General features: G+C 41.7%; 1 protein-coding gene across 1 annotated transcript; it reads right to left on the bottom strand.

The window, feature by feature from the left end:
• Positions 1-24,496: 24,496 nt before the first annotated feature.
• Positions 24,497-86,991, bottom strand: FBXL4 (F-box and leucine rich repeat protein 4). Its single transcript, XM_059835475.1, has 8 exons — positions 86,980-86,991; positions 85,595-86,184; positions 75,305-75,650; positions 63,062-63,306; positions 52,620-52,833; positions 34,253-34,324; positions 32,702-33,014; positions 24,497-24,660 (listed from the first exon to the last, which is right to left on the bottom strand). Exons 2-8 carry the CDS (start codon positions 86,101-86,103, stop codon positions 24,497-24,499), a joined length of 1,863 nt encoding a protein of 620 aa, XP_059691458.1. The 5' UTR covers positions 86,104-86,184; positions 86,980-86,991.
• Positions 86,992-144,179: the final 57,188 nt, after the last annotated feature.

The following is a 144,179-nucleotide window of genomic DNA, read 5'->3' as shown; positions in this document are numbered from 1 at the left end:
CTCTCCCTTCCTTTCTTTCTCTCTTTCTTTCTTTCTTCTTGGTAAGACAGATGATGATTTCTAAGAGGCACACGCATTAGCCTTTTTCCTAGTTTTCCAACAATTGTTACAAAGATACGGGCACCAAGCTTTTCTCTTTTCTTTTTTTTTTCTTTTTTTTTTTTCCCCCCCTTTTTTTTGGATGTATTGAGCTGCTTGTTATTTAAAGTGTTGAGGACTAGCGCCTAGTGAAGTGAATCAGATCAGGGCAGATCCAGTGGTAAAGGGAGGAAATGAACTTTCAGACACTTACTAATACGTGCGTAAGGTCAGAAAACGGAGTCGAGAGGATGTCTGAGAAAAGCCTCAAACTCCAAATAGGTTTACTAAAAAAAAAAAAAAAGTTACCACGCAAACCTTACCACTATGTATATATGTTTAATATTTGTCCTTTGAAATGCAGAAATAGTTTCAATGTTTTCTTTGTCTTTTTTTTTTTTTTTTTTAAATGCTACCCAGGGAAATATTTTCATATCATTTTTAAGTGGCCTGCCTCAATGTATATTTATTTCTTTTAAAGCAAACAGGTTCTGGAAACTGTTTTTCTGTAGCTTTAAATGAGTAGGTGAACAAAATCTATATGGGATGTAATTTTTTTTGGTTCAGTCTCTTTAAAAATACTTTGTTTTGGTACATTTGGATGTGCTTGTGGGGAAAAATAAAAACGCAGAGATCCTTATATATTTATGTTAAAGTAATATTTTATTATCTACATAAAACAGAAATGCACAATACCTTCATAGTTTGTTCTAATTATTGAAATATCTTTATTTTATTTTTGAAGATAGCACAGATTTGCATAGTTCTTAAGATTTGGAGGGAGAACACCCCAGTACTTATGCTGAGTTGAGTTCTGTGTAAAAGCACCGCCATTCCTTTATATTTCATGGAATTTTTTGGAATAAATTTGATGCCTATACCGAGAGGTTCCACGTTCATAACTTCCAGGGTCTTGAAGGAGAGCCTCAGGAGCTGCGTTCATTGTGCCTCTCCGCAGATGAACCGCAGCCCTGTGTTTTGAAGCGTTGGTTTCTGTGCGGGTAGGGGTGTCCTGCCCTTGGTGCTGGTGGGGAGGTCTGCTCCTCAAGTTAGTTGCTTGTTCTGGCGGGAGGCGTGGGGGAGAAGAGACTCTCCTCTCCTCCGTCCCTTTTGGTACTCTGCGGTCTGGCTCCTTGAAAAAAGAAAACAGAAAGGCGGGGCTTGATTATGGGGAGTACTGTTTGAAGGAGGGAGGAAGGGTCCGGCTGCCCAGCGGCTGGCGGGGACGCGGTCCCGGCGCCCGCGGGGTTGCGCGCCCCCGGGGCGGGCGGGCGGCCGCTCCCCGGGCCGGGCCGGGCCGGGCCGGGCCGGGCCCCCGGCCCCGCGGCGGCAGCCAGCCGGCGGGGCCGGGGCTTTCGCGTTAGGCGTCTGCGGCTCCGCGCGTGTGGCCACCCGGTGGGTTTTCCCCGGAGGGGTCCCGGCTGCGGACCGTCGGGGCTGGCGCGCTGGCGAGCGACATCAAGCTGAGCAGTGTTCGCACACGCGGCGGTGTGTTCAAGTCCTTTTTGGCTGGCTCGGTTTCCTGAGTGCGGTACCCTGCTCCCCCCCGCCCTTCACCGTAGTTTCTGGGCTTATTAGATTTAATCATCTTTTCTAACTCCTAGTCAATATTACGCTCATCCCGAACAGATTCAGCTAAATGATCTTATCAATAGTTTCGAAGAGCAGTGACAGAAAGAAGAAGTGTTTTGTGACCGCAGACGTGCTGACGGGTAAAATGTTGAAGCCGGGTATGGATTTAAAAGTCCTCGGTCAATAGCCCGCGGAGCCGGCCGCGGAAAGCGGGCAGCCTCTGCCCTCTGCAGGACACTCGGGTGGGCGCCGGGGGAATATTCCGCCTTTGACGACGGGGCCCTGATACCGGCGAGCGCTCCCGCGTCGGGTGGGCAGGAGGTGACTTGGACGGATGGTGCCCTCCTCGGCGGGGCAGGCCCGGCGCCGCGGGGATGGCCGCCGAGAGCCGGTGGCGGGGCGGCGCGCCCCACCGCTGCGGGGGGCCGGGCCGCCCTCTGTGGAGGCCCACGGGCTGCTCCTCCGGGGCTCTTTGCCCAGCGAGAGGTTGACCAGATGGGAGCGACTTCTCTCGCCCTTCCCGGCTGGTTGCGGGGAGCCCGGCCGGTTGGGGGGGGGTCCTTTTCCCTGGTTCCTTCTGTCTCTCTTTTAAGAGGAAGAAGAGGGGGAAATGGAGCAGCCGTAGGATGCACCTTCTGCAGGTGGATGTCAGGGTGCGTGGCAGCTCCACACCCTCAGCGAGGGCTCTCTGTCGTAGATCAGATGTCAACAACAAAAGCCCTATTTCCTCGGCTCGCTCCCTCTGATGGAGGCCGAAACTGGAAGGCGGGAGGAGACTGTGTATCCCGAAGCCCTTGAGTCGTGATTGCCTCCCCCCGTGTTCCCGGCTCCGCGGGGGGGAGAGGCGCCGGCCGGTGCTGCCCGCCCCGGGGAGCTGCCGCCGCCGCCCAGCCCCGCCAGCTCTCCCGATGGCGGGCAAGAGGGACCGGGGCTTGGAAAGAGAGAAGCGGGGGAAGGGGAAATAATCCGGCAAATCCCCCAGGTTGCGGGGCAGGCCGGGGTGGTACCTCGCCAGGTGATGCTTTCGGGCCGGGCAACTTGCGAGGGCCCCGACGGGGGCAGAGGCCCCGGTCGCCCCCGGCTCCGCCCCGTCGTCTCTCTCTCTCTCTCTCCCTCGGGTTTTGTTGGCGGGAGCTCGGGGTTCCCCCGCCCCCCGAGACCCCCTTTCCAGTGCCGGGTTCCCTGGGCGCGCTTCTGGCCCGCGCCGGGCGGCGGGGGTGCGGCGGGACGGGCCCGCTGCCTCCGCCTTGCCGGCCTCCTGCCGCCGGCCTCGGCCCCGACCCCCAGCCTGGGGCCGCCCCCCCCGCCCCTCCGCTGGGGGAGACCCCCCCTCTCCCGTCTGCCTGCCCCTGCCCGCCGGGGCGGCCCCAGGCCCCGAAGTTGTCCCAGGCCGCGTCGTTGGGGGTTTGGTGGCTCTTTGTTCCGGTGCCGTCGGTGCGGGGTTTCTTCGGTGCGGGAGGAAGAGGAGGGGGGGACCCGCCCGGGGAGAGGAGGCGACGGCCCCCAGTGGGCGATGGGGCCCGGCGGCGGCGGGGAGAGCGGCGGGGAAAGAGTTGCGCGCTGGGCTTAGTCCGGCTTAAACCTCCGGGGTTAGGTAAAGCCATGGGGAGGGTCGCGTACGCGGGGTGTCCCCCCAGCCCGGGCCCGGGCAGTGCCTTGCGGGGCAGGGGGTGGGAGCAAGGCGGGGAAGATGTCCGCGGCTTCTCGGCGGGTGGACAGGGCAACGGCGGCCTTCTGCTGCCTGGAAAACGGAGGCTGGGCGTTGTCGTCCGTCTTGGAAAACGTGGCTCTCCCGCGTCCTCTGCTCCTACGGGGGTTGTCCATGTATTCTGTGTTTCGGAAGGGGCGGGGGCCTGGGCTGCCGCTCGGGCGTTAATCTCGAGATGGAAAAGATAAAAGACAATTTTTCAGAGTTGCGGGCGCTAAGTTGGTACTTTGTGCTCGGGGGACGGCCAGATTGTCGTCGGGGATGTAGGAAGGTGCTGCGACGACGGCGAGTTTCACCCTGGCTCGGCCGGGCGGTCGGGGCGCCGGGCGGTACTCGGGGGAGCGCGTATTTTTCCGGGGAAAATTAGTTAGCGCAAAACTAATTAGTTCTGGGTGCTTTAGCAGAAATGGCAAAATAAAAAGCCAGAACGTCTTCTCGGACCCGACTTCTCACCCGATCACAAACCAAACAAGTGGGCTTTTCGGCAGGCGAGTCCGAGCTGCAGCGCGTGGATTCCCACGCCGCACCCGGCCTCAGCCCGTGGCCTGCCCCACGCTGCAAGTCCCTCTCCTCGAACCGCAACTCCCTCCCTGCAAGGTCCGCGTAAATACCCCCGAAACTCGGCCGGGTGTCCCGGGAGTGCGGGGATTTCACGCAGCGCCCCGGGGCCGGGGAGGCCGCCTGTGCCGGCGCGGAGCCCCTTCCCCTCGCACCCCCGTCCTCCCACGGCCCCGCGGCGGCCCCGCGCCGCCCACGCAAGTCCCGGGCCTCCCCGCGGGACGCGGGGTCGGATCCCGCCCCCCCCGTCGGCGGACAAGGGAGAGGGGTGGGGCGGGGGCAGCGGCGAAGGAGCGGCGGGAACTCTTTGCCGGCGCTGCCGGGGGGCGCGGTGGGGCGGCGCGGGCGCTGCGCCTTTGCCCGGGGGGGCGGCCGGGAGCGGGGGCGCCCGGTCCCTTCGCCCCGGGGAGGGGGCGAGTTTGGCCGATGTTTGCCCGGCCCCGTCCGTGCACAGGATCGGTCCCCCGCCAGGGCAGAAGCGCTGCCGGGCCGGGCCGGGGCGGGCTGCCCCCCCGGCGAGGGGTGCCGGGCGTGCGGGGCGAGGGGGCCGGCGGGCCGGCCCGGGGGAGGCCGCCGCTCCCACGCCGGGTCCGGAGCGGTGCGGGCTGTCCCGGGGAGCCGCCGGGGTGGCGAGGTGGCCCCGGCGCCGGGCTGCAGCTCCGGCCCGGCTGCGGCTCTCCCGGCGGCCCCGCAGCGGCCAGCCCGGCCGGGCTCGGCTGTGCCGCCCCGTGTGCCCCCGGGCATGGCCGCACCGACGTCGTCTTTAGGGATTGAAAAGCGAGTAGGCCGGTAGGAGGTCGGCGGCCGGTGTTTCTTCCCCTCCTCCTCGCAGGGCGGTAAATCCTGGCAGCAAAGCCCGGGCAGGGGCAGCTCGTAAAAGCGATGGCGAGACGGCTCTCCCCCTCCTCTTCCCCGTCCCGTCCCGCCCCCCCCCGGCCCGGGAGTTGTAAGAGGCGCTCGTCTAAAAGTTCGGACTTGTTTTTAGCCAGCCTGACTCATTCATTAATTCCCTTTCCCTCCTTGATTCATTCATGTCTACAGTCATTCATTGCCAAGTCCATGGAGGCATCAGCTCCTTGGTCAGTAGGGGAGACGTACAAACAAGGATGGTGCTATTTATTTCCCTCTGCCTGTGGATTTCTAAGACGTTCAAGCAGGCACAATCATTAAACTAATTTGTATTTGATTGTTTGGGCGGACGGGGGTGATTTTTATTGCACTAAGCATTCAAGCACGCACGCATCGCTGATTGCCAGTATACATTAAATAAAGTTGTTTGTACACATTGTCTTACCACATATAGGCAGTCTTATTATTCTAATTACTCTAATTAGTGCATTGAAATGTTTTCTACTTGATTTGAGGAGACAGTGATTAGTTCTATTACTTCTTTTAACTCTTATTTCATGGAAAACTGTTGATGCATGTTCCAATTACCTTGTTTTTCTCTTTAATATAGCGCGGGCCAAAAATATGATGAAATGATACCGTTGGTGGGCGGAAACTTTCGTCTCTTTTCCCTTTTTAAAAGAGCTTCCATTTTTTATAGATCCCCCCAACAGACAGATACTACCCCCCGCCCCCCAGGCGATGGCAAATAATTATTTCTAGCCAAAGCAGCACGTTTCTTCTTTCCAATTTCTTCTGCTAGTGCTTTGATACTTTATGGTTGCAGCCTTTACGTTTGGGGTTTTTTTGTCCTCAAAAAAAAAAAAAAAAAGGGGGAGTCAGGTATATTTTCTGCGAATCTATTGCATAAGTTTTAAACTAAGGTTACTATTAATTGATAAGATCAGTTCGTCCAACATGTTCCTTCGATAGGGAATTGTAATTAAAACCTTAATCCCGTTTGAGACTTACTTTTTTCTTAAACACTTTCTGGAGGGATTTTTTTTTTTTTCCTTTTCCGTGGCGGTTGCCGTTTGAAGCACGGCGAGGGCAGGGAGCGGAGCCCAGAGCCCACCCGAGCAGGGAGGTTATTTCGTTATCAGAATACCCATCGTCACTATTGAGCCAACAGAGGGTTTGTGTCGAGTTTTGGGATGCGTGTGTGTGGTTTTTGCCTTTGGTGTTGATGTGCCGGCCACTTAAACCCAGCCCGGTGACAAAGCAGGCGGCGGGGAGGGAATCTCGCCTTCCTCTCACGTTACAGACAGGGAGACTGGCTACTTCTCGGCCATAAAAACACTGCTTTTATTGTTGGTGTCTCCCCCCTCCTCTTCCCGCTAGTTCGTTAAAGAAATACGAAGGGGTGGGGGAAAAGAAATACAAAAGAAAAAGGAAAAAAGGAACGCAAACTGTCCCGTAAATACTTAGAAGTCCAGGTCTGGAGGGAAATCTGTGGAGTTACAGAGGTAAATACTGGGCCTAGGCTGCTTATACTTTTAATATTTAAACTGGGATTATAGGGGATCTAAAGACGCCTTGCTAACCTTTGCCAATTGCCTATGCAAGGAGAAATCCCGCAAGACGCACAAAGGGGCGAGACGGCTTCCCATTGCCTCTGACAGACGACCCCGCCGCTGGCGTGGCTGGGGACCGAGTTTCCCCGGGATCGGGCGGGGGGAGGAGGACACACGGGGACAGCGGTGGGATTTGGGGGGGTCTTTGGGAGGGGGATCCTTGTCTCCTTCCCGCAGAGCCTCGCCTCGCCCCGCTCCGTGGACCGGCCGCAGTCCCGGCAGCGCTTCGGCCCAGGGAAGACGCCACCGGCCCCGGCCCCGGCCCCGGCCCCGGCCCCGGCCTCGGCCTCCCGGGACCAGGACAGGGACCGGGACAGGGACCGGGACCGGGACCGGGGCCGGGGCCGGAGCTGGGGCCACGCGTGGAGTGCGGGCGCCCCCCAGCGGTCGCCGCCGCCACGGGGCCTCCCCCGGGAAGGTCGGGGAGCATCCCCCCTCCTCCCCGGGACCTCCCTCCCTCCTTGGACGCCAGAAGGACGGGGCCGGGCTCCGGGGCACCCGGCGGAGAGGTCGCTGGAGCCCGCGGTGCCTCGGGGCGCGGTGGGGGAGAAAGTCGTGAGCGCGCTTGTTGTCTTCCCCCTGGTTTTACCCTTTTTGTTGTTTTGGTTTGGTTTTTAAATAGACACGCAGCAGCATCAAAATCCTGGTTCAACGCGCTGCTTCTCCCGCCGCCCGGCTGGGATTAAAAAAGAGCCAGGACCCCCCCGGTCCCTTTGCAAGGCTGGGGGAGAGGATGCGATTCGCCCCCCCGCCGCAGGCGCCGGGCTGGGGGGTGTCCTGTCCCTCCGAGCGGCAGCCCCTCTGCCAGCTCTGCCACGCCGTCTTGGATAACCGGAGAAAGCCACGCCACCCCCCATCCGCAGCGTGGAAGCGGCCCCGCGTGGTGCCCGCGCCTCCGCCCCGCCACCCGTGAAGGGGACACCTGTGGGGCTCGGCTCTTCCCACCGCGCTGCCTGGGGGCGGTGTCGTTCCTGCTGCTGGCCTCCAGTGTGCTGCGGGGTCTAATCCCCGCGCAGGGTACCCCGCGGCCCGTGGGAGCTGCTCTCCGCCCCGCTCCGCCGCTGCGCCCTCGCTTGCGAGCGGGAGCGGGAGCGGGAGCGGGAGCGGGAGCGGGGCAAGTCCCCGCGGCCCCGCCGGCTGCAGCCACCCCCCCCCGCCCCGAGCGCTGCACACCTCTGCCAGCGCCTTCCCACATCGCTCCCTTCTTCTGGGGGGGTGTCCCCAAATCCCACCGGCCTCAAATCCCACTGTTCCACCAGATGACTTCTCTTCTTGCTGAAGTCAAATCACCCAGATGCCAGACTATAACCAAAGGCCTCCAAAAAAAGGCCTCCGAAAGCCCTGCCCATTTGGGTGACATCCCCATTTCCCAGGAACAGAGAACCAGAGACAGCCCTGGTCGCCCACGGGGCCATTTGGTGCCGGCTGGGTGCTCTCTCTTTTCACCCAACACCCCGACAGCCTGACGGCACAGCTGTGACACCCTCCCCAACCGCCTGACAGCCGTCAGGGGTTCTGCTCTTTACAGGACCCAGACCCCAGCAGCAGCACTGGTTACTAAGACCGTACAACTTTACATCTTGTGTTTATTTCAGTGCTACCAGTTTCATAACTACCACTTGCCACTGTGTAAGTAGGTGCTGAAAACGTTAAAATATTGTGAATATCAAGAACCCAAGCCATTCAGACATTCTGCTGCAGCAGACTGTAGTGCACTGAAAACAGATAAGTGACATATCACGATCTCAGAGTCTCTTGCTAACTCAACAAGCAAATTGAGCTGAAACAAAACAAAACAAAACAAAAACCCCAAGAAAGATTAAGTTTTAGAAAGAAATGAGCGTTCTGCACAAACCTAATCACACTACAGACAGCCAATACTGTAGCACTAAGCAGACATGGGAGAAAATAACCTGTTTTCCAGCTGAACGTCAGTTGTGGACCTGTTCGGATAACAGAAATAAGATGCTATGCATACGGCAGGAACAGGAAAGGTAAGCAGCAGCTACGCCTTCCGCTAGAGACCAAGCCCATGTCAGTCCTCGCTATGGAGGTATCTCTCTTCGCAGCAGGCAGAAAGCTACAACGAAGGTTCAGCCTTTAAAGCTGGCTTTGTCTCAGGCACCTTTCCTAAAACGGCAGATAAGTAAGGACGGATTTATTTGTTAATGGGTTTGGGGAAGTGGATAACATTGACCTTTTGCATACTAATTTTGCTGAACCCCCACAGCGTATAAATCATATCCCAAACCAGACAGTTTTAATTTGGGGTAGAATCTCGGCCCTTAACTTAAGCAGTCCCTTATTAAAATTATGAATGTCTGGCTGTTTGAATTGGGCAAGAAAAAGGATGGACCTGCCTACACGCCTTCCGTAGCCGACTGAGGGAGGGAGGTGTTTCAGAGGACCTGCGGAGGGGCAGCCAGTCCGTTTGGCTTCGGTGCTGCCACCTCTCCAGCCGATCATTCAGAAGTACAGGCACACCCGCAGCAGGGGCATGCCCCTGCGTATCTATATAGAGCTATGTATCTACAGGGACAGGTTAGACTTCTCTCCTGCCCGTGGGCCCTGCTTACAAGGCTGAAATCAATCTCCCTCTTCCCGGCCCAGCACTGTGACTCGTGTACTCCGGCCTCCACATCTCCAGTGCAAGGGCAGAAGGGGGCTCACCCGGAAAATTGCCGTGTAACCCAGCGGCTAAGCCTCAGCTGCACCTTCAATTCCCCTTGGCCTCAGTCCAAGGCTCCCCACATCCTAGCGGTGCTCTACCACCTGACTTGGACCTAACGCTTACCGGGTCAAATAAGGTGAGCTGCAGTAGGTGTTCAGCACCTGCTAGTCCTAAACACACAGCCTAAACACAGGGCCACCGGCTGTTACAGGCAGCGGGAAGCCCTGTTGTTTAGATGTCCCAAACGCTTTCTATTTAAGATCAAATTCAGCAGTGTCCGGGGAGTCTGGGGTAAGAAGGACGTGCTGTGGAGTTTGCAGGAGTCCTTAGAGGCAGCGGCTGTGGCAGCGGTGAGCGCTGTAAAACATGAGCAACAGCCTCATCGAAATGCCACAATCCCAACCCGTTACCTGATACAGAAGAGCATCCTGGCTGAATACGGCCCATTTTCTAATTTCTGTTAATTTTGAGACAAAATACAGCATTGCTATTTCTCGACCAGAGGGAACGGCCTCTCTGCCTTCCCTGGACAGATCCAGCTCTTCTGTGCGAGCGGGGCCACGACGGGTACTAACTGTCCATCAGATGGAAAGATGCAAGAAGGAGCTAGAGTTTCCTCACTCTTCCAAATTTAACCTCATCATCTGTAGGAGACTTCCGGGAAAAAGTGTTTTTATAAGGAGACAGTGTTATTCTGAGACAAAAAAAAAAGCTAGGGAGCAAGGTAAGTACACTTCCTTTCTTGCAAAGAGGAGAGTGTACATTTTCACTTAGTCTTTTATAGTGTTTAAGGAAAAAATCTTGTTTTATTAATAAACAGCATTCAAGATTTCTAGATGATAAATTGTGGTAACACTGAACACTTGCCACAGATCAAGCGCGTGCACGAAGGTGGTTCATCTACTGATGTGTGGCACGAAACTTCTCCGTTTCGGAGCCACAGTTGAATATGGCAGCTCTAACTACCAGAGCTCAGGTTCAGTTCCTGCCAACTGAAAGATGTAAAAACTGCCTAAGGACTGTATATTTAGGTAAATGCAAAAAGGTGGGTGGTCACCCCACCCCCTCGCAACTGACTTCTTGCTCTCAGGTGACAGCACCCGATCATTAGCTGGAGATCATTAATCTCGATCCATACCTCCTTTCCGAAGATCTGCCACTTTGAGCAGTGGAGGCGCAGGCGAAAGCATCTGTGCCTTTTGGAGAGCAGCAGAACACCCATGGATCAATACTTGAACTTGAAAGCTGCTGTCATTATCTGAAGAGACTGAATTATTTAAAAGTATATATATAAAAACGTTAGAGCGGTATTGTGTCTAGGTTTGCGCAATGCCCGCTGTATTTTGCTCTTACAAATCCTTTCTCTTAGCCAATTCAAAGATAATGATTTACTCTTGCATAACATTTACATTCTCCACGAATCTCATTAGTACGAGATACAGTAAATATTACCTGATCACACACAGATGGAAAGTGAATTACAAGTTCAGTAACTCGTCCGCAGGTCAATCGGCAGGCACAGCACTGACAACACCACAGCCCAGAGTGCCCACCTGAAGACTCTGTACCTACCCACCAGGTTTTTTCCCTTCCGCAACCGCTTAAAAAAGATGAGTATCTTGAGCTCAACACCAGGTAGCGGTTGCAGACCTCGAAGACGTCTGCTGGAGGAATGAGTTACTCCAAAGCATCCTATCAAGTCTATCAATACATTGTATGGAAAAAAATAAATACACAAATGCTGAAAATAGCTTGCTGTCACCTTTAATGAGCTCTCCGTATGATGGTCAGATAATTTTGCACACAAACCCTTTGCAATTACTAAACAGAAGTGACTGCAAAAACGCAGTAAAGATTTCTCTAAACAGAGATACTGCATAGTAGGGTCTCTAAAGTTCATCCCAAAGCGCACCCCTTTTACATATTTTCAAAATGCCCAATTAAGCAGTTTAGCACTCTGATATTTTACTGTAGTCACTGCAAGGGAACAGCTGCTCCCAGCAGCAGCATCCCGGGAACAGGTGTTGGAAAGCAACAGCAGGCACCAGACCCAACCATCGTCAGCCGTATCTCGAAGCAAGAAGGAGAGTCGCTTGCATCAATCACACTCTCTTAGATGTAATGCAACTTTTTATTTTCATTCCCATTCCAGTTTTCCTGAACTCTGAGCTGCTTTTGATCATTTTTAGCAACTGTTAAAACGGCTAATTCAGACATGGTGCGCTTGATCCTTCTATGAGAGGCCTCCTGTGCTAACCTAACAGCTGCCCAAATTGTTATGTTTACTATTGGATACTGGTACTAGAAAAAATAACCTAAGTGTATTGCCAATCGCATCTTTCTGTCACATTCAGCGTAGTTTTTAAATACAGACTATTTAATGTCTATTATCTTATTTTTTTTAATTTTTTTTGCCTGTGGCGGACTTTGTTCGAGCCCTGAGCTTGTAGCCTGTTACAAGGCTAATTCGAAGCACAATATATCCTTTTTACAAAGGAACTACGCGGACTGTATCACCAGACTCCAACTGCACTCGGAGACCTATTGGCCTGAAGTTTGAACTTCAATTGTTCGTGCATTTGCATGCAGAGAGATGGACATGACCTTGTTACAAAAATGCTGCTGCACTTATTTTAACTCCTAAAGATATTTGGCAGTTCAAAACTACCCGGTCACTGCGTCAAGGTGTTTTTATTTCTAGCTCTTCAAAACTGTGAGGGAAAGCGTTATGTTAAAATCTGTTTGTAATAACAAATGCCTGCATTGTGTATGATGACTTTCCCTATTACCAGCGAACAAACAATTGCAGCCTGCATGGTATCAGATGTACAGCGTTCTGTTTAAATTCAATGAAGACTGCCGATTGCATCTTAAAGAAAGAGATAAGTTCACATTTTTTAACGTTTTCACAGAACACTACACTTTCCTCCATGCCTCTGGACATGTAACATGGAAAACTATGTGAGTACTGAGAACACGTAACTGCTTTCACTTCCCCAAATAATAATGCACTCCTGCCACATAATAATGTAATAAAGTGTATTATAGGCTCTCAGGCATTAAAGTCTGGAAATCCTGAAATATTTTGAAATCTGGTTTTATCTGTGTGTTTTTTAAACCATTTGCATTATCAGAAGTGCCACACAGAAGAACAGACACCTGACAATTTTCAGTTATACTTGTGAATTTTCAATATTGTGAAAGCAGCGCTGAGAAACAGGTATCTGTCAAAAACAGGGCAGTCAGAAATGACGTCTGAAACTGTACTTAGCACATGTCAAAAGTCAGCTGTATTTTGTCCAAGATGCACAGAAGCCGGGTCCAAGTCTTGTCCTTAGGCTTCAGAAGCAACAGCAGCTGTAAGCTGGTGCTAGGAGGTAGTTTTAGCACGTTTGAAATGATACCAGCCTGAGGCAAAGCTGTGATACAAAAGCACATAAATGAGGCTGAACACTTCTGTAGGTGCTAGAGGCTCCCCATGATCCAGGAGGAAGAAGTTAACGACCTGCTATGCCACCTGGACACCCACAAGTCTATGGGGCCTGATGGCATCCACCCAAGGGTGCTGAGGGAGCTGGTGGAGGAGCTTGCCAAGCCGCTCTCCATTGTTTATCGACAGTCCTGGTCAACGGGGGAGGTCCCGGACAACTGGAGGCTTGCCAACGTGACACCCATCTACAAGAAGGGTCGGAAGGAGGATCCGGGGAACTACAGGCCTGTCAGCCTGACCTCGGTGCCAGGGAAAATTATGGAGAGGTTCATCTTGAGGGCGCTCACGGGACATGTGCAGGACAACCAAGGGATCAGGCCCAGCCAGCACGGGTTCATGAAAGGCAGGTCCTGCTTGACCAACCTCATCTCCTTCTATGACCAGGTGACCCGCCTAGGGGATGAGGGAAAGGCTGTTGACGTTGTCTACCTGGACTTCAGCAAAGCCTTTGACACTGTTCCCCACAGTATTCTCCTAGAGAAGCTGGCGGCCCGTGGCTTAGACAGGTACACTCTTCTCTGGGTTAAAAACTGGCTGGATGGCCGAGCCCAGAGAGTTGTGGTGAATGGGGTGAAATCCAGCTGGCGGCCGGACACAAGCGGAGTCCCCCAGGGCTCAGTTTTGGGACCAGTCTTGTTTAATGTCTTTATTGATGATCTGGATGAGGGGATAGAGTGCTCCCTCAGCAAGTTTGCAGATGACAACAAGTTGGGCGGGAGTGTTGATCTGCTTGAGGGTCGGAAGGCTCTGCAGAGGGATCTGGACAGGCTGGATGGATGGGCTGAGGCCGATTGTATGAGGTTCAACAAGGCCAAGTGCCGGGTCCTGCACTTTGGCCACAACAACCCCATGCAATGCTACAGGCTTGGGGATAAGTGGCTGGAAAGCTGCCCCGCAGAAAAGGACCTGGGGGTGTTGATTGACAGCCGGCTGAAGATGAGCCAGCAGCATGTCCAGGTGGCCAAGAAGGCCAACGGCATCCTGGCCTGTATCAGAAATGGTGTGGCCAGCAGGAGCAGGGAGGTGATTGTGCCCCTGTACTCGGCTCTGGTGAGGCCGCACCTCAAATACTGTGTTCAGTTTTGGGCCCTTCACTACAAGAAGGACATGGAGGTGCTGGAGCGTGTCCAGAGAAGGGCGACGAAGCTGGTGAGGGGTCTGGAGCACAAGTCTTATGAGGAGCGGCTGAGGGAACTGGGGTTGTTCAGTCTGGAGAAGAGGAGGCTGAGGGGAGACCTTATCGCTCTCTACAACTACCTGAAAGGGGGTTGCAGAGAGGTGGGTGTTGGTCTCTTCTCCCAAGTGACTAGTGACAGGACAAGAGGAAATGGCCTCAAGTTGCGCCAGGGGAGGTTCAGGCTGGATATTAGGAAAAAGTTCTTTACTGAGAGAGTAGTGAAACATTGGAATAGGCTGCCCAGGGAGGTGGTAGAGTCACCCTCCCTGGAGGTATTCAAGGAGCGTGTGGATGTGGCATTGTGGGACGTGGCTTGATGGGCATGGTGCTGTGTGGTGTTGGGTGGGTTGGTTTTTGGTGTGTGTGTTTGTTGGGGGTTTTTTTTGTTGTTTGTTTGGTTGTTGTTTTTTTTTTTTTTTAGGTTGGTCTTTTCCAACTTCAGTGATTCTGTGATATTAAAAAAAGAGTCTTAAGAAAAGCTTCCTTGAGATGCAAGAAAACAACTCAAAGTTTAGTATTTGTTTGTTTTAGTCGGAGCGTTGTCTTGAACAATTAACAGTATCAGGCAAATGGTTGGACTTGATGATCTTACAGGTCTTTTCCAACCTTAATTATTCTGTGACTCTGTGTGATTCTGTGAAATCTAACACTTAATAAACTCTGTCTAGGAAAAAATGGGCACTGATCAGACCAATATAGATTTGGTAGATAATTCTGAACCAATAAACAAACCTTCTAGGTAATTCATGAAAACAGGAGGACAAAGTCTAGCAAAGCAGTTATTCGTTTCAAATTCAGTACTCGGGTTGTTCTGGACAAGTCGAGCCCAACCGATCACGTGTCCCCTTCTGGTTCCCATTTTCAAAGCTGCAGAACACTGTAAAATCTTTGCTAAATTTAGAATTTATCATATTGCTTGAGTTCCACAACATTCAAACACAACTATATCACCACCTATATAATTAAAGGGATTAATACGGTATGGTAACGTGATTTGCATTAGAGTAGGAAATTATTCTTCAAAGAAGTTCAACAATTTTTTTTCTTCCGTATTTCACTTTATAACCTGTCTGTCTGTATCCATCTGTTGCCTCTTGCTCTGTACGTAGATCACAAACTGTTTCAGGCAGAGAAACATTTATTTTGTGTAAAGCACCTAGTTCCATGTGCTTTCAGAGGGCTACAGAGTAAGCTAAACATTAAACAATAATACACTTTAAAAAAAAAAAAGCTCAAAAATTTGTATTTAAAAACATCCAGGGTAGTTTGTTTCAAAATGAACAGTGATAAAAATATGCCCAAACTGTTCCTCTGAATGTATCATATTTCATGTTTTATTTCATTGTTTTTTTTAAATGAATGCACAAAAGGTCAATGAATGTAGACAATTTGTTTTTGTTTTATTTATTCATTATTTTATGTACACTTGGTATTTTGCAACACAGTCAAAGGGAAACAAATTAAGTGCAAAGCAAAATAAATATTATAGGTTGAATATATTTTAACACATTTCTGTCATGTCTGAATTAGCAGACATCGAAAACTCAGTGAGGACATCAACTTCTTTATACTGGCAGTAACAGAATAAAATTGTACAACACAGTACTATGACAGTTTAAATGATCCAACGTGTCAGAATAAAACAGGCTTAATTTACTAAATAGAAATAATCAGTGTGTAAATATGTAATTAACTTTTTAAGATAAAAAGAAACTACCTTTGAGTTAGCAATATAAGGCATTAGATGGTTTCTCCATAATGAATTCAATCATTCATAAATATAGGGCTAACATCTCTGTTTTACATGTGTTCAAGTAAACCCTTACCTTGTACAACAAATACATATTAAGTGGTACGAGTCCAAGGTATTCAAACGAGAAGCCAGGTATCCGTGCCTGAGCTGTGTCTGCATATGCACAGACAACTTTGGGTTTACACAGAAAGAGAAGATGCAGTAGTCAAATCTGAACAGAAGGAATACACTAATAACATACCTCCCATTTACTACTGGTCAAGCAGAATACTCAGAGGGGTAAAATCCATCGTTTTGAAATGTAGTCAAGTACTTGCATAAATATAAAAAAATGCACAAGCCTCAAGAGTGGAATATTAAAACCAAATATACAGAAGATGCCGAGGTAAACACTGGTAGTATACTAAGAGGGGCACAAAAAGAAAAATGGGGTTAATACTGAATGTGTACGAGTTATTGAAGGAGAGCACAGAGAACAAATTTGGGATCTAAGATTGCACATACAGACACAGCTCTTGGAATACTGACTGTATTTAGGACTGCAACAGGGCAAAGTAGTGGGCCCATGTAGCTTAACATCACAAAACAGCCACAAAAAACACATCCATGAACCGCTGCCCCCACCTCCCACTTTTGCTAAACACTGCCTTCACCATGCTTTAAAAATGCTCTTAGTAGCCTTTCTAATCTAAACCTTCCAACATCTGTTGCTCAAAGGACCTTAGGAAACTTACTGAAGCCAGTTAGAACTTGCATGTTCTCGTATGTTCACAGTAGCATTTTATACTCCAGGACTTGAACCACCATTATGAGGTGAAAATGAACAACCTCAGTTTGGACATCTTTTGGACACAGTAGTGAAGTGATGTTATCTAGAAGTTAAGGAGCCCTGGAACACAATCAAAAGTGGCTATCCTCACTCATGCTAATTCAAATTAAGACATTTGCACAACCCACATGCTCCCACCTGCTACTTGCTATTCTTTCCACTGAAGTTTATCGTCCTCTTCCTTCTTCAGGTTTTGATGCCCAACTTGTGAGGGTAAAAAAATCCAGAAAAACTGGTTTTAAACACTCGGCTACGAGAAAACAAAAAGTTTTCTAGTTTTAGCCAAGACATTTTGTAGGGAGCAATCAAATGCAGTTCAATTAACAGAGCAAATAAAACGGTGGCCTTTGATGGAAGCAAGAGAAGCTAGCAGGCTAATAGGGAGCAGCTTACTTGGAATCCACACGTGCTAGGATAGCATGCGTAGCTCAGGAAGCCAGTTTCCAGTAGAAGTTTTACATGGTCTGCATGGACCTCAGCGTCTCCAGAGGTCAACTGAAGACCTCAATTCAAGCTTGATCTCATCTGAACCACCCTGTGGAGGAACCTATCTCTCCAGAGTGAAGGGACCTGAGGACACTAGTTTCCTACCTTTAGTACCTACCCTAGACATTTAAAACTAGATGATACAAATATCCTCCAGCTATAGAAAATGTGCTTAGAGGCAATTATCCCTTTTGTCCTTCTCAACTTGTTATTAAAAAAAGGCGTAACTTGCTTCTGGTACTTACTGGCATAGCATGCATAGCAGAGGTATTTACAGATAGTGTCCGGAACTGTTCCCCCTGTTGCTGCTCTTCCACCTTTTATATAAATTACTCCCGTTAAAAGGTAATGCAGTAGGAGTTCATTGTAACATTACTCATACTCCTACTGTTGCGGCAAAAAAGGGAGCATACTATTGTATCATAAATTCAGTGCAAGTATTTTGTTGCTATTTTTTTGAGGGGGGGCAGGGAGAGACCTATTATTTTTAAATGCATCCAGCTGCTGGGTTCAGGTATTTAAATTTGAAGGCCTGGAGATGCCATTCCTTCTCATCCACACGTAGGAATAAAAGCGAGCAGGAAATTCCCCCAGGCAATTCACACACCTCACATGCGGAGATCAGGCCAGTCTCAGCACACCCCAACTCCGCTATCTGCCTGGTACGGAGATGAATGCGAAACGCCACAAGATGCTGAAGAGCTGTAGTGGCTTTATGCTCACTAGGAAGAACCAGAATGAGACCATCACATCAATTTTGCTAAGGTGGCTCAAGGGACAGCTGGTAATTAGGACTTGTCTGTACGTGAAAGTTAAATCAGAAAGTGCACAGCACCCTCTGAGAACACGCCAATTGCTGGTTATTTTAATTCACTTTCAGTAACTTTTCCAAAGTAACTCCAAGCATAGACTAGCCATTAGTTTCCAAATCACAGCCAAAACAGCTATTTTTAATTTGCCTCTATTAGTTTCAGAACAGTGTGTATGTGCAGAAATCTGTGACACTGCCCTGAAGAAAATATATCTAAAGAGACCAAGGTCTGATAGAGAGAACCCATCTCTTGATGGTGAACTGTACTACCCAACAGCTCTTGATAACAGTATAACGGTAAATAAATGCACAAAAGATGGTAATTCACCACGATTATACACAGTATCTCCCTAAAATGCTCAGATAGTTCAGCGTTTCATAAACTTTGTCCTTTTTTTCACCTGAATACAAATTTTCATCTTTTGACACTGAACAGTGAACCACTATAGTCAGTTTCCATTAGAGTAAGCAGAAACAACTGACACCTAAGCAATGGTTACCCCAATATATTATAAGATCTATGTAAACAAATACTAAAAATATGCAAACTAAACTGTTCCTAACATATTATAGACAACTCAGTTTCTAAACAGAAACTATTGTCAGTACCCAAGAATAGAGATACTTATCTTAGTCCTTGGTCTAACTTTCAGACTTCAGAGTGACAATAATAGTTCTGTAAACTAATCATGTGTGGTTTGTGTATTACAGAACTGTATGTCAAAAACATCACAAAAATTTTATTTTAACCTTACATTCAGATTTTCCTACTAACCTAAACCAAGAAAAATATTACTTCCCTTAAAAAAAAAAAAGGAAATGAACAAATGAACAAGATTCTTGTGACTGTTCTCGACATTGCAAGTTTCTTAAGATAGGTATTATTTCCTTTCTCCCCTCTTCCATCTTCAGCAATCAGCACACTGAAGCAAACAGAACAACCAAAGGGCAAGTTTCAGATCACAGAACCACAGCATGGTTGAGGTTGGAACGCACCTCGGAGGTCATCTGGTCCAGCCCCTTGCTCAAGCAGGGCCACCTCAAGCTGGTTGCCCAGGACCATGCCCAGATGGCTTTTGAATATCTCCAAGGATGGAGACTCCACAGGCTCTCTTAGTCACCCTCACCATAAACTGTGTCGTCTTGTGTTCAAATGGAGTCTCCTGTGTTTCTGTTTCTGCCCACTGCCTCTTGACCTGTCCATGGGCATCACTGAGAAGAATCTGGCTCCCTCTTCTTCATTCCCTCCCTCCATCAGGTACTCCTATACATTGACAAGATTTCCCCTGAGCCTTCTCTTTACAATTTTTACCCGAAAACTGCTGTTTATTTGTCCTCGAAAAGGGACCAATTGCAAAAATCCTAAGCAATTAGGTCTTACATGTGTCTGCGTGTGCATGCACAAAATTGTTTCAGAGTTTAACACAAAATGCAGCTGGGCAGTGGTAGGTGAAGAAAAAATATTTTTATGTAGTTCATAAATATGAAACAAAGAAACATCAGGAATTACTGCACAAGCACATATATGAAAGGTCAGTTATTAAGAGCATCTAAATGATAAATCTTGACTTAGAAGTATGAGCATGTGAAATTATACGGGAAACTAAATTTCTGAGAAAGAGACCAGCTGATCTAGAACAATGCACTTACTTTCCTCACGTCTACAAAAGCTCTGGCTGCCCTTTCATGAGTTTCCAGATAAACCTGGTTAAGTCTCCTTTGTTTCTTTTCTCAACTTTCTTTACATTTGCGTTTCTTCAGTATCCAAGGAAAAAAAGAGACCTTTCAAACAGTTGAGGTTTTTTTTCATTTGTTTTTTTTTAGAAAAGGGGAACAAAACATGCAAGAGAAAAACTTCGTTCCTCACAAAGGATCCTCTCCAATTTAGGATGTCTGTCCTAACTGTGCTATTTATCATTCTTAAATGAAAACAAGACAGGGAGAAACTAGAGCTACTCAAACTAAAATAACAGTACTTAATCCATTCCATTAGCTAAACAGGAAAATCCCACCACTGTCTGCTATTACTGAGGCCGAATCTTCTTAAAAAGAGCCATCTCTTGCCGAGGCCCTTCTTTGAAGACTATGAGGATCTGTAATGCACAAGACGCATGCCTCAGCCCTTCCTCATGTCAGTTCTCGCAACCTGTCCCATGCCTGGTAATATTTAATAAAAAGCCCTTTCTTGGATTTGTCAAGTCAGAATCCTAAAATCACAGAAATTATCATCTCAGTGAAGGACATATGCTTTCATTTGGGAAAAATGTTGACTGTGCCTAACACAGCAGGTACAGATGCATTAAACCAGGAATTTCTAGCCTAGTAATTTTGAAAGCTACACCTTAAGGAATCATTGCAAAAAGAGTAATAATGAACATGTAAATCAATATATAAAGTCACCCCCATACTCCATATAATAAAATGCTACATTTTATCTAGTTTTTGTAAATTTAGTAGTCCTGCAGATGTGATGTGGGAAACATATCCCATAAGATGCAATAAATACACACAGTAAGAACCAGGACTAAACACACAATTTTTGCAAATGCACAGTGGGTAACATTTCTGATGACAACTGAGCAGTTAAATTAGTCATAGTCTTAGTTATAGCAATATGAAAGATTATCAAAATAGCTGCAATACGTTAATTACGTTTTCCCATTAATTTCATGCATTTACAGAACTATACATACAGCTAGTTAGGTACATGAGGTTTTAAAACAGGGAAAGGGGATGCATTTCCACCAAAAAAAAAAAAAAAAAGGACATACCACAGGCATTGGCATGCGACTCAGGGGCAGAAGTAGATCCTGGCATTTAAAACACTGATTTTTCAAGTTGTCAGCATCTCTTTAATTTGCTTCTTTCTGGGTGGATTTTGAGGTTTGGGGATGGATGTTGTTCTGGTCTTGTTTTTGCTATTCCAAGACAGGTAGTACAATGCTGGATGGAATGAAGATCACTTTAGTATTCTAAAGCGAAGTATTTACCTGAGCTAAAGCACAGCTTCCAGTCTCCAGAGAGGCTCTCCAGAAAATGATTCATTCTACTTTCCTTAAATATCTATCTTAGGAGGAGATTAATAGCTCTCTAGAGGTGCCCAGATTCCTGCCTTAAACTGGATGTCTAACTTTCAGAGAGCTGACATTCAGTGAGATGAATTCTACTCACTGTGTACCATGATTACTGGACATCTTGTATGTGGAAAAGTCAGCATGAGAGCCCCAAGGAAAGAATCAGTCTTCCCTTTTTTCAGTCTGAAATTTGGACCTCCAAGTACATGGGGATTATAAGGTCCAAACTCCTACGCAAAACTGTTCTTCCATATAAGTCCTGCTCACTAATGTACTTAATTATGTGCATGATTTGAACAACAGAAACACCATCCATTTCCATAGTGCTATCTATCCAGACAGCTCAGGATTATGAATACACTATTGAACTGAAGCCTTCAAGAGTTGGGAAGATGCTTTAAATGGTAGAATTATCATATTAATTTTTAAAATTACCAAAAGAATGACTTATCTACCTACACGCCATCCCACACCAATTTCATAGAGATAGTACAAAAGCCCCCCTTTAGTTTAAGAACAGGAGGACTTCAGAGCAAGCCTCTTTTTTGGACGTTATTAATGTTTTTTTAACATCTGTTGCCAAAGCACATCTTTTACAATGCTTCAGAAAGACAGACAAGATCAAAGGACAAGATAAAAAAATGGAATATCCTTAAAAGCAGAATTTAGATAACATGACTGAGGGACGGTCTAGTGTTGGAGAGGACGACCCAATTCCAGAGTAATTAAATTCCTCCAACTGAGGAACTGGCATCATTCATTTTGGCTTACACGAAACTAGAACAAATTTCCCTCTATATGACTGCTTCACAGGGAGACAGTCCACAGTAGTTATTGGACTTTGCATTCACACTCTACCATACCCTGTTACACCTTTCACATGCAGACAAACCAAAAGGCACTTTGGCAAAGCAACACAGGAAATCCTGCACACCTCCTGCCCAGGCTTTTCCTGCTGCACGAGTGGAGAGGAACTCAGTCTCCAGGTACAGTAAAACAACAGTTGAAAACAGAACTGCTGTGAAACACCTTTTGCTATTACATTCATTTCACAAAAGTAATTCCTACATGAAAAAATTTGAGATTGATACGTATAGGTGTAAGCATGTACACACATACAAAATGTTTTCATATATACACACAAACATATGTGTGTGTATATATAATTTATACATACATATGTATAAATAGATATACACACATAAGTATAAAATAACACAACTAAAAAGACAGTGATCTATTCTTGCTTCTTTGTGATGTATAAGGAAGGTCTGAAAGCATGTTGTTTTCTTTATTCTGGAAATATTAGAAATGTCAAGTCTTGTCTATGCTCTCTTTGCTGGAAGACTTCTTGGAGGTATAAAGCTGTAGCTAAAAGAGCTTCTTACCCACTGATTGAAGGTTAAAGTCTACAACTATAGATGGAAGTCTTTCCCAATTATTTCTCACCTATTTGAATTAATTATGTGTTAGCAACAGCTAAGTTTTAAATAGCCCAAATAAAAAGTAGACTTCAATTTATCTTTCAAGTGACAACAGAGAATTCCTGACCAAAACAATTTCAAACAGAAGGCACAACGTAAGAAAAAGAAAATCCTTTAGTATGAACAAAACGTCAATTTAAACCTCCTTTATACTACCTAAAAAGCAACAGAGAATGAAATCCTTTACACATACATGATTACAAAAACACTTATTTGATTCACTAATGCTGTAAAAGTGAAACTATATTATTTACCAAATTTACCAGTTCAAAGGCACAATGGCTATCACTTAATTCACATCCCATTCTATTTACAGGGAAAAACAAACAAGAAGCATGTCTAAGAAAAAAAGGAGATAAACACAGATGCACCCTGAGAAGTGAAATTTCGCAACAAAAACATTTGTTCTGAAATGCTGTTCTTTGTAAACTCCCATTATCTGAACCTGTGTTCTCCTATAACTAGGACAATAATGTTTAATACTTAATTACAAAGAAAAATATTACTTGTAGATAAAAAAAGTTAAAAGTTAAGCTCTCAGAAAAATAAATCAACCCAAACCTGATTGAAAGAAATGAGGTCTCACACAGAATCACACCCAAGCTGACATCATCAGTGTGGGGAAAAAAAGGTAGTAAATAAATCTAAAGATCTCTGACAATGTTCAGTTTTCTAAAAAAAAAAAAAAAAAAAAAAAAAAAAAAAAAAAAAAAAAAAAGGAATGGCATAATCTAGCTGGAAATCCCATAGTGCCATTTGTGTGGAGGAAAAAAATCAAAAAGCCAACTGTGCATGCCCTTCTTTGGGTCTGGAATTCCCAAAAGATTCTGTAAAATTTAAAAATCTGAAGAAAAAGGTCTTTTTATAAAATTAGATAAATGTTCTGTAGCTGTTTCATGACATGGTTTATAAAGTATTGGCACCAGCACAAAGAGTTCAAAGCGTTCATTCAGGAGTCACAGAGATCGTCAAATCTTTAATGATTCGTAGCAGTCCTCTAGTAGCGGTCAGTTATTTACTGCATAAACTGAAGTATTCTTTGCCACTGATCTTCGGTGCAACAATGTACTTCTGCCAGACAAAATACTTTCCTTCTTATTTCAGCAGGCAGTAAGTGCCATCAGTACAAGAACAGTGGAGCCAACATCAAATTACAAGCTATATTTCATGGTCCATATTCATCAACAATGGCTAAAAAGGTAAAATTCTAAACTCAAGCTGTACATAGCAACATACTATACCAGTGGTATTCAAGAAAAAAAAGAGAAAAACTTCATCCAAGGAAGTACAAAAGGAAGAAACCTCTAGAATTTGTCCATCGACACAGTTTTCCTTCTCCAGAAGATAAACAGTGTTGAAGAGAGAGACTGCAACAGTACTTTGAGCGATCACCTCTTGGAAAAACAAAAAAAAAAACCAAAACCAAACCAAATCCAATACTAAGGTTTGGTGATTTAATAATCACCAAATCATATTGCCCTTGTTTCAAACTCACTATATTTTCATTACTGTTTTACTGAACAAAATGTTTGGTTTTACACTTGACAGTACATTTGATGCCAGTGTAAGGGACAGTTGCTAATGCATTAAACTAAGTTCTATTTTTTATGGTACTTTGCATGATAACCATCTTCTCTTTCATTTCTTGCTCTAAGTTCAGGCGGAAGATTCTTGCATTTATCTGTTGTGTCGCTTAGGCTGAACTGTAAAACATCACTACAGCTAATTCAGATGGACGAAGGGAGAAAAAAATGTATCAGATACGATTCACTGCCAAAAAAATGAAGACAAAATCTCTTTTCAATCCATTCTTATACAAGCTTAAACAGGTTTTCAAACAACTAATTATAGGCCAGATCATATCATCTTATGCTGCAGGCCAAAATAGAATGCTACAGTATGTGTGTATGTATATACAAATACATCTGTATACATTTATATATACACACACAAACATATATACACAAAAAGGAAGCACCCATCTTTTTCTTACTGCTAAATATTGAACTTCTGCTTTCACCTGGATATTAACATAGTTTATTGTGTGTAACACCCCATAAAGGGACATTTAAGACGACGTATTAATTTTCTTAAAGCCACACATATGGCTGGTATTTAAAAACATGCAGTGCCACCAATTAACACAGAGTAAAACAATTCTTCGGTACAATATCAACTCCTTAAGAAATGCATAATATATTTAAATGTATTTTACCCATTTGTGTAAATAATTAATACTTTCCACTATTTCATAAGGGATTTCTATTCTTCTTTAAAAAAGTCAGCACAAATTCACAGGAAACAACTCTGTCAAATGAATTCCACAGCAGCATATGTAGTGAGTCACTGGGTGAAACTCTTTTTTATGAACACATTAGGAAAGTTGGCATTCAGTTCTAGGACAACTCTATTATCAATCTGTGAACAGAAGGACACATCGAGTAAAGAAAGATCTTTACAAGACTCCAGCAATTTTCTTAAAGATGCAGGGCTTACCATCCTCGTCCCTGTTCAAAAACAAAAAAGAAACAAAACAAATTATAAGGTTATGGAGCATAGTCTATTTTTTTAAAGCTGCTAATACCATGTCATGAAAAAAATGCTACTATAACACAATTTTTATTATTTCAATTACATTTAAAATTAAAAGGTTCTCAGAGACAGTGCAGAATTAATGCCTTTAAGAAGCCTGTTGTACTTTCCTAACCCAACTAACGGTTTAAAACTCCATCATTTTCTATTGGGGGGCAACTTTACAACTTCAAGGGGAATTTCTAACTAGAGAAGCTGACCCCAAGTACCCACAGCTACAAGACCTCCTAGTGCCCAGATGATGGGCTTTGGCAACAAGCAACACAGTACACTACACTCACACTCATGCTCTCATGACTCTCCTGCTGACTGCAATGACCGGCACAGCACACAAGCTATTATGGGCTACTCCAATTCCAAATAAATCAGCAAGGCTTCTAGGACTCTAGAGTGAGTATGTGTATTACGCACATGCAGGGGCAGTTGTTCAAGAGACTACCAATCATATCTATAGGTACACTAACTGTAACAGAAAACACACTATTTACTGCTGCTAAAAACGTGACCACAGTGACTGAACTCCTAAGTGTCACACAGGCTCAGATCAAGCATGGGATTGAGTCAGAAATGAAATAAATAGGTGTTTATAAGCATGCATCCATTATAGCTGACGGAAATCTAATCAGTACAGTCAACGGTGCTCAGCACTTGATTGAACTGACTGGGCACTGAAGTATGATTCAGTTGCCTGAAGTGCCTAGTGCCCCTTGGGCTTCCTTACACCGTGTAGGGCATCCACACAGAGCTGGTAGACAGGACAAGGAGATCCATGCCTTACTGGAATGGCTGGAAGCCAGGCAGGCTACTCCGGGCAAGCGAACCAAGCCTCGATGTCTACAGTGGGCTAAATTGCTCACCAAGCTCTCCTGGCTCTAAAAAGAGTTTATACATCCAACATGACTGCAGACACCCGCTGGTAGACACTTCAACTTACACAGCTCCATCTTGAGCTGAACTGCACCCCAAAAAGCCATCTAGTCCAGGATCTTGTCTATGGCCAGAACCAATAATGCTTACCAACAAGAAAAAAAAAAAGAAGGAAAAAAAAAGGAAAACAACCAAAACAAACAAACAAACAAACAAAAAAAAAGGAAAAAAACCACAGCAGATTTTTAAAGCAGCTTTTCACTGGTGGGCCTTCTCAACTGCCAAAAAGTATCAGTTTAGGGATTTCTGAAGGTACCTTTCATGAATGCTACTACTTTTCTGAACTTCTTTATACTTATGGCCCCTTCACATAAGTTCTACAGTTTAAATATATAATGTTAAAAAAAAAAGTCAGCCTTAAACCCACTGTTTATTAATTGCAATAACTAAGGGGCAATGAATCATAAAGAAGCAGTAGGAGCTCATTCCCAGTTCTCTATTTCTACATCATTCATAATCCTACGGACATCTCTTCTCTTCCCTCAAGGCTGTCTGTTTTCCAGACTCTTCTATCTCACATGATCCCTGTTGTCCTGTTTCTGCACTAATTTAGTACTTTTGAAATTGGATGACCAGAACTATACAGTGCACTGAGCACAAAGTCAGTAACTGTATAATGAGGTCTTACAGTGTTTTCTCCATTTCTTTCCTAAGAAATCCTGACCTTCTGTTTGTCTGTTAGAATGATGCTGAGGAGTGAACTGATGTTTTCCAAAAACTGTCCACAGGATCACTTTCCTACAGACAGTAACTAGTATAAAGCCACCCCCCATATGCTTAGTTAATGTTATTTCGCCTCATGTGATTACTTCACACTTAAAGGAACAGTTTCCCTCCTGCTTTATCATCTGTTCACTAAGTATCATAAGATCGTTCTGCAATTTTTCAGCACTCAGTTCTTCAGCTTAAGACTTTTCTACCCTGAATATCTGTGCATTACCCTCTGGTACAGCATTATTCACCACTTTGCCTGGATTACTTATAAACAGATCAGTACAGACCCTTGGTGACCACAGTAGTGACACAACTTCACTGTTAAAAGAGATGATACGTTCTTATCCTCTGTTGTCTATCTTTGAAACACTCATTACAATGCAGGAGAAGACAGCTAAGTTACAAAAGCAAAACGACCTTGGCTAAAGCTTTTGAAAATCCAGTCCTCTATGGACTGGATCAGTGCTCACCTCCACCAAGAACTCCAAGGAATTCTGAAAGACTGAAGAGGCATAACTATCCTCACGGGGACACAGCTCTCCTTCAAAATACTGTAATAGCCTTCATGTCCACTGACTGACTTTCTTGCAACTGGTTTACGCAGAGCAAAAGGCAATCTTACTGGTTTGTAGCTTCTAACCTGCACCCTTTACAGAAGATTTTGCCATGTAACCTTTCATTCCTCTAGTGCTGTGGCTGATTTAAGTGACAGATCACATACCAGAAATAAGATTTCCACAGCCCTGTATTTGAGCTCATTTAGAACTGCTGCATAAACACCATTTACTCCTAACAATTTATTATTGTTCAATGTATTGATTTGTTCAAAAGCTTTCTGTATTGGCATTCCAATTTAAGGCAGCCTTCTGGGTTAATCTCCTGGAAAGAATGGCTCTAATGTAGCAGCCTACTTGATCCCCCTTGCCATGAGCACTAATGGACAGACAACAGTTCTCCTGCAATGGCTTTCTCGTAGCTGAGTGATCCTTTACATCTGGAGTATCTACCAACCTCAGTAACTCTCCTGTAAAATTCTAATACATCTGAAATACAATTTTAGCATTCACCTTTAGCCAATGGTTCCTTAATATCTCATTCTGCCTTACTGTGATTGTGTTTCACTTCCTAGAGGTCATCTTCCTATTTTTCTTCTCTGAACAGGATTCATTTCCAGAAAGATGCCTCTGTTTTTAGCAGTCTCCTGTACTCTTCTTTTTAAGCAAGGGGGTATCCAAGTGTGGTCTTCACTTCTTCTATGGTAGGCTCTCAGATTAGTTGCTTTGAGACATCATTTAACATCACCTGAAAAGTGTCTTTGCTATCACGCCCCCAAATTTTTACCTCATCTACACGAAGGTAATCAAAGCTTGTCATTATTATTGTTATTTTTAACTCCCTTATCATTATTTGATCATTGTCACCATAACCATCTGGTGGTTGATGTAACAGTCCCCATAGCGATACACAGAAAATCTGTAATACGCTTTAGTTATTTACTTCACTTGACCATACTTTTACCACAGTACTACTATCCTACCAGCAGGATCTGCTCTACCATTCCAGCCAAAACTCCAGGAATACCACATTATGCTACTCATCTTTTTTCCACCAAGCCTTAAAATTGCTACTGCATCAGCACCTTCATTTAAAACCAGTCTCGTTTACACATCACAGCTTTTAAGCTTCAAGATCCAAATGTGCGTTTCTACAAAAATGCTAGATCTAGATGCCTAGCCACAGATGATTTTGTGTAGGATGTTCTTCATTCCTTCCTACCTGAACTTCAACAGTTCTCCTACTGTTTCATCTAAGACTAAGATTTTTTAATGGATTTGTAACTAAATAGGCCATCCTAAATTACATGCTTTACTGCACCTGTTTCTTTTTTCCTCCTCACACTTTAAATTTAATGTTAGAAAATATCTTTTTCTAAAAGCTAAAAAAGCCAGTAATCTAGTTGGGGTTTGGTTATTCACACCAGGGGATAAGTAAACATCATCTGCAGCCTTACTTTTATATATACAATGTACAATTAGTGATATATATTTCTTAAAAGAACATTCAAAAGCATTTCAGAAGTGTAATACAGCACATTTTCCTTTGCCTTTGAAAGGCTGACAACGTATCCTGGTAGTTACTTATACACTGCATTCTTCTAGAGTTTGGAGGCTTTGTTACTTACTACAACTTTTCCTACATGGACCAATTGGCCATTTCTGAGAATATATATAACCGGTATACTAAAATCTGCTATTTAGTTCTGTTGTTCAGTTTATTCCCTGGAAAAATGTTCCAGTATCGCCTTTGTAAAAGGCATTTCTGAGTAATGATTTCTTTGCTAGAACAATTATTTTTATTAGCTGTAAATTATTTCATTTATATCTATCATATATCGAAGTCTTCAAATTCTAGAGCTGTTCAGGAGACCTGTGTATGACAACTATAAAAATTGCCAAAGCCCCAATATCTAGGGCAAGGGATACTATCACACACCAAATAATATTTAGGAGTAGAGACCCTGAAAATAACTAGCACTATTCCCTCAAACGTTCTTACTTTTCCTTTCCTCCCCTAGACCAGCCAGACTAGCCTTTTATTCTTTACATTTTATTCAATCTATTGCATACAACTCAAATTCTAAATTTTAATGTGCTACACATTTTCATGTTTGAATTGACTAACTACGTGTTGATGCTCTCAAGATAAAGCTGAAAATTTTGACAGCTGGCAAGGGGGCAGTTGAGTTTTCTGTTGCTCAGGAAGGTGTGGGAGGTGTTGGTATGTAGATAGGAATACATGAATCTTGCAGTAACAAGGGTGTCTACTTTTCATTACTCTTTTTGTGCAGGACAGAGGCAGTCAGGACTTTTGGGGAGTGAGGTTAAGATGACTTATTCTTCATCCCTGACAGCAGCTGGTAGCCCCACAGCAACATAACTAAGCAGCTGATATGAGGTACAAGAAAAGGTTTTGGCACTGCCAATTCAGGTTGTCATCTGACTCGTCACATTGCTCAATGCTCATCACAGTTTGAAGACTAGTTTTTAACTACATGTCTACAGGTGTCCACTTAACTTTTGATAGCACTGGATGATGTACTCTATCACTACAAAACTGTAGATGATCACAGCCGGATCATTCTACTGTAAGGTGGAAACCCACCACATCAGTCAGTGGAAATGATGTGGGCAGAGAAGGAAATGATACTTGTAAGCAGGCAGCTCAGTACGTAATGGGTAAAAGAAAGCTCAGAACTGAAACTTCAAAAAGCACACCCTCATGTAGTCAGTGACACATTTACATCATGCTTCCTCTTCCAAACTGTATTATAATACAACAGATATGGATCCAACTCATAATTTATTTTTTTAAACAGAAATTTACTTTCTGAAGTATGTTTTATACACCACAAACACAGCCACCTATCAAACAAGGCTTTACATGGGCCAATAATTTTATGGAGCCCTTGAAAACTGGCAATTTTCATCTTCGTATACGGAGTCCTCTGATTCTGTAACAAGGCAATTGCCAAACAATAATGGAGAGACTAAGGAAAGGGCAGATGGGTAGGAAGCCGCAGGACCTTACCACCTGAAACAGCACCCACGGTATATATAACATCCATTTTGTAACACTTAAATGAATGACACACAGTTCAACAAGACTTCTTTCAGAGGCTTAGACTCCTCCACTCCTGAAGCTATTGTGCTGATAAATAATCTATAACTGAAACAAGCAGCTTTCCCTGACAAGTTCGTAAGTTCTAACAACTGCAGAGAGAAACCAGTGTAGTATTGTCAACGCTGGTGACTGCAGTGAAAGGTAAGACATTCTGATCCCTACTTAGGTAAGTGCCTGCATATAGCAAAAAACCTCAAGCTTTTACACAGCTTTGTTGAAGCAAAAGAAGTTCCCTTACAGCATGCACCGCTAACCTAGCAGTAATACTTCTACACCCTTCACAATGCATGTACAAGCCAGACATTTCTGTACTTGGGAGATGACAAAGGATATAATGAGAGTACCTCTCGTTCATTCACATCATAGAGAAGACCCACTGTTCAAGGTTACTCTTGCAAAGCTCAGCACTGACCTCAGGCCTCTAACAGCTTCAGACCTGTTGTCACACTTCTTCAAAAGGACAAAAACACATTAAGCATTTATATAGCTTATAGTAACAGGATGGCCCTACATCAGCCACCAAAAGCTAGAGCACATACAGAGATTTATGACTTTCTTGTACTCCTGCACTGTGAGAGACTAGCTCTTTAGTTCAGACAACAGCAACTTCTGCACTTACATGGGAACACCTGGCAATTGTACCTCCAAATGACCCAATGTGGTTCTACTTGACAACTCTCTCTTTTAACCACTAACTGTAATGGTTCCCATATTCAAAGACATGAACACAGTTTTCTTGCTGTTGCCAAAAAAGCTGGGTAACTTCTTCACATATATTGTATCACCTTGTACTGACTCATTTACAGCAGAAGACAACCTTTTTTCCACCCTATTAAGTACTCCTCTGAAGGAAGAAAGCGAGGTCTGGAACATGGATATTAAGGTTTTTGGTAACATCTTGCAGACAATTCAACTGGATATCCCCTGGAGTACATTTATCTGAACCCAACATGCAGTCTCACTGGGAAAGGTTGACTACAAATCCACTTGACTCAGGAATACTGGTAAGCACCCAGGGAACAGAACAAATTCCTTTTCCACATTCACGCGTTATCTTCCCACAAAAACATCAATAAGATGTCAAACTGAATTCAAATGCTAAAGGAGAAGTGTGGCAACAAACCTTCACCGCCAGCAGGGAGGCAACAGAAGCAGCAGACTATCTGTAGGCTTAACACAGCCGAACTATTCACTGGGCAGCCTCTGGTGTAGTGAAAAGGTCAGACCACTTTGTGGGCAGACACAATGCCATTGTAATAGAAACACGTGGAAGAGGGCGGTCAGAAGAACATACACGTTTATGAAAAACTTCATTCATTATGCCGTTTGGAAATTTTTCATGTCTGATTAGAGAAATGTGCCCTTGATAATCTAGCTATGAAATAGATTTCCTTAAGGATACACAAAACACATTACCTCCTATGGACATATACATCAAGTGTCTACAATTTGTACTAGGTGAACGTAAGTTTTTATATGTTCATCCTCCTTTCCCATGTTGGTCAGAAGGCAACTTTCTCAGTCAGAGATGAGTAAAATAATATTTTATGATAGAAGAGTGTACTAGCTGTAGTGGAGTGACAATCTGAAGTCATATGGTAAATTTTTTGTAATGAGAAATGCTGATAGCCTTAAACTTGCTTGGAACATTATTCGAGTTGAGGGCTGTCAGTTCTTTCCAGCATCTCTCTCAACCTAAACGTAGTATTTTCATAACAATTATTAAATATTAAAAATACACAGTGCAGCTACCTTCTTCCCTTTAATTTAAATCTTCCTTTTTCAACTAACCCTGTGCAAATAAGTCAGTAAAAGCATGAAGAAATTTCTCCCACCTTGATGTCACAAATATCCCTGCTGTCCTACATTATTTTAAAAAGAAAACCTCATATTCCACCATAAAAAGTAGAAATTCAGTATCATGCAAAACTACATTTCTCAAAGCCCGAGACTCAAGAGTCCGAAGTATAATTTACTAAAAATATTTTTAACTATATAAGCTGTAGAGTATTAGAAATTTAAGATTTGCTATGCTTTTTGCCCCTTATCACTTCCTTCCCATCTTAGTAGAAAGTCCATTTTAAGTTTTGCTTTTAATTACCTTTTCCTCTTTAATGAGTGAAATTCAATTCCTGGTAAAAGTGACAAAGAAATTAAATATTGCTTGGTGTACCTGTATTGTGCAAAGGCAGAAATCTGTTTATTGATCGCAGACTCGCACTATAAGTATACTTTATCACACTTCCCAGAAATAAAACAACAAACAAAAGCAGAAAGAAGGAGAAGAATTTGGATCTTCTGATAGTCAAAAGAGAAAGATTTCAGTTAAAAAAACCTAATGGTTATGAAACTAAAAGTTATGGGAAAAATCTCACACTTAAATCTCAGTTTAAGCAATCCATACTAAGCAGTCAAATGACATGGTTGGTATAAATCCACTGGATTCTAAGTCAGACACTCACTGCAGTGAGTAAAACTTCCCTCTTTTTTTTTTTCCATATGCTAAACCATAATTTTAAGAAATATTTATTTAAAAATATGTCTAGAAGACCGTTTTGTCTTAAGGACTCCTTTTTAACTGCAAGGCTTTTGAGACACAGTAAGAAATATACCCATAGTTCTACATTTTCTTACCCAATATATCCAGCTGCCGTAAATGTGTACAGTTAGCAGCAAGCTCCTCAATGTCCGTGTCACACACAGACCTGTTGGCTGTAAGAAAGAGCTTTTGCAAGTTCGGGAGTTTACGTGCAAGGTTTGTGAAACAGCCTGTACTGCTCTGTAACGTAGGGCACCAGCCAAGATCAAGTTCTTCCAAAAGCTGGCAGCCTGAAGCCAATTCTGCTATTCCACTTTCAGTTATGTTTTTACATCTCCACAAATCCAGACTGCGAAGCTTTTTGCATTTTGCTCCCATCATGCTTGCTATAAGATCATAGTCTTCAATCTGCAAGGAAAGCAAACACTTTGTCATGTATACCATCTTTCCAGACATACATAGGTGTTTCAAGATTTGCTTGCTAACACACCTACAGATCTGTCTTGAGCATTTGTCATTTCTAAAGAGCTTTGAAAATTTTTTATTGTACAGTACAGCGACGTCTACTTTTGCAAAAGACAAAAATAAAATAAATTTCCTGTCAACCCCCAGACATAGGCGTTTTTAAATTCACTTAATTCTAAAGATCAGTGAAAATGCAGTGAAAAGTTAATTTTCTTTGAAAACCCCTTCTTTTTATTGCACTGTTGTTCTTCCTTCAAAAGATGATTGCAACTGTTTTCATGACCATAGGCACTGCCACCATAAGCACATGCAGATTGAAGAATGTGCTTATTTCCATTCTAGGTTGACCAGTTGCTGCATCTCCTTATGGAAGTCTTATTAGCTACCTTGGACAAGCCAAAGGGACTGAAACAGTCCTGCCCTCCTGCCACTATACAGGCAGAAGGAATGAAATCCATTATCAAAAACCATAGGAAGACAAGGACTGTTGGAAAAACAGTCACGCTGCCCTCCTCTTCTGTCCATGAGTCAAAGCAGGGAAGGATGATCCAATTCCGCTTTGTCACTTGCTTCTTGAACAACGAGGAAGGTCAGCTAAGTCTCACTGATGAGTGACCTGGCATGTCTAGCACCAGGGACAGCAGAAAGCCAGAATCCCCCTACATAAAGCTCTGGCACGCACATGCAATACAGCTCAGATGAGTGCCCTGCAGGAATTCCTGCTGTCCCTGTATTCTCTTTCTTTAAATCAATGAGTGTGCCCAGCAAGTCTATGACTCAAACAGCTTTTGCTGAAAATATTTCTCTCATGGTTATTACTGTACGGCCAGACACAAGCGTTAGTCTTGCTAGGAATGATGATTTGGTCTGAATAAAACCAAGTCAGTCTTGATTAGTTTTGGAAAGAAAAAAGTGATTACGCATATAAAGAATGCCCCAAAATTTAGGAAGAGGGTGAAGAACTATGAGAAAGCCTACAAGCTATGTTTTAGGCGTAGTAAACTAGTACGTAACCCTTAAGCATATGACTAAACTGCATTCATCTTGGACCTTTCAAGAGAGTATAGTATAATGTCAACTTAGCATTTAACATGTTTTTATGAAACATAAACCTAGGCCTAGTTCCAAAGCAAGCGTGCACATATACGCGCATCCCCGCCCGGCATGGTGTAAGTACTCACCATGACACAGCTGCCCAGGCTGAGGTGCTGCAGCTCCGAGCAGAAGTTCAGAATACTGAGCAGGGCTGTTTGCTGCCACAGGGGAACACATCAGAAGGAAATATGGAAAGTGAAACAAAGAGAAGAGGTCAATTAGACATTAAAGGCTGTCACCACATTTCCTGAAATACAGCTCAAAACTCTTTTACAGACACCACAAATGCCACTTAATGAGTCCCTGGGTACTGTACCCATTGATTGGCTTAAAGCAATGGTAATCGTTACAAACCTTTATGCAAGTCACTTTGGATGTGGTTTTGCATTGCCCTGAAGATACCTACAGACCCGTGACCTATCCGCTCATTTCCCATAGGAAAGCTGCTGAAGTAGTGTGGCAAGTTCAAATAACAGGCAAGGCCAGCCCAAAAACACAGAGGGCTGGCGACATACCAGAAGAACAGTGGAGGCTCTGACATTTGCTGATCGGCTGCAGCCTGATGGAACTGCCAATAGAGCTGCGCAGCATCAGGACCGAGCTGGTGACTTTAATGTCAAAGGAGTCTCTATGCTGACAAGGATGCTGACAACCATTGAGCACCTGTCACTACTTGCATGCAGACTGAAACAGATATAATGTGTATTTTACAGTCATGTTCCTGCCATTTAACATGGCCATTCTTTTCAGAAAGAACTGCACATTGCTCAGCCTGAAATTGGACTGGAACCTCAGATGCATCTTACAAAATATAAAGTACGTGGCTGTTCTGTTCCACAACACGGGAAACTTGAAGAGTTTTTATTTGTGTTTCTAAGGTACAGAAAAGACTATTCTGCATTGTCTGAGCCATATTTTGTTTTGTTGTTGGAAATACACACAGTGCAAAAAAGAACGTAGTCTGGGATTCACATCACAAATAGCTGTGCACCACGCTTAAAACATTCACCACTTCGTTAGGACTTTGCAATCTGTATGAGCTTGAAAATGGGAATAAGTTTCACAACATATTAACCATAGAAATCTGTGGACATCTACAGGATATACAACAGTTCTAACGAAAAAAACCTAAGCAATATACAAGGAACAAAATAATCTACTGCTAGTAAGTGGAATTCCTACAAGAACACTAGTCAACAATATCTGTACACAGGGGCAGTATAATGTATATATATTTTTTTAAAATATAAATTTACTTGTTTTCAGAAAGTTTACAGTAAATACTTTATTTAGTTTCCTCGGTTTGTTATAATCTAATGAAACTTGGCAGGAACATGATGTTTTGTCATACTACCGTGAAGAAATATCTGATCCCTTGCACTGAAAGGCTGGCAGATACAGAAGAGGAACACAGCGTGCAGTACTCATGGAGACCATTTCAGACATCTAACATAGGTGTCTCCAGGGAGCAATTAGAAACACTCAACACTTGAAGTGTATGGAATTTCAGCTTCCAACTTGGCCTTCTAAGATTTGATTTACCAAAGGCGACATAAAAGTAGACGCTATGAGTAAGCCTTCCTCACATATATCTTTGCAGAGGTCTTACAAAGCCACTGTCCGCTTGCTTGCTTTACTTTCATTCATGTTTTTAACGAAAACGATAGCTAGGGAACTAAACACAAGAGCATTAAAAAGTCATTATTAAAGATGTAACACTTTAAAGCTAGTAAATGTGTAAATATCCAATATGTTTTAAATAACGTATGTATTAAGCAAATGCTTCATTTGGGTTATTAAACCTGAATAAATGGGTAACTCCAAGAGAATGAGACAGTCTTTACTATTTAACTCAGTGAAAGCTATGAGCTTTAGAACCTACTCAGGTGCACAAATTAAAAGCAAAGTCCCCAAACACCTCTCTACAAATCTTAAATATCAGAGCTAAATAAATCAGTCTTGACTGCACACACAGTTCTAAACAGGGTTTCTGCAGGTATTCAGGTGACTCCGCAGGAAAGCTGAATACCATGATGCCTTCCACCATGGTTTTCAGTAACCGTTTCCAGACTGGAATTTAAACAGTGGCCTGAAAGGATGGGAAGCAGCAATATCTTTCCTTAATTGACATAAACTGTGCAAAAGTGAACAGTCACTCTGACCAGCTTGCAGGATGTGAGATCAGTTCCATACTTCCTCTTCTTCAAAGAGGGGTGAAATAGGTAGGAAGACTAATATTAATAGTTATCTTGATTAGATAACTGAGCTCCTTTTGTTAGCTTGAACAGGAATTTGATGCATCTCTCAGAATACCTTTTTAAGTCCCTCTCTAATTTGAGACAGTCCTTCCTGTATTGATGTGCACTGAGTCCACATTTTCAGAGAGCTTTCCACAACCTATAAAACCTAAAGTATTATTTTAAACAATTATTTAAAAAATGCAAACAATTTAAAAAAAGCACTAGGAATGTGGGTAATAGAAGGGAGCTTGGTAGAACACCATGTCGTACCATCACAAATCTTGCCAAGTCAAGCCCAAGAGTAAACAACTACTTACTCAACATTAACTATAGCACCTACATTAATTCCTCTTCTGGGGTGCATACATGCCCACACACAACAAATCAGATTTCTTTCAGAAGCAGTGTCTGTTCTTCTGTAACTGAGGTGGGGTTTGCATATGTCAAGAAAGAAGAAAAAACCCTTTGTGCATGTCTAGTTGTGCCTCAGTCAATTGAGAATCCAGGTGGCAAAGGACATGAAAATAGCAGGAGAGAATGGCAGCTCACACAATCCATATGCACTGCATATAGAAAGACTATCATTGTAATAACCTGTCTGTTTCAAGCCATCTGTCTGTACAATTCATCTCTCTGACTTGCAATATAAGATGAGTGATAACAGTCCTATTTAAGCAAAAGAGAAGAGCAAGGCAACCACCCGACCCTGAAGCTGTAACCCAGGCCAAACTTCAGATGTTAGAGTGCTTTGCAAGAGGAGCTAAGAGGCCACCTAAATTCTGGATCAGCAAGCTTTAACCTGGAGAGTCTAATTTCACTTTCTCAGCCAAGCAGAGAGAGTCAAATCAAGGACCACCCATATAATACTATTCTCGAGGCTAGTAGTCAATACATATATGGTTTGGAGATTTTTTGAGTTTTCCCTGAGCCAAAGGTGAGGTTTGGCTTCGTACCTCCTCCCCTTTACACAGACTGAGAAAAGAGTGGATGATTTAAAAAAAACCAACCAAACACCAAACTCAAACCAACAAAACAAAACAAACAAAAAAACCACCCTAGAAACAAACTTAAGGTAAGAATTACATTTTCTTTGTGGAGTTATGTATGGCATGGCTTCAGTGGTCTGAATTTTTTCTGCCATCCAAGCCAAAACAAAAACTACTAAAATAATCAATTTTTACAAGATGGCACAGACAACAGGAAGAATCCAAAGGGGACAAATAAGTGGCCTACCCTATCCTCCATTCCAAAGAAATGTGTTTTCAGATGAGGAAAACATAGAGCTGAAACTGTGCGGGAGTTGCTTTAAGAGAGAAGACTACTGCATCAAAATGATTAGAAGGATATGATACTGCTGCTAAACACAACCTTACAGAGCAGATCACAAAAATATTTTAAGGCATGGCAGTTAGTCTTAAACCTCAGAAAAGGGAAGCAGACTGCCTGAAGAGTCTCTGAAGACTTTATGAACAGGTCAGACAAACATCTGTCAGGACATCAACAGGATTGATCCTGCCTTGGACAAGAGAAGAGATGAGATTACTGTTTGAAATCCAAACTTACTCCACGTGAGACAGGTGAGAGGTCTGCCCAAACATGAAAGTCCTCCACTCCGCAACACAGGCCAGCCTGGAAGACATTAATGTGTTTCATATACTTTACCTAAATAGCTGATACTGGACTAACTTGTATCCTACCTGTCTTTGTAAAGACCTTAGACATCACACTTAAGTTTTGACTTAGACGTTGCAAGAGTGTTGCTGGTTTGAACAGACAACCCATCAGTGGAGAAATCAAATACTGGTGCCAGAGTAATACACTTGCTTGACTTTTCTCAGGACTTTTTGCATTCATGATCCATCAGGAAGTGCAAATAATTTCTGATGTTAGTATAAGGAAACCATCCAACAGATAGCCTGAGTTCAATATCCGTTCAAACAGAAAATCCTTCTGTCTGTGGCAGATGTGGCTCACCTGTGAAAGATGCACTTTGAATATTTGACCATTTACTCATTGCAGTTTCATTGTCAAGTAGTCCAAGATTAGAAAAAACAGAACAAAAAGGTTTTAAAAAACACAAATGATGCACAATAATATGGCTATCACATAATGGTTGCACTATAATAAAAGGCATGAAAATAAGTGCACCACAGTGTGCCTCTGGAAGATTAAAGGAAGAGCTTCAGAAAAACAAAGTTTTAGGGTTGGGATAGGGAAGAAACAGTCTGCACCTTTTTATAAACTTTCTTTTTATAGAGAAATCTTAAAAACTAGTTTTAAAATTGTTACTTTTTATGCTGGGAACAAACAATGAGCTGTTTTTTCCCTTTCTCAGAAGAACTGTGTCTGACATAAGTTGGGAATTCTTCCAGCCCCTCAATGAAACAACTTCAGAGCCTAAATCTTTTACAAGACTTTTATTCTCCTGCAATTTTTTCTTCAAATTTTTCAATGACATGAATGCTGACAGAAAGTAATCTTGAAGTCTCATTAAAGACTGCTTCCTCCCTTCTTTAAATATGGTTTCCCTTGCTTGCTATGTTTTTAATCACAGTTACTAATTCTCCAGTTAACCACTTTGTCCAGGAAAAAAATGAATTATGCAAGACTTAAATTTTGGTTTTTTAACATTAAAAATTAAAGTTGGGGTAGAAAAAAAAATTCCTTTAATCCGCGCCCCCCCAATTGCATGATATGAGAGAACAACCACAGCTGTATTATTTCTTATCATTTCCAAACGACGACCTCATCTCTAGCCCTCCCTGCCCTATCCCCCCCAAATCCTGTTGTCTCCACTTACGTTCAAATACTTATATAACGTTAGTTGCAGGCAGATATCAGATAACATGCCTACATTTGCAATCTCACCACAATGAGAATATTGCATTTTTCCACACTATCAAAGAATTAATATAACAATGTTATATAACCACAATTTCTTTTTCATATTTCAGTTACTTATCTCTCCATCAAAAAAATGCATCTTGAAGAGTCTTTGGGGTGAGTTGCCTTTGCATATAAATTTATGAGGTTGTTACATTTAATAACAGGTTCTATCACAGTATTTACCCATGTTTCTAGGTAGCATTTTCATCTTACTCTACAGATCTATGTTAAAATAATGTAAAAAATATTTGCTTTTAGGTTAGAATCAGGGACTTTAGGACTGTATTAACCAATTGTACTCGTTAACATATTTAGACAAGCTTATTCCACAAATAAACACCTTTTCATAAGACAAATAGGAAAAGCATCAAAAGATTTGATCAGCCAGCTAATAAAGAATTGTGGAATACCGATTATCCAGTACTTAATCACATGCTGTTTGTATACAAATCAAATTTACTTTTCTCAACACATTTAGCCAGAAGCTGATACAGCAATTAGGCAATTACTACAGGACATCAAACAGTCAGTATACATTTGATACTATGTACTTATGTTTTGGGAGCTTATTTATCTGACAGAATACCTGACAACATTATTCCATTTAGTAACAACTAATAATCTGAGTGAAAATCCAAGACAGAAAATTCAACCTTGCCTGAATGAGGAGGGGTAAATGTAGTAATGAAGAGGTAACTCTGCAAGGTACTCTGAGTATTCCGTCTTCCTAATAAAAGTCACAGTCAATGACTTTTGAATGAATTCCTTAAAATTCTTGGAACCTGAGAAGCAGACGGAAAGGAGAACTGGAGAACTAAAGACTAAGGTCAGTCCAGTGAAATCTTCCATGTCTCTCTCGGCCCATTAATCACATCCATATTCTCAGAAGCCAATCCCTCAGCAAAGAAATCAAAATATTCTCAGAGCTGCACAGAAAGGTTCCTCTGTTCATGATCTGGACAGGAGCTTCTCTTTTGTTCCCAAAAGGAACAGCAAGGGAGGTTGTGACCATCTGACTCAGCCATACAAACGCACAACAGTGGGAACAGATTAGACCAAAACATCTCAAACTTCAGCATACGCATCATGAGTGTTACTTCTACTGCTGCAGATACAAACCCCCTTCCTGAGCAGCTGCCTTGTCCTGCACACAAGTATTACTGCATATGCATTACTGTGTACAAAATGAGTTTGGGAATTCCCCTTACAGGTAACGCAAGGCCTCCAGCACGCCACAGGCTAGAATTCTCCTGCTGGAGAACTAAGTGAGACATACTACATATACAAAAGACGTAAGTAGTCTGAATCACGTCTTTCTGGATGTAGTTACAAAGTAAAGACAATACAGAAATTAGCAAGTTAACATGTCAAACAGGTTAACAACTCCTTCCTTAAAATAATAATAAAAAAGATCTGTCAAGTTATCACAAGTAAAACCAAACCTCTTAATGCTGAACATAGACGCATAGAGAGCCCCACAGTGAAACAAAAAGCTAACTATCAAGCCGATGGGAAAACAGAGAGGGAAACCACCACTTGTTTTAAAAAAACTACAAACAAGCTCTTGACAAATCAAGAAGAGAAATCACACGTGTGGTACTTACCACTTGACATTGAGATAATTGTCTCACACAGGTTATTTATTGGGATCAAGTAATCTGAATCAAAAGGGTGTCTGGAAGTTTTTACATAACAGCCTGACTACTGGAATCAAGGCCAAACTTTTTGGAAGGGAAGACTAGCAACTACAAGTTTAACCCCTTCCCAATTTCAAAACAACAATTCAAACCTCCTTTGGTAAGACCCGTCCTGCTTAACAGCAACCATATCCTGCTTTTCACCAAGGATGCATTTCTGAAGAGTGCAATGGTTAGTGATTCTGTGGGTAGCAAAGTAGTTTTCCCCATAAGAATTAACATAACAGAAGGCACACATGCAGGGACCTAAGAAATACATGCTGGTTTAATACAGACAGGTCACACATATCATGTGATCATCACCTGAGAGATGTGATGGCTTTTAAGCTGGCTTTAAAACATCATCCATGTCATATGTGGTCTCTAGGTATTTCAATGGTGTGCGTTATGTCCCTACGTACATGCAACCACTCTGAATTCTTGAAAGAAGTATCGCTTTATCACCAACCAAATTCAGCTGCTTCATCTGCAAGACTGAACACCTGACAGAAACTGCCTAAGGGGAACACCCTCACTGTCTCTTTCAGGGCAGTTACATCTCCATCATTACCACTATCCTCCTCAGATTACTCAGACAGACCAGTCAAAGGTGAAGGATGGTAAAACAGGGTAATAATGACAGCTAGCAGAGCAAAATACCAGGTGACTGGCAGCAGAGCTCCAGCAATGGCCAGAGAAGCGACAGAGAGCAGAGCATTTCTGTAGCTGGGTATGGACCCACCACCCGGAAAAGCAAGCTTTCCTGAAGCCTGTTCACCTCCCTCGGGGCAGGCACTCTCATGCAACCTGGCAGGAGTAGTTTTCCTGCTGAACCCCACATCCCTCAGAGCCCCACATCACTCAACGTGAACCCTTCAGACAGAAAAAGGCTGCTGTGGTCCACTGCCGAGCTTTTGGAGAGAGAGCCCCTCCTCAAAAGGCCAACCAAAGGAAACATCCTGAACTGTCCTCTTTCGTATGGCAGCTTCCCCTCTCTTTACTACAAACTGACATATAAAACTTTTGCCAAAATATTGCAGAAAACGAACCAAATTACTTCTAATTTCAGGGAAAATAATTGAGACACTTAACCAAATGTTAATTCTGCTTTAGGACTTTCAGAAATACCTTAGTAAATAGCAACTGTGATGTGCTCCTGTGTAAAGCGGAGACAAAGAATCTTGATGGCAGCACATCACTGGATTAATTTTTTAACACTACAGCTATTAGTATATATGACTAAGGTATCTTTGGAATGGCAATTGAATTCCATACGTAAAACTGCATAAAAGGAGGTTCCAGTAAGATTCCTTCAAAAATGAAAAAACAACAACCCCCCCCCCCTCCCCGTGCAGTAACACAGCTCAGCAAAGACAAAGTTCTTCCCAATTTTGGCTTCTAGTAGCAAGGATACTGCAGAAACAGTTACTGGTGTTTTCCATCAACTGTTTGAAAATACACAATTATAATTTATCACAGTCTTTATCTTAAGCCAGTGAAGTTCTATTTCATAGGTACTGCATCAAAAAAAGTTTTACCATACCAGAACTACCTGTGGTAAAAAAACCCAACCAACCAAGAAAAACCTCAGATGAAAGCAGACAATTCTATTTCAATCTGAGTGCCACTACCGCTATAAATATTTGTAATGGCAAACACCTCATGAAAATGTAAAAGGTAATCTTGTTAATTAAGATTGCCAAAGGTAATTCAAAAACTATATAAATTCAGAACACTTTTTTTTCCCCCCTCCCTTTGGCATTATGTAACACAAGAAGAAAGCCAAACATCAACTTTTTGGGTGTAGGGTTTTTTTTGGTACAGGGATTTTAACAGTATTATAAGGCATCTAGGTAATTTCAGTTATGTACTTGTTGGTTATATGATACTTTGAAACAACTATGTTAAAGATACAAGGGAATTTGAGATGTTTAGACATGAGATGACATGTGTGCTTATAAACACATGAGTCTCATTGGTTTAACCAGTTAAAAAAGAACACAAAATGAATTTTAGATACTTACATAGTGCTAGCTTTAGTTTTCAGGAAAAGTTTTCATACCTGTTGGCTTCCTAGAAAGCACTCATTTTCAGAGTACTTCCAAGATTTTGAGTTCTAAGGATAAATACTTATCCTCAGTATCTTATTTTTGTGAAAAAGAACACATCTTGGGATAGTACACGAACATTCAATAACACACAAAATACACAATATACTGTTTCTGGAAATTAAAACTGGATCTAGAGGTCTACAAAGCTATTCAAATTGTTCATCTTCTTTTGGTTTCATCTATCTTCACTTCTCTGTATGTTAGTTTTCAGTTAAATGAAAAGTTACAGAAAAAGTCAGTTACAGAAAATGGCAGGGAATCATATGCCAAACTAGAACTAAATGGTGGCCAGATTTGCTTTATGCTCAAGTCCTTCAGTTCCCTGAGCTAACTGGTGCCACTTCATGAGGAAGCAAATAGAAGAGGTCACCTCATCCTTTACAAGGAAGTTTTTGTGGCCTTTAGGAAGAACAAGATACCCATATAGTCCCAGGCAGAGACAACCACTGCAAGTCTCCAATCATTTAGTTCACAGAAATGCTTATCTATCTTAAGCAAGTTTTCTTTAGCAATCCTTTTCTCAATGTTTCCAGAGGAAAAAGGCTGAGCTTTGTAACTAACTGAACTTCCTGCAACTTAGAAAAGCATGTTATCAAGGTACAGTATTTCAAGTCCTTATACACCCCCCCACGTAGAGTACCCTATATAGTACCATACATATCAGAGAATCTCAAAGTCTTCTGTATATCTATCCTCATACCACAGCTATAAAATGAGAAAGTTGCTATTATGCAAATTTTACTGATGGGAAAAGTGTGGCATACAGAAACAGCGCATCTCATAACTGGCCGTTGTCCCAGTCACAGATCAGGAGAAAAAGCTCATGGGTTAAGTCCTCAATTAGTGCCACCAGCACCAAGTCACAGAATCACAGAAGAGCTGCAGGTTGGAAGGGACTTCTGGAGACTGTTTAGCCCAGCCTACCTGGCTCCAGCTCAGCTGGTCTCTCCAACCAGACTGAAAAAAGCTGTCAACAGATGTAGGAGCCAGTCCCTTTCTCACCTTCTCAACTGATGTTTGCAGAAGGGGTTAACCCTCTCCCCTGTCCTTTATTACCACAATCACAGTGTATTTAAGTGATGCTTATTGGATAGAGACATTAATGTAGACAATTTTCATTTACAGATTCAAAATAAATATGGCAGCAAAACCATTTTCCTCTACAGTATAAGCTGGCATTAGAACAGGAAGTCTGTTCTCCCTCAAGCATCCATCCAGCTATCACCTTGAAAGACACAACATGGAAGGAAACACGATGAAAAGGGTGAGAATTGGAATATATTTGTTAAAAATCAGCTCACTCCTCCTTCCCTCCCCCCCTGCAATGTACTTGAATTATTGGACCATTTTTGAGATGAAGAACTGGACAGTGATAAAACTTTTGCCACCAAAACTTTATGACACAGGGTTAAAAACAGATGCAATATGAACACTGCATAAGCATCAGGTAAAAGAACAATGAGAGCACATGGAAATGAAGGTGGAATGAACCTTATTATTGAGTGCAGATGTAGCCTTTCAAAAGTCAAAACACTTGTTTCCTCACAAACAGGCGCAGTGTAATTTGCAAGCTGGGATTCAGGATGTACAGGGGCACCTTTTTGTTCTCTACAGCTACTTGGCAGTGCCAGGGACACAGCAGGGACTGGGACACAGCAACACGGCAATTACTGAATTAATTCAATGAAAGTAATAGTCTCTGTAGTTAACTCAATCACTGTATTTTGGTTTTGCTTAATTTGGTCAAATTATGCCCTCCCTTATGTCTGCAAATCTGTTTTACACCTTCATTCTTCCCCTTCACTCTTCACACTACAGGCTCAAATGACCAAATTCAGCTCTATGAGCCTGACATGGGATCACAAGGCACCATCAAGGCCCAGTGTTGCATGATTATTTGTCACCAGCTCAACCTCCATCCAAGAATCTACTTTCTAGCTAAAGGCTTTCACCTCCCCACCCCCCTCCCCAATTTGTTTGCAACTCTTAATCCTAAAGATTTGTACCCAAGCCAATTAAGTTTCGTCCAAGCTGAAAAACCTCAGACAATAGCTCTCAGAAGTATAACATAAGCCACAACAGGTTATTTCTGAAAACTCTGTAGAATGATTTTACGGCAGCATTAACTCTTTCATTGCTCACGGCATAAGAAAATAAGAGCTGTTACATTTACTGCTAAGATTCTTATGCGTCTTCTTGGTATCTAAAATTTCCAATGTCCTCTCTTAGAGCTGCCCAAGTTCCAAATTCGCTCTTGGTCAAAGATATCAGAGATATAATTTATAAATACAACACTTGCTTTAAAATGGGTGCAAAACAAAGTCCTTTATCCATTGTAATTTGATTTGAAGTTAGTTCATTTTGTTTTTCAATTATAATTGTAATACAAACTTTAAAAACTTTTTCTTCACACATTATAAAGAATTCAGAATATCATGCAACATGAAATATGTAATCTTATACTAAAATTTACACCCAGCCATAAGGAGACTGTCAAGTTCTCCCTCCTATTGTAATTGTGGCTTTGATTTCTTTAAAATACAGGTTTGGCTGCATTATTTATATGGATGGAATACTTCATGATAACCATTAAATCAAGATAATATTCATACTCAAACCATAAAGATGTGCATTGCCAATTACCATATACAATAATACCTTCATTGTTCATTGTATTCTTTAAATGTATCAATGCCAACAAGTGCTTAAATTATGCTGTGAATACACTTTCCATGAATAAACATTAAGGAGTCATGTATCAGCAAAAACCAAAACCACCACAAAAATCCCAGAAGTATAATAGTGGTCTTGAGCTAGCAGAAATTACATTTATAAAATGTTGGGATTAGTTTCTCAAAGCAAGTTACAGATTATTTCAAGCATATACAGAATCGAACAACCTTTCAGAATGAACTTAAAGCACTGCAAAAATGAGCTGCATTTACTAGGGAGGCATATAGTGATGCAAAACAATTTTTTTCTTTTTTTTTCTTTTCTTGTTTGGCCTGGAACAAGTTACTGAAAGTCACTGGACATTCCTCTTTTTAACAGACAGGTTGGAATAATTCAAGGATGTTGGAAAGTCCCCTTCAGAGGTTTGAAACTGATTTTGTACACAGAAACTTGCACTCAATAAGTCAAGGAAATAACATTATTTACAGCCTTAAGAATCAGCAGGGGCAAGGACCAAAGACCATAAACTCCTCCAGACCGTGCAGCTATCTTCCAAAATAGCAATGCAGTGCTTTTGGTGCCAGAGATACTAAGTAGCAGAACACCAGAATTGCCCATTACTCTAAAAACATACACTTTGGAGCTTTGATTACAGAGACAATAGGAATATTTTTAAGTACAAAACCTATACAAAGAAAACAGCTAAAATAACAAGAAACTGTCACAACAACTGCTTATATGATTACATAATATGTTGTAAATTTTATTAAGTTTCTGTTTTCCTCAAAATCTTTTTCTGAACCTAACAGGTAAAAATCATTAACAGTAGTCAATTTTCTGCAGAGTATTTTCTCAGAATTCGTCCATTACCATAATAATAATCATATAAACAGAAAAGTACAACAAATACTTTAAATCTTAAAAGCAATTTTGCTCTTTTTTTGCATTAAAAAAAATAAAAGGAAAGAGTACTGCAGGATGTAGTCTGAGTAGGGAGATCCTACACCTGGGCAGGTACATGGGAGTTTGATTTCATTTAATCAAAATGCCATTTATGAAAATGTTAATGCTATACTTTGTAAAGGATTAAGCAAAACCACAAACAGCTTTATCAACATACTGACAAGAAGGATGGAGAATCTTCATCCCATATCCTATGTTATTTAATCACACACCCAAATTCACAACCAAAAGAACAAGTTGTTCTGTTTACCCAGATGTGCTCTAACACAACACTGAATTTTCAACAGACACTGACAACTGTGGAGTAGAAAAATGACCCCTTTTTCACTGGTATCAGAAATAACATGCAGAGAGGGGCCCTCCTTTAAAAGTCAATTAGAGCATTAGGTACTATTTTGCTTTTCTTGTTCTCTTTAGGATGTTCTCTTTTTTTAAAAATACTATCACTTCCCTTAAATATTTCAACTTAAGTGTTTAACTTGATTAGCCATAACAATAAATTCACCAGACTGTTTACAAGCATAAAAAGTAGTCCCCCTCCTCATTTGATCTAATTTCACTGTGCTTCAATTCCAGTGACTGCCTCTAATTGTGCAGTAAGATACACACAAAGAAAATGATGATACCCCACCAGAGAACTCATTTTGGTAAACTTTTTACCTACTTGTTCTCTGCATATTCATTCCCTCTTCACATTTTGGTAATTACCTCAAAATCCGAAGTAATAGCAGAAGCGTAGCACCCCATTTTTACATCAAGGTGGTTAACACAGGATGAAGAGGGATACCATCCCTCTGTACAAAAAATGACAACACATTGATAATCATGGTAGGACTTGCACCTTTGCTATTCTAGAATATCACAGAACCACAGAATCACTACGGTTGGAAAAGACCTGTAAGATCATCAAGTCCAACCATCAACCAACACCACCATGCCCATTAAAACATGTCCCACAACACCTCGACCACGCGTTCCTTGAACACCTCCAGTGATAGTAACTCCACCACTTCCCTGGGCAGCTAAAACCTGCCCTGACACAACTTGAGGCCGTTTCCTCTTGTCCTACCTCTTGTCACTTGGGAGAAGAGACCAACACCCACCTCTCTGCAACCCCCTTTCAGGTAGTTGTAGAGAGCGATAAGGTCTCCCCTCAGCCTCCTCTTCTCCAGGCTGAACAACCCCAGCTCCATCAGCCGCTCCTCATAAGACTTGTGCTCCAGACCCCTCACCAGCTTCGTCGCCCTTCTCTGGACATGCTCCAGCACCTCCATGTCCTTCTTGTAGTGAGGGGACCAAAACTGAACACAGCATTCGAGGTGCGGCCTCACCAGTGCTGAGTACAGGGGGACAATCACCTCCCTACTGCTGCTGGCCACACTGTTTCTGATACAGGCCAGGATGCCATTGGCCTTCTTGGCCACCTGGGCACACTGCTGGCTCATATTCAGCCGGCTGTCAATCGATACCCCCAGGTCCTTTTCTGCGGGGCAGCTTTCCAGCCACTCATCCCCAAGCCTGTAGCATTGCATGGGGTTGTTGTGACCCAAGTGCAGGACCTGGCACTTGGCCTTGTTGAACCTCATACAATTGGCCTCAGCCCATCGATCCAGCCTGTCCAGATCCCTCTGAAGAGCCTTCCGACCCTCAAGCAGATCAACACTCCCACCCAATTTGGTGTTGTCTGCAAACTTGCTGAGGGAGCACTCTATCCCCTCATCCAGATCATTGATAATATATTAAACAAGACCAGTCCCAAAACTGAGCCCTGGGGAACACCACTTGTGACCGGCCGCCAATTGGATTTCACCCCATTCACCACAACTCTCTGGGCTCGGCCGTCCAGCCAGTTTTTTACCCAGCAAAGAGTGCACCTGTCTAAGCCACGAGTCGCCCAGTTTCTCCAGGAGAATACTGCGGGGAACAGTGTCAAAGGCTTTACTGAAGTCCAGGTAGACAACATCCACAGCCTTCCCCTCATCCCCTAGGCGGGTCACCTGGTCATAGAAGGAGATCAGGTTGGTCAAGCAGGACCTGCCTTTCATGAACCCGTGCTGGCTGGGCCTGATCCCTTGGTTGTCCTGCACATGCCCTGTGAGTGCCCTCAGGATGAACCTCTCCATAATCTTCCCTGGCACCGAGGTCAGGCTGACAGGCCTGTAGTTCCCCAGATCCTCCTTCCGGCCCTTCTTGTAGATGGGTATCACGTTGGCAATCCTCCAGTCGTCCGGGACCTCCCCTGTTAACCAGGACTGCTGATAAATGATGGAGAGCGGCTTGGCAAGCTCCTCCGCCAGCTCCCTCAGCACCCTTGGGTGGATGCCATCAGGCCCCATAGACTTGTGAGCATCCAGGTTGTTAACTGCTTCCTCCTGGATCATGGGGAGTTTATTCTGCTCTCCATCCTTGTCTTCCAGCTCAGGGAGCTGAATACTGTGAGGATACCTGGTCTGGCTATTAAAGACTGAGGCAAAGAAGGCATTAAGTACTTCAGCCTTTTCCTCATCCTTCATGACAATGTTCCCTCCCACATCCAATAAAGGATGGAGATTCTCCTTGGCTCTCTTTTTGTTGTTAATATATTTATAGAAACAATTTTTGTTATCCCTTACGACCGTGGCCAGATTGAGCTCTAGCTGGGGTTTTGCCTTCCTAATTCCCTCTCTGCATGACCTAACGAGATCCTTGTACTCTTCTTCAGTTGCCTGCCCCTTCTTCCAAAGGTGATAAACTCTCCTTTTTTTCCCCTGAGTCCCAGCAAAAGCTCCTTGTTCAGCCAGGGTGGTCGTCTTCCCCGCTGGCTCTTCTTACGGCACATGGGGACTGCCTGCTCCTGCACCTTTAAGATTTCCTTCTTGAACAATGTCCAGCCTTCCTGGACCCCTTTGCCCTTCAGGACCATCTCCCAAGCGACCCTCTCAACCAGTGTCCTGAACAGGCCGAAGTCTGCCCTCTGGAAGTCCATCATAGTGGTTTTGCTGACCCTCCTCCTTACCTGGCCAAGAATTGAGAACTCTATCATTTCATGGTCGCTAAGCCCAAGACGGCCTCCGACCTTCACTTCTCCCACCAGACCCTCTCTGTTTGTAAACAGCAGGTCAAGCAGGGCACCTCCCCTGGTAGGCTCCCTTACCAGCTGTGTCAGGAAGTTATCTTCCACACACTCCAGGAACCTCCGGGACTGTTTCTTCTCGGCTGTGTTATATTTCCAGCAGACATCCGGTAAGTTGAAGTCCCCCGCAAGAACAAGGGCTTGCGATTGCGAGACTTCTGCCAGTCGCTTGTAGAACGCTTCCATCCGCCAGATGCAAGAAAAAAATTTGGATCAAGAGACTTGGTGCTTCATTTTGTTTATTCTTTGGTTTATTTTTAAGAAAAAAAAATGCAAACCACTGATTTATTTAGGAAAACAGTGGTGTAAATGGAATAAATGGAATTTTTTTGTTTCTTTTTTTTTTTTTTGATTTTGAGACAGAACTTTTACAGAGGACCATAACACACACATCAGGTCTGTTCTCACCTTCTTACTTACTTTCTCTTAATAATCACATACTTGTTATCAGTTTTCCTTAGTGGATTCATGGCCTCAGATTCTTGTCTCTGAGCAGGTTCAGTTGGCAACAACACAACCCCAAGATCTTCATTAAACATTAGCGTTGTTCCCTTGTTTGCCCCTTAGAAGCTCCAACAACAAAGAACCAGTAGTAGCAGAAATTTCACAAAAATCACAACACTACTACATTACAGTTCTTTGGTAAGTTTTAGAGAGGTCTAAATCACCCCAGAGCATGCTTGATGAATTTATCTATCCTGTCTTTTTGCATCTAGACATCAGTTACTACTTAACTGGTATTTCTACAAATCTGTGACTTTTGTAACTCTAATGCTCTAATTCAAATCCTATGCTACATCTTCATTCTTTCCCTTTTACTTTTCCACCTGTGATGCACAATGTATATTAAGTGGCTTCATATTAACAAGTAACACAAAAGCATTCTCTCCAGTTTACCTATTTAAATTTCTAGAAATTTCTCTTCCATAGTTTGTTAGGAACAGTGCCTTTTTGTTTCTACTTATGTATAAAATGGAAGCACAATCTTAAGTAAGCTTGATTATGAATAATATTCTTGTCAGCTACAAGCAGATGCATGTCCATACACATGAAAGGCAGAAATGAATCTTCACAATTTAAGAGCTTCAAAGACAGGAAATCTTTACCACCTACATTCAATCCAATCTCAAGTTCTGTTCAGCAAACTGATCGCTGAAAAACGACAGTTACCAATCATTTTCAGATTATACCTCAGCTGCTGCACTATTACAAACATGAAGTCTCAAACTTTAGAAGTTACCTGAGGAGAATCAAGTAAATTATGATCAATCAACAGTAGAAAAAAAATAAAGTTCTACAATCTTTGCCTCTGATACAATGATCTTTTTTGGATCTGAAAAAGCCTTGTGAAGTACAGAGCACATGCTTGAAGTGAGGTAATGAGATTTATCCAAGATTTAAAGAAAGTCTAGCAAGATACAAACAGAACAGATATGCCCAAGGTACTGAGATTCAGAGTCCTATACAAAAGGCACTTCAAAGCAGGGCTCACCAGATTATTTTTTAGTTTGAAGAAAATAATAATTGTTTCAATACATAGAGCAACTACTGCAAAGTAATAAGTTACTGAGGAGCACTGGCTTCACGGTGACTGCCTTGCATACCCCACAGCAAATGCCAATCATTCCAGGTAGCCTACCCTTTAGTCTAACTACCTTGCATTACCAAATCACCATTACAGACAGCTAGCTAGACCCTGGACACAAACGTACATATGATTTACCAAAAATAGGACAACAAGATACCACTAACTTTGTAGCACATGTCTTTGGTGTGAACTGCTTATAAATGAAATAAGGTACTAGAACTTCAGATGCCCCTTAGACATCTAGTAGATAAAGCCTACTGTTCCAGCTTCAGTTCTTCTATTACACTACAGTTTAACCCCACACAATCCAGTGTCATAACCTCACTTCTGTGCACCAAAAGCATAAGCAGAAGTAACACACACAAGCAAACTCTTCTTAAAATGTTTAACTTAGAACTAAAAGCTAGAAAGAAACTGCTGAGACATGTTTTTCCCCCCATTTTGGAGCTCTACTAAGCAGTGGCTTTTGCAACAAGAGAAGCACAAGTATGAGAGCTTCCATGTAAAACAGAGTATCAAAGTTGCTGGTAAGAAGTAATGGAATTGCTTCTGATTCAAATTGCTGAATTTACTAGGATACAACATTTGTAAAATGTGGTAAACTACAACAGTCTTCTCAACTGTAGCATGTAAACCCATTCCATCTTAGATAGGAAATATGTTGCAGCAAACCATAACCACCCTGATTTGGGCAGTTGAGTAATTGTATAAAGAAGTAATTTTTACCTGTAAATGAAAAATTTGTGTTCCATGTCTCTCATACTGCTAATATACAAAGACAGTAGGGATCTAGTAATTAGTAAGTCATTCTAAAGGAAAGAATGTTGATAATTACAGTAAGTTACTAAACAGGATAATTTCCCAATTATATTGCCAAATGCAGTCTGTCTGGAGTACACTTCAAAACAAGAGAAAAAGCTTTCACATTTGTGATTTCACTACATTGCTTAAAACAGCTGGTGAAAAATCACGAATCTTCCATGCAAGTTAAAACATGCAGGCTTTTTATTTATTTTTGTGAAATCCAGAAGCTGTTTTGAAAATAAAAAAAATTGTATGTTTTTTGAAACTACTTTTGAATTTTCTTAATTTTGAATTTACATGCACAATTCAAATTCACTTCTTCATTAATGAAAAAAAAAAACCCCCAACTTTCCCAGAATTGGAAGTATTTATTGCAAAGGTTAAAACCACTTGTTCCTACCTCCACTTTTGTTCGGTAGAGAATGAGACGCTTTAGGCTGCCCACTTTGGCTATATGGTTGAAAGCCTGAGGTGGTATTTTATCACATGATGAGAGATTTAATTCCTGAAGATTTGGACACATTTCAGTAATGACCTCCAAGCATGTTTCATTGAGGAAATGGCCACAAGACAACTCAAGACGTACTAGTTCAGAGCCACAAATTTTCAAGAACCTGTAAAAAACACATTTTAAGTGAAAAATAAACATACTTTCAGGTGAGAGTCTGAATACTGTCAAAACCTTAAGCTTGGAAACAGTTCCTTTCAACAATGACAAGCCTACAGACTACAGCTCTTATGTCACCTCAGTTAATTAACAGAAAACATTATTAGGTTAAAGTAAATGAATCATAACCACTCTGAAGAAGTTACTTCTGAATCAAATCTGTACAAATCCAGAAGAGAACAAACTAATTAGGTTTTGAGTTAGAGAAGAGAGCAATATTTAAAACCAAAGGTAGTCTGAGAGTCAAGGCTGTTTCATCAACATTAACTTGATACTGTACATAACCTAGATATTATACAATGTTTTGTACAAAGGAATATTTGACTACATACATTTTAAGAAACACAGAAAGCTATATACTGCTATACATGGCATAAGGAGGCTAACATCACTAAAAGCACCTTTAAAAAGCAATCCTACCTTGAAAAAGAATTGCAAAAGAATCATTGGGGGTGAGAATGGTACAGAGAGGGCTTTTTATTAAATTAACATTAGTCTTGAAAACTCTGTTTCAGTTTAGAAAGTTGGAAACAGTCCCCAAAGCCAATTTGGACAATGGCCTGCAAGTTTCCACCAACAATTTCATGTTTCTTTTTATCTCAGAAAAATCTGCAAATGTAAAAATGAGGTTAAACAAATACTTTTAAATGGATGAAATAGTCAGGAGAAGTATTTTAAGGCTTTCAGAAGAACATCTCATTACTTTCATTAACAAATAAGTCAAACTCAACACTTCGTAGCTGTTCTAAAACACAGAGATTCCTAAAGACTATTTCACATGACTTTCATTGGAATTATAAAAATTTAAGACATTAGAAGACAAAATATCAAAAATTTAGAAACTTTGATGGTCTCTGCATGAATTCCACCTTCTGACAGAGACCCCGTGTCAGAAATTCAAGCACTATTATATATAATCCAAGCTTTAATTAAAAATACATAAGCTTACATCCCTTTTTATTGCAAAGATAACCTTCAAACTGTGAGTCAATCACTAGGTTTGTAAGTTTGATATTTAATAGGAAAGAAAACCCCCACATGTTTGCAGTGATTTTGTTATACTTTATTTTAAGTTTCTCCAGCAGAAAAAAAAAACCCTAAGTTCCTAACCTATGGGCTGCAGTGAGTTCCCATTGTTACTTTCTAGCATAATGGAGCTACTTGTGACAGAGCATGAATTGGTTTCTCATAATAAATATTCTGATCTGCTCTATTACCAGTTCTATCCTACAAAAAAACTTCATGCAGACAAAACAGCTTTAAGTTCTGACGCTTTCACCACAAAGTTAGTACTACTTTTTGGGCTTAACTCATACAATAGAAATGCCAGAGAGACATCACACTTCTGCTTGCACAAAAACTCCTATTGCTACAACTAAACAGGTATTAGCCTTCCCAAGACTTTGTTCCTGCTGAAACTTAGGACGAAATAGCTGCTGGTCTTAAAAGCAGACACGTTCAGGGAGGCACTCCTCAATGGCACCAACAGTAGCACAGGACTTGAAGTCCGTCCTTCAAGATCCAAGTTTTCAAACCTTCTCCTTTCTTTATTTTTTCATTACTCACTCAAGTCACAGTTGCCATTTTTCATCACCTTTCTTTATTCCTTTCATCCTGCACATTATGTAGCCTTAGTTTGATTATGCAGATCCTATGCAATATGGAGGGGAAAGGAGATTCCAGGGTGGCATATGCATCCCTGGAGGAGGTTTCCAAGAGTCACCTGAAACCTTGACTGACCTGATCTAGCACTGGAGACACTGGCACTTCAAGTGTGAGCCTGGAGCAGACGACCTTCAGAGGTCCCTAACATTCAACATCTCTATGAGCCTATGCAAACAGAAACAAAGAGAGGATCTGCAACATGAAAGGGGAGACATAAGCCCCAGAGCCACAGGGGTTCTGCTAAGTATGGCCTTCAAATCTACTTTTCCACTGTTTTTGTCTAACTCTGTAGTCTCTCTTTAGAATCTATTTTAGCTTGTAAAATGAGAGTTTATCAAACACCAAGCACTTATTTGCTGTTTTCATACTGGATACAGTGAATTCACCTAGACTGGTAACCTTCTTACGGGAGTGTCAGAGCTGAAATGACGCAACAATTCACAACAATTAACATCAGGTATTTAAACATTAGACTGCTATTTTAGGCTAGCAATAGAGTTCAACGCTGCCATGGAGAAATGCAGAATGGACATGCCTGGAAATCAGAGTGGAGACATATGGATTCATTGCTGATTACCAATTAGCCAATTCCTCTATTTAATGAGTGCTTTAACAATACATTCACACAGCTTCTTTCATCAACAAATTATGAGGTTTGTTTGAATGGTGATATTTTCCATAAAACCTTGTCAATAGCCACTTATTATACCTCTAGCTTTTAATTTGCTAACAGATAAATATTTTATGAATTACTCCATTACAATAATGGATGTTAGGTTAACTGCCATATAATTTAACAGGGCTTGGCTGTTACAAATATTGGTACAGATCAACACTCTTCTCCCTCTAGGACTAGTAATAGTTAACATTACAAGGTCAGGGAAACACTTATTTAACCCCCCGCACTTGGAGAACTCCAGGCTCACCAGCTTGAGGAGTTACTATCCTCATAACATTTTATTTAAATTCATTACACTTGAAACACACAGGCAGAGCAAACACAGTGATAGCAATGAGCACTGCCCTTCATGGCTTTGCTGCCTTTTTAGAAAGGGTTATTTAGGAGACATTAAACAGAAAGGCAAGGGGGATAAGGGACATGCAGCAGGGTACAAGAACGAGCTGACAGGCATGAAGAGATGAACAGAAACAGGAGGAGGAATTTGAGGAAGTCACCAACCAGCACAGGGCAGAGAACGTTACGCAGAACTGCAGAGTTCTCTGAACGATCAAGGCACCCCAATCTTTGTTTGCACTTAACAGGCTGCTCAGGACAGAGGTTTTTGCTAACGTCTTTCTATATGGATCTCCAAAGCCATATGGCAAGGGAGAACATGGGTTCTTGTGCTTTCAGAAAAAACGTGTCATTGCCTTCATACTTCTGAGACTTACCAGACGCTGGATGCCTGGCTCTGACTTGGCTAATTTGAAAACAAACAATCCCCAAAAAAGCACCTTCCACCTAAATCAACATTTCTTCACATATCTCCTTTAATCACTGAGGACTGACTGGTTCCTGTTTTTAGTCTCTCCTCTGTTCTGCACAGTCATCCATCCCTTTAGTTTTGGTTTTATTATCAATATTTTATACACACATTTTCTGAAGTGATTTCTCTTTATCCCTTCATGTTTGTTATGAAATATGACTGACTAAACAACCTAGAATAATGTGAACATGTACATTTATTTTGCTAGACACTGGATTTGGCCTTTCCCTCTAAGTTCATCCTCATTCTAAATTACAGTATTTCAGGGGTTTTATTGATTGTTGGTTTTTTGGTGTTGTGGTGGTGGTTGTTTTTTGGTTTCGTTTTTTGGTCTTTTTTCAGTAAAAAAGCAATCTCACTTTCCATCACCTTCTGTCTGCTTTCAAGAACTACTGCTCATTTTCCTCCAATTCAGCTTCAGCTTTTGGGAAGTAAGTTAGTCCTAGTGAAATCCTTCTGAAACATCAAATGTATCTGTTAGCAGTTAGGATGCTATTTGCTTATGCTGATGTTAAACCCATCATGATCATGGGGTCACTCAGTCTATTAACAACTTCCAATCTTGTAATTCATGTCTGTATCATAAGCATATCCCATGAGCCAAAGAAGATCAAAAATTAAAATATCAAGGTACAAGAGATAGCACACTCCACATCAGAACTGGCTGCATAAGACCTCCCAAACAAAATCCCCAGAACACCTTTAGACATATGCTTGTGAGAGTACTGAACACATCACATTTGCTCCAATAGTTTCTAATGGAACTGCACTGGATCCAAAACCTACACTTCACTGTTAGCATAATGATCCTCACTTACTTGATATCCCATGGTTCAAAGTTACTGAAAACTCTAGAACCAGCAGGGATCACAATACAGTTCTCTCTCATCTACTCATCCTTTCTAAACACAACTAGCTACCTAGTTTAGTTTTGTATTACTTTAGTACAATTACCCCAACAGGTTTCATGCTGATTTTACCAAATCTATTTTCAATGAAAATCTTAGGTGCTCATTTTGTAGTCATTGACATATAAACCACTCAATTTGGTGTCCAAGAGTGGGGGTTGGGGGGGAAAGCAACTTCCATTTATGAACAACATAGGGTTGGATAGATTTTTTTTTTTTCTTTAGCACTTTCTCTTGTAGTGTTACCTTAGGCTAGCATCCAAATCAGGGATGTTACCTCCATTACTTGACAGATATAACACTGCCCCATTTGCCTAGCCCTCCTTGGCACCACCCTCCTAGAACCAGTATTTTATTAAAACAAGGGCTGCAGTTTGCTTCAAGTCAATTACACACTCCCTCCAGCTACTCAGGTCTCCTGCTTTCCAGAGCCTGCCACCAGACAAGAATAATGTCAAAAAAAAACCCCAAAACCAACCACTTGGATTTTATTCTTCCTCATTTCACTTCTAAGATCTTGAGGTCTTCTCTTTCTTACTGTAGTTCTATCAATATTATTACTCTCACAGACTTGGCAGAGGACTTCATAATCCCCACCTGTCTTGCAGTTCCAGTTTTTCATTTAATCCAAGGCCATACCAGAGGTAACATTCCTGTATCCCTGGCAGCTTCTATTGTCTACTGTTCTAGTATCTTCTATTTTCCCTTCAGTCTTCATAATTAAGGAGACAGTTTACTTACTTTACACACAAGGCTTACATATTTGAATAAAATCAACCCGTAGTGTTCTATGCAAGTTTAAACTTCATGCACTTTTCGTTTTCTCCCCCCAAACACTGAAGCACATTCCTCCTCCTTTCAGTCAGTGAGTTGTTTTCTACTTTCAGTAGTTTCCAAAGTTGTGGTGACTGCATATTTGCATGGTGGCTTTTGATACTTCCGTTTATCAGCAGACACCAACTTCTGGGGTTACGGCCTCTGCACTGATAGTGCAATTAATATTAAAAATTCCAAGTGCCTAATTGACTCTGGATCATAACATGCTACACCAGCCCTACAGCAGAGACTTGAAGACCTAAAGGAACTTTGACAAATTTATTTATGTAATTTAAAACAATGAGATTTGGCTTGTGGAATTACATTTTAACATATTCTTCAAGTCACTTTGAGCTATTTTTATACTCACAATGATGTTTTTCCTTTCAGGACTGCTGTGTTACACAACAGTAGCAGCATGTAGTACAGATAATTGTAATAAAAGTGTTAAGATTGGTATGACTGGGGAACGAATGGGTACAAACAGCTGTAGAAGCACGAGAAAAAACAAATGGCAACACGAGGGCCGGTAGAGCAGTGTGTGTTAGTGGAAGTTAGGTTAGCAGGTCATCAAGATCCTTGAACATATGTTTGTGCAGTTTCTCAGAACACGCAGATTAGGAGACAAAGGATGGAGGTGGCACAGAATGGTGACACTACACACTGGACAAATTGGTTTGTACACATATTGGTTGTCTCGGTGCATCCGAATATGCATGCATGAGAGTGATACCGAGTAACATAATTTTGTTTTTAAAAAGAAGTCACCTTCCCTTCCTCTAAGACATTCTAACTGTTACAATGTTATTTTCTACTCCAGCATGTATTAAACTGTTTTTTTGTCAGCAAACACTAAAACATTGCATGCAAGTAAGGAGAATATTAAGTACCTGATCTTGTGCTTTTCTCAACACAGATTAAACTATTTCAATAAAAACATGCAAAACAAACGTTATTACTTAATCTCAGTTACAGCAACCCTAGGTTTTACTAAAAACTGTGCAAATTAAAAAAAAAAGAGACAGACGTGATTTTTAAATTGAGAATCCCTGTCAAGTCACACATTACTCCTATTTTCTGTGACTGAGTATTTGATGCATGTTCCAGTAATTTCTCTGACCTTCCTGCTAGTTTGATTCATAGCAAAGCCTCACCAAGTTAAACATTGTCAAAATACACCTCTATTAAACAGCAACTAAAGCCTTCGAATGTTAACAGCAACAAAATTGTTAAAGAAATATTCCTGGATGCACTTGGCATGCAAGCACTGCATCACTAACCTGAAAATAAAACACTACTAATTCATTTTCACAGTATAAAATGTTCGATGTAAATAAAAATCCTAATGCCTCAGATATTTAAAGCAAAAGAGTTTAAACAATCTAATGACATTATCAGCGATACAATGAAATCTGTATGCAGAACTCCGTTTTTCAACTGTCATAGTCCTTGAGCTGTTTAAACCTCAGAGCATTTATTCAGCACCTCGATATTCAGTACACCTCCAGTCAACTTGCCTCACTTTTCCTATATAAGTCTTATCCTCCCACACTGATATTCCTCTGGCATGAAGAAATTCACCATACCTCTAACGCCAAGAGAAATGCAGTGCTGCTTATGTAATGCTTGCTGTGAAATCTTCGTTTATTCCCTGTCACTTTGCATTCCAGACACTTGAGACTGCTCAGATACTCATTTGTCTTTCACTTTTCAGTATACTTTTAGTTCAATCTAAACGATGAAGTTTAGTTAATTTATATTACATACTGAAATGAAAACTTTATGATAGTAATTTTTAGCCCTAAGGAGTAGATGATACCAATAAGTTAAAATACCTTGAGCTTTGCCTCGGGATGTTCATATGCCTGAAGCATTCTATCTTCTCATGATAATACAGTATTTTCTTCAGTCACATTTCTTAAAATTACTCTTTCAAAAATTTTTCTACTTTAATACATTTTTGCAAGAAAATATGTATTTTCAATTATTTCTTACAATCATGTCTATATGAACCTTTTAAACCAACACACAAATTTACACAAGCTACTTCTTTTAAGACTGTTGTAAGAAACCACAGATAAAAACATTTTTGAAAGATATTTGCCAAAATAAAATTCGAGCAAGAGCAGCATTTAAACATGCCTTGACTTGCGGAAATCATAACCTAAACTGTACAATTGTAAGAATGAAACTAACTCTACCAGTTTTGAATTCAACAGCACCAACTGTAACACCAAATGCTGAGAAAAGTGCAAAAATAAAGAAAACAAAATAAAAAACAGGCCCTGTAAAAGTGAAATGCTGTTATCTATGAGGATAAGATATTTTGGTTTTAGCATTTTGCTGTTTCTATACTGCAGCAATTTGTAGTGTTTGTGAACTTATTTACAAATTTCATTTAGCAAATAATGTTTTTTCTCTTTAAATTGATAAATACAGCTTGGCCTTTTAAAAACAGCATAATGGAGTCCTTCAGATTGTTACAGCTTCTAGGCAGAATTCTCTATACCTCCAAGTAGTTGGCTTGACAGCCATTTGTGGTCGCTTATGCAGCAACTCATCACAAAATTTATAAACTTGAAGTATTGGAATAAGCAATTTAGGCTCATCTGAACTCAACCTCAAGTTACAAGAAGTCTTTTTCACCAATTAAATCCAAAATAAAAGATGCAGCTTGGTACTCTATAGGCACACCTCATTGCCTTATTTAAAAATTTCTGTCACAGAAAGAAATAGAGAATATCAAGACGAGAGAGGGAGCCAAAGAGAGCAGGATAAAACTAACAAACTGATTCAGAAACATTCACGCAGTAGGCAGCAAGAGAAGATTTTACACTAATAAATGTAGTGGTACATGTCTTCTACTGTTACGTATAGAGACAGAAAGAAACACATAAGTTTTTAATTTCTGCAAAGGACAATTACAGACTGAAAACCTGATTAGGTTTTTAGTAACAGTTAACATCAGCAGGTAACTGATAAAAGCAGCAATGCACTCTCCCCAGCCAACTGAGAACCTCCTCTGCAAGACTCATATTCTGAAGAGTAAACTAGAAAGAAAATTTAAGTGTGAAACAGAATTCCTAGGGAAGTCAAAGTACCTCCATTCTTTGGAAACTCTGTTTTGCATAATATCTCCCAAAAGTCAGGCTGGGTGAGGAACATCTAGAAGTCCAAAAGGAAAAATTGTGGGAGTTCATGACTACATGTCCTGAATGCTACAATATCCACACGGTGGTAGTTTCTTAATGACAGCCAGAGCAATAAAATGAAAACATTATTTGACACATTTCTCCTTTGAGAAACAGTATCTTTTACCAGGAAGCTACTTTTTTGAATAAAGTTACGTTAATGCTTTTGAAAAGCAAGTGTTGTTCTAGTAAGCCTCCTGTATTAATAGATACTTCCATAGCAAATGAGCAGCAAATTCTCCTTTCCTGGAGGCCAGCAAATTTGACAAACATGCTGATGAAGAATGTCAAAAGTAAAATTTGTGTTTGGAAATTCTACTAGAAAAGACACTTCTACAGAACAAAGAGTTGCAAAATTATTTCTGTATTAGGAAAAAGAAAACTTTTAAAACCAGACATAGTTACAGTGGAGAATTTTTGATTCAGAAGTGAAAATTCTGAGAAGTCACACCTGAAAATTATTTAGCTTACAACTTTGTTTCAAAAATTTATGACTGAACTGCATCTCCCCTTCCCAGACTGCACGTGTCTCTTCCAAGAAATACTTTTTCCTAGAAATACAGACAACTTCACAACTCTATCCATGTCCAAGAACACTTTTCCCCCTTGTTACAAAAATCACCCATAATAATGAATAAATGAATATTGAAATTGTCTGTGTTTATTCACAAATTATTAATAGTCAAACAATGAACAGTTATTATATTAGAAATGCTGACTACACGTAAGTGCTGCTATTAGTTCAGCACTGAAGTAAAAAAAAGTTATTAGCAATAAAGCCATTTTCAACTAACTGGAAGTCAGAAATGCCAGAATTGCAAAGTTTATAATTCCCTGAATTTGGACATTCATTTCTTTCAAGAGTACAAAAATTTTTAGCAGTACTGCATGTTCAGAAAGAAAAAAAAATTAAAAATTGCCATGAAAATGCACATACTTTGAGTTTTCAAAAGACAGATTTAATAGCTAAGCATCAGAAAGCAAGCACTTCATTTCAGAGTTGAATTCTCAATTAAAGCTTGCATATTTATCTTCTGCATAATGTACCCAATATGAAATCCAAATTTAGGAGAAATGTTTGTACCCCATTCAGCAACTAGCTGATGTCTATCTCCTTTTTCTACCAACAAGCACAAAAGAGCACATAGCTCTTGGATTATACTGGAAGGTCAGGAAAAAAGGAAGCGACATTCTCATCTTGACAAAGTATTTCTTCAAATTATTTTACTTCCCCAGGGAAAGCACCCAGGCACCAAAGGAAAGAAAAATGTTTTAATACTTGATTTAACCTTTTTATTCAGAAAACAAATGAGAGTTAACACAATTTTTTTTTAGATATATTAAACATTTCTGTTTCTGCTTTCACCTGCCATTGCTGATTACCTCTTACTTGAAGCAGCAATTTCTGCTTAGATAAAATGCATTGATAGATGCTGTTTAACTAATGCAAACAAGCAAAGAAGCAAGAAATGATATGTTAAGAAAGCAGAGAACACGGCTGTTATACAGAGAAGAATCCCTGAGAATTTGCTATTTTAATGACCTACAGCACAGTCATATTTTCAGCTCAGTGGAAGATGCACATGCAAACCCCCTGTTTCCCAACAGGGCTAATGTTTTAAATCATTTTTATGAAAATATTTGCATTTACATTGCACTCCAGTGATTACTTACGGCCCACACCTTGTAAGCATGCACTGTAATCAGTTTATTACTGCCACCATTCTAATACAGTCCTACTGATGACTCGTCTGTACAAAGAACAACCGCAAATATTTTCTTCATGAGATGGACTTTTGACAGCTCAGTTCTAGGGGAGTCTTTTAGAAGTCCAGGAGAAAGTAAAACACTGCTCCCCCTGGAAGAAGCCTTTCAGTCACAGGCTGTTTGGCACATGCAGACTCTACATATTAAAACGGACTTCTGCTGCTATAGCTGGTATCTCTGGTTTAGCTGTTGTTTTTTCTACACCATAACAATCACACCCTTTATAGTAAATCAAAGATGTTTCTTGTCTTTTAAAAAGGTTTCAAATACTTAGTGAAACTACTGTGCAGCAGCTCTGCAAACAGAGCTCATTAAAATACTTCTGTACGGTTAGCACTGACCTGCTAAATCCAGAAACAGAGATGGCTCCCCTGTTTCCAGTCCAAGACAAATTCAGCCACTGGATGAGAGTGCAGCGAGACTGTAGGTATTCCAGAGATGTGTCATTAATCCTTGCCCAGTAAGGTTGTAAACTGAGATGAATGTACTGTAGAGGATCACAGCAATGTTGATATAGGAGCTTACAAGTTTGTGCTAGTCTACACAGGTCTGGTACTGTAAGGTGACTCAAAATCAACTGGATGAGCTATATTAAAAACAGAAAAAAGTCACAGATGGTCATATAGCACTTGAAATGTTGAGGGAAAACTGCAAAGGAATAAGAAAAGATGTTGAACTTCAAAGAAAAGTAAATCCTTTTACTTAAAAGTAACTTCTTGAATAAATCATTGATTAACTATTAAATAGGACTGCGCTGCCTTCTCAATTTGACAACATATTAAACAACAAAGGAAAAAGCAGTTCAGCATAATGAAAGTGACAGGAAGACTTCAAATTAGAAGTTTCTTTACCCATGCTAATTTAAACAGTGATATATATGTAAACGCTATGTTTACATATTCTCCTTCAAAATGTGTGCACTGCCATTGATCAGAACACTGAATTGGCATCCTCTTTCTTCTCTGGATTTGGTTTTTAAGATGGTAGGATATTTGCAGAGTACATGGAAAAACCATATCATGGCCCAGTTTTCTGATACCTTGAACTGATTTCAGATTTATTCCTCTGCTCCCTGATTTAAAGATCAGTGTTTTGTCTTCTACCTTATATCCTCTTCCATCCATGCTGGACTATGCAACTAGGTAAAAAATTCAACATATTCAGATCATCTTTTATGAAGTAATCTCTTTATTGCTGCTATACTTTGAGAGCATTTTTGTTCTATGCCAGAGTCAAATCTGAAAGACAAAACCCCTTTTTACCCTTATCAGATTGAATCATCTCAGCTTCAGAATAATCACCAGCCCTTCTGACTAGCACCACTATGTGTGTTTTCATAATGACTTATCTCACACAGCAATGAAGAAATATCCCCCATCTCCTATCATGCTCTGTTTTCCTTTCTAAAGGAAGATCAACACACACAGACACATAAACACTCACTTCAGGAAATAACAAAAATGCTCATTAAAAAAAACTCCTTTAGCTTAGAAACTGAGAGAAAACACACTTGAAAAATGAAAACTAAAAATTAATGTTTACTTTACCAGGGCTGTCTTTAGCAGGTATAAGTACCTGCACTCAAGTTATGTAACCAAAACTGACTAAGTGTTTTCAAGCAGAGTGGGAAACAGTAACTCCCTGAAATGAATCACTGTAAATAAAAAAAAAACAAACAAAAACCAACCTACAAAACAGCTTAAACTGAAGAGAGTCCTGTGGCCCTTTCAAAATACCATAATGTTTCATTTTAATGTCTTATAAGGATTCATAAGACAAAACCGCCAAAAATCAGAATAAAATGCTTGACATGAAATGAAAATGAAGCTTCAAATGAGATCCAAACAGATTGTACTTCCAATGTACCAGTTTATCATGCAGTTAGCTTCCGCCTCCCCTCCTCCCCCCTTCATTTTTGGAAGAGAAGAAATAAGAAAACAATCCAACTTATCATAGAATCATAGAATCATTTAGAATGGAAAAGACCTTTAAGATCATCAACTCCAACCATTAACCTAGCACTGCCAAGTCCACCACTAAACCATGTCCCTAAGCACCACATACACATGATTTTTAAATACCTCCAGGGATGGTGACTCCACCATCTCCCTGGGCAGCCTGTTCCAATGCTTGACAACCCTTCGAGTGGAGAAATTTTTCCTAATATCGAATCTAAACCTGCCCTGACACAACTTGAGACCATTTCCTCTTGTCCTATCACTAGTCACTTGGGAGAAGAGACCAACACCCACCTCTCTGCAACCCCCCTTCAGGTAGTTGTAAGAGCGGTAAGGTCTCCCCTCAGCCTCCTCTTCTCCAGACTGAACAATCCCAGCTCCCTCAGCCGCTCCTCATAAGACTTGTGCTCCAGACCCCTCACCAGCTTCGTTGCCCTTCTCTGGACACGCTCCAGCACCTCAATGTCTTTCTTGTAGTGAGGGGCCCAAAACTGAACACAGCATTCGAGGTGCGGCCTCACCAGCGCCGAGTACAGGGGCACAATCACCTCCCTGCTCCTGCTGGCCACACTGTTTCTGATACAGGCCAGGATGCCTTTGGCCTTCTTGGCCACCTGGGCACACTGCTGGCTCATATTCAGCCAACTGTTGATCAACACCCCCAGGTCCTTTTCTGCAGGGCAGCTTTCCAGCCACTCTTCCCCAAGCCTGTAGCGTTGCACAGGGCTGTTGTGACCCAAGTGCAGGACCCAGCACTTGGCCTTGTTGAACCTCATCCAATTGGCCTGGGCCCATCCATCCAGCCTGTCCAGATCCCTCTGCAGAGCCTGCCGATCTTCCAGCAGATCAATGCTCCCACCCTACTTGGTGTCATCTGCAAACTTGCTGAGGGAGCACTCAATCCCCTCATCCAGATCATTGATAAATATATTAAACAAGACCAGTCCCAAAACTGAGCCCTGGGGGACTCTGCTTGCGACCGGCCACCAACTGGATTTAACTCCGTTCACAACTCTCTGGGCTTGGCCGTCCAGCCAGTTTTTTACCCAGCAATGAGTTCACCTGTCTAAGCCATAAGTCGCCAGCTTCTCTAGAAGAATGCTGTGGGAAACAGTGTCAAAGGCTTTACTGAAGTCTACGTAGTAGACAACATCCACAGCCTTTCCCTCACTCACTCACCTTGTCATAGAAGGAGATCAGGTTGGTCAAGCAGGACCTGCCTTTCATAAACCCATGCTGGCTGGGCCTGATCGCCTGGTTGCCCTGTACGTGCCGCGTGATGGCACTCAAGATGATCTGCTTCATAATCTTCCCTGACACCACAGTCAGGCTGACAGGCCTGTAGTTCCCCGGATCCTCCTTCCAGCCCTTCCTGAAGATCGGCATCACATTTGCTAACCTCCAGTCAACTGGGACCTGCCCGGTTAGCCAGGACTGCTGGTAGATGATGAAGAGTGGCTTGGTGAGCACTACCGACAGCTCCCTCAGTACCCTTGGGTGGATCCCATCTAGCCCCACAGACTTGTGGGTGCCTAAGCAGTGTAGCAGGTCGCTAACCATTTCCCCTTGGATTGTGGGGGCTCCACTCTGCTCCTTACCGCTATCTGCCATCACAGGGGGATGGGTACCCAGAGAACAACTGGTCTTACTATTAAAGACTCAGGCAAAGAAAGCATTAAGTACCTCAGCCTTTGCCTCATCCTTTGTCACTATGTTTCCCCCCATGTCCAGTAAAGGATGAAGATTCTCCTTAGCCCTCCTTTTGTTGCTAATGTATTTATAGAAACATTCCCTATTGCCTTTTACGGCAGTCGCCAGGTTAAGTTCTAGTTGGGCTTTGGCCTTTCTCATTTTCTCCCTGCAAAACCTCACAACATCCTTGTAGTCCTCCTGAGTAGCCTGTCCCTTCTTCCAAAGGGCATAAACTCTTATCTTTTTCCCCAAGTTCCATCCAAAGCTCTCTGTTCAGCCAGGCCGGTCTTCTTCCCTGACGGCTCGTCTTTCGGCACATGGGGATGGCCTGCTCCTGCGCCTTTAAGACTTCCTTCTTGAAGAGTGTCCAGCCTTCCCGGACTCCTTTGCCTTTCAGGACTGCCTCCCAAGGGACTCTGTCCACCAGGCTCCTAAACAAGCCAAAGGCAGCCCTCTGGAAGTCCAAGGTAGCAGTTCTGCTCACCCCGCTCCTTACTTCTCTGAGAATCAAAAACTCTTTCATTTCGTCATCACTATGCCCAAGATGGCCTCCCACCATTGCATCCCCCACTAGTCCTCTTTTCACAATCAACAGGTCTAGCTGGGCACCTTCCTTAGTTGGCTCACTCACCAGCTGTGTCAGAAGTTATCTTCCACACACTCTAGGAACCTCCGAGACTGTTTCCTCTCTGCCATATTTTATTTCCAGCAAACATTTGGGAAGTTGAAGTCCTCCAGGAGAACAAGGGCTAGAGTTTGTGAGATGACTTCTAGCTGCTTACAGAGTATTTCATCTGCCTCTTCATCCTGGTTGGGTGGTCTATAGCAGACTCCCACCACGGTATCTGCCTTGTTGACCTTCCCACTGATTCTTACCCACAGACACTCAATCCTATCATCACCATCATTATGCTACAGACAATCAAAACACTCCTTGACATACAGGGCTACCTACCGCCTCTCCTTCCTTGCCTGTCCCTTCTGAAGAATTTGTAGCCATCCAATGCAGCACTCCAGTTGTGCAAGTCATCCCACCATGTTTCCATGATGGCACCTGTATCATAGTTTTTCTGCTGGACAATGGCTTCCAGCTCCTCCTGTTTGCTGCCCGTGCTGCGTGCATTGGTGCAGATGGACTTCAGGTGGGCTATTGATCCCACCACCTTTTTGGGGGAAGAAGCCCTAATTCCTATGTGACTGATCTCAGGCAGTTCCGTGGTTTCTAACACATCAATAACCCTTGCGTCTTTGCTGCTGCACGGTTCCCCACCCCCACCTCCACTGAGACAGCAGAGAGAAGGACCTCAACTTGCACACCGTCCCACCAACATTGGCATGCCGCGCCCAGGCTTATCTCTTGTGAGCCTGGTATTATCACTTTCTCCCTTCAAATCTAGTTTAAAGTCCTTTCAATGAGTCCTGCTAACTCCTGTGCAAAGATAAAACTTCCTGCAAAACAAAAAATGTAACTTCCTACTCAGCTCCAGATTTAGTATTTGGATTTCAAACATGATCTACAACTCTTTAAAAAAAATGTATCTTCAACTCCAATGCCAAAATACAGTGTTTGCATATACTCCAGTTTCTCTCAAGCTTGATTTCAAACCTTCCCTCTTCCCTTTTCCTCCCTCCTCCTTCCCCCTACAAACAGCCCAGGCTTTTTGCCTCTGCAGGTGCCTGGAACTCTCACCTCAGGTTGATGCAGAGGATCTTTCATCAGAGGATCTTTCATCTTTCAGACATTTCAATGTGACAGCAATATATATATAAAATACATACGCATATGTATGTTATGTACTGCAGTTAATATACTGTAATCAACAAAGTTTGCTCTCAACTGACATTTAGGTTGTTGTCATTTTGGTATCTGAGAGAGAGCAAAATAGCTAGGAGCTAACATAGATATAATCCCAAGTTAGTATCTTGATTTTTGCTTGGCTCAGACCCATACTTAAGCTTAAAAGTTGCTTAACACAGTTTTGTTTGTCATTCTAATAGTAGATACCTAAACATATACCTATTTTTCTAAGACCATCAATTCACTTTAAATAATTTTCAATATTCTGAAAAACAGCTTCAAACTATTTTGCAATCTTCCAGCTATTCCACACTCTGTAAGCCACCTAAATACTTATTTTATGAATGTCTTTTCCCTCAGTTTATTCCCATGTTTATTTAGTAAGTTTTCTAAAGTAGAGAGCAGCAACAAAGACTGCACAGTTAGCTAAATTTATGTCTACAATTAATGTGGTGTAAAAATGTCTGATAAAAACAACGTGACACAAATTTTGTTCATGGAAAAAAAAGTTATTTTGTGTCTTCTGAGCAGTAAAGATAATGGTGAATGAAACTATAAATGCCTCACCAATGTCCCTTTACACTGATGACTTCAAGTATTTCATAACATACAGAATGTTGCAATCTTTCCACGCGTGAGATGAAATCTCTTACCACATGAATGTCTTAATCAGAAAAAATAATCCTTCTTTATATTTTACGGAAATTATGCTACTTCATAATATCTAGAATGAAAAAATATAATGAAATGTCACTACTATGACATTAAGATATAAAGTACTTTTTTTCTGGCTTTTGATTAAACAAAGATAACAGGTTCCAAACCTACAGGCTAATAACCATTAATCACTGTTAGTCTGGAGTCTGGTGTCTGTTAGAAATCGACTTTTTATGTATGTGTATCCTGGCATAAAGTACAATCTGATACCATAATGAGTATGTGACATGATGTGCTGTATTGTGCTACACCATGTTCATGGTGATTCCAAGAATGCTGCAGAATTGAGTATCTGGTTTGAAAACTAATTTTGTAACAGAGTTTCTTGAAAACAACTGGTTTTACTCTGCGTTTATGAAAAATTATGGCAACTACTGTTGTTTCACACTTTCTTATAAATGGATCAGTAAAAACAAAGATTATTGGAAAAATAATAGAAAGGAATATAAAGAGGAAAACAAAATATAAATTATACTACACTGATTGCCTTTTTAGGCTATGACGGACCAAAAGTACTTTCTTTGCCATTTCCAGGGCAAACATGGCACATGCCAGCTTTAGAGATGTGGTGAGATCAACACCCTCTACAGTGAAAACCTCCAAAAACTGGAGGTTTCCAAATCATAATTCTCCACAACAATTCAACAAACAGCATAGAAATTCATTGTGTGCTGTTTGAGCACAAAAAAGATCCTGATTCATACCTGATCCCTGTGTGTTTTATCATCACCACAGTCCCTGATCGCAGTGTCTTACATATATGCATATATTTTGAATTATAAATTAAAAATTATAACATCTGAAAAAAACAGACATCTTACCCACTGCATCAAAGTTTGCTTATAAGCTCAGACAGGATCTCCATCACACTCTTCAATACATGGGGTAAAACTTTACCAATGGTGTAGCTCCTAATAGTACTTACCTACCCAAAAGTTTCTCCAGCTTTTTTAAGCTTTTTTGCTGAATAACAGCAAGCAATAACCATTGGTACCCAATAAAATACTTTCTGTGGCTAGAGCACAGCAACACAGAACTTGATTTGGTCAGAAAATAATGCTTGGATGCTGGTCAAACCTAGAATATCTGCACTTTCTACAAATTTCCTCTTTCAGTTTTTCAACGTGAGTCCCTCCAATATGAAAAAATATTGGTCTATGCAAACCACTCATTCAGAAACATGCAAATGAATGACTTGCAATTTTTTCATTCTGCAGCTAGACCTGCCACAGCTTTAATTCTAATTAATTAGAATTGATACTAAGACATGCTCAGATAAAGGACAAAGGATATGTGCACAAAAAGGCAAAGAGAGAAGGCAGGAAGGAGAAGATGGTGTTCTGGGGCTTCTGACATTTCTCAGCATAGTTGAAGAAAACACAGTCCCTAGTTCCACGATCCTATAGCTTGCACCAGCAAATGCATACACATTTAATAGCACATGTGAACACATGAAAAGTGGATCTTGCTACTGTTTCACAAACCACAACCATTTAAGTCTCTCTTTTCCTTATTCTACTCACATAACATGCTTTGGCGGAGTAGGCCTTACATCAACAGGCTATAGGCTCTGATCCTCTCGGCAATGAAAGGCTGTGAAGGTTTTAAGCCCCTTCTTGATTCAAAGAACAGAAAAGGATCCTACTGACAGACTGCATAATGAAATAATCGAGACTCCAGGAGGACTAAAGCTGTAGAGATCTTCTCCATGTGCCATTGCTCAGAGACTGCTATAGTAACTGGCAGTGTATTGGCCATAACTGAAGGGAACCTTGCACCATATGCTTAATAGCTGTTAAGACAGCTTTTAAGACCCTCATGAGTTTCTCTTTCCAAAAAGAGGCATAAAAACTTGCTGATTATCTGAAAGCCTACAAATATTTGCTCTGGAGAGATGTAAGAAGTTTACTGTTGAGGGAAAAAAGGGTCTGACACTTTAAAATGCTCCTGCTTATTGCTCTGACTTTTCTGTCTGAGTAACATTTGAGGGAAGCAGACCTTACATTCAAGACCCATTTTCCTGGAACATAGGTGCCAAATACACATTTAGCGGTGAAATTCACTTCCCCAGTAGACACGACAGCTCAAAAATCTTGTAGGCAGCTTTAGGAAAAATTGGCTTCAAGGAATGACAAAGATGTCATTTATATCTTTTTATATCAAAATTTATATAAAAAATATCTTTTGGACTGCAGCATGCAGGATTTCTCCCAACTCTCCTCTCTGAAGAACAAAAGTCAGGTTCTTGGTACCTGGCACATTTTGGTGAGTCTCATACTGCACAACAGGTATGCTGTGGCAGGTATTCCTCACCTTTCTCAAAGGCTTTTAACTTGTTCAGGCCTTCAGGTCTCAAGCATTCCTGCAAAGTCAATTAAGACTAAGGCCTTATTCTTTCCACTTTACAAGCAGCACAAGTTAGTGAAAGATAACTGGGAAGAAAGACAAGGACGTGAAGTGTCTCCTTGAAAATCCTTCCTCAATTTTAAGGTAATTCTGGAGAACAGATGATAGTACAAGTACTTCACAGCTACTAAGGGCTGGTTAACACCGTCCACGAGCAGGGAAGGAAAATTCTCTCACCTAGTTCATCCAAGATTTCACACTTTCTTCTAAGGAAGTCTGTGCCCCAGGCATCGAGCACTTTTCTCTTTTGTTGCCAGGAGCAATCTAGATTCTTACGATGTTTTTAGAGCTCACACTGCAGCAAGCCATTCCTAATGCCATTTTGCAACGCAACACAGTCTATGAAAGGATAGCCTATGGAATTTTCAGAAAGGCAATGAAGGCAAAACAAAGGAGAAACTGCTGCCTACTTTAAGATTAGCACAGAAGACCATTCCACCTGTGTATTTTGTGAATTACAGAGCGTGGTATGAAGAAGCCTGAAACAGCTCAAATAAGGTATAGGCATGTATGTGAAGACTAAGGACAGTCACACCTTCACAATCAATGTGAACATATAAAAAGATACAATTTTTCATGTAATGTATCAATTAAAACTGGAAGGAGTCAGGGGTTGCCTTACTTCATCATTGTAAGTTCAAACACTTCCAGAAAAATCTGACACTCGTCAGTCTTGAAGACAGCATGCAGAGGACTGTTCCCATATCTGAGGTGACAAAAAACTGTCATACTACAAAGTACAACATTTTTGTTGTTCTGATACCCAAACCTTCCAGGTGGACCAAGAAAGCAGGAGACTGGGATTTCTGCTGTAACAAAACCAGCCCAGAAATAGTCCTTTGTAGTTTTTCGGATACATATTCCACCCATATCTTCAGTTTCTTTAAATCAAAGGAGACGAAAAAAATGTGCTTGGTATTGATAGACCATATAAATGAATGCATGAAACCAAACATGTTAAAAAATGGATAAAAAAAAGGAAGCTGGTACACAAGCAGGAAAGCAGAGAAGTGCAATAAAGTACATGGAGGCAGAAGTTCACAGGAGTAACAGGACTACGCAAATACTTCCTAAATGATAATCTTAGTACATATAATCATGTGGAACAGAAAAGAGATTAATCAATCTCTCTGGTAGTCTACCATACTACAAATCAATTTATCCAGCCTTTTCAAACAAGACTTCCTAGATTTAAATGATGTTTTCTCTACAATTAATTTCTTTGAATGACTAAAACCAACACATTTTCTGGAATCAGCTGCACCTTAGCATATGCAAAGTATTTTCTTTACTTCAGTACTGATATACAAGCACTGACAGTAAAATGTATTAAACACTATATGGACTCTGGAGAAAAAAAACAGAACACTAGAGTTAACTCAGGATGAAGTCAGTATCCTCTGCAGCAACAAAAAAAACCCGAACAAACTCAAGAGCTGAAAAAGACTTAAAAGAGAAGAAAAATACACAGGAGAAAGATGGAGAAAGTTTTTAACATTCTCTTCCCCTCTCTCTCCTCTTTACAAACACAGTAAAGTTCTACAGGTTACTAGAGCACACGGGCACCCAACCATGGCCCTCACATGCCAAACTGGGGTACTTAAGAGACAAAAAGATGTGAAAAAACTAATATACTATTTGATTAGATCGTGTATTTCTGAAAGTGTCCTGCAATCAGTGACAGCGTCTCTCACCATCCACCCTTTGCTTTCAAAAGTGAGTCTGATTCAAGCCACAAGCGCTCTGAGCATCTGATGAGCTACTGCAGCAAACACACACTTGCTTCTTTTGCCAGACTGCAGCACCCTAAAGAGCAGGAACAATCACATCTCTGCCCAAGTCTAGAGGTCTGACTGGCAAGTAAAGACTCCTTTCCACTGTGTGCAAACCCAGTTTATTTCAGGAGAGGTGAAGACAGAATCACAGAATCACTAGCGCTGGAAAAGACCTGTAAGATCATCAGGTCCAACCATCAACCCAACAGCACCATGACCACTAAACCATGTCCTTAAGCACCACATCAACACGTCTTTTAAATACCTCCAGGGATGGTGACTCAACCACCTCCCTGGGCAGCCTGTTCCAATGCTTGCCCACTCTCTCAGTAAAGAAGTTTTTCCTAATATCCAGTCGAAACCTCCCCTGACACAACTTGAGGCCGTTTCCTCTTGTCCTGTCGCTAGTCATTTGGGAGAAGAGACCAACACCCACCTCTCTGCAACCCCCTTTCAGGTAATTGTAGAGAGCGATAAGGTCTCCCCTCAGCCTCCTCTTCTCCCAACTGAACAACCCCAGCTCCTCAGCCGCTCCTCATAAGACTTGTGCTCCAGACCCCTCACCAGCTTCGTCGCCCTTCTCTGGACATGCTCCAGCACCTCAATGTCTTTCTTGTAGTGAGGGGCCCAAAACTGAACACAGCATTCGAGGTGCGGCCTCACCAGCGCCGAGTACAGGGGCACGATCACTTCCCTACTCCTGCTGGCCACACTATTTCTGATACAAGCCAGGATGCCATTGGCCTTCTTGGCCTCCTGGGCACACTGCTGGCTCATCTTCAGCCAGCTGTCAATCAACACCCCCAGGTCCTTTTCTGCAGGGCAGCTTTCCAGCCACTCGTCCCCAAGCCTGTAGCGTTGCATGGGGTTGTTGTGGCCAAAATGCAGGACCCGGCACTTGGCCTTGTTGAACTTCATACAATTGGCCTGGGCCCATCCATCCAGCCTGTCCAGATCCCTCTGAAGAGCCTGCCTACCCTCCAGCAGATCAACACTCCCACCCAACTTGTCATCTGCAAACTTGCTGAGGGTGCACTCAATCCCCTCATCCAGATCATCAATAAATACATTAAAGAAGACCGGCCCCAAAACTGAGCCCTGGGGAACACCACTTGTGACCGGCCACCAATGGGATTTAACTCCATTCACCACAACTCTCTGGGCTTGGCTGTTCAGCCAGTTTTTTACTCAGTGAAGAGTACACCTGTCTAAGCCACAAGCCGCCCAGTTTCTCCAGGAGAATACTATGGGAGACAGTGTCGAAGGCTTTACTAAAGTCCAGGTAGACAACATCAACAGCCTTTCCCTCATCCACTAAGCAGGTCGCCTTGTCATAGAAGAAGATCAGATTGGTCAAGCAGGACCTGCCTTTCATGAAGACAATTATTTCCTCTCTCAATTCTTACTCTAACTAGGGTACTAGCCTCCATAAACAGCTACACCCCACTGAGAATTTCCTGTCCTGAACACAATATTCAGCAATCATACTTCACAAACTCATTATACTGGAAATTACAGGAAAGAAAATATTTATCTACATTGACTTTGAGCATACTTGCAACTGCCCCACTGCCAGGGGATCTGAAAGGAGTAGTTTCTTCACAACTGTCTTCTGTGCTAATGATAGAATAAAAAGTAGCAAACATCAAATCAAGACAGTGTACAGAAGTCCAGCTATAACACTTCTACTTGCACCATGATTCAAAACTTAGCTGGATGGAAGAAGCTTATTTCATAATATGAAAATACTATGGCAGTTTCAAGAACAAAGTTCTGGGGTTTTGTAAGAGAGATAATACGCAAAGAAACTTTTAGTCTATTACAAACTATTTCCACTTCTAGATCTTGATTTGGCCTTTTCATATCTCTTTTTATATATCTTCTTCATCAGGCATGAGGACTAAAACTACTGGAAAATTGTCAGAAGCTTCTAAGTTCAAGAGCTAGAAATTCAAGGCTAGAATAACTGGTGTAAAAACTGTGAGTGGACAGATTCCTGAGAAATAAAAGTGCAATAACTATGCAAATACCAGCAAAGTGGCTTGCTAATAGACATCCATGGCAGTAGATAGACTTACATAATTCAGGCATAACTATACAATAACATCAGGAGACTCACAAAAGAATGCAAGGAGCTCTAACTGGAAAAAATAATAATCTTGACCAGTACCCTATAAAGCACCTCTGCACCCTTTATGATCAAGGGAAATACATTGAGTATAAACACGCTTTTCTTACCTCGTAAGGCAGTTTATCAAAATATCCGTTAGTCGGCCATTCCCTGAGGGTAACAATGCTGAACTGTTTATTAAGTGTGTCCATTCCACAGCCATACTTCTCTTCCTCCTCATCTTCATCAATATCGTTCATATCAATCATCGAAGTCTTAAGTGAAAGCACAGGTCTCTCTTTCACACCATGTAGCACTACTGCATCCAATTCAGTGTAATAGTCCAGAAGAGAGCTGTTCACTTCCAGTCGAATCAAGTTTGTGGGAAAATTTATCTGTTTGATACAAGGTGTGAATTGCCGAGCCTGGGGACCATTCACCTTTGTAGGTGCCTCGGACCAAAGGACTTCCCATCTGTGAAAGAAAAATTGCACATACAGACAGTATAGGGATTAAAATCAAAGTTACTAAACCAATTTCTGAACACAGTAAGAGTGCTTCTCTGTCAGAAGCATTTAACAAGTGAGAAACATGGTTGAAAAGACAATGAAAATTGTTATGTTTTCCCTAGATTTGGTAAATATCCTAAGGATGGATTTAACAGGGTACACTAATTCATGACCTTAGCATATTGTCTTTGCCTTGCTAACTAACAAAACAAGCTGTATACTCATAGTCACGCATTTGTGTTAGAGCACTGTTATTCACACAGAAGTTGTTATAGTATTTCACAGGTAAGGTAATCAGAACAAATGGATTACAGATGTCTTCACAATGACAGAGTGTTAGTATAAGTATGCAGGGAACAGTCTTGCCATGTAACCCAAATATACAGTTAGCTGAGCTCTCATTTCCCACAAAAGGTTTTCACAAAAAAAATACAAAAGAAAAAAACCCCACAGCTCAGACTCTTTAACATCAAGCCTGTTCAAATTGCAGCACTGCAAATTATTAAAAGAAATAATCTAAACTTTACTTTGTTTATCTGTCTAGGCAAGCAAACTATTCTTTTTAAAAGTAATTCACTGTTGAATTCCCAAAGAAAATAGAATCTTCAAGTAATTTTTTAAAGGGTCCTTTGCAAAAAACATTAAAATTTCTGAACTGCTAAACTGAGAAGTTTTTCTCCTCTTCAGTCCAGCGACAGGAGGAGGTTCAGGGCACACACAGAACTTTCATACATACATCCTTACTTTCACACACAGACCTCAAATCTCCAGTAAACAGCAGTGAAACCTGCTGCCGATTGAGTAATCTGGAGAATCAAGTCCTACATTCATTAGGTCTTAAGTGCTTCCAAACTTGTCAAAAGGCCTGAAAAACAGAAACATGCTCTTTATATCTGCATGGGTCCTCATCCAGTGAATGGATTTTAGAGGTCCTTCAGTCACTGATGCCCACCTTTTCCTCCCTCAAGTCTAGTTAATTCCTAAAGAAGGAAGCCTCCAGCAGCCACTGCTGCTACTCCCTTTGACAGTACGCTTACAGCAATGTCTGCATCCCATGTGCATAAGCCAGACACTTCCACATCTCCTCCATCTCTTTCCGATCACCCTAGTCCCAGCTTCAAGGATTTCTCTGAGGCTACTTGTCCTGTCACATGGGTCTCAGAAATGCTATATCTGCTCCCTAGTACCTCAGCATCTCAGGTTCCCCTACCAGATGCCACTACTCTGAACTTACAAGTATTGCTCAACGCTGACATGCACTGCAGAACACATGGGGAAAAATAATTAATTGAAAAAAAATAAAATCAAACATGCTTTATTTTCCAGAATCAAATGTTTAAACTTTGTCCATCATGACAGAAAGTAAAACATATGTAAAGACTTTCATTAAAACACAGCACCTGGTATAAATAAGGCTTAGAAGCTTGATATTTGCTAATATTTTAAGGATAGGAAAATTAATCCGTATCGGCTGAAACTTCCATTTCACGATGGACATTTTCAGGTATGCACAGATAAATTTTCCTATCCTACATCATGCCGCTCTCCACAGATACCTTACAGTAGAATGGGAGGCCTGCAGAAATCTTCTGTTAAAGGGGAAAAAAAAAAAAGTCATGAACTAAAAACAAACATGCAGGACTGGTGACTATATGGCACATCAGAAAGTACCAACACAGGACAGTGGACAACTCTACCCTAAGGTAAACAGTTTTTATAAGAGACTTATTACTAAGAGAAGATTTCATTCATTTAGGAAATGAATGTCAACTCATGGCAAAAAGTAACAGATGTAGCCCCACTGTCACACCCTCTTATACAGGTCGATTCCCTAAGCAAATACTTACTGCTGGCAATGCACCTGACCCTTCTTGAACACATCCAGATCACCATCTGACATTTTGCTTAGACACTTTCATACACCCACTCAAACTATCCTTAGGGAAACTCAAGGCTATTTTTTCACTAATTTAACACACGCTGGACCATCAACTTTTAACAGAATGTGTCTCAGTTATTGACTTCTCCTTTGGTGCCCTAGAGAGAGGACTATCTAGCAGTAGCAGAACTCTGGAAAGAAATAATGCATCTGGAGGTCTAGATTCATCAAACTACAGAGCAATAACCTCCTTCAGCAAGCAGTCTCTCTAGTTTCCAGTCTTCGTAATAAACTAGAGAAAAGGAAAGACACGTAGCGTGACTTTACAGTCTTATGAAGCTCCACATTACATACCAACCGCTGATGAAAAACAAGACCAGTGACTGTTTTCCACTGTGCTTGTCATACTATTTTCTTTTCATTAACAGCCCACCAATCTAACTTTAAAGGAGTTAGCTGTTGGTTTAACTGGAAAACCTCAAGTCTATCAGGTTGATTTGATGATGTTGCATCATGACGTTGGATCATGATGTTACCATGGTTGCACTGCACACAAGAAGAGGACATAGCAACTGCTCTGAGTCAGGGTTGGTAGATTCTTCCTGAGCATAGGCATACTCTTAATACACCCATTACTGCAAAGGAAGTGGTCTCTTCATCTAGGATCAGCACTTTGACACTTTAATGGACTACATGTAATCTGAATGGCAGTGAAGACTCCACAGTTGGAAATGGATCAAAAAAGTCTAAATTTCCAACAGGCTCCAATAAGAAATGCATTTCTTCTGTTCTGGAGCATTTTTTTGTTATGGTCATCCATTTCAAAAACCTTCAGAAGAAAGGCATTTTGACAGTCAGCCCTGGTTTGAGGGTATGTACCAAAATCAGCTTCCCTGGTAAGGTTGGCTGCATTTGTTCCAAGCTTAAGATGCTCAATAAACTATTTAACCCAAAACAAAGAGAAATTGAATCCCAACAAATACCTGTAAAGAAGTCAAAGGAATTCCCCCCCTCTTTGAGTTAATTACGTAGCTCTCAAAAAAATCAAGCAGAATCAAATGACTGAAGGTAGGACATTGTTTGTCCTCAAGTTTTGCAGATATACAGTAACAGCTGATCAAAGATGTTGCAATGAGAGTACTTTGACAAGAAGGTTTCACCAGCAACATGCTGGAAAGCCTCAGTCTTTACACTGCCATGCAAAGCCTGAATGAGAGGTAGTAACATCTGTATTATCTTCTCTGGTGATTGAAAAAAATGAGGACTTTAAGTGAAGTTTTTCCACTCAGCTTTAATGGACTCAGTTTTCCCATTAGATTTCTCCCTACCTCATGAAGATAGCCAGCAACTCATTCTGCTCAAATTTCTGATACTAAAGACTCCATGCACCTATGTGGTAAAAAAAAAAGAAATTCCCATGCTCCTTCCCTCACCATGAAGGAAAATACAGTCCAGTGATATTTAGGCTGAGAAACACACTCATGAGGTTTGTGTTAAATGAGAGCGCATATTTAATGCTTGTTTAATTTTTTGTTGACCTAATGCTGTTGGAAAGCTTTTTAATGGCTAAGATGATGCCTGTGCAGACCTGTTTACTTCTGAAGAAAATATATAATAAGAAAGATTCTTTGGAAAAGTGGCTCCTAGGAAAAGTAATTAGATTTCTCTCCAGCAAGACAAGATTAAACTTTGCCTGCAATCTGCTGAGATTTCTTGCATTGTAAAATTGAGATTGGTGTAGAAAGTGAATAAAGCGCTACATGCGATTCAAAGACAAAAAATAAATGCCTTGTCTCAAGAAACTTATAGCTGTGTTAAAAGCCAAAAGAAGGGAAAGTTTCAGATAGACCAACAAGGAGAACAGAAGGAAACTCAGAGAATAATATGACTACAGCTTTGCTGAAATTGCAACTTCTGCAACAATATTATAATCATGATATGTGATTATAATACATCCCATCTGATCTTATCCAAGCAAGTGCTCTGTAAATAATCTGTAGGCTACCTACAAGAAAACATCTCCTGCCTGCTAACATGCCAGGGATGCTTCAGCACACTAGGTTCAACATAACCTGGAAAGTCCACCCCTGGCCACAGCTCTGAGTTCATAAATACAAAAGGCAGGGAAGACTGATCGTGACAACAATTTTAGAACCATTCAGATCAAGGTGATAAGCAGAGTTCACAGCAGCCTAATTACTATGGGGCAATACGCAGCAGATTTTCATTTCTACTTTGAGAGTTCAATTCTGAAATACCAAAGAGAGCAGACAGGATTCCAAGAATGCTCAGGGCATTTAAAATAGCAAAAGATATTTCAAAAAACTGCCCTGTCCACATGAGCTTTTTATGGGTTTCTCAAAAATGACTGTGTCACATGAATGCAGAATTCATTCTTCTGTGACAGTCATCTAGACAAGAAAAAGCTGTTTCCCTGAAGATGTCAAAACAAGTTATAAGTAAGGATGCAAATGGCTAGACCTTAAGTTGTGTGTTACACATAGGTGAGACACAGCCCTGAAGGTCCCTTATCACACTGTAACGTGTTGATGGTATCAGCAGTATTTTGGGTGCCTTCATCTGAGATTCACAGGGAACAAAAGGTAAAGCGAAAGAACCATCTGAACGCCACGCTCTACAAGCAAGAGACTCATGATGTTTTACATTCAGTACACTACCTTTCTGGTTTCATTCTGCTTATCAGAAGGGGGGAATTTTTTTCATCAAACATTTTGATCCCTATCCTGGCTGCCAGCAATTCCTACATGGATTAGCACTGTATTGCCTAAATACAATGAACTTCCTAATGGAAGGAGAGGGAGCCTTTTACTTTTGTCCATCTTCCTTAGCCTGCTCCTCTGGTTGCAGCAGCTTCTGCCTCTACAGGCTTCAACACCTTCAGAAAGAGAAAGGAACCTCGCATGCAGCAAACACAGCTAAGCTAGGAAATATTGAACCAAGCTATTCATCTACAAATCAAATTCAGAATTTTTCTCAAAAGCATCTAGCAAAATTCTGAACGACATGAAAGAAATTAAATTAAATAGAAATAAATGGCAGGAACACACAAGGCAGAATGGAACTGCTCCCAGCCAGTCAAATGATCGTGGTATCTCACCTGTGAGAAACAACCTAATCAGTGTTACACTTCATCTGTGGAAAACAAGAAAAAAAAATAATCACGAAACAATCTCCAATCTACTAAAGAAGCAATGACCGCATAGCAGTAAGGACATATGCACCCCAAGCACTGCCACATATCCTAGACTAGTTAGGAATCTCTGATTTTGAGCTTTTATAAAAAAGCACATGAATATGTGGTGTCACTATAATGTACATGAGATAAAAGAAACCGTCAAATTAAGTTAAAAAAAAGACCATGACAGAAGAACAGGGACCAATTTTTTCTTTTATATTCCAAATTTAAAAAGCAAATTTATTTTTGTAAAAGGAAAAAGTTGCAAAACTTCTGAAAAAATTATTTCTGACTTGAAAGCTCCCATTTAAACACACACAAACTCTTCCTGTCTGACAGCAGCTAACTGTTACAAGTATCAGGATGTTTCAAAAGGGCCAACACCAAAGAAGCCATTAGCAATCACCAAGAGTAAGCCCTCTGGGTAAATGAGGAGGAAAAAGAAACAGGAAAGAAAACGTTTTCCTCATCACAGAAGCTAGCTATATCTTATCCATCAATCTAATACACTATGAGAAACAAAGCAAATTCTCTTGGTTGAGTTCAGCTCACGCCACTATCAGGTGCAGTGTCCCCATCACGCCTGCGTGGAGCTCTGCCTTTTCCACTGGCCGAAAAGGGACTCATCATTGTCACCAAACTCTAAGTACACAGAATGCGCATCGCAGTACAAAATCTCAAGGCTACACTAGTATAATAATCATAGCGCAACATGATACAAAAAAGGGAGGGATTTCTTTACCACATAAAAACTGAGACTATATGCTACAATATTCCCTTAATCTCAGATTATCAATTTTTGTTTGGATTTTCTGCACTCAGATAATTCATGGAACAAATTTGTACATGGATGCTAACATATATATATTAGTATAGTTTAAGAAATTATCAAACACTTCTCACCAGTCAAGGTGTGAGTGGTACTCATTAAAAGGTCTCCATGTGTAAAGACAACAGTTTCTCTGACATTTATGATTTTAAAAATTGTTTTATGCAGAGGAGAGTGATGTAATGTCTTCTGTGTTTAAAGCAGCAATAGATATGAGAGGATAGATAATCCTCAAATTGCTGGAAGCTAGTTAAACCATAATGAGAAACTTCAAATTAACTGTTGTGTTTTAACCATTAGAATTATTTAGGAACAATTACATTGGGAAAATAAATGTTTATTTCCATTTCAAGAAGAGCGGATCCCACCTCTAAAAAGACTCTTAATAAAGCTGATCTGAGACAGTGTCATACAAAGCTGTAACTGATAGCTGTATTCAATGCACCAGCAACATAGGAACATGACTAAAGACCTTTTTCTGAACACCTGCGTCATTCATTCTTTCATGCAACTGAAACAAAGTGAGCAACAGGGCAACACATTGGCCAACTATGGGGGTTACAGCCATTTTTCTACAAGAACATATAAAGTCCTCTTGAGCAAGGACTGCGGTACACCAAGTCCTTACAGAGCCTCTTGTAGGTTAGAACCTTTTGCACACAGCAAAATCTTGGATGAGCTCGTTTTAAATACTAAACAAAGAGAAAAAAAGATTACTCAGCCAGACTAGTATAATCCACTAAGCATAACATTTAAACAAGTCTCAACAGACTTCTTCCTCTCAACAGTGTTGACTCCACTATTAATTTGGCCTTCTTTTTATATCAAAGTAAGAAACTGGTGAAAAGGAACCTTTCTAATGACCTGCCCTTTCTACATTTGTGTTCAGAAAGAAATAGATCGAGAGTCAACAGATAAAACAAAGCAGCACTTTAAGGTTTTTAGGTAATAAGGTGATTTAAAATTGAGTATCAAAATAGTCAGAAGAGGAAAACAAGGTTCTAAGTGCCCTTTGAGTAACTGGGACATGGCCTTTTTTAATAGAATAAAATAGTATGGCAGTTCTTGAAGTCCAAAACATCAGTTAAACACAGAGTGACCCGAGATTATCAGCAGCATTCCACCTTAAAAAAAAAATAATTCTAGACATCTCAGAGAATTTTTGGAAGTGAAAACAAGGGACCAAAACCTGAAGCAGAAAAAAGACCACGTTCTTGCAACTCTTCATATTCCTCTCAGAAAGGTGAGCAAATGAACAGAGAAAAAAATACTGCATACCTCATGTGGAGAAAGGGTTCCTTTATCTTCCCTGCAAGACACCATGTGTAAGACATGTTTGTCTCTTTCAGAAGAAAGGAGACAAACCAAATGTGCAGCTCTGAACACACAAGTCCTGCTGAGGAAAGGTAAGCCAAAAGAAAAAAAAAAAAAGTCCCTCTAACACTTCTCTAGCATCAAAGCTGGCAAGTGCTGAAGATCCAGCACAGACAACTGGTTCTGAGGCTCCCTGAGACAACCTTCTTCTTACCAAAAATGTTGTTACCGTAGGTAGGCAGAACAGAAGATACTCCTGCCTACAAATTAAAAAGCAGGGTCCTACAGAAACATCATCCTTTTTTATCAAGAAGGGAAAGTCTAAGCTCTCACTCAGACCACAGCCTAAGAGGAGTCATAAAGCACATCCCCGAAAGTTTTATGTTAGTATTTTCACTTCCATCTTCTTTGAGCTCTCTGAAAAATTTTCTCTTTTTTTAGTGCACCTTACTAAATAGCTCCTTCAGTTAACATTTCTTGAGCTTTCCTTCAGCACTTCCTGCTCTTTACACAAAACTAAAAAAAATTGTCTTAAGAACCGAAACCTAAACAGACATTTTTATAAAATAGCATTAGCTTATTACTCAGAATTATATCCTTGTATTGCCCTGCAGCACACTGTCATACTATTACTCTGACGCAATATTATCAAGTTACAGAAATAATCTCTACATAAATCTGTGCTACACCATAAAATAAAAAAGTAAAATCTACATCACAAAATAAAAAAGTAAAATCAAAGTTCACAGAGTAATTGGCCAAAAGTAATTTCACATTAGGTTCTAAGTTCAAAAGTCTTAAAAGCTGCCTTCACCACATACCATCCTATAAATAAGTTCTGTATTACTGTGCCAAGCGTACTCCTACTTCTGAAGTTAGGCAGCCTATTATTATTAGTTTGACCTATCACTGTTCCTTGAATTTGGATGTTTACTTTAGAGTTATACAGTGTGTTCAGTTTTGGGCCCTTCACTACAAGAAGGACATTGAGGTGCCGGAGCGTGTCCAGAGAAGGGCGACGAAGCTGGTGAGGGATCTGGAGCACGAGTCTTATGAGGAGCGGCTGAGGGAACTGGGGTTGTTCAGTCGGGAGAAGAGGAGGCTGAGGGGAGACCTCATCGCTCTCTACAATTACCTGAAAGGGGATTCCAGAGAAGCGGGTGTTGGTCTCTTCTCCCAAGTGACGAGTGACAGGACAAGAGGAAATGGCCTCAAGTTGCGCCAGGGGAAATTTAGGCTGGATATTAGGAAAAAAATTTTTACTGAGAGAGTGGTGAAGCATTGGAACAGGCTGCCCAGGGAGGTGGTGGAGTCACCCTCACTGGAGGTGTTCAAGGAACGTGTGGACATGGCATTGTGGGACATAGTTTAATGGGCATGGTGGTGTTTGTTGGTTGATGGTTGGACTTGATGATCTTACAGGTCTTTTCCAACCTTAGTGATTCTGTCATATACTCATTAGAGAGCTGTAAAACAAACACCTGCACTAAACAACAGTAGATGATAGAATCACACAAAATATATTAATTGGGAGTTTTGAATATATAACATGACACCTGATTTTCTAGGGGTTTTGAATAAACATCAGTGGCCTAGTATTAGGAAGCATGGGATACTAAGTTAGACCTAAAAGTATGCTTTTTAGCTGTATCTGTAAAAGGCAGGTCAGTGAAAAAAAACACCCAGCATCCAAGCTAACACTGCTTATACCGCCAGAGCGTGCATTTTAAAGGAACACAGTATTTCTTGGCATATTATTTTCTACAGGATACATTTTGTTAAGTCTTTCTTCTCTCAGTTCTCCTCGCCTTTATGCGTTTGGTATCAATTCATCTCTTTTTGATATATTCAGAATACTTTGATTGCATACACTGATAGCTTTTCCCAATGTTTTCCCCCACTATGTGCTTTTACCTATTCTTTTTCTCCTTCCATTTCTATTTCCTCACCTTCTCACTAACAGCTTCACACCTCATACACAGTGTTTTTCTTTATTATCTTACAATTCCCCAGGTCCTCATCCTCCTGCCCCACCCCCAACTGGAATTTCATCAGGAGTTCCTACTGTGAGGAAAGCCAACAGGATCAAATCAGCTTCTTTTAGTCTATGAAGCAAGCATACAAATGAAGCATGGCTCACACCCCTTGATCATAACAAAAATAAAGATCAGACAAATGGCATCACCTTTTGTCCGACTGTTCTGTGCTTCTGGTTTTGGCCTCTTTTCCATATGAATAGTTATAGTGCCTGATTGTACTATACATACAACCTAAAGCATGCAGAGAGAAGAAAGAGTTTATGGCTACTTCAACCAGGATGATACAGCAACCGTGAATCCTCAGCCTCTTCCACACAATTTGCTTTTCTTATTGGAGAAAGAGAAGAACTCAGAACTGCCATTTCAAAAGTGATTTTTGTACATATATAATTATTGCTCATAAAAATTCCAACACAGAAACTATCATTACACAAATTAGGATATTAGGATCTGCATTAATTCCTACATAAAAATCCACATCATCGAAGTTGCTATAAAAGCATGTCACCACAGTTTTAAAAACATGCAGAAATAAAGAAAATGTTAGTGGGTCAGATACAAAACAGAGAAATACTAGGAAGTTTGCTAAACAGCATTATTTGTAGCATTTAATATCTTACAGAAAAGCATAAAGGAGGAAAAAAAAAATTACCTTACTTCAGCTGGTGGATTTTGTGAGTAAGGATTTGCAGAGCATGCCAAAATCCTGACTACAGCTCCAGGATGATACGTTTCCAGAATGTGCACTGCAGTGGGATAAACTGGTTCTTCAAAAGCGAGTTCCACGTAGTCCTGGCTACAGAAGGTGGGTGGCGTCCTCTTGAATGGCAGCCGAGCGCTAGGGCAACGATCCCACCAGGTCCCATAAGTTCGAAAGACGGCAGTCTGAGTAAAGTCACCAGAACTAGGATACACGTTTGGAATACCTGCTAGATTCCACATGGTATAAGACATGCTGTTTTCACTACCATAGTGAGAGCTGAAATCCAACACTTCTTTGGCATACTGAACTATTTCAACATTGATAGGTAAGGCTCGGGTGTTTGATTCAATAGCCCTCCGGCTGTTCATTTCTCCTCTTGTTGCTGTCCTAGCTCGGCGCCGAAGGCACATATAGTAAAACATGCTCAGAACTGTTAACATGGGAAACACTGGTGACATCTAGGTATGACTTAGGAAGATGCAAAAGGTCAGGAGTCCTTTATAAAGTGCATTAACTGCTTATGGTGTTTTGGAAAAGAGCTGATAAAACAGAATGAATAAACATAGTGAGCAGATAAAACATTCCTAGAAAGCAAACTGTACTCTTCTGAATATTCTATTAAACAATGTACTGCTACTAAAACATTAATAAACTATTACATTTTATTTTAAGACAATTATTTAGTTGGAGACTAAGTGTAGCTTCCCATTTACTGTGTTTAAAAAAAAGGAGATGATTATGAAGAAACATTAGCCAAAACTAGCTGTCGAGCAAAAAAAAGACTAATCGTTAAATTAAGCATTATTTTCAGGGATTTATTAAGAGAAAAAAATCTTGCACTGACTTATGGAAACTAAATCAAGTATGAAATGAAATCCAGTCCTTGCAGTAAACAACTGTAGAAGTGTATCTGAAGGTAAAGCTAAAATTATCTGTAGGGTAGTTTTGAAATACTTAAACTGACTTTTAAACAAAGTACTCAGGCACCTAGTCAGGCTGCAGCAGTACACAGCTCAACAAAACCTAAGTTACTTCACTGATTATATTTTGCAGTAAGACTGCTCCCAGACCCAATTCAGTTCATTTAAAGCTAGCTCAAGTATATCTATATTATATTATAATCTGGAGAGTAAATACACCCTTCAAAGACAGCTCAGACAGAAAGCTGGACTGCTGCTCCAGCGAAGTCCTTCCTCTAATTTGTCCCCATAATTTGTGAATGGTTTTAAGGGTGAAAAGAAAGGTGGGCAGTTATTCTAAACCAAAAACTTAACCCACTGCTTCCTGTATCAGAGCACCAGCCTGAAAGAGACTCACAAAAATACCCTCTTTACCCTTGGAAGTTGTCCATGACAGCATTTATCAATGATAGAAGGGTCACCAGCCTCCTGAAGGATGCTCAGAATTCATTAACGACATCATCTTCCTTTAAGCCAAGCAACAAAGTCTGTCTTCAAAAGAGTCCTGGCATCAGAAGCCGAAGTCCCCAGAGAAAGCATTTTACTTCTGATAAGAGAAAATATTTTCATTTATGTAACAATTCAGTTAAACGCAAAACACTAGATCTGCATACTGCCAGGCCACCTAAAAAATCAACACAAAACATACTAATAATTAAGAACACCAATGTGTTTTACACAGTCTACACCAAATCACAAGTAAAACAAACAAACAAGCAGGTTTAACAATTAGAAAAAGCCAAATTAAAGGTAAGTCTCTCTACTAAAGTTTTCTATTTACAACAGTGCAGAAATATTTATAGCTGAATGTTGTCTTCAGGACACAGAAGGGCTGTATCATATTCCCTACTAATAAAGATCCTTTTAACATATGCTTGTCCCATATTTAGCAGCCACTCCATACCTGCGTGATGTAAACTGTTAGATTTACCAACACAGAACGAAACATGGAACATATTCTCTGATTTCTGCTAGCAGTACACAACACTCTTGGGCAATAACACAGCACTCCAGAATTCACATCCTCCAGTACCACAAGCTGTTTCTCACAAACTGGCCTTCTGATTAACTTGTTCATCAGCTTTACTAGGAAAGAATAAGGAGTAATGCCCATAACTTGTTAAGAGGCCAAAACAGGGATAACTAAGCATGCCTCAAAATAGAATAAATGTTTCTTCAACAGCCCGTACTGGAGATGCTGGTTAGTTTATCACAGGATCCATACTGTGGTAGTCACTGAACCAACAGAGGTGACTCTTCTATTGCAGAAGACGCATCAAACAACAACTAACACGATGCCTCACATTGCCTGGCAGACAAACCACATATTTAATGTTTGCAATGGGTACAAGTGAGACCATACTTTATAAAGTTTTTGGAAGCACATGCTTAAAGTAGGGTAAATAAGTAAACAAATGGAGACGAATCAAAGTGACTTTTGTACGCCTCTATATAAATCCACTGTGTGTGTTTCTTGGGTAAATTGCTTGTTTCCCATACTCTCAAAATGCACATAGATGTACAAACAGCTCTCTTTCGCTTGAACGTTGCCAACAAGAAGGCGCTTGTGGTAACAGATAAGGACAGGCTGCACTATTTGACCCTCTTACTCATGACAGCAAGAAGGTTTACTAACGAACTGTTCACTTCTCACTTCCTTGCCTCTTCTATTATTAGCTTTTTGTTTAATTCCTGTCCTTCATTCACTTTCACGTGTTGACATAGCTGTCAACAACATGAATTACTCCTGACATTCGGTGCAGAAGGGAATGCATAAGATGATATGCTAGATCCACTTCAAGCTCTCCTGGAATGCCAAAACCCAATAATGTCACATTTCCCCCAAACATCCTGTTGAACCACCTTTTAGAAAAGGCACTGGGAAAAAAGCAGCACAACCCCCAATCTCTCCTCCTTAAAAAAAACACCCAAAAAACCCAAAAAAACCCAACTCCAAACTGAAAATTGTTACTTATCTTTTCAGCGTGGAGCTGCTGTAAGATGTAAATGAAGATTAGAAATACATTCTCCTTCTGGATTTTTCCCTCTTAAAAAGAAAAATCTATTTTCAGAATATGCCAACAGACATTAAACTTCAACAAACTTACTGCTGTCAAGCCCTGGAATCATGTGTAGACCAGCATATACAGCAGCTTATAACTCAAAATTTCACTGACTGACATGGTTTGAAGGCTATTCCATGGAAATTATGGCTTTACAGAGCTCAATTTTAAGAATTGCCCAGCTGGGGTACTTCAAGATCAAGTGCAGATCAGTTATCTCACGTACGCATCCTACACAACTTCAGGTCTGCACTGCAAACTCAGGCTTCCTCTGGCCACAGCCCAGAGCTCTTACAGCGCTGTTCTAAAACCCAGCTGTGCTCCCTATCAGCTTGCCAAAGAGCAGCATAACCTGCCGGCTGGTTCAGAGCTGTACATCAGTTAGCTGCCCACTTTAAGTCAGGTCTAACAGAGCAGATAACGTGCAATCGCGCTGCAGATTTTCCACTAGCAGAAACATTAATTTGGGTCATTCCCCCTGTACAAACTTGATGTTTTTCATAAAACCTGTAAACATTTGATATCCTTGAGACTGATGCCACACTTTGTCAATTTTGGCTGACATCAGTTAACAAGCTCAAAAGTTATTACGTAGGAAGAAACAAGGCAGAGCACACAGCTTTCAGAAAAACATATTAGTCTAAAAACAATAGAAGTGAGGGAAAATTATTTTTAAAGAGTTAAAAGTAATACAGGATTTAGTAGTTTACAACAAGTAAGAGGAAACAGAAAACTATTATAAAAGAAGGGTAAGTAAGCATTATGACTACAATAGAAACAGAAACTCTTCTTTGGCATTTAAAAGAAGCACTAAGAATTGTGTGCAGTTAAAAGACAAATGAAAAATTGCTCAGGAGGTTGAAGAGTAATAAGCTAGTGAAAGTATTACATTAAATACAGATCAGTAGGACTAGATGATATAAAGAGATTTTTTTCAGGAACTACAACAGGTCAAGCTGATTTCCAACTAAAGGGATCTAACTTTGCAAAAAAAGACAAAAATCCAAGTCTCAGGCCTATGCAAAGCATCAAGATAAACAGCTATGGAACAGAACAGCTTAAGTGCATGCAAACTGCCCTCCCCCAAACTGCTTGATTATTTTTGAGAGATCCATTTGGGCCTATGCAACTATACCTTCCAACCTCTGGCAGCATCTTTGTCCTGTTATATATTATTCATTTTCTTTCGTACAGGCATTATTATGCCAAACTGAAGTTTAACAAAGATTTCTTTTAAACGTATCTTATTATCCTCCTCCCAAACAGCAGCCTTCTATTTCTTTTCTTTTATTTGGTTTCTTTCATATCAGAATTTTTTTCTGTCAAGATACCATTACATGGACTGAAATGGTGCTAGTGAATACCAAGACCTTCAGCAGCCACCACAGACTAGCACAGAGGGCATAACGGTTTGATTAGAAACAGAAAGCTACACGCTATGAACGTACAGTGACATTGTGAGGCGCTGTCCCATGGCTAGATGCCCAATTTGCACTTCCAGACTGGATCCCGCCCCCAGTCTCTCTCAGGGCTGCCTGAGCTCTGCCCTCCTGTCTCAGCCTCATGCCCTGCACAGACTCATCCTGTTAATGACTACTGTACCTTTGCTTATTTTTGCAAATTCAGCTCCCCAGTATTCACAATTTCATCCCAGGAGTGCAGAAACAGGACACGGTTACATAGTTATTCACCCACCAGACTGCTGAGCAAAGGTGAACATACAGAAAAATACTGGGGGTTTGGAGGGGCTGCAAAGTGAAGGAGGTGTGTAAAAACATAAAAAGTAACAGTTATTAGACATAAAAAAAATGAAAACCAGCTTATTTCATCCCTGAGCCATCCCTGGCAATGCATGTGTTAGACAAGAATTCGTACTCTTTCAAGAGAAGCAAATGTTGTATATACAAGTCATGTATACATCAGTTCGATTTTTAAAGCCAGAGAGGTAACAATTCCTCTTTACACCAGCTTTGCTAATCTCACACTTGGGAGTACTGTGCAGAGTTTTCTTTCATTTGACTATAAAAGAAACAGCAACATTGACAAATTACAAAGAACGTAAAAACAACAAAAACAATAGACTGTATTATCTCTGAAGAAAAATTAATGCAATTTAATACATGCATCTTAGATAAAAGATGGTAAATGCGAAATCTCTTAATTATCTTTGCACGTTAATGCACAGAGGGAATACTGGAACCTTACATTACAGGCTAAAACAGAGTGGTTTTGCCACAGGTTAGCATCACTCTCTGTTAATTACCTAGATTATACCAACATCTACACTCAACTTGTTGAAACTAGAAGCTAATATTAATTAAAAATTAATACGCTCGTGCAGCATACTTTAAACTCGGGCCCCACTTGCTGTGTTTCTTCCTGTAATGTGTTCTGGAGCTAAAACCAGCCATTTTACATATTTGCAACTTATAAATTTACAGTTTGAAAAAAAAATGGAACATTATGACAATTCTATCTATTTAAAATCTTGCTCGTCTTGCCATCACGAGCATCAAAACATGCAAAATCCAAGCATTTCGGATTACTTTACTGATTGCCTGCTCCTTCTTGCTAGGACCAGAACTCATTGCGTGGTTTAGCATCACAGTATAATGGAGACAAATACTCCTGAAGCATCTATTACATGCTCCAGGTGACCACCCCACCCTGCCTTTTGGACGTTGTCTTCACACATAACAGAAATTGTTTCTCAGTATGCGTAAAACATCAGGTAGCCCCTTTCAAAAATGACTCATTCTACGCAAAGCCTAAAGTCACCAGCGTTATACCACTTCATTTTGACCAACTGCCCTTCCAGCAATGGTAAAACTCTCCTCCTCATGCAAAAAAAAAAAAAAAAAAAAAAAACCCCATTCAATACTACTTTCAATAAGCAACCCAAGTGCATTTGTCTTCTCATTTTGCTCTTTACAACGTTGTACTGCCTCTCCATGAAGTCATATTCTATATGGCGTTTACTTGCTGGTCCCCTGCCTCCTCACGGCTCCCATCGTAGCTGTGAGGCCACGTAGATATCTCCCACTGCCCATTGATCAGACTGCACTGATAGTAAATAACAATCACATGGAGCGAAGCACCCCAAAGCTCATACCTGAAAAAAATAAATAAATTTTGCTAGTTAAGCTCCAACTCTGCTCCTGTTGTGGTGTGATTGGGCAGCCGGGGTAACAAGGTGTAACTTGCGTGACAGAACAAGGACCACGCAGCAGTTAACACCTATGGAGAGCCTGACGCTGCCAGAGTGGACAAGGAAGGACCTGTGCAGGAGATGAGGCGCAACCCGCGCCCCAACTCTGCCAGCTTTGTCTGCTGCTACGGCTGTTGCCCCTCTCCTGCCCCATCTCCTCCCTCTAATTCCGCACCACTCGGGCACCTGCGCCCTTTGCCGACAGGGACCTTCCTCAGGGGCAGGTCTCGCCGAGGCCCAGGGGCACCGGCGGGGCACCCCCGCCGCGAACCAGGCGGGACTGCCTGGTGGCGGGAATACCTGGTGCCGCCACTGCCCGCCGGGTCCCGGCCCTGAGGCGCGGCCAGCAGCCCGCCCCGCCCCGCCCCGCCAACCACCGCCGGGGCGCCGGCCCTGCGGCCCGGCCCCCGCCTCCGCCGGGCGGGCACGCACGCACCTGCGGCCGGCCGCACCCGCCGCGCAGGACCGGCATCCGCAGCGGGCTGCTCCCGGGCCCGGCGCCGCGCTAGCCGGCGGCGCTGCCAGGCCGAGCAGTGGCGCGGAGCCGGGCGCCCGGCAGCTGCCGCCCCGCCGAGGCGAGGCGAAGCGAGGCGAGGCGAGGCGAGGCGCGGCGACCCCCTCCCCGGCCGCGTCCCGAGGGGAGGGGCCCCGGTAGGCAGCGCGGCCCCCCCCGCGCCCGCCCCTCCCCCGCCCGAGCGGAGCCGCCACCCTACCCCGTCCGGAGGGCGGAGCAGCTCGGGCCGCGCGCCGCCGCCGCCACCGCCGCGCCAGGGGCCGCCGGAAGCCCCGCACGGCGGCGGGGGCGGGGCGCCGGAGGAAGAGGCGAGGCGGCGGGCCGCCGCGGGGGCGGGGCCGCCAGCTGCGCGTGCCCGCGCCTGAGCGCGGGGCGGGCTGTGCCGGCCGTTGCCTGGCGGCGCTCTGGGGGCCGCGGAAGGCGGCGAGTGGGCCCGGCGGGGAGCTCTCGGCGCGGCCCCGTGTCCCCTTCCTTATTTTAACCGCAAGATGAAGCGAAGGGCGGTGGAGGGTTGTTGCTCTGTTACTGTTTGTGACTCAAGCCCTCTCTGGCGTGTGTCGCTTCGCCTCTGCGGCCGCGGAATGGCGGGGTGAGGCGGGCGCTGCCAGCCGCCCTCTGGAAGCCTGCCTGCCCCTGGCAAGCCCCAGCCTGCTTTCTCGCAAAACTTTCCAACAGGCGGCTTAAAAGTCTCGCCCTCGCCCCAGCCCAACCGGATCATGCATTTAACGGGGTGCTTTGAGTCCCCGGCACGTCGTAAGGGCAGCCCTGTTTTTAATTGATCTTAATGGCTAGTCGCTCCAGCGAACTGTAGTGCCTCTTGGGTCCCTAACTGGCATATTGCAAAGGAAGTGTCATGTTTTGCTTCCATACCCTTTAATTTGACATGCATGCCCAAGCACTTGCGCTTTCTCTCTCAACCGCCGCTTCCCATTCCAGCTCCTGCGATGACCACCGAAATTGCTGTCAGTCCATCTAGTCTCCCCGTGTCTCCGGCGATGCTCCACGCGAGATGGTACCCGGGACCGTTCAGTTACGGTAGAAAATAGTGATGCTGACTTGGACTAGGTGGTCAAAACATAATTCTAAAAATCCAGAAAAGACTAAAAATACTTGATATCTAAGGTACTTTTTCTATAATGCTTTAATATAAACTCAGTACATTTATAATAAATTCCAAATATAGAAATTTATAAATTTAGGATAGAGTGCTTCTCTGCTGCTAACTGTAGTGGCAGACAGGGCACTACACAACCCTGCTTTCCATAAGCCAGGGTGACCAGCTTATAGGCAATTCATGTACCTGCACGCACATGTGTGTGCACATGCAGAAATACACATACATACATACATATTTTATATGCATAAAATACCACTGCACCATACACAATATTTTAAAAATAACATTTTAAACTGCAACTTTTAAGGCATTACTTTTACGGAAGAGAAAGGTAGGCCTTTCAGGTTCCAGTGCCAGTGGTGTAGTGTGCCTTTCTGCATCATTTAGCCTCACTCCCTCACTCCTGCCCTACAGATAGGTGCTAGCTACAGAGTGCTTATAGAGGTGCTTTCAATACCCACCTTCCCAGACAGTGGCCACCTTAAAATTTGAATTCATAAAAATACAAAAAAAAAAAAGGAAATAATACTACGAGTAAGTTTGATGAGTCAGAAAATAGCTTAGATATGAAGCTGATGTTTTGTGTTTTACTTTGTTTATTTTATTGTTTTCATTTTGGTTTTTGTACATATCATGCTATCCTCCCATTCCGAATGAAATGAAGGGAAAGGGAACATTTTGAAGGCACTTTAAGACTTCTACTTCAGCATGACAAGTATCCTGTAGGAACAGGAATCTAAGAGTATCCATTTCTGTCTATTGGCTACAAAGAAAAAGCAGGCAACTAGTTCAGGTATCTGTGCAGAGGTCTGTGTTTGACCAAACCATTTCTATCTGGTGTTTATTTTAAGACTATATTGAGACTGAGTTCTGTGCAGTGCAGAAGATAGAAGGATATGAAAAGTTTTCCTCTCAGTCCACTCACCCTCCAGCTCACAAATGCTGGAATTATCACTTAAATTTAGCTTTGTAAAGGTTGTGTGTTTGATCTAGTCTGCTAGGTGCCTTCTATAATTCATGGGGAGACGCAGCTGCCTGTGGATGATCCAGCCTATCCCATTCACTCCTATGACAAGTGCCTAAGATACACAGAAGATACCGCTCTCCACTTAGCATAGACCGACCCGAAGCCTTCAGACAGCAAATATGATGTGCTATGTATGAACACATCCTTACCAAGCTAGGCAAATTACAGAACCAACTTCATCGTTATTCACAGAGGTTGTCCAACAGCAGGTAGCATTTTAAAACTGCAGAGAAACTAGGATTTATTGAAGGGGACAGAGGACATTGGGTGACAGTGTCCTTTTTGTCTGGGCTGCTGTCTCAAATTCACGCTATGTGCATTCAAGATGTGCTCCAAATTATTGCCAAATTGTCATTCCACAGCCTTTGTAAAAATCAGTTGGTGATCTGTTTTTATTCAACAGTTATCCACATCTGGAGATGACCGATAATTTCCAGTGAGCTATGCCACATAAACACTTTATACATATTTCTATATACACATCCACAGTAAAACTAGGCATTGAATATATTCCAGAAATGGTCCTCTGTGTTGAAAGGAAATACACTGGTAGAATAGTACAGGAAACCTTCCGTTTGTAAAATAACAGACTTACTTATCTTCTGTGTGTTCATCAAACTTTGTAATCAACAAATTCATGTCTTAACAGCATCCTGCTTCTCCTTCAGCTTTTGCTCATTGTGAGAAGTGGTGCTGTGGCTTGCACATTAGGGGGAAATCTTACTGAAGTCAGTAGGAATGTTGTTATTTCAAAATTAGGTATAAAGAATGGAAAGGCCATATAACTGGCATGGTTAAATGTGATGAAGTTATGTCTGTGTCTATACCAAAGGCACGTAAGGGAATGATATGGCTAGTGGCATGTCAGTTGCTTTTGATTCCCAAGACATGTGGCTGGGTCTTGGATCCACGGTCAGATCCTTTAACTTGCTTGTCACCACAAGCCGCCATTGTGATAGAAATGTCCAGAAGGAAGCTTTCTGTAGGAAGAGGTAAAGATCCCACCATGTCAGCTATTGTGTCTGGCGGTTGGAGCTCCAAGGTTCTTTTATGTTCTGCACTCCCAGAAGATATCCAGATCCACTTTTCCAGGCAAGGTGGTCTTGGAAAAAGCACATGTAGCAAAGGGATTTTTAGTGAGAACGAAGAACCTGCTTTTTAAGTAATGAAGCTTACCTGGGCCTTGGGTAAAGAGTTAGGAGACAGCTCCTCCTGAAAATAGGGTAACGCTTTAGTTAAGTTTGCAAAAAAAGAAAGGCCTGAGTTTTTGTTTCTAAGATACTGGTTGAGAAAACATTTTGTAAGTAAACAAATCATGCAAAAAACTACCCGGCTTGTAAGTCACCAGTTCCCGCTCCCAGCAGGAAACTGATCTGAATTTTGTTATCACTTTGCAAACTTTGTATTTTAAAGTGTTAAACTGAACCCTAAAAATAATGAAATCATTTTAATCAGTGAGTTATTTTTAATACAACCAAAGTAGCCGAGTGTTAACCAGAAAGCAGCATTGAGTGCCTATGCATAACACCGTTGCCATTGGTGTGAGTTGTTCTCTCTACCTTCCTCTGCATCCCAGGATATTAACACAGCGTGGGAAACATCTCACTGCCTCTTGGACCGTCATTACTGCTTTTTGATATGTGAAATTACATATATTCTTTGAAGTGGAAGAGGAAGTATACTAAGTCAATGAGACCCCTCACCGAGTAAATTTAAATGTGTTTGTAGGTGTTTCCGTGAGCCAGGCCTAACAAGTCACTGGTTTCTGTGTCAGCCTGAACTCTGTTTTTTCCAGAGGAAATTTTTTATTCCCTGTGCATTTTTTTTTTCCATGTAACAATATTTTACGTAGCATCCTCTCTCTGCTATACTCTATGAAAACGCCATATTGCATAGTTAATCATATTTGCTGCATTTTATCTTTATTTTCCTATATTTTTATTAAAAAATAAAGCGAAGAATGTGCCACGGTACAAGTATGTGCTTAAATTTCATACACAATTAAACTGCTGCAGTATTTCATCTGTCTCTGCTGCTTGGCACTGGTTCTCGGTGGATCACACAGAATTTAGATTATAGACTCACTGGGGCAAGGGCGATGTCTTGCTAAGTCTTCTATGAAGTACCTAGTATATATTATCAAATTATGTAACAATAACTGTTTCAGCATTTGCATGGCTAAGCACTACCCTTACTGTGGAAGCAGTCTGCATGGTACATAATTAAGCTTCAAGAAAAAGGCATAAAGAATGAGAAAATCCTAATTTATCAAAACACAGTATTACCTGGACATATCACAGTTAAAAATCTCTTCTCTTTCCTTTTTATCTTTCTGCAGAAATATACTCATGAGCAATAATCCAAAAGCCTGGACTGAAGTCTTCATGAGGTTTTTAATGAGGATTAGGGAATCTGAGATAGTAAAATCTATGGTATACAGGGAGGTTGTTGTGCCAGAATCTTCAGACAAGTTTTAAATCAGAACGCTTTGTCAGCAGCAGTAGGATCCAGTAAGGATAACATGCTAATTTTAACCAGCAATAGGCTTCCTATAGGGATCTAAAGAGACAGAGATAGATACAATCTTACTAAGCTTTTGTGTTGACACTGCACAGCTTATTACTGCATTCAATTGAAATTTAAGAGTGGGAATGTAAAACCTGTGTAACATTTTAGCAAGATATACAGTAACATTGAAACCTGAATAACAATTGAAAGAGTAAGTAGGAAATTCCCTTAGCCCTTGGGCTACTACCATTTTTCTATTCCAGCAGACAAGAAAATGCTCTAGGTGTCTGTGCCATAAAAACTTTCCCAGAGGCAATTCTGGCAAAGCACCTCCTTTCTTCAAACTGGACCCGTTGCTTTAACCTTCTGAATGCCTGATTTCTAAAGCTAAGTGCTTCTGGTGCACTGCCGGCTGCTTCTAGTCTCTAGGCTTTCCTTGCAGCCTGCTAGGAGTGCAGAAGAGTATCACAGGCCTGTATGCTCAAGGAACAGGGACAATTGATTCCTTCTTCATAACAACTAGAGAGCTGCAAGGTACATTTGAACAAGGTCTTATTGTAATTTCATGATGAAAGGACAGTTCTAATAATTAACGGGACTCTGTGTTTTATCAGGCTTGTGATATTTATTGGTAGTAATTGTTAATCAGCTCAAGTCTCCTTTGTCATGCCAGTACTTTTTCTGTAGAAATGTATCAGCCATTTCATATTTTCTTGCATATGGCTGTATGAACTGACTGGCAGCGAGGAGAAGATGACTGGTAGTTTTGAGATAGGCATGTGTAATGCCCACACTGTGTGGTTTTTTAGCACAAAATCCAAGGGAATAGATACAGCTGCAGTGCAGTACTTCGGTGTTCACAGATCTGAGCCATGTTGATTTCAATAGAGATATGTCACTTAGCCTCACAAAAAGACATTGTTAGCCTCTCATCAAGCATCACATAACAATTTTAAACCCTTTATAATATGTTCATATAACCAGAGGTATTTTTATAGGTCAGTTATGTTCCATGGCTACAAAGCTGCCTGTGGCTCATCCACTGCTCCCACATTTCACAATGGCATGATCGGTCAAACCAGACCTCAGCAGAGCTGAAGAGTTACAGATGCTATAGAGTAAGATGATTCCACCCAAGAGTTAGAAACTTGGAAAACTATGAGAAGTACTGTGAAGTTCATATCGCTGTTCCAATCAGATCAATGTGAGCATTGTTATCAATGGCAATGAATGGAGGAGTTGGTGATGCTTTGCAACTGATGTCTTAGGCTACCAACATGATGGATCAGATGTGCAAAAGTTTTCTTTCAGAAATAGCATGTGTATCCACTGCATGCAGAAAAGCTGCTTTCAGCCACGTAAATATGCCGATAGTAAAACCATATGCTTATTTAGTACCTTTCTCCACTGCTAAAGATATCATACAAGTATGAAAAGTAAAAGTGATGTATTAAAAGACAATGTAAGAAAATGTACCCATAAAAAATTAAGGAGGCTTTACTGCTTGCTGTGTTTATTTAAAAAAAAGGCGGGGGAGAGAAAATATACAAAGCAACAAAGCACATTGCAAGGCTTATTTTGTGACAGAACAGTTCAGAATATGTATTAGAATTCAGCATCTTATTTTGTTGCATTCTTCTAAAACAAATTATTCCAGAAATTTAGTGAAGGAAAGTCTGGGAGCTCTGAATGTATACAAACCCTAAAAAGTCATGGGAAACCTACCACAACTTGGGCAGTTAATGACCTAATGACCTCTTGCTTAACCTAATGAGTGCTCTTCAGCAAGCAAAGGCACAAAAAAGGAACCTATCTTCTCAAAGAGGTACGGTCTAATAATCAGCAGAAGTTAGGTCCTCCCAGAGCTGAGGATAATCGCTTCAGGTCATCCAGCTGAGTTTGTCATTCAAGCGTTTTTCCAGAATATAGATCAAACTAGGAGAATGGGTTGAGAAAGAGGGCTCGTACTGCTGGGGCGAGCGTGTAAAACTGGCAAGAAGTCTCCAGTTGTGTTCTTTCTGCTTTTTGTTTCCAGCAGAAAATGTGTAAGAAAAGAGACTGTCACTTCCCTAAATATATAACCTTTTAGCAGCCAATTTCAGGAAAGACTTAATGAGCTTCAGCTTCTAACTAGTAGCTCGTAGCCACCTTCCTTTCCCTGCTATACTGACAGCTAAAAGTTGCACTGTGTGTGCATGCTTGTAATATGCACACGTGTACCCCAAATACACAGACACACCCACACCCCCCCACACCCCCCATACACCCTGCCCCCATTGCATGAAACGCTTCTGTTCTCCTTAATTTGTGAAAGTCCCTTAAGTATGGATTTGGTGCAAATACAAAATAACACAGCCAGATGTCTCACCCAAGCATTCTCTGTTTAGGAATGAATTTGCTACAACAACAGAAACAACTGGACTAAGGTCACTTCTGAAGTATACATGGATACCATGTTGGCATTCAAACAATCAGAATATAAAAGCCAAGAATCTGGGTTTTTTTCATTCTTCTCTACTAATCATACTGGAGTTTTCCACCTTCGTTAGCTGGATGCTCTATTTCCACCTTACAGCTAGTCAGAAAAAAGCGAGCTGTTAGTTACAAGTAGTTCTCCAACCCCTGGGTCTTAGTTTATTTAGCTGGCTCACTTCTGTTTTGCATGTTTCAGCTTTTGAAATTATTATATTTTCTTGCAGGAATTTGGCTGGTTTCCATAGTTGATGAAGTAGGTTTGTGATCTAGGTAATATTTACAGAGGGAGGGTGCATAGGCAGCAATATCAAGCAACATAGTGTCATACTAACACGCAGAGGAATCATAATGGGCAGGACATCTACACCTAAGTTCTCCATGCAGCATTGCCAGGGAGAAATACAGGGAAGCGGGAGTAAATGCTAGCTGATCCCAAACAAGAAAAACTAGGCATCATTTCAAAATAATTCCTTTTCCACATCCACACATCATTATTGCTTTGGAAAGAGGACTCAGTGTAATGGGAGGTGATGGTTCCTAGCTATAAAATTACCAGCGCTGTGAAAATTTAAAGGCACAGATGTGTTCAGACTGAGTTAAGTATGATAAAGTCGCACACTGTTAAACCAGCATGGTGTGTGATTTTATCAGCTGTGGATTGATTCCCGGTATGTTAATGAAGACCTATGTGTAGTTTTCTTGATTAACTTAAGGCTTAGAACTTGTTACTTTAGCACTGAACAAGATTTAGGTTTTTGAGCGGTTGCATCTGATACCTCAATTATTCATCCTAAGAATTAATGTACAATTAGCATGAATTCCTGCTCACATGGAAATAGATGGTTATGTTAATTTGGATTCAGTTGCTGAAGGAGTTGTGAATAATGAAAAGTCTGGTACTAATATCTTTGTACTGGATACAGATCAGACTGTGTAAGGAACATTTTTTTAAATGTAGAAATGTCTTCACAGTTTGTTTTATTTGTTCCGTTCTCCCTTCAGTTTCAGGCTATTCAGCACATCTGCCAGTAATTTCACATAATTAGGACTGTTAAATATTTTTTGACTACAAATATATATAAAATATTTGGCCTACTTCTGTACCGATTTTTACACTTCTGAATGAGGGTAACTCCTTTGAAGTGACTGGAATTACCCCATTATAAAGTCACTTAAGGAATGTCGTAGGTAGGTCAGTTCTTCCTGGAGCTTTTTCCTCCAACATACCATGCCTGAGATTTGCCAGTGAGTTGCTGGTACTGTAATTAATTAGTTTATCTAAAAACAAGGTAACAGTGTGCAGTTGCTAAGAACACTGGAATATGTTTTTCATGGCAGAGCGATTTCATTCTTAGCTTTTAAATACAGCAGTTTCACCAGACAAGCGGTGTTTGGTTTGAATCTTTTTTTTATTATTATTTATTTATTTCTCTGCTTCCTGGCACCAAAAGCTTTCTTTACTGTTTGGAGGACATAGTTTGGAGGGATCATCGATCAAAGCCTGAAGCTGCAGTGACATCTGCAGCTCCTGCACGGATTAAGGAGACTTGGGATGCAGAGAAAAAAGCTTATGTGCATGCAGCCCACTCACCTCCATGCGGGGGACACCAAGTTACTTGGAATAACTGGCAAAATGAAACAGGTTTTTTTGCTGCCTGCTGTTAGCTTCCAGTATGCATTAATGAAAGATATTCAGCACTGTTAGTGAGATTTTTCCCTCTTCTATTAGTATAACCCTTTAGACTGAGTGTTGTTCTGTCCCTGGCTTCCTGATGATCACTTATTCTGGGCACATAGTTAGTCCTGAAGGTGGCATTGTTATTGAATGAACATACTAACTGCTTGAGAAAATGTTGATTACTTCACATTTCTGAAAATTAATCCCGAAACCTTTCTGAACTGTATTAATCAATTCCTTTAACTTTTTCTCCAGTGGAGAAGGTAAGGGCCAGCAATGTCATCGAAGAGCAGGTGCTCCTCCCTGCCTCATTAGCACCTTGTCTTTCTTCTTCAGTTCCAAAAACCTCAAAACCAAGAATGCTATTTGTAGCTTTTACAAAGCTCCGTTGGCCTGTCCTGTCTCTGTAGCTAACCATTTGTCTGCCTCTTCCACTGTGTTAAATCAGCCCCCTGTGACAGCACCTCCAAGACCTGCAGAAGCAACGGCTCTGGAATGACGTGGCAGGTCTGAAGGAGATTGATGGCAGCCAGAATGGTGGACCGATGGGAGCATTTAAACACACCAGCTTCTGAGAGACTGAGGAAGAAATTAGGAGCGTGAGGATGATAAAAGGAGAGTGTGGGGGCATAGGAGGAAGGAGAAGCGGGGACTCCCATAAATAAGAGCTGGCCGCATCCCAAGACAGGAGGGTAATCTCAAAATGCCTATAAAGAGGATGCTGGGAACAAATGACTTTTTATTTTTTATATGTGTATTCAGACTACATTAGGAACAGAATGTAAGGGGACATGTAGATCTAGTAATCAAAGCTATGTTAGAAAAAAAGGGGAATATATTCTTCCCTATATTTGCAATAATTATCTTCTGATATCTTTGCATAATGTCACAAAATCAAATACTGCTGTTGGATTATTTTGTGATCAGCAAGAATGTTTGTAGTCCTCTGTCTGCGAGATATATATCTCACCAGATATCTTTGTGCTTCCAGGATATCTGTGGAGGATTTTTCCTTCCATATGCAAGGCAGCGCTGCCCGACTAACCAAGGATATTACTCTGAAGCACCAGGCCAACCTGCCTCCACATACTGGATACTGGAATTAAGAATTATTATTTCAGGCTGGAATGGAAAATCCTGTATTTCTAAAGACAGTAGTGATAGCCATGATGACAAGTGCTTTTTTATGATGTTAAAAGGCAGGGACCTTTAAATGCTGATAGCAGAGGTATGCAGTACAAGTAAATGCTGTGATCTGTTTTCAGCATGTAGGAAGTGTCTCTGTACATAGTCCTAGCACACAGTGATAGCTATGCACACAAGTGGAAATCAGATGCTCTAGGTAGTAACACCTAGGTCTGCTGCAGCCAGCTGAGTGACCTTAAACATCTATCACCTACCTATGTATGCAGATGCTCTCCCATCACAAAGGAGGATTAATGATGCTACTTCACAGAGCTAATGAGAAAATGAATCAGTTAATGTTTGATTCACAAGAGCCATAAAGCATTATATAGACATTGTTTGTTTTTCATTCCTCCCTCTATCATGCTAGCTAATAAGCAGTATTACTCATATTCGTACTATTATTAAAATCACATTATATTTCCCAGATAACCCAAAGCATCTTTCCAAAATGCTTTTTCTAGCTTCTTTTCAACTTACTATTTCTCTGCCAGGCTACTTGGATTGCAGAATCTCAGTTCAACAGAATGCATAGGTTAGAAGATATAGGCAGGTAGGATCGTTTCCCCCGCCCCCCTGAAAGTCATGATCCAAGAGCTTTATTCTCCTCTTACAGTACCTAATGATCTCTCTTTTTTCCTCAGCTTCAGGATCTCATTCTTGAGACCCAGTTTACTGTTCTAGATGGAAAAGGTTTAAAGGATCTGACTCAGAGTTTGTTCTCCCGCTTCTATAAAGCTGAAAGAGATCATGCTCAAACAAAGTGTACATTCACATTTGGATGGAGCATACATGCTTTTTCCATCTGGCCCTTGCACCAACTGACAGAGGTGAAAAGACATCATCAGCAAATGATGTGAAGTATCATTTAATCACGTGTAATTTCTTTCTTGTTTAATACCAGAGCACATATGGTTTTGTAAATGTTTATACAGAGTCGTAGAGCCACCTACATAATAATAGTTTCATATTCAATAATGACAGATGACCAACACAAAAGCCTGTGCTTGTTAAAATGACAGGTAGCAACACATACACACTCCTAATACAAATAAGAATTTTGATTTGTTTCAATCTTTGATTTGTTTGCTTCTTTTTTGTTTGCTTTTATTTTTTTCAGTAGTATTTCTATTTAGCAAACCCATACATTCCTCAAACAAATTGGGCTATATCCTGTCCTAATGCAAGCATTAATGTCCTAGGAACATAGTTTGAGGATGAGGCAGGTCCTGTTTAGATCTCTCAAACTGCTATTGTATTTCCTTTAGGAAAAAAATAACAAATCACTGTTTTATTTTCTTCTGTTACATGCTCTTAGCCTTTCTGATGTGAGATGCTTTCTTGAAGCAACTAAGACAGCAGTTCATTTGAAGCATCCATTAAAAACATCTTTCTACAGTACTGTGTGAGTCTTTCCAGTCCACCCAGTTAGAGAGTTTCTTTTTACCAGTAACTTTCCATCTGGATTCAGAGCATTCTGAAAAATCAGTTCTCACTCTTTCAAGGGTTAAATTTCTGCTAACAAATATGGACTATTTGATATGAAAACCATTATTGTTTGATATGTCAAATAAAACATTTGTCAATCAAAAGTCTTTAAGCACTGGGCTATGTGACATTTACTCTTTTATAAACCGACAAAGTCCCTGGTGGCATGCCTTTCTTCCTCTCATTTAAATAGTGGTAGGAGAACAAATCACACTTCAGGGCAAGTTGATAACTGCCAGTCACGATTTCTGCCTTGTTTACTATAATGAGGAGGGTAATAAATGCATCTGACCATTTCAGCTGGCATTTGCATAGCTGAATGATTTGTCCAGTCAGTCGCTCTCCAGTGATTTGGGCCTTTTTGTCAGCACAAAGAGCATTCAGTCTCCCTGGAATTTACAGCAGCCAAGCTCTCATTAGCAAACATCCTTTACCATGAATGATTCAAATAATTACCACTGAAATAATAAACTGTTTCACAAAAACATTTTATTTGATGGCTCCAAACATCAACTTTTCTGAATTGTTGACATTCAAATAAGCCAGAGAGCTTTATTGTTGAGCAACAATGATCCCCTTGTAAAAGGGTGGGCATTGTTTTGCCTCCAGTAGACCTTTAAACTTGGCCAGATATCAAATGTGTCCCTCAAACAGCTAGCCAACGTGCTGGGTAATCGGAGGGCATGTACCAGATGGAGCTACAGTAAAACTGTATGTTCAGGCTCCCAACTAATTTTCACTAGTTTTACTTAGGATATTGCGAGCATAAAATTCCATACTAATTAGCAGCAAGTAATCTATTTGCATCTACAGGAGTTGTATAATTATTAAATGCTCCTGCTTACACTGAACTCTCAGTTCTGAGTTCTCTTCTATAATCATATTCTATGTGTATAATTAAGTGTTATTTGATATAGTTTTGGAGTTCAATCAAATGAGCAAGCAACAATTATATCCTATTATGATCTCCTCTAGTGCCTGGCAATAGGAATGATGTCACTGCATTTCCAAACCCATAGCATGAGGCAAAAGAAATTTCCTGCTATCACTCTCCTTTACCCATTCTACCATGCGTAATTAGAAAAGTTTTATTAGTTAATTTAGAGGAGGGCTATTTACTATGGGTGTTCATAGGCTGCAGGAATGTATTCAGTTTTCATTGCAGCATTGTTTGTATGGGTATGTGTGTGAAATTATTATCTTAATATCAACCAAACAGGATTCAATTGCACATTTTATGCTTCTCTTAACTGCAATAAAACAAAACACAACAACAGAAGGGGGGAATATTTCACTCATACCAGCACATTCTTCATTGCATGATTTCACTTTCATGTTAAGGTAGGGTAGGTAACAGTAGTCTCAAACAGCCTAATACCTGAGACCTTGATGTTCAGAAATAGAATAACTGCGCCCTGATTTTCATTTACAGACCCTTTCTATCCCTCTGACAAGATAAATTTCTTATGCTGCCAAGGAGAGGTAGAGAGCTCTTAAAATATGTGAAAGTCAGGCCAGTAAAATTGAATACATTAAAACACATGACTGTTATTTGCAGGCTATAAAGTGTACTCCTGAAAATATAATGTCTGATAATTGTTCTGAGCCAGGAAGGCAAATATTTAGAACCCAACTTTTCATACCTAGGTATTTGCAATAGGAGGCACAAATTCTGCCTCATTTTTATTCACCCAAGGATAATTGCCCATTACAACACCCAAATTTGCGACTATATATCCTATCTAAGCATCAAGCTTTGAGAGCTGAATCCAAGTGAATAAAGTTACTTAGATAAATTGTACAGTCTTTGAGCTTTCCAAGTCTGTCCACAGGCATTTCTTCTTCACCCAGCCAAGACCATTCAAGTCCAGCCTAGTCCAGTGTTATTTTTTATTTCCTCTTGCTGTTTCCCTAATCTGTAGTCAGCACCTAGACGAAACAGACTATTTCTCATTTTCCTTTTTGGCTTTTGAGGTGTAACATCAGAAGGAAATTAAGAAATCCCTTAATAATTCACTTTTGACAGATATATATATATATATATTAATTTCTAATCCAGTTTGGTGTTGACAGAGCTAAGGATCAAACAGAATTGGCTGGAGCCATGTAGAGATGACCAAGTGTGAAGAACATTTTCTCCAGCTCCTGGTAGTTCCGTGTTCTGATAGAATGAGAGGAGCTTGCTATTTTGAAATGAAGATCAGTAAAAGCTCAGTTAAAAGCAATACTGCTTTCCAGAGCAGTCCATTTTACACGTCATCAGGAAGAGAACCTGCACACTAACATTTAATTCATGGTTGCTCTCTGTAGCCTTCTGTAGTAAGTACATCACATTGGTACCGTGTTGGCAGCGTATTATAGGTGAATGTGCTGTTTCTGCCACCATCAAGCTAGACTTTAAAGCTGACTTAATTAATGAGTTATTTGATCTCAAACTGCATACATCTTAGTCATCACCACAATTTAGACAGCAATAAAAAAATACCTGGTTTTGACGAGAACAAAACAAAGAAGAATTTAAACCAGAATTTGAAGTGGGATTCAGCTCTGGATATAGATACATACGTTTAGATGTCTACATAGGAGGCAGGTATCTAAGCTCTTGTCTCAGTAAATAGAGACCCTGTCAATACTGTCAGTGGAACATGGAGAACAAGCTCAGGTCTCCATTGACTGTAAAGAGTAGATCTCCACAGGTTACAAAGGAAGATTAGATACCTTGATCACCTGTAGAAATCTCCACATAGGCACCTAAGGCTCAGTTTAGTTACCTAAATATAGGCACTTGGTGTTATTTGAGATGTTCTTTGGTATCTAAGGCATCTTCACAGGGCTATGAGCAACTTGTACCCCTCTGGAACAGCAACTGGAGGCTTAATGCAAGCAAGATGCCACTAAAACCCATGTCTGCAGCTGATTTGAATCCTTCCTCAGATCTCCAAACGCAGAAATGCTGAAAATCCCAGCTGTAACAGAACTGGAGCACCCTGAGCAGAACTGGCTTTAGATGTAGGCAGAATAGGTGTCTGCCTAGTGCTGCACACTGCTGCTGGCAGTAGAATAGTGCTCAAAGGACCATTTATGTATACGTCAGCTTCTTGGGCATCTGGCACCTTCCTCACATCTCCCCACTCATCTTCTGCTGCTGCTGCCATTTCTACCTTGTAGTAGACTATGAGATCTGGTCCCAGTACAAGAACTATTTACAGAAAGAAGTTTTATTTTATTTTTCCAGCTCACTTTGTTGTGCTTAGACAAGCTACATAATTTAGCTCATCAAGCTATTACAATTCCTTGTAATTATAAAATGCAGCTGTAGTCCATTGGTAAAATATTTTCTTAATTTCGTATGTATGTTTTTCGTTATAATTAAGAGACTTCCTACATTATTTATGACTGTTCTTTACTTCTGCAACAGATAAACATAGAAATACTATGTAAACCTAGTGAAATGAGTAAATCAGGCCAGTAGTAGTAGTGAATCCACTGGTACGGTGGATTATAAGAAGTTGCTTTAGATCACCTTCTGTATTAGCCTTCATTGTGACAAGGAAATCCCAATTAACACTCATAGAACAGAAAAATGCTACTCTTTTTTTTTTTAAATCCAATGCTCTGGCAAGGTTTTTACGGTTAGATTTAAAACTCTAAACACAAAAGCTTTCTGTAAGTGTGTTTTGTTTACAGTTATAATATCTATAGCAAAACTGGTTAATTAAAAATGGACTTGCAAACTCCCCGAAAACTGTCAGTCTGGAACGGGTGTTTTTAGAGTTTAATTAAGACTATTTCAAGTCATATTTCATTGAAGCAGCAATGATATGCAGCCTGTAATTTTATCACAAACAGGTGTCAAATCATTCTCTGTTCCATGTAAAAGGGGTTGTTCTGAAGATGCAAAGTGTTACAGAACAAACTACCCAACAAATCTGTTATATGACTTCTCAAAGGGAAAAAATATCGATATATGTTAAGCAATTTCCTATCCTTTTTAATTCACTGGGAAGGTTCTTCTTGAAAATTGTATAGTATAACCACTTCTAGTTACTATGGCAAAAGTAAACATTTCATTGGAATTACCACATATGATAATATCCCCAATTTCAGGCACACACACCAAGTAATTTTCAGTGATATCCAGAGTTAAGTTGTGCGTTTATTCTGACATACATAGTTTATGCTGCAGGAAATGCTTGAAGGACTTAAGATATAAACTATTGCACAGAATGTGAAGAATTCCAAGCTAGTACAACTTTAGAGTTATGCTCCAAGTAGTCCATTGTATTACATCTTACTCTGTGTCTGGCTATTTGTACTGCATGTTCACATTTTTATCAGTGCAGTCTTTTCCTGAACACTGTGGTCCTTCTCTAGCATATATTTAGAAACTGTCAGAGTTATGAATACACTAAGTACATTAGGTGACTCTCAGTTTTGTGAGACCACTGTCTGCTTGACCTCTTTGGCGAAGTTTCAGCTGAAGAACTGAGGGAAAAAGGAGACAGTTCTCATAAGCAGCAAACTTCTCTCTTTCAGGATGGATGCTTTCACAAATGATGTGTTTATAACCAGAGGCAAATGCTCAACTTGCCATCTTCACGTATACAAGCATCTTATGATCTGGGAAACAAGATTCTAAAAAACCTGCTTTCCCTTCCTCTCTGGGTAAGTCACAAGAAGTGACCATTTATGAAGTCTGTCCTTAAACCTCATGAGTCTGAAGTCTATGTTCTTTCGGTATGCAGATTTACTGTTTAAGACCTGAAAAAAGCTCAACAAGCCTTGAAAATAAATAAATCCCAGCTACTGAATTCCCTTGTAAGTCATGTCCTCTGAAAAGCTTTGTCTGACTCCTCCAGAGGTGAGTCATTTGGCCTGAAATCTTTCTGTCAGTGAGCCAGATACTGGTTCCTGCCTTCTTTTCTATTCCTTCTGCAGAGTAAAAAGCTTGTAATAATCTCTGGCAATTCCTCATGTGCAACAAGAGTAAATCAGCCCCATGGCCGCACGTGCCTGTACCACAGGACAGGTGCCCTCAGGGGCCCTGCTGGAGAGCATCATAGCTCCCTTGCATCCATGCAGTCCAGACCTTGGTTGGATGCTAAGCCAACTCAGGACCTGGGAAGCACTCTCTGGTGCTGCAATCTCAACACTTCCTACATTTATACTGTTCTTATGCCTGTGCCATATAGCCTCAGATGATCAAATGTAGCCAAGAGAGGGAGATGGTGGCTCACAGGTGGGAGAAAATGTATTTAATGTGCAAAGTGTGCATAGTGGCACAGACCATAACCAGTGGGCAAGGTTGTCAAAGCAGAACAGCTACAGATGGCAGGGAGCAGAGGAGCTTCTGTGGCCCACAGATCAACCAGAATAAAGAAGGTGACAAAATCAGAATGTTGTTCGTTTTCCTTCCAGTCCAGCACCCAGTACTTTCTCATCAGCTTCTAGAACTTTTAACCTGACTCTGGAGTCAGAACAGTACTGGAAAATAAAAGGGGAGCTATGTAAAACATGGAGATATTATGCCTGATCCTTGACAGTACAAAAACTGATCTATAACAACTCAAAATGCAGTCTATTAAGCCTGCAGAAGTCTTCAGTCTCAGAAAGGTAAGTGCTTCCAGGGACCCCTCCCTATCCAGCACCAAAGTTATAGGTGCTGTTGTACCAAAGTTACAGCTGCTGTACAGCTGCACTAGCTGCTCTGCAGTAGCAGGAGCGGTACTCTGTCTTTCTGGGATACAGCGCTGTGAGCACAGGTAGAGCTCCTTCTTCCCTCCCGGCTGCCCCCACTCCGAGGGAGCAGCAGCTGCTGGGCTTTCCCTTGAAACCCCCCCTCCCACCAGCCCTGCCTTGGCTGCACAGCTTGTTCCCAGGGCCTCGGACGCTGGATTTGGCCGCGCAAGGATTTATTTTTAAGCTCCATAAGACTGACTTCGTTTTGCAGGAGACAGCAAGGAGTTAAACTCCCACTGTACTAAAGGAAACTGTACGAAAAGGATGTGACTCCCACATATCCCAAACTTTCAGATGCCAAGCATATTTTCTTGAATGAAAGCCCTTTTGGTACTTCTCATTGGAGGGAAAAATCAACAAAGAGATTACAGATAGCAAATATAACACTGCACATATTATAAGGGAGAAGTACAGTAAACATGGATGGCTAAGTAAGGAAATTCTTGAGAATGTCTTGAAACAGAACTGCTATATACATTTCTGCTGAGCCAGCCCTAAAAGGCATCGGCAGTGTAATGGCATTCAGGAGATGTAATGCAAAATCTTGTCCTTTCCTACCAGAACTGCTTTATCAAAAAGCTAGCTTCACTTTTATTATTTACTAAGCTTACAGTAGTGCTTAGAGTTTCCAGCTGTTAATCTAGCAGCTTAAAAAGCATTTTTAGAGACAGCTGCTGACTCAGGTTTCTCAGAGAGGAAAGCAGAAGGAGATAGTCCTTTCAGCTCTCTCCAGATCATCCACACAACACCTGGGTCTCTTCTGGGCCAAGTGGTGTCTCTGTAGATTTTAGATATAATCATGACTCCCTCCATGTATTTGTTCAATTTGAACTGCTGGAATAATATGAAACCTCTGCTGTAACTCCCTAGAGCAGTGTTTTTACCAAACCAAGGGCTTCACGTAACATGTCCTGGAGGGTGATGTGAGGGTGCAAAGTGGGTGAGATGGTGCTGGAAAACTGTGCCAGGCAGGAGGAGCCAGACCGGTCTCCTCCATGCTGTCTTTCAGGAACAGACCTGGGAGTGAATTCAACAGGGAAGGTACCGGTGCCTTGTCTTTGCATGAGTTGTCTGCAGTGATCCAAATTAAAGCCAGGAGTGGGAAAGCAATTAGCAGGGTGCGTAACTGGGGCCTGGAATGGAAACAACTTCTTTGGTCCTCATTCATTTAGTAGAATGGATGGACTTCTATAGACATGTGAGAAGTTGCTGGGATAGGGCAGAAACTGAAGCTGCATCTCCTGAATCTCAGCCCTGTTACTCAAACACGGGATAATCTCGTCTTCAATGCATCTACTGTGAAAAAACACCATTAAAAAAAAAAAAAAAGAGACAGTTCTAGCTTCTCATTTAGTGTTTAATGCTATCAAAGGAGTAAAACTCTTTCCCCCTTGCTGCCCTCACCACTTCCCGGTCCCCATTTCTGTCTTTCAGAGTTACAGCAGAAAATCCATGCACAGAATGGGACCCCATTTTTCATATGCCAGGTATGATTTTGTGACAAAAAGCAAAGCGCTAGTCCTTCCCAGATATAAGAGGCAGCGACAAGGGACACTGTGAGGATATTCCGAGTAGGATATTTTGAAGAGGTTTTGTCTGATTATTGATTGTAAATTCTGAGAAACAAACACAGTCATATATCTCTGAGAAAAAGACCCAGGGCCGTCTAGAAAAGAGCAAAATGTCATTAGCAGAATCTAATGCACTCTGAGTATCAGCAAGCATTTCTACTTATAGAACAACTTTGAGAATTTAAACTAGTGAGGATTTACATCTGCTCCAGGCCTCTTTGACTGTAACCAATATAAGGTCCACCTAGCCCAAGACCCTGTTTTCAGCAGTCTCCAAAGGCAGGTGGCTACAGAAAAGTATGAGAATAGAGAAAGCATATAGTGATATTTCCCCAAAATACTCTCCTAGCAACCACAAATTTGCATTTCAGGGGCTTTCTGAGCCAGAGAGAGTGTTTTGTTTTTAACAGCCCTTGGTAGATTTCTCTTCCATGGATGGCTCCAAAACAGAAACAAGGAACAGTCAGAGATACTACATTTACCTGTCTGAATGCAGGATGGAGTCAATGGAGTGAAAATGTCAAGAAAAAATTTAAGCTCATTTTTCCTTGTGTAGAATATGCTTTTTCCTATGCTGACAGTACCACAGTACATATTCAGCTGAAATTTTAAGTATGTTTTGTTAATCACCTTAATGTGGATACAGCAGAAAAGTCGGACTCTGGTAGTATAAATTGCCAGAGCCTTCATGAGGTCAGTGAGCTTCCCACTTACACCACCAGAAAATTTGGCTTACCATAGCTTCCTCTACTTCAGATTCTCTTGATAAACGAAGCTGTAAAGAAATATTGCATGTATTCCTGGGTTACAGATATAAATGATGGAGGTTTTTGAAGATAACTTGCTCAAAAAATGTCAAAGAAATAGAACTGCATGCTCAATGTTGCATTGAAAGAAGTTAAAGAATACTTTGGATAGCCTTGTATGATGTTAGTACAATTTCATTCTGTGTAAGAAAGTTTCCTATCAAACTTTATCAGGCTCCATAAAATTTCAGTATGATATTTTAAAATCCATCTAAAACAGCAAGAACACAGATATGTGCAACACCATGAATATAAATGCAAGCCATTTAAGACATATCTAAGCGAGCAATCCAGGAACAGTCCTATCATGGGGGAGAAAAACAGATAATCTGAATTTGTCTATATCCATGTCTCTCTGTGTAAATATCTATCTATGCATACTCATAAATATTTCATCTGGATCTAGTTTGAATTTGGATTCAGCTCCTAACCTAGATAGGCAGAGTTCACAAATTGCCTGTTCAGTGATCCTGCTTTGTTTTGTAAGTGTGTAAGGATGTGACTCTCGCAACCAATATAGAAGCAAAAAAACCTCAAAGAAAAAGAAAATCTGAAGGACAATACCTTCAGCTCTGAATAGTCAAACACCCTAGATTCTTGCTGCAAGGTGCATTATGAAGGGTAGTCAATTCACTGCTCAATTTCATATTAGAGGGATTGAAGTGAGGGCCTGGTTTCTAAACAGCTATTTCTACTGACCTTTGCAGAAGACCATCCAGGGCACTCAGTTATAACGCCACTGAGCACCTCCCACAGCATGTTTGTTCTGTGCTTGGGAAGACTTTTCTTAAATCAGGAGCAGTATCCGTAAGATATTTTTATCCCCAAGGAGGTTTTTTTTCAATTCCTAAAAATTAAGAATACCAGCGACATTTTTCTATTTGCTTATATAAAATTAGTTTTCATCAGTATGAAAGAAGAGAGAAAGAACTCTGGCCACATATTCTTAGCTCATCTTTTCTATAAGCTTTTTCGTTAAAAAATTATCTGTTGCAGCATATATGTTCAAACATCTGGATCCAGGAAACACAGTGTTTTTGCCTACGAAAAAAATTTTATGGTGAAAATCACTTGTTTTCTATATTCTGTTAATTCCAAACTGGTTTAGGCTAAGAAGAGGTATTTTAATTTCTTTCTAAAAGTAACTTTTCAGGTGGGTGTAAGATATTGAAAGTGAGAACTTAGCAATATCTGTCTGCTCAAACATAATTATAGCATGTCGCTGCAATGTTAAAGCAAAGCCTTTCACCCCTGTGTGACCAGCGTGACTTGGACAGACAGTGCCTGCAACGCTGCCCTCCAGCGTGGCTCAACACGGGACCATAATGTTGCTTTAGGCAATTGCTTCTCCTTGCCTCACTCTTCCTTGACAGTGAAATTGGAATAAGAGTGTCTAAGCATTAGCATAAGGCAAATAATGATCATGCCTACATGCTTTTCTGTTTTCTCAATGACATGATCCACCTGAGAAGTTGGAGCCACTCAGGCTGTGGATTTTGTTTGGTTTCTAGGGAAAGGGAATGTGATGCACAGAGGCTACCTGGAAAAAGGAATATAAATTCCTTCTTGTTGACTTAAAAGGAAGTCCTGTTAATCTTGATCCTCATTAAACAAATTTTTCTGAAGATCTCTAGCAGATCTATTATTTATACATCACATAGATGTGTAATAGTAAGCAAAAGTATCAATATATGGAGCAAAACTTTATTTTGTCCTCATGAGCTTCACAGAGAAAAGCACTTAAAAAAAAAATCACACGGTTGTCTTTTTATAGACCTGTTTTTAATGAACTTTTTTCTCCTCTTACACTTTAAAACAGTCAAAAACAGACTGTGTGAAATGTACCTCCTGTTACATAGTACTACCAAGCTCCTGAGTAGCTGAAATGACAGCATGCATGGGTAGCTGCAGCCCAGAGAAATCTGGGCAAACGTGCACACAACACAAATTTCACAATTTTAGGGCCCGATTCAGCAAAGTCCCTAAAACATGAGCGTAATATTAAGGATACAAATAGTCCCAGTGAAGCTAGTGGAATTATCTTCCTTCCAGTTAAGCGCCGTATTCTGAGGCACATGTGCACAAACAAAGCTATAGAAATCCCCATCTATCTTTCAAATAGCTCCTGTTGACAGCTGCTGAATGCGGACAAGTATGCCCAATGCCATTCTGGTTTCTGCCGGTATTATTGCTTGTGTCACCCCGGCGTTAGGCCAAGGGAGCACTGGCAGCTGCTCTGGGGGGCCAAAGGAGACTGTAATGAACAGGAGGGAAGCAGGCAGAAGGGCCACATGGAGCTGTAAGGAGCAAGGGAGAGAGATGTGTTGGCTGCAATAAATCCCCTCGCTGGAGCCATAAAACTTGGATTCTCCCCTTAATAGGGCTCTCAGTTCCTCTGTAATGTGATCTGAAAAAAAATCACAGCATTAGAGTTGAAGGAAAGGAAGCTTCTTGAAGGTCTAGGCTGATTCAAACTAATTTGACCAGACTGTTTCTGCATTAAGACAATATTCTCTTAAATCCATGGGAGAATATTGATTCCAGTATTCTGTTCCTTTTAAAAGCACATGGTCTCTTCCTGAGCTCATCTAAGAGAGGAGGACTGGAACAAAGATCTATCAGAGTAATCTGTGAAGGGATACTTGCTGTAGGGTCGTAATTCACCACAGCATGGAGCAGTTACGCAGGTGCCTCTAGCATCCCTGTCCCCTTAGGGAAGAATTGAAGAAGGTTGCCAGGGCCTCTACACTCAGATTCAATTTAATCTTATGATTGTAGATATATGTCTTGAATGTATAGTGCTGTATAGCCTTGCTGTATTACACTTGTTTTCAGAGGAAATTAGGTTTATGTTGTCACGCTCCGTATTTGCGTCTGCATCCACAACCTCTCTTCACGCCCCCAGCACCACCTGAATTGAAGCCTTTGGCCAGTTTTGACCAGATTTGATACAGGGGTAACCAGCCCAAAGACACAAGCTCCTGCAGTTCTGTGAAAGTAGGCAGCTGCCCAGAGAAGAGAGATCCACCTGAAAAAAGGCACGTGTGTGTGTGTGTGTGGTCAGCCTTTCTTTGACACTGTGGCAGAGGGAGGCTCGGGGTGTCCAGCTGTGACAGAGACTCACTTGGAGCAAGCCCCTTAGTACACACTTGAGAATCCAAGCAGGAGGCACCCACCGGTCCGTAGGAAACCAGGCTTCCTTAGTCCCACCAGCCAGAGAGCCACCCTGCTTCCAAAAAGGAGAGCAAAGCACCAGTGGATAATGATACTTGTTGATTGTTTTCGTTTATTTTGACTGGTAAAATCTTAGCACTCATTACAGTTGCACCTTTCTAAGGTAGGTCCTGGGATCCACCTGACAGTGCTGCTCAGCCTGCCCACTGTGCAGCCGGGGGGAAGATAAAAGCAAGCATATTCTGCACATCAAGCTGGTTCAGTTCCAGTGCCGAGCGTGGACCTGCCTGAGTGCAAGTGGAGCTGTCAGCTCGTACAGGCTTCACTGTCAAGGGCTGTGTCATCTGTCAGTGTCGGTTCCAGCTCACTGTACCACATAGAGGCGATGCACTGGTGCCTCCCAATTGATAACTCGCTGCCAGAAGCATGTTACTTTCTCATCTGTCTTCTTGTAGCTGTCAAAACTGGAATCCATTAATTAGTTTGTTCTTGTGAATTTTAGTTGTTCTGAAGACATGTAAATTTCAAAGTAAGACACACACACACAAAAAAAACACCCAACAAACCACCAGGAAGGTGCCAATAGGGGGTTCACGAATGCTAAGTGGCAGTTACTATGAACGGTAAGTGCTGGCTACAAGAACTCCGTCTAAGTGAGTATAATGATGTGGCTAGTTTCACCACATTGCTTTTAATGAGACTGAGCTGCTTACAGGGGCGAGATGCAATGACAGCTACGGAAAGGGAAGAAAACAAGGTACCAACTAGTGAAGTCAGCTGGGTCAAGAAGGCTCTGCTTGTTGTTTGTGTAGGGTGGTTTTTTTCTATTTTGCATGTTACTTACCAAGACTGGAGGAAAAGTTCGACTGAGCTTTATTTCCCCACATTTTGCATCTCATGGAAGACATACTGTGATTTCAAAAGGAGATTTTGCCAGCTCTGTGGGTTTAAGATGAGATGCTTCTCACTCTAGCACTTGAATGGACAGTACAGAACAGCAGTTCCGTTGAAATTTCAAACATTAAACATATTTTTATTTTACATGGGTACTTGCGTCCGCTCCCTCACTTTCTCATGGTGCCAGCAAACATACTTAAGGTAAAAGTTTCAGAAGCTTCCCAAGTGATTCTTCAAAAGCGAGTAAGGGATTTGGGCCCCTGCACTGAATTGAGAATCGACGGGACCTTAGTGCAACTAAGTATGGTGTAGAAATCCCTGAAATGGCACCACATGAGCACAGCCTTGAAACCAACCTTGCCAGCAGGTATCAGAAGAGCTGGCCAGCTCCACTACAGCTGTACAGACACCACCAGGCAGAGGCAGACCCAGGCAGATGCCCTCGCAGCCTGAGCTGGAGCAGCCATCAGGATTCTCCACACCATCACCAGCATGCGCTGCCACATGCTCTTGTGTTTCTAAGTTCAGTTGCTTTCAAAAATGGGAATTATGCTCCTGCACTGCTTAGTATTTCTGAAGTTCCCATCCTAAGGAATCTCATGTACAAGCTAACTTCATCTTGGCTCTCTTGCTTCCTAGAAAACCCTATAAGGTAGTCTACCTATAGGAAATCATGTACTGAAAGTTGCTAATGCTCTGACTAGACATGATTTGTTTCTACATTTTCTTTAAAGCAATGTCAGAATACTTCCCTAGAATTAGTCCTCAAAATAGCTGCTTCTCTCTGAAAAATCAAGATATCTCCTCCTTTTTGTCCCAAATTATGCCAACCAAGGACATACAAATATACTCACCCAGTGTAAAAGGTGGGACTATATATTAACAGATAAGACAAACCTGCTTCCAGGAAATCAGATCCTTTCTTTGCTTTTGCACTGGTTACAGAAAAGGAAATGAAGCCAAAATTTGCAATTCAACAACATTACTTCAGTGTCAATAAAATACCTTTCATCAACGCTTTATGGCCATTGTACTTGGATATCTTCATTTGCATACATCTACCTCATGTGGCAATGCACACTTTCCTAGGTATGTGTACATCTTTTTTAATATCCACTGAAAATTTGGCTCAGAACCAGCTGTTTAGTGATTTAAGTTCATTCACTCACATGGGTAATCCGTGGAAGAACAAGCATTTTAAATGCTCCTCAGAGAAATAAATAGCTGCTTTATGTGTGTTTTGAGTATTTTAGGTACTCACATAAAGAAAAATAAATACCATTTATGATCACTGGTTATATACTTGTAATAACCCATTTCTGAAGTCCCAAAATCTCACGGCCTGGCACCAGTATCTCAGTGCTATGTGCAGGCATGGAGCTCTATGCTTTTTAACAGTGCTTGAGCTCTCTTGGAGCCGTTGCTGTTTCTGTGGCTTCAAAGCCACCCAAATCCTGCCAGAACAGCAGTTTGCACACACAGTCAAAGCTGGGGCTGGAAGAAGGGGGCTAAAAAGCAAATATTCGCACCATGTCAGGAGGGAAGGGGCATCCAGCTGCAGCCTCCTTAGTCCTGCTCTTTGCTTCTGCGCTTGGGCTGTCACTGCTCCTCTTCTCCTCGCCAGCAGCCCTGGAAGACAAGGAAAGTGCCCGCCTGCCTGTCCCCAGCATCTCAGCCCTGGGCAGGGTGGGTGGCAGGCAGGCTCCTTCCCAAGCTGTTCATCTGCTTGAAAGAGGGACCCAGAAGAGGCAGCAAGCAGCATCCCCCCTGGTTGGGGGGCTGGGGGTTACTCCCTCTTAGGTGGGAAGGAAGCGCCAAGCACAGCTGGGAGGCTGTGAACACCAAAAGGCCTCCCTACGGGACTGGCTAGACTTTGTCTGTTATAAACATCTACAGTTTTATGCACTGCAGTGATGATGTGGGGCCTCCATATTGCAGATGCTTGTAAAAATACGCAACAGCTACTGTGGATATTTATTGGCTTATTTTGGGAATCTTCTCTTTCAAGGAGCAGCAAACAGAGCCATTTGAATACAGTTGCTGGCTCTGATGCACATGAAATCAGAAGTGTTTGGTGTACAGGCTCTCCCTAATGTTAATAGCACAACAGGAATTTCTGGAGAGGGATGGGGCAGAGCTGCTCATGAGGAGCGGCTGGCTGGCCCGTGGCGAGCAGCAGCTACCTAGCTGGGTGCTCTGACGGGTGTCCCCAGTGCTGGTAGGTGAGAGCCAGAGCCATGAGACTGCCTCCACATCCCTTGTGCGTGGGGTAGCCATGAGGGCAGGCCATGTTACCTTGCCCCCATGAGGAGAGTCAAGTTTGGAGAGGCTTTGGCTCTCAGCTAGACATCGCACTGTGTCTAAATAGGCTCTCCTGCATTTGGGAAGCCAGACAGTCATTTACAGTGTAAAAATCCTTTCATACCATTAGCAGCCGTTCACATCTCCACCTGCCTCACTCTGTGGGGAGAGAGCAGGACTGAGCAAGGAGAAGGTCAAGAGCAAGGCTGGGGGGAGCAGATACCACCTCCCAGCACGGAGTGCAAACTTTTGTGTTCAGTACTCTCTCCCAAGGTGCCTGGATACTCAGGCAACGGAACCTTAGTGACTCCGCTCTGTCACAGGTTGCCATAGCCAAAACAGGGACACCAAAACTCCATCCCCATGGACATCCTAGAGCTCCCCATAGGTCTTGTGGGCATCCTGAAGTCTGTGACCATCTTTGCCCAGAGTCAGTGTCAAACTTTATGTCTCTGTGCAATGGAAGTTTGTAGAGAAAAACATGCTGGAAAAATCCGCCTCGATGGGATTTGTGCCCAGGACAGTCAGCATGATGGAAATTTACAGCTAGATTAGAGATAGTGTCTTCATGGTCAAGTAGTATTGCATAGGTCAGCTATCAATAACATAACCAGTTGTTTTATTGTAGAAGGTGGAAACGAGATTGCCCTAAAACAGCCCTACCTCTCCCCATATTCAGATGTATATGCTCTCAGCTGTTAGTTTATAATAAAGTCCTTCAGGACAGCATTTGCCTATGAATACTTAAAGAAGGCTTCTGCTTTCTACGGTGGATGGAAATTCATACTTTTATTCACACTTTTTTCTTAACGACCTTCTGCCATAAGAGCAATTTGCTTAGTCCACTCCAGGTGATTTTGCATGATTTGCAAATCTAATTTTTATCTCCACGTCTCACATTTGAAAATCTTTCGCCACCATATTAATTTAACATTTTTATCTTTTACCCACCAAGACAGCTCATCGTGACCTTTAAATTCACTTACAAAGGATAACCCATTGGTTAATCTGGACCAATTGGCCTCAGTTACACACTTGGTGACAAACCATTATTTCTACCCCAGTTCTTTAATTGTCCAGAATGCTCTTTTTTATCAGATATATTAGCTGTCAGAAGTGCCTGCTAGCCTTTGCATACTTCCTGGATAGTGTCCAGGTCATTAAAGCAACATCTCTTCAAGTCTGGAATATTTATCCTGCACCAAAATCCTAACTTTCTCCCTGCTTTTAATTAATTAAAGCCTGAAGAATGTTGGATGGGTCATTCCACAGGCGAGCCTTTTGAAATGGAAAAACTGATAAGAAATCTTTCATGCTTCTTTTTCTTTTACTCATTCAGCAGTTTTGCTTCACAAATCACAATTTTATACCATTTAAATTTCATCTGGTTGAAGTATTTTACTTTTATTTCTGCTGAATTATTTTGCACTACAATAAGGCAGGCACAGTTTCATGGGCAGGGAGGAATAGCAGGAGCTGAAGGGGCTGTAACCCCCAGCATATGATGGGGGAGCAGCTATACCTCTCCATAGTCATCCCCCTCACCTCTCCAGGGATGCAGTCTCATCAGGACTGCATCCTCTGGGGATTGTAACTGGCTTTTGAGAAAAAATAACACCCCACAACTATGGCCAGCATTCCCACAAACCCCTACCGACCTGCCAGCAGTCAACAGCCAGGCAGCTGAATCCCACCGCATTTGCTCTGGTGGAACAACTGATACACCTCTTCAGGGTGCTTAGGCACTACTTGTACAACTAACACGCATGACCCACATCCCTTTCTGTATTTCATGTCTAATAGAGGTGCTGGTAACATTAACAGTCCTTCTTCCCTTGCACTCACGGGGCAGTAATATCAAGATTTTGACTGCCTTGGTGCCATAAATATTCTATTCACCAGTCAGGAAGACCTGGTTAAAATAACCTTTTGCAATGAAAATTTATTTATTATTTTATACCGCTGTGTTTATTGCCATTCATACTCTCTATTCTCCGTCAGTGACTCACAACAGAATCAAAAGGGATTTCTTGAAAGGAGACACGTGGTAAGTGTGGTGATTTCTTTATATCTATGTAGTAAAATATTGTTCATTAAAGACATATCTCGTAATATCTCTTGATATCTCCTTTATGCCAGTCTTCAATGTAAAATTCCAAAGTCAACCTATGATAAAGTGGATTGACAGTCTTCAAAATGTCATAAATTTACTCCAGTTTTGTCAGTGTTATGTGAATTTGAAAACAGGCCTATCTCAGCAAAAATAGGCTTTGTTACAAAAACTTCTTGCAGCTTTATGTTCTTCCAGCTTTAATATTAACACTCTATGAAGTGTAAGACTAATGTCTAAAGGTATGCCAAATGGAGATATTATTTGCATGGCAAATGATGAAAAATTAATTTAATACTTCTATTCTTGCTTCATGTTTTTGGCTTATGAACCAAACTCAATATATTTTTAAAGTAACTTTTTTTGCTGGATCTCTTCTTCCTGTGCATGTTTCATACCTGATTTATTTGCTATTTAGATTTGGATGATCTTTGAATAGTCGAAGAACATTTCTGGGAGAGCAATGTTCCTGCTTTGCTGAGATCAGGGATCAAACTTCACTATTGTCTGGATTTTACCCACAAAAAAAGTGTTTTTCAGGCAAAACCACAACCCTGAGGTAAAGTCATGGGAGCTGCATGACCTGAATGAGGCATAAGGGCTCTACTAGACGTGCTCCCTATTGAAACCTGCAGTGTAACCTATCAGCAAGCCCTTCAATCTCCAGTATATGGTATGTTTAAATGCTGTGTAAATATAGCTTTCGTGCTTCCATTTATCTTTGTCTCGCTTCTGCCACGGTGCTGCCAAACAATGCTGGAAGCCACGGCGGGGCTGAGTGTGCGGGCTTGTATGGGAGCGCATCTGCCAGCGGGCTGATTGAAACGTTCAGGGGGTGAACAACGGCCTCACCGATGAAAAGCAAGTCCTGCAGTTCACCAAGTCTGTCTCAGCCAGACTGTGATAGGCTGCTTGGACTTTTAAGCCTACTGTATTTTTCGCAAGCTGAGGTCTTATGTTTGCAAAGGGTCAGAAGATGCAGTTGCATAGATCCAATTCAGGAGGAGGCCCTTTACGTGCATTTATTCTTAAGGGACAATTTTGCAGTAGCTCAAAAGAAACTGTAACCTGTTCATTTTTTTTTTTTACTCTCCCATATGTTATTGCAAGTAAAAATCTCTCAGAATTGCCTTTCCTTTTGGCATCTACAGCTGGTGCAGACATTTTTTCTGAGGACATGGATTTTAGGTCTGCTATGTTTTCTTCTTTTGTTAATGGATAAACAGTCTGCTTGTTGCACAGCCATTGAATGAGACTATTTCAAAGGCGGGAAAATCACACTCTAAAAAATAGGTTATGCGACATCTGAGGTTGTTTGAAAAACCCTGAATTTGAACTCCTCATAGTTATCTGCAGTAAGCATTACTTACATGGCTGCATTTTTTGCCACAAGACTGATGATACAATCAGCCAGAAGATTTTGAAACAAGCTTGTGTAAAAAAAAAATGCGAGTCTCTGGATGACTTCTACCTCTTCTGCTGTGGGTAGTGATGAAGCAGTGGATCTCAAGAAGAAGAGATGGTTTCCAGGCTGTGGTAGTCCTTTCAGTCCTCTTTGATGCCAATAGTGTTGCAATAATTTGTGTTTGTGTTTGGAACATGAAGATAGACCCATGAGGTGCATCTTGCAACCATGAGAAAATCAGAAAATTTGCCTTTGGAACAGAATGTGAACAACATTTAGAAAATACAACAACATACAGAAAGTAAAGCATGCCAAACAAGGGAGAGGAAATTAAACTGCACATAGTTGCTCAGATAGTTGGTCTTCTTCACACAATTTTTTATGGACATTGGGTAGACAAGGGAAAATTAAGCTTGTTGGGGTATTGTCTAATTGTCTAAGTTTTGAATTCTTAACTTAATGTTCCTTCATATATTCTCTGTGGAAGTAATATACATACAACATGAATACTCTAGCTCAGCGGTACCCAAAATTCAAATAGAGAATGAATAAAAAAGAAAATTAAGAAGTCACAAAAAATCCCCATGTCAACATGCTTAATAATACAGTTTAAAAAAACCCAAATTTGTCTGTTAAAGGGCATGTATTAATTGCAGGTTTTAAAAGACCTATGCATGAGAATATTCAGAATGACTGCAAAAACCAAATCTTGTCTAGAAAAGTCATGCATCCTGCCAAATTTGAAGGCACCACTCCAGAGCATTTGTGTGAGAGTTCCTCAAATAAATGAATTTTTTAACATAAGAAAACAGTCATTCTACTAACCTGTCCTCAGAATTAGCTGAGTCATTTTTAATTGAATTCTTTCAGCTCAGCCATCCTGAAATAAGCCACTGAATGAAAAATTTCCACTCACACGGTGACAGTTTGTCAGCTGAAAACAGAATCTGTCCATACAGAGGATCAACGTACCCTAAGTGTAGCTGGGGCTTACGCTGTTATCTTTCTGCAGGTGGTGAGTACTTAGATCGGATCCACTCAGCTGTTGGGATATGACCTCATTCAGCCATCATCTCCAAAAGGGCTTTCTTCCAGAAGCTGAGGAACAGTGCTTTAAATGATGGCACCTTTGTTTTCCATGGAGCTGAATGCAGTACCGCTTCTCTGGAACAAGAAGGGTGGAGGACTATGACTCAAAATGTCAATTTTAGCACCAAATTTGTAACTCAGGTTTTGGCTCAAACCTGATTATTCATTACTTCCACTACACAAGCTGATCAGAAATTGAATTGAGGAGACTCTCGTAGGCAATTATAAACTATCTTCTAAATTATCTTCTTGCAAAGAAGGGGGATAAATCTCCTTCAGTGAAAGCAAGATAAAACCAGGGTTAATTTTATGCCAGCTGGCTCCACAATAGTTTACCCTTCTGCTTGTCAGCTGAACTGCTATGTTATTTGTAATGTATCAGTACTGCAGCCTCTCAGGATATGTATGTGCCGTGTGCTGGTATTCCAGCGCCACCTTTGATATAAAACCAGCCCTGGGCAAAACCGGCACTAAAGGTAGGAGTGACAGCAGTGTTTCTCAGTGCCAAGCTTGGTGTCTACAGCCTCCTCAACTTTGTTAGCTGTTGAGCTCTTGGCTTGTTTGGCTGCTTTTTAAACATGTTCAGCCTATGAACTCTTCTGGATATCACATTGCAGCCGATGATCTGCCGCTTGGAGCCGGAAACATTTGGTGGGATTTTATGAAGACCTGATGTAAGTAAAGTACCATGGAAATCAGGTGCAAACCGCTGACTTTGCCATGAAAACAGCTTTAAAAACTAGTGTCAGGTTGGGGGGGATGTAATCTGGGGACAATCTTTGTCCATTTCTCTGTTTGTCATTTCTCATCTGTATTAATATTCATGCCTAACCAGGTCCCAGTGGGAAATTACTATGCGTTTGCTCTAAATCGGTCAAAACTCCTGAACCAGCCATATGGTGTGAATCCCTGTTTGTCTGGTAGCGCGGAGTCTATCTTTCACAGCCCTGATGCACATACAAAACTGTCTGCTTTCACTGCTTCGTCGCAGTGTTGTAAATATAACTGAACTTGTGAAAGAAACAAGGTGTTAATTGATGGTGTACATATTCGCCCTCATAAACGTCTGCTCCTAAACTACTTTTCCCGGTTTCTAAGGAAACCCTTATTCCTTAAAACGGCCAAGATTCTCGCTCACAATACAGTTTAGATTCTTAATCATCTAAAGCACTTTTCGCTGTGAGGGGAAAGGTGTAGATATGGCCCATCTGTATGTTCAACAGTTACTTCAAACTGGGAGGAAGGGAAGATTTTTGTCGGCGCTGACTGTAGGAAACCATCAATTCACACATTATGAGAAATGTGATACCGTATTTTCAACTCCAGCTCCTGACTTTCTTAATTAAGACTGTGCTAGACATGCCAGAAGAAGGGGTCTGTGTGTCTGATCATGTGCAGGCGGTTAAAAACAGTTGCCTGTGGTTGCTTCACTCATCATATCGTTTCATTTTATAAAGCTGTACTGATATGGGTCAGCATTGCAGCAGAAAGGAAAGGCCGTCGCCGATAACTGTGGTGCCTTCCCTTCAGTCGGGGCTTGTGTCACTTTGCTTCCTCACTCATCCCACAAGCCGGGTTGAAGCAGAGTTATCAACCGACGAGGTCAAAGCTGGGGGCCAGCTGCCCGCTGATGCATCCCTGCACAATGGATCCTCCTGGTTTCTTCCCCAGCCTAAATCGCACTAATTTAGATTAACACCCTAGGCTAATGTTCTCACAAGAGCAATTGCTGTGTTGGCCAAAACACGATTAAGGTTTCTAAATAAGAGCGTGTGTCTATTATGCTATACTTGATGTGCATTTTAGAAGTATACGAGAACCTCTGTAACTCAGAGAATGCAACTGCTGTGGCAAAAACCACATCAAAAAGAAGCATCCCAGATCTGAACAGGCCTGGTAGGATACCTCAGCTGATGAGTATGTGAGTCATGTGCCTGCTGAGTTACACTCCTGCAGTGCAGCTATCTGCCCCGCTCGAAACACTGCGTGTCCTTCCAGCTACTTGGACACGTGCTGATCCTGTCCCTTAACAGGGGCGAGGGGAGGGATGCTTGGGAAAGCCACTGAGGGCTTTTGCTGCCCAAAAGTGACCATTCCTGTCATACCGATCCTCCTCCTCACAAAACTGTGGGACATAAGCTAAGAATCATCTCTTTTTTATTGCAAGTAAAGCTTCAGAAAAAGAAATGAAGAACTGAGATTTTGTATTTCCAAATCATTCCTGAAAAAGGAGAGCTGTGGAGGCAAATCCTTGGCTCTGCTAATGCCCTTAAACTTCCCAGGGCCGTATAAGGGTGGGCAATGCCCGCTGGCCCTCACAATCTGCACAGTTTCAAGGCATAAAATGAGGTGCCCTGTATTTCTGAGGCACAGAATCCAACTAGCATTGCTTTATTTTTCCTGTGCAGTGCTACTCCTTCCCAATTCATTTTTAGATTAAAAAGGAAATAAGTAGCATGTTATTTTTGCTCGCATTATGTTTTTCCCCAGAGAAAAAAGGGAATTGTCCAGACTGTATCATAATGTCTGAGTCACTGCCAAGAAAGCTGCAAAACCGTACGGATAAACCTGCCCGATTGCAGGTGGACAACTTGTTGTTGTTGTTATCAAATAACTCTCCATCAGTCCTGTCTTTCAGCCTCCCCACTCAACAACTGCCTTGGTAGAAATTACTGAACACATTTTCACTGCCATAAAAATTGGCCAGAGCTATATTTCTGGATTCCAAGAAAGCTTTTGACAGCCAACCATGATACTTTATGTAATAAGTTGTCAGCATACTGTGTATCACCTAACGCTGTCACTTGGCTTAGGTCAAAGCTGTCAAATTGCCAACAAAATATTGTTACTAGAAGCACTAAATCTTCTTTTCAGCCTAGTCCTGTTGGGGTCCATCAGACATAGTCCTTGGTCTGTTATTGTTTATGCTGTATATAAATGACCTACCACATGAATATGCATGAAAAACAAAGCTTACATATATGAAGACAACATTGCCAGCAGATGCTGCAGTCAGATTTTAAAAAGATCCTGTGACCCATAGGGGAGGACCGCTTATGGTCTGCTTATGTTTTTCAAAGCACACATACAAAATGTTTCAGATGGGGGTCCAGACTTTGAGCTTCTCCCTTATACTTGCAGGTTACATTTCTGTTGTGCATTAACTTAATATCTGAGTTATAGATTTGACCCTTTGACTATAAAAGCCCCAGCTGAATCCTGAAAAACTCATGACGCCCCAGGGTGAGAGGCCAAGAGATGAGAGGTGAGAGAGATAGCTGAGAGGGGGATGTGGGAGCTGCCCTGCCTGGGATGCAGCTATGAACTGCCCCGATGGAGCTGATCTCTGAAGACTTCTCCTCCTCTTTTCCTTCCTTCTGGGCTGTGGTGTAACTTTTTCTCAGCTGACCCTAGAGGTGGGGAAAGGAGGGGAGGAGGAGGGAGAGCCCATAATCAGGAGAAGAGCTCAGTTGAGGGGGTGAGACCACAAAGCCTGAATGGCGGGTGCGATGCTCGCGGTGCAAGGCCGGCTTTGGAAAACAGAAATTATTTTGTCTCTGTTATATGAAAAGAAGACTTAAAAGGACCGAAGCAGTGCATTGTCTTCTCTTTTCTCAAATACCTCTAATCAGCCTTTTAAAAACACAGCCTTCCTAAAGCACTCCCCAGAAACAAGTAGTCTTGGAAGCACGGAGGTGTTTTAAGTATGTGCACACGTCCGTCATAGCCAATACACCCCCCAAAGAGTGCAAAACAACATTGCGCTGTCTTGCTGTCAGTTTGACAGCGAGTGCAGGGAGGTGAGTACCAGCGGCAGTGTGATTTCTTCTCGACCTCTGAAACTCTGGCCGTCTGCTTCTAATTTCATGTCCCTTGGTACTGAAACTTTACGTCGATGAAACTCCTTTACCATTAGTGGGAGTAATTGTCCTTTCAACTGGAATGAACAAGAACGGAGTCAGGCTCTTGGAGAAAGTACAGCAGTGAGAAATTCTTACGTATCATAATGACGTATCATATAGGAAGAGAAGGGAGCAAGCTAGCCAGAAATTCAGGCCAGGAGTTTCAAAAGTAACCAATGAGTTGAGGCTCCTCAGTTTCTAGATGCCTGGCGTAAGGCTCTATAAAAGGTCTTGGTTTCCATAATGCTGAGCATTAACAGTGTCTGAAAACTATGTTCATTTAAGACATCAAAATTAAATCCTGAAAGGCCGTTCTAGCTTAAAAAAATAAAGTTCAGACACCTTTGCGAGTGGGATGAGAGGCCTCATTGCATCACCTCGCACCAGTTCATGCGCCCTTGCAGAAGTATCCTCCATCTGAGATGCCTACGCTCCTAGCCTCAACAGCTGTATCTGTACTGCTAACTAAACAGGTCCAGGAGCTGTTCTCTGGCTCTGTGGCTCAAAAAGGCACAGGCTTACCAGCTGCATGGCACTAGGCTCTGGCTCTCCCTCGAGCCCTGTGGGATGCTCCTACAGGCTTAGACATAAATGTGGCATTCTGTTTTTGTCGTTGCTGTATTTGGCACTGAATTATGAGGGTCTGAAGCCCATGCAGGCGATGTTTTCCTAGCAGGAGCCCCAGGCTCTGTGCATGGGGACAGGCAGGGCATTGGAGAGAGCATCCTGGACGCCTGCAGAGCACAGGGAGCCAAACCTGGTGCAGCCTCACCGACAGCGCCAGCCGAGCGCATGGGCCAGCCGCGTCCCGGCACTCCCCGGGGGAGAGAAGCCAGCATGTATCAAGACCGCACCAAGGTGTGAGCTAACAGCTAATAGCTAAGTAGCCTGGATGGCCAGCAGTCAAGCTTGCTCCCTAGCCTTGCTTTGTTTAGCAGCACAGGCGCAGCCTTTGACAACTTGATTTTTGCTTTGAGAGCGAGTGCAAGGTTCCCGGAAACATCCGCGGGGTGTGACGTGTGACTGCAGCTCCCGGATCACTCTGCCAGTGCAATCCAGGCGTGACATGGCCGCAGTCCCCTCCGTTGCTGCCCGCGGCTTCCCAGGAGCCCAGCCTGACACTTGCGGTAATTTGTGCCTAATCCTGCAGTTGCGTGAGAGATGAACAAAAGGATGAAATCATCTTATTTGGCAGCTTTATATATGACTAGGAGGAAAAAAGCCCAAACCCAAGTCCCTTTTTTCCCTTTAATATAAAGCAACTGTTAGGACCATTTAGAGATCTATACATTAAGGTTTGCGTTGTTTTGGTTAATGATTTGATTTAAATGGCAGCAAAGGTTCTACCAACTCCACACTATTGATTATGTGGTCAATAACTGGATACAATTATTATGCCAAAATACATTCTTATACTAATGCTGATGTAGAGGCATTACAAAATATGAAGCGACAGTGCATATGTTGTGACTCAGAGTAGAGAATCAAAGTCACAGCATGGGATGGCAAAGAAAAGAATACAGTAATGAGGGGAAAAGTCTAAGAGAGAAAAAAAGGCAACACTTGACAGACTCTTTGCAAGTTAGAAAACAAGCAGTTCTGAGACCACATCATTAACGAAGCCTAGTTTACTATGGAACTGTGTCCTATATTCCTATTCCCCTCCTCCTCCCCACAAACCATCTCAAATCCTCACCATGCTCCCTATGGCCTTGATATCCTCCGACAGCATCCTCCCCTTGTCCCCTCGTCCTCCACTTCCCCTTATACCCCCCGTGCCGCCCGAGCGGCAGCGTGCTCCCTGGCTGGTCCCAAGGGACGAAGGTGCCAACTGGCTGGCCAGTGAGCACCTCCTGCTTGGCCAGCTGGCAGCCAAACCCTGCAGATAACTGCTGGGCTCATCCTCCTGCTGCTGAGCTCCTCCCTGAGGAAATCTCCAGCACAGCATTTCCTTGGATCCCTCTTCCCTTTGCAGATGCTGCTTTTCACAGTTTCTAATAAACTCACGTATCTGAGAGCTGCAGTTGGTAAAACTTGTTTACATCAGTCATCAGAGGATTAAAGAAACGATGAGGGGTGGGATGGGTGGAATCTCAGGCAGTACAGGTTTAAGTCTTTTTTTTCCTTGCAAAACAGGAAAACTGGATCAGAATTCCTGTCCTGTATCTATTTTTCCAAAGAGCTACAACAAACAGCTCTGACCAAAGGTCTCAGCTGCAGCCTATTTCAAATGCTCGTGTTCCCTTTAAAGAAATACTCAGGTTAGCTACGTTCTGGCGTAACATAAAGACCAACAACTAAAACTCAGCCTCAGTTTCCCTCAGCCATTGGTATGCAATGGGAAAAGTAATGCTGCCCTCTATAAAAACTGCAGCTGTGCGTACAGCTCAGTCCGAGCCTTGGTCTCATAGGGGTGCTCCTTGTTTTAACTGTGACTTGTGGAGTCAGGAGGCTCCCACTCTTTCATCCCACGGTGTCTGGAGATAACTGGGACAGATACGGTGTGATAAATAATCAGCAGGTTTCAGTGTTCACAGCGACCCAGGATTCTGTGCAGGACTGCTTGATGGCATAATTAAAAGCCTAATTCAGAGACCAGAATTAAAGTTCAGCCGCCACTTTTACTCTTTTTCCCTGCCTTTGAACCTTTAATTTTGCTACGTTAATAATCTTCTAAGAGAATTCCTATGGAATTTTTTTGTATTTCTTTAAAGTGACAGGAATAGACCTATTCTGCCATGTACCTAAATCTGCTAGCACCAGGGCACCTGAGGCTGATCAGGAGGTACAACCTGAGACCAAACTTTCTGTCTCATTTAATGTAAAATTTCCTGAGTTATATGGATACATTTTCTGAATTATAGGGGTAAAACTTGGACACTGGCAGCGACAAGCTTCTCTCCGGCAGCTTAGCGGAAAGATTTCCATGCAACTCCAATAACCATTGAGAAAAGCAGGGTGTGATTTATATACTCCTACACTAGGCATTCCCACAGAACCGCTAGGCTGTGATCACAGCACATGATTAAATGCGGAGAGCATGCAAAAAAAGGACATTTTAAAAAAACCTTACCATTTTTTCAAATCACAGCTAATTTCCACCAGCTGACAGGAAGCACATTTTGCTCTCCTACACATCTTCTTTCTCAAAAATGTCCAGTTCCTGTTCGTTTTGACAAGTTCGGTCTCATTTTAAAAAGTGTTGGGTTTTTTAAAGTTTAAAAAATGCCTAAGCCAACTAATTTTCCAAGTAAATGGATAAACGGATAATTACAGAATTGAGAAAACACTGACCGTTACAAAGGAGGAGGTAAAGAGTAACAAAATTAGAAACAGGTGAAAAGATGGAAATTACTCTATAGGCCTAACTGCAGGCTTTACATATAGTTTTGTTTATGAACATGTTCAGCACATAGGCATATCACACATTTGCAGTAATGATGGCCGTATGGCAGAGCATGGAACTGCAAGGAAAAAAAAGTCCTGGAGCAATGACAATATGACTAAATCATGCATGTGTATTTGATCACCTCATTGACTCCCTGACCATCCATCCATCTCTGCTGAAGCTCTTGAGATGTTCCAAACCTCTAAACAGATTAAGGCTTTTCTTCTAAACTAACCTACTAGAGCATTTCTTTTGTATTTCCTACATGAGGATCAGGACAGATGCTTTATATCATTGGGAAGAAAACATCTCCTTCCCAAAGATGTGAAGGCTACCAGAGTCACAGAGGAGACCAAGGCTCCCTCTGAGCTTGGGAGGAACATGAGAGAATGGACTTTCAACGCAGGACAATTTTATGTGCTGAAAATCTATTGTAGGCCATTTTAAACAGCTGTTATGGCTTCCTCTGAGTTGTGCATCCGTATTATTTGCTTCCTGGCTAAAATATGGTTCAAGGTTATGGATCCACATTGAAGTTTAATAGTTACTTCAACATCAGAAATATTCGTTTGACTTGTATCTCCCAATGTCATAGAAGTTCAAATACTGCTGCAGCAATATTTTAAGGCAGAAAACCGAGTTAAAAATTTGAGGCCAACAGGTCAAACATTCTATCATTTTTAAAAAAAAGAAAGGAAGATGAGCATCTATTTCTTAAAAGATACTCAGAAGACCACCAGATCTCATGCAGGAACTTGCTCTTTAGAAGGTGTGTGTTTTAAAAATGCAAAAGAAGAATCTTAATCAAAGAAAGTTCAATTCATTCCCTTCCCCCACCCCCCCTTTTTAAAGAAAATAAAATATGGAAATGCGAATTGAAGAGTGTGTCTGTGAGACACTGGAAGATGCTACCCAAGGGTGTTCACTGTAGAGAAGAGGATAGCTGTATTAAAATGAATAATTTTGTGGGGAAAGGATAGAGAGTTGTTGCTGTAAGAAAAAAATCTTTTTGATTGACATGAGAAATTGCTGCCACATGAAACAGTTCATCTTCTTTGAAGGGCTCTTTTGTCAGTGGGGTCAGGTCAAAGAGGTTTAAAAGGTCCTCATCAAAGGAAGTTGCCTTTCCAGGCCCAGTGCATTCCCTTGCTGGTGTAGTCTTGGCTTCAGGAACTGTATGGAGATGTGGAAGCCGGGGGATGGCAGCTGCATAGCTAAGCAACCGCGTCTGGCTGAGCCATGAATCAACACTGTCACCTGCTGTGGGCAAGATAATCTCCTCATCACCCAGGCCGGTGGAAAACTGCTGCACAAGGGCGAGTGCTCAGTAGTAGTTGTCTGACAGCAGCACTGTGCTGCTCAGTGTGTGCATGTAAGTACCAAACAGGAGGGAGACCCGGTGCTCACCGCCCCGCAGCCCAGAGTCAGAAGTTAGGTTTGCAGCTGAAGTAGCAATGTAAGCCATGCAGAGTGTCCCAAAAACCAGAAGTCCCTCTTCTCCCTTTCCTGTCTCAGTGCTATTCCCCATCCTTCAGGCACCTCCGCTCATCTGGGAGTGGGGGAGTCCAGGTTCTCCCCTCGGTAAAGGAGCATTGTCCCCAGGGAGAGCATGGCACCTCTTTGCAATGTGAAGGAGCAACACGCGTTAAATTCTAGCCCTAACCCTCTGGTCTGACGTGTCTGTGTCACCCCCTGCCCTGGTGTCACTAGTCCATTTTGTAGGTGTCCCCCAACACCCCACTTGATGATGGAGATACTGAACTGACCAAACCAAGGACCTGGGCATGGCGTCTCGGTGTCACACCCAGCCGGTTAGCCAGGCACCATGCAGCAGGCTCAGCCCAACCCAGTCAGTGCTGCCGCAGCCTCCGCCGATGCAGCTGAGGCCACTGCAGGGGAGCTCCAGCTCCAGGGCCACTGGTGTGCTCCAGCCCACAACCAGCTCCGGTTTAACGCGGGCTGAACAGTGCAGGCGGCTGTACTCGTCTTTCTGGTAGCCAGCACCACTTTCTGTAGGCTCTATTTTCTTCCAAAATCTTGTTCCAAGCACCTATTCTTGCTTAGTTTTCAAGAGACTACAGACCAGGATGGCAGTCACTCTCCGATGAGACCTGAGCTCTTTCCCTTCTGCACCGCAACTCATCAAAATTCAGAGGAAAATTTGCCTCCTCTTTTTTCCCGGTCGCCCGGGGATGCCCCACATGCCAAAGGAGGGTCCCACTCCCCACTTCCAGCCAGCTCCCACAGCCTCCTGCTTTGGCAGGGCCTGGCGTCTCTGCAGAAAGAGAGTACAGGAATTAGCATCTCATTGAGATGAAAGAAGCAGCTCACACCTCTCCCAGCAAGGTGCAAATCCCAGCCCTGGTAAAGGTCAGTTCATTTTTTTTTTTTTTTCCAGGGTAATTTTCTAGGAAGGCTTGAAAATTTGGGGGCTTCTGTTTGTTCTCTAAAAAAGAGCTGACCTTCTGATATAGTCATGCGACTCCGGGCTCTGCTTCCTTGGGCAGGAATTTCAGATGCTCAGTGCCTTAAAGACTCGTTCGGCTGATTGCAGGCAAGTTTCACCACCACTCGTTCAGCCACATCTTGAGCTATGTGAAAAATCACCTTTGCTGATTAGGGCAGGACTTTCCTTCCTGATTGCATTGCCCTGTTTACTGTCATTGAATTTTTGAATCAGGAGGACGTTTTGTTTGTTTCTCAAATTTTAATTGCTGTATGACTTTCCTCTTCTTCACTAACCTGCTTTTACGTTTTAGCAAACAGTTCCAGAGGTAATTGCCGAATTTATATATTCATGGAAACCAAGCAGATATGTACGATAACAGCACAATTTGGTATTTATGAAGTGCCACTTTTCTATAAAGGTAGAATTTCAGTTAATTATCACTGGGCTGTTTATTAACACTTGGAAATGGAAAAATAATGAATGAGCACTTCGTTTATTCATTAAAATGCTGCTGATGAGTTGCCCCATTCATAAATTAGCCTTGCATTTCACTTCAGCGAAGCACTGCCTGTGCTGGTGGGTTTTGAAGGTCAATTGTACTTTAACCCACGGCTTCCTGCGAACAGCAAACATGTCGCCTTGGACTGTGATCACAGTGACTCTTGTCAACCAAACAGAGTTATTCTGTGAGGACTTTGGCTGGCAGGCTGCGTAGGCAAAGGAAGAGAGCTGTAGCAAGCACCGTTGTTCAGGAGATAATTCTTTTTTGCTTGGAAGCAGTGCATCCGTCTCTATCAGACAGTGAGGATTGATGTACCAGGCTGGGAGGGTGCTCCTGTGGACATCCCTATACGTCTTCTGAAATCAATGCCCTTTCCTCCCACATTCAAAACCCTAGCTGTTCTTGGGGAAACTGCTGCCTTGCTGCTTCCCTCCAATGAGAAATCACAACCCCCCTGACTGGCAGAGCTACCTGGGCAGGGCATTTTAATATAGAGTAGAATGATAGATGCAGGTGACAGAGAGAAATTCAGAGCAAGTATCTGAACATTTGGGCCATCTATTACCCTTTTTCCATGGGTGATCCCTCTCCCATCCCCGGGAGGACTGTGCCAGGGTACACAGAGCCCTGTGGGAGCAGAGGGGCAGCAGGGACAGAGCTGGAACAGAGAAGCTGGGCAGAGGACACCTCCTCACAGCCGTTTGCTATGCAGTGCAGTGTTGAGAAGATGCTACACTGGAATGAGATCTAATAGAGAGGTTTTTTCCTGAATTGCTACGGTCATTAAAATTGTTAAGGACTTCCTCCCAGGATAACATTAACCCTGAGGTCAGTTTAAAATTGCATATTTCATTCTGCCCATCCCCAGCCTTCCTGCAGTGCAGGCTGGAGACTGGCTGGTGCCATTGAGGAACCGCTGATAACTGCTGCCCCAGGGGCAGCTGGACACTCTCCGCAAAGTTTGCTGGATACCTTGGTGCAGAGGTGCCATTGAAATGTCAGCTGTTACGAGGGCAATAACTCTGCCAGTTGTGCCAAACATGACGAAAATGAGAAAGTAGGTCCCAAAATATTCTATGGTGGTTAAATGGGGAAAATGTCTTTGAAGCCATCTTGAGCCAATGCCCAATTCCGATGGGTTTGCAGTAATCCACAACACAGCTGGAGTTTGAAAGAGACCCGGGGAGTGAAATGGTGCGACGAATAGTTGCCATTTCCAGGACAAAATACATGCCAATATCAGGAGCTAAGCAAGCACTCATGGCTGTGGGCTCTGCTACTGGCCGCAAGCGGCTGTAGGCTCTCCTGAGAAAAAAGCCCTGTATGACGAGGAGAAGGAAAGCTAATGCAGTTTAGCACTGTACCTCCAAGTCTGGAGATGAGCCACCTTCTCACATGTCTGCGTCAAGCTCTGCCGGCAGCCCCAAGCGTACGCCCAGTTCCCCTGAGCGTGGGCAGCGGTAGTGTGAACTATGTGGTCCTGTGAGTATCTCCGTCACGAAATGGTTTTCAGAGGATGTTATTCCTTTCTGATAGCATAATCACCACTTGCTCATGTAAGGAGTATGAAACTTGTTTTAAGAATGACTGCAAAGTGAAAGAATAATCCTAAAGCGTCCTAAAGGGCCATAGAAGGACAGATGTGGTCATCTAAACATGAAGCCAGTTATAAGCAAGGTGGGTTTTCTGAAAAACAGATATCCAGTGACCTTGGACAGGACCAGTATCTCTCAAGTGTTTGTGCTGCACAGAGTTGTTCAGAGATAAGTCTGGGCTGCTAACATTAGTTACTAAGACTATAAATTGGCTTATTTTTCCAGTGGCATGTCTGAAAACAAGAATGCAAGAATCAAATTCAGGGGGTTTTTTTTAGCTGTCTTTAAAAATGCATAAAGTTTTGCTTCAAGTGTCACTGTTGGAGTTTTACTATTATGCTAACAATCCAGGCTACCCGCTGAATGCAACGGGCTACAGGCTCCATTTGGGGATTTTGCCTACTGTGAGCACTTTTTCATTTCTTTTAAAATAAAATACTGTTCTCAAGTGCCCACGTTGCAGAGTTCCTTTCATTTTTTTTTTAAAAAAAGAATGTTTAGAGAAATTATCTCTGCTTTCATACATGTTGCTTATAAAGTCATAGAGAAGTATTTCTGCATTTTTTTTCCTTATCAGCTACAACTAAAATGCAAAACCCACCAAACTTTTACCCAGTTTAAGGTACACTACATTCTTCTAAGCATTGTGATCCTTCATGAGGTAACCAACTGAATTTTAAGACACATGTCATATAAAATGACTAGCAAGGACAAATTAAGGTTAGCATTCAACTTTTTCTTTTGAAGTACAACTTATTTCCTTGCAAAAGTACAGCATCAGTTCCTGCAAAGCACTTCTTTTGTTATTGATTGGAGAGATATAATATATAAAGCTGCTGCCTGTACCACTCTACAATAATTAAAAGTACTTCATCATGCAGCTTTGAGATTTATTTTAAATGCACAAAATATGTTCCTTATTGTGATTCACAGGAATTTACTGGTCTAATTTCTTTAGAGACCAGCAGGAATATATATTGACTCTGGTTTATTTATAAACCAGCTATTTAAATTACCAAGTTATTTACATTGTTATTGTCTCCATCATTTAGTCACCATTTGCAATGATTTCACATTGCTCTTAATTTGGCACTCCCTAGCGCTAATAGTGCGTATGGTAGAAGGTTATTTAGAAGAGAGTCATGCAAGCCATCTTGGTACGGGCGGTCTCCTCCTTGCCCCAGACAGGCTTATTCTCCTGGTCATGTCCTTTGCAAGGGGACAATGTGCAGGACTGGAGGATGTTGTGGTTACTTATCATCACGATACAAGGAAGAAACAAGGCACGTTGTGAGGAACTGTAGATCCAGTGGGTTCAGTTGCCCTCAAGGTCCAGATTAAAGAACCTCTGGGGCAGATGTTTATAACATTGCCCAGCTGTGAATCAGTCTGTTGGGGACAACAGGGACCACCAAGGGAGGGACATGGTGGCCCAGAAGTCCTCCAAGATCCTGACTTGGTCCTGGGGTTACGTGAAGGAAGGAATGGGCTTTGGGTGGACTCAGCTGGCCCTGTTTCGTCTTAGTCCACCGGCAATATATGAAAAACCACAAGACCACAAGGCTCTGAAACTGCTGTAAGGGTAGCTGAGGAACACGGTTATTAAAGGAGTATTTCAATGCTGAGGGTAAGGACATCACCTAGTCCTTATTTTCATCTCTAGCAGCATTTCTTTTTAAAGTCTTAAGCACACACTACACCACTCATTTTCACAGCACTCCCTCTCCTTTTCTTCTTTCCTTTTCTCCCTTAAACTCTGTGTGTAGAGGATTGAGAATAACAGCTATTATTTACTTTTATCTCATGGCCGGGTCTCGCACTGAAGGGCCTCCCTGAGTATCTCCAGTCGAGAGACAACTGTCAAGCAGACCGTGATGAAGAGCAACCCCGGCGGCCCTTGCGGGGAGGTGAGCGGCGGGTGCCCTGGCCACGGGGACGCCGTGCTTTCGGAGGCTGGGGGGGGAGAGGGGTGAAGTGCCCCAGCGAGCCGGCCAGCCCCGGCGCGATGGCAGACCCGCCTGGTGCTGGCGGGACCAGGAGATGCTGGCTGACACCACGCTGAAAGCCTTTCAGCGCGGATGAAAGGGATTGCAGATCAAGTGTTTGCACGGGGCTTCATTTTCGGTTGGCTTCGGGATGATTGTTGGCTGGGTGAGCCTGGAGAGACGACTCGTGCTTTAGCTCTGATTGACCTCAGCACTGCGGCGACTGGGAGCTGTATACAATTATACAACTCAGTTTTCATTTCCAACTGCAAAAAACTAATGGATTCAAAACACCCAAGGGGGAAAAAAAAAGAACCACAGTTGTTTACTAGCACTGAGGTTTATTTCCTTCTAGATGCTTCAAGAAGCAGTCTCAGACAGAGGTACGAGCACCACAAACGCCAGGCAAGCCACATGTGAGGGCAGCGTGGGAGCCGCCTGTGGCTTCATGACACGGGTGTCCAAACCTTGCCTTAAAAACAGGGCTCGGCACGATGCCGAACCAAAGGTGCCTGCCGGTCATGGTGCCTGCCACCCCGTCTTTCACTGAGACTGCTGCTGTGATGAAAAACCCAACAACATCAACAAATAACCCCTCCGAAAGAGTGTGGTCCCTTCTGCAAGGAGATGACTGCTTCTTTCTGAAGGAGGAAATTACTGAAATGCATGCTGCTTTGTTGCCTTATATTTCTAAATAGCCCGTTCCACATGGGGAATTAATCCCTTCCCTTACACAATGCAGGCAGATTCAGAGCACATTTTGGCATAAGGAGATTTTTAATTTTTTTTTCAGTGGGCTTTGGATCATAGCATTGGAGTTTTTACATTCAGAACAGTTTTAAGGGAACTGAAAAAGTTTCAGAGGTATGGGTCCCAAGCCAAGAGATGCTGATCCAGAAATTTTACAACACTGCACTTTCTCTCAAGATATCCAAAATGCCATGAATTATGTATCCAACCTTGAAATGTTGTTAAAAATATAATAGAAAGTCACATATTGTGCATATTTAAGTTTTTTTCAATACTCATACTTCATAGTTTTGAGCCAGATTTCTTCTCGTCCGTGACATTTGTCCACACCGAGAACTGAGTCCAAAATACGCTTAAAGGCAATTGAAAGTTGTTTGGAATTTTTCTGATTTAAAGCATTTACTTACTGTGCAAGTTGCCAAAAATCTGAACAGTTTAAAAACACCGGGCACCTCATTTTCAGTTCTTCTCAGCAGTCATTCCATTTATTTCTTTGGAGCGTTAATATTCTTACTGGTTTTATTTAATTTTCACATCATGCATTTCAAGATCATTTTTGTGGAGTGCCTTTAATAGATATTGTTTTAATTCCCAGCATACAGCTCTTCGTAGTTATTTATTGTTAATGTTTCCTCTTGGACTAAACCCAAGAAACTGAAGAACTTGGCTCCAGAACATGGCAGACACATAGAGGGAATGCTCTGACAAGTGAATTTGGGATTTAATTGGCTTGTACTGCTAGATGCTGGGTTTGAAATGTATTGACAGCAAAGGACTGAAAGAGAAGCCTTGAACAGTACAAGCATTATTAAGCTGATAAAAAGGAGAGCAAAACGAGTAATGACATTTCTTTTTCTGGTTGTTATCAGCCATCCAGCCTCCCCCGAAACCAGCAGAGAAGCTGTTCTTCAGTAAATCTTCAGCTGGTGTAAAGCAACTTCTTTTCAAGCCAGGGCAGGTATGCCATTTTATACCCTCTATGCATGTTCGCTGCCACCTTTGCAGAGGAAAACCAGCTAGTAAGATAGATATTAGAACTGCATCTGACAACAAAAGAGAGTCTCCAAACCGTAATGACTGATCTGAAAAAGAAGTATGAAGCAGCTTCATTTCAACCCACATGGCCAGCAGATACAGTCATTCACTTACAGGTAGGACAGAGGATAATGTCTCCCCATTCCCTGAACTACGTAATTTGTGGAAAGATTAAAAACCCCCAAACCCTCTGATATTTCAGGGCAAATTCCAGAAAATCTCTGCTAAGAGCACCAGTAGCAGTCAAGGATCCCTGTATTCTTCCATCTTCCTTTTAAAAACCTCTTGTTACCAATAGTAAAGATAATTCAAACATGGATAGATCACATTTTACATTGAGAAGAGCTAACTACGGTGAAGGAGGAGACATGAAAAAATCTATTCTGATTTTTCAAATAGTGAAAAAAGGAGACCTTGTATCACAAGTCAAAAGACTTCATTCGCACAGGTATTGAAATCCTAACCTTTTCTGCTCTGAACCATATTACTCAGACGGGAGGATGGTGGGAGCAGGAGAGGGGCAGAAGATGAGGGGAGCAGATTGCTTTATGTCATCAATTTATGCATTGTAGATGAAATTAAAATACATACTTTTATGACACTAAGTGCTAATTCTTCAGATCTTAATTGATGCAGGGGGTGAATTTGCTTGATTAAAGACAGTAAAACCCAAAGCAATGGAGACTTCTGTTTAAAAGGAGCATGCATGTTACGGTCTGGAAAAGAACCTGAGAACTGGGAAATTAAATATACTACTATATTTCTTAGAGGAGATAAGCTTATTCCTACTTCGAATGTATTTAGTTATGATCAAATCCATTTTTTCTGAAACTCTAAGTTTCAGTAACCTTTAACAGTGAAACAATACCTACTTGAAAGAGTCCTAATGCAATGTGTGTTCTGGTGCAACAGAAGGAAACACTACAAACCTCTCTCAGATTTAGCAAATGATTTATTTGTTCTCCCCCTTCTAAATCAAATTGATGCACAGCATTTCTGAGCAAGATATGTTGTGTCACCTGGATTAGTATAGGTGTACACAGCAGATTGTCTTTGTCAAATATGAAGTAGCTTAAAAAGCAGCTTTTATTTCTGCTACAGGGAGTGTTTACCAGTCTGCTTTGAAAGAGCATGCTAATTCGCTTACACATGTTGCTAGAAGCATCCAGAGTATCTGCTACTGCTGTTTATTATTGTTTTACTATTTTCTTAGCCTTTCTTCTGGATGTCCATATAGGTCATACAGTATGTATGTATATGGCTATACATGCAATTCAGTTGTGATTACACAACAAAACAGGTTAGAGCTTTGTAGATTTGGAGACTTTCTCTCTCGTGGCTAGTGAGGCGAGTGAGGAGGGTACTGGCTTGCGGTGCTTCTTTGTCATGCTGGCGTTGGCCAGTGCAGCAGATGGATCAGTCCTTAAGCAGAGACACTTTTGATAAATCCTCGTGCTGGTCTGGGTGTCAGTGGGGAACGCAGAACTCCTGTTATGCTTAGACTTCAGGATTATATTAAAAAGGAACATAATAAATTTTTTCATCTGTTTGAAATTTCATATCCATAACTCAGTGCAATAAATGAAAGTCTGTTCCTGCAAAACCTTTCCCATTGGCTTTAATATGTATGCAGTTCTTGCAGAAATCTGGGTCCGTAAAATCACATTCTGTTTCACTAATTACCTGCCCAGTGTATCACAAATAAGCTCCTGACACTCCCATGGGACAAAGTTCTTTGCAGCCAGTAAAGGTGCAAGTGCACAGGCATGGTGCAAGCCTCCCTCCACTTTCCACACCGATAAAACCCACTTTCACAGCGCTGGGAAGGGGCTGAGTGCACCATTCGCTGCTTTGTTGAGACAATGAGCAGCAGCGCTGGTCCAGGCTTCAGCCTTTGTAATGAAGACACTTGCTCCTGAAACAGGAGTAAATTTATTTCAAGCAGAATCCTAAATAGTCTTTAGATCTTAAAGTCATGTCATGCCAGGGGCAGATTTGAACTGGTAACCTACCTAGAAAAAGGCTTTATATCGTGTGTTTTTTCCCTACCAAATAAGTCACCTAAAGCCCAAACATTGGTCCTTTGGATTTAAAAATACTTCACTGCATATTCATGATCTGCTTTTTGTATATTTATGCCTCTAATATTTGTAAATTCTTATTATGCATCCCTCTCTCACTCTTAATCATCACCTACCAAAGATAACTAGTTATCTTTCCCCTTGTAAATGAATTCACTCCATGCCCCTAATTATTTTTGTAGGTCTTGTTTCTCCTGTAAGACAGAATCTTATGATTAAGGAAGTGCCTTAAATGAATTCATTCTTCCCTGAATTTTGTCTGTAACAAAACCCTTCTAAAAGGGTCTGAGACTTTCTTTTTACTCCAGGTGCTGCTCTACTGTATATTCAGTTTCAGATTCTATAGACATTTTTATTCTCAATTTCATAGCTAATTTGCCTTTTGCCATTCCTGATAGTTCTGTTTAGTTACCACTTCTTTCTACTTCTGCTGCTCTTCAGAATATCTGTATTATGGATAGTTTTCCACTAGCAATATTTTTTTTTCCTAAGTTTAATATGCATCATAATTAGGGAAATATATCTTTGTGCAGTTTACAGATTTTTGGATTGGGATTCTTTGTGTATCTCTGTCAGACAGAGAAAACCTTCCATCTAGAACGAGGAATTTGTTTGCCTCCTCTGCTGTCTTTTGCACCTCAGTGAGTTAAAATTTACACAATAACTCTTGTACCTGGCTCAACTTTGGGCCCCTCTTATGGCTGAAGTTTTGGAAAGGGTTTGCTCATGCTCTGGGGAGTCAGGGCAAGCCCCAGGTCTCCTGTAACAGCGCACAGTCCCTGGAAATATGCCATTTGACTCACTGGATACATGACATATATGACAAATATGACTCACCAGAAATATGGCATTCCCATGGCAAAACAGATTTTGAACTTAGGACTTTTCAGAAAGCTGGTTGTTGCTTTCTGCCCTTTCTGGTATTCTTTAGGTGACTGCATATACAGGCATATAGGAAACAAGTGGTTGTAGAATCCTATCACCAACCAAAACACTTAGAAGTACTTAATCTATCTCCAAAGCAGCTTTCAGGGCACACTGAAAATCACTAGAGTATTCTGATTATTTGAAAGTCTTAAGTAAAAAAGAAAAATGCCGTGTTTCTTTGTGGAAATGAGAAAGTAGTATGTTGTGGTTAGTTCTGCTGACCTACAAAGCAAATGCAGAAAGGCATGCGATACTTCCATGAGGAAGTAAGTTTTAAAATGAAAGGGTCTGCTGGGGAACAGACACAACTTTTGGCATATGTTTACTGTCCTCTGAAGGTTCTCACCGTGATCATTCTTGGGCTAGTACAGTCACAGCCCTTCACATGCATGTGTTCTCATGCCCAGCCCATGCATATGGGTGCTGAACAAGGAACCTGAGACAGTTTTGAAGGAAAGCTCAGCTGCCCCTTATCGCACAACCACCTTAATATTTTGCTGTCCCAGGAAGGCAAAACATTAACTTCCCCAAAACAAAGGCCTCACTTTGCCACTCGTTGCTATTCATCCCAATCTTCTTCCAAGAAGCAACATGACATGTTTTCCAATTAGTTTATAGATCCAGTAGCTACAGTCCCATTTCCATGCGTTGCACTCCATTTGTTGCTTAAATGAAAGGCCCTACAGAGACTATAGACCTGAGGAACGACTGGCATTCAAAACCAAATGTGTTTAGATAAAGATTGAAGGAAAAGTGATGAAGGAAACACAGGCAGTGGTAGGAAAGAATAAAAGATTAGGACGAGTGAGAAACATAGAGAAGGCACCTGATTTCATGATTTAAATTATTTTAAAGCTATTTGTTTGTCATTTACATGGATAATTACTGGCAACTGCACAAGAAATATTTACAGGAATTTTGATGCTCAACTGTTACAGTAATATGAAAGAGCATTGATCCAAACCTGCTATCCTGCTTCAATAGATTCGATCTAAACCTTCTACATCACATCAGCCAGGAAATTTAAATTGTTATAGGGTCAATTATATTCACCAGCTTTTGCTTTGGCTTCTGAGAGAGACTTGGGGTTTATGAGATGCTGGGAGCCTACATGGAAGGCAACGGCAGTCATACGGTACCTCCTCCTTTATATATTTCTTCAAAATCATCTTTATTCCACTGTATATTGTACTCCCACATTCAAGTCTGTAATACTTTTTTCTTGTAAGAGCATAAGGAAAGGTTATGACTCTGTCAAAATATTTACCTTTCCAAACATTTATATGGCTGATTTCCTCCCTGGTACAGCATTTTCTGGAAAAGGCAAACAGAATCCCATCAACATTTTTAAATAAGTAAAAATCAAAACATTTTAAGCTTTTGGAAGGCTTACAGTAACACTGCCTATTCTTTGGTGCCATGGTAACAGCAAAAAATACTGACATCTGAACTGCAAATGGTGTGCTCCCTAATGCTAACCAAGGAGCATGTTCTTTCATACACTTAAAAATATACTATTCAATGAATTTAAGCCATTTGAATATATGCTGTATTGGTTCTTCCAAAAGCAAAGTGTTACCCTTGTGTATGTATGTCTGAAACTAGTTAAAAAGTTAACTGAAAGCCAAACTTTTTATTTAAAGTTGTTCATTGCTATTGACCAGAAAGGAAAGTAACAGGACAACCACTAACACCTGTGTAATCTTCAAATAAGAGCAGACATTATTTAATTGCAAATTTTTACAAATTAAAATTATTACAAATGTTTTCACCCTGCGTATAAGCTGGGTACATGCGTGGTTATGGAGTGCGTACAGTGTAAGCAGGTAAAGGAACAATTACCAAGAAGTCCATAGTAAGGGATATTATATACAGAAGAGGTTTTAATTAGCCAGCGTCTTAATGGGATGGAGAAGAGAATCAAAAATGGGTAATGAAGGAGGTATTAAACCATATTAGTGACAAACCCTTGATCCCCAGGGCGAGAAAACACAAGAAGAGAGAGATTAGGCTGAGCAGTGAACAGAAAGAAATGATGAGGAAAACAAGGTGATGATGATTATTGAATTTACTCAAAATACTTGCAAACATACAATTGAGACCAATCCTGCATTTGCTATGGTTAGATGAGCTGAGAGATATATCTTATCTTTGATAGCTACCTGCCACACACCAGAACTAAAACAAGCATTTTCCAGAACACCTGATATTCCCCACACTCAATTTATGTGGATTAGATGAAATTTCCTCTTCTTTTTCAGCAATTTTGGCAGACTGCTGTACATTACCAAGGGTTGCCATTATCTTCCTCTGAACACCACCGAAATGGTTTGTAATTTCATCCCAGTATTACCAAAGAAACCTGTAATCTCCAGCTACATTATTTTAAATAATACAGCCCAGCAATCACATCAACAAGCAGAATCCTCACAAATGACGAAGTTTTTATCTGGAAGAAAACAATATTTGTTTGCTATCGCTTGCCTTCAATAAAATCGCCCCAGCACCTTGAGAGTGTAAACGATGAGTGTAATCACAATTCTCTTTTTGCTTACAGAGGAAATGCATTGGATAGATGCAAAAAACCCCATATTAACAGTAATGGG

The sequence above is a fragment of the Gavia stellata genome, chromosome 2 (assembly GCF_030936135.1).
Source record: "Gavia stellata isolate bGavSte3 chromosome 2, bGavSte3.hap2, whole genome shotgun sequence".
NCBI classification, from domain to species: domain Eukaryota; kingdom Metazoa; phylum Chordata; class Aves; order Gaviiformes; family Gaviidae; genus Gavia; species Gavia stellata.
The sequence above is the reverse complement of the archived record's forward strand: the minus strand, read 5'-3'. Positions and strand labels throughout refer to the sequence as shown.

What these genes read in the sequence shown, in the direction of transcription:
- FBXL4 (XM_059835475.1), bottom strand. Translation starts at nt 86,103, where the DNA reads ATGTCACCAGTGTTTCCCATGTTAACAGTTCTGAGCATGTTTTACTAT. An exon ending in TCTACCGAACAAAAGTGGAG is followed by an intron (nt 34,325 to 52,619) that starts GTAGGAACAAGT and finishes CCCCTGTGGCAG; the next exon opens with CAAACAGCCCTGCTCAGTAT. An exon ending in ACGGCAGCTGGATATATTGG is followed by an intron (nt 24,661 to 32,701) that starts GTAAGAAAATGT and finishes GTTTTTGAACAG; the next exon opens with GGACGAGGATGGTAAGCCCT.